This window comes from Setaria italica, chromosome VI, assembly GCF_000263155.2.
Source record: "Setaria italica strain Yugu1 chromosome VI, Setaria_italica_v2.0, whole genome shotgun sequence".
Taxonomy (NCBI): domain Eukaryota; kingdom Viridiplantae; phylum Streptophyta; class Magnoliopsida; order Poales; family Poaceae; genus Setaria; species Setaria italica.
This window is the reverse complement of record NC_028455.1, coordinates 3,905,294-4,017,759: the sequence shown is the minus strand read 5'-3', so window position 1 is coordinate 4,017,759 and position 112,466 is coordinate 3,905,294. Positions and strand designations below refer to the sequence as shown.

Genomic DNA, 112,466 nt, shown 5'->3' with positions numbered 1-112,466 from the left:
GGCTTAATAGATTCGTCTCGCGATTTAGCCTAGGGGTTGTGCAATTAGTTTTGTAATTAGGCTATGTTTAATACTCCTAATTAGTGTCCAAACATCCGATGTGACAGGTGCTAAAATTTAGCACATGCCTCCCAAACACCCCCTAAGTATGCATGCTGGCACCGCATACAGACTAGGACACGTGCAACGTGTTATTTTTGTCGTGTGCTGATTGTACAGTGTGCATTGATAAAGGCGCCGAGCCTAATATAATTGGCAAATCGGACTCCAATGATTGCAAGTCATGCTGTCATAGAGTTAAGCACAACCCTCCGGGATATAAATTTCATTGTCAAAGTTATTTGTAAAAGTTTGAGAAAAATGCATATATAGGAAATCTTTTCTTGTATTACGAATAAAAAAATTAACACATCCTTGATGTAATCTAAGTGTCGGTTACTATTGTACAGTGATCTACTCCCTCGGGTCTGAATTCTTATGCGCAGCAGGTGGATATTCAGTTACCAAGACGAGGTGGTGAGAGTGCTCGCGAGATTAATTTTCCATTCACATGCCAACTGCCTTCGGGATAGAAGTAATTTTGGTGCGTGCATGCATGCATGCGTGTTGCACCCTCCGTTCACATACGTCGGATTTAGTGATCGGTAGTTCACCGGGAGGTTACCTAGGTGGTAGATTTGTAGGCGGGGGAGATCGCAAGATCAAGAATTCAAATGGTAACACCATACGTCCTGTGTTCCGGTGATATTGCTGATCGCAGGTGTGAAGAGTTAACGTTGGGTTGAGTTGAGGTGGGATGATTTTCGTTGTCCTCGAGGAGTGTCCCTGGCTGCCTTATAAAGGCTAACGACCTAGGGTTACAATCGGTAGGATCTAATCCTAGTTGGTTGTTACATGAAAAGCAATCTGAGTCGGACTACAACAAGTATCCCGCAATATATGGGCAGAATCCGTTTATTCGGCCTCCGAGCTTGTGCTCCACGTATCTTCATGCCTTGGTCGGAATGGCGTGGTCAAGTGGACCCACCTGTCAAAGCCAACCAGTATCACGGTCGGTGGGGACCCAAGGGTACCCTTATCCCTTAAGCCCCCAAGCAATGTGGAGTCGAACAAGAGCATGACAGATGCGCAACGTAGCTTGTAATGTACTCGGCTGAGGTTGCGGTATCGTCATAGTGATGGAGAGGCTGCGTAGTGCTCGAAAAAGGAAGAAACATTGAAACTTCTACAGGCGTATGACCAAATGCGCATGGCTATGCGACTACCGAGCTCCGAGATGTCTAGCATCCTGTGGATCAAAGGGTAACACATGGAGGGCGTCACAAGACACACTCCATATGGAGTAGCCCCCGAGCATTGAATTGATTAAAGTAATTGGTCCAATGGTCAAGAATCTGATGAATTGTTTCCATCGTATAAAGGGATCCAAATATAGCGCCCAGCCCACGAGCGCGAGGACTGGCGGAGCCGCAGAGGCACGCCAACCTGAAATAGACGCTCAGCCTCTGAGCGCAAGGACTAGCGGAGCCGCGGAGGCACACCGACCTGAAGTAGGCGCCCAGCCCCCGAGCGCGAGGACTGGCGGAGCCGCAGAGGCACGCCGACCTAGAATGGGCGCCCAGCCCCCGATCTTGGGAGTCGGCTTAGTCATGGAAGTATGCCGAGTCACCTCCTACCCTAAGGCAGAGAGGTTGTCCAGGCAGCGGGAGGCATGCCGAGTTGTCTGTGGTGCCTAACCCCTAAGCCTGGGAGCCAATCGAGCCACGGAAGCACACCAAATCGCCTGTCGCACCCAGCCCCTGAGCCTGGGAGCTAGCTGAGCCACGAAAGCATGCCGAGTCGCCTCCCACCCTGAGCCAGAGAGGTCAGCCGGGCGACGGGAGGCACGCCCGGGTAGTTTTGGAGCTGTAAAAGGACATACAAGATATGTAGCATAATTTAGAGCATTTAATAATTGAATAACTCGGAGTTTTATTGGCGTAAAAGCAAATCCTTGCGCGTCCTGCTCTTGTGGGCCATGTAATTTTCATCGGGTAGTTACCATGTTACGTCACCTAACCTTGCTTAGCCAACAGTCTGCTAAGAGCGGATCTCGAGCTTGTAGATGGGGCATCACAAGATGAGTCGAGGTTTCACGAATTAAAGCATGTGCTACCCAAGTACTTTATCAACCGTTAAGAGAGACGGACAAGTTGCAAAGCAGTCGGAACTGTGCGGAAAAGAAAAGAGCGTGCGCTGGGCTCTCATAGGGCGCAACCCCCGACTGCCCGTGTAGTGGACGGACCAAGCTATATAAGCAGTTAGAAGTGTGACCAGGGTGGTCGACAAAAGTCACGGAGACATAGGAGAATTGAGGCGTGTGGAGATATACGGAAGCCGTAAAATATTTAAATGAATATATGACTTAGCTTGGTTTGTGGTCGAGTCGAAGAATGCACCAAGTCGGCTGAAGGTCTTGATGAAGGAGACCGCCGTGGAGTGCACCAATAATGTCATGGTGCTTTTGAAGACGCACTTCCCCCGGCTGGCCATGGAGCACGTTGGAACGGGCATTGCTGAGGATTTTGATGCTGGTAACCTCTCGGAGCTGGTTGAGTAATATCAACAAGCTGCGGAGGACGTAGTTAAGGAACTGGACCTGTAATGAAAAAACTGTAAAATGTATCAATATGTGCCGTGGGGCAAGAAAACTTGTTGATTAACTTATGTAAAGGCAAACTCCTTCCCTCCCTTTGTATGTTTGACAGAACACCGTGTGGCCTAGGCCTGTAGCCGCTAAGCGCCTGGCCTTGCCTGGCCAGCACTCTGCTGAGAGCGAACCTCGAGCTTGTAGAGGGGGCGAACGCAAGGTTGTCTAGGTTTCACTTGCTACGATGCCGCCCACACGAGTTAGTCACACAACCTTGAGAGGGGTAGAAGAAAAGTTGGGACCTGGAGGTTGGGGAAGCCCCTGAGCGTAAAGGTGAGGGTGTGGTCTATCGAACAGGTCGGACAGCCCCCGAGTGTAATTAAGAGCTCGGCTAAGAAAGCGAGAAGGTAGTCGGTACGCAAAAAACCTTTTCAATGTAAAATCTAAAGAGAGTACATAGCTTTTAGGTCCTAAGGGTAGAAGCGCCGCAGGTGTTGGATGTTCGTCACAGTCCAAAAATTAGGTGAGTATTCAGATTGGATCTGGAACGACTGCACGAGTTTTTCGGAAAGCACAACAGCCGAGTTCTTGAGGCCAAAAGGGGCGCAGGGAGAGCCCTGCGTTGACCTTCCGGGGCGTAGTGCCGCATCGAAGAGGTTGATGCACTCAATAATGATGTTGCTGATGCGATCTAGCCCCACGATTAGATCGTAGGATGTGGGTAGGCAGGTTGCCGCGAGGATGCATGGGATCCTCTTTGAGAGAGAGAGAGAGGGAGAGATCGCCAACCTGCTTGGCAAACGGCGTGATGATCCTCTAGGTGAGGACCTTGATCCATCGATGTAGGTCCGACGGATGCCGAGCTGGTGGCGGACACCGAGTCGGCGATGGAAGCGATGGAGTCGGAGTCCACTGGCATGCTCCTAAAGTGGAGCTGGATCGAATTAGCGAGAAAGTCCTTCATGCTCTCGAGGATGATGATGCCGGGGCGGGATGCCATCGAGCTCGCTGGGGAGGATCTCACGATCACCCCTACCTGGGGCGCCAACTATCAGGTTTAGTGATCGGCAGTCCACCAGGGGGTTACCCAGGTGGTAGATTTGTAGGCCGGGGAGATCGTAAGACCAAGAACTTGAATGGTAACACAGGGGTGCAGGGTTTAGACAGGTTCGAGCCTCCAGAGAGTAATACCCTACGTCCTGTGTTCTGGTGGATTGTATTGCTGATCGCAGGTGCGAAAAGTTAACGTTGGGTTGAGTTAAGGTGCCCTCGAGGGGTGTCCCTGGCCGCCTTATATAGGCTGACGACCTACGGTTACCAATTGGATAGGATCTAATCCTACTCAGTTGTTACATGAAAAGCAATCTGAGTCAGTTTACAACAAGTATCTCGTGATATCCGGGTTGAATCTGTTTTGCCCAGCCTCCAAGTTTGTGCACCACACGTCTTCATGCCTTGCACCGCACGCCATGGTCGGCCGGGGTCCACTTGTCAGGCTAGCCAATATCCCAGTCAATAGGGACCCGTGGGTACCGTTATCCTTGCTATACTCCCTCCGTACAAGATTTAGATGTCGTTCTGGGCGAGCCGCTCGTTTTCGCAAAGGAAGTCGCCCAGGCTGCATGGGGCACCAGATGGACGCGTTAGCCCCTGACGCTTCATTCCCGCACGCTCGCCGCTAGCATGGCTCGACAATGAATTAATCATGGCTCTTCGTTTTGTGCACGCTCGCTTGTGTCAAGGCTCTTCATCACACGCACGCTCACCTCTCGCAGCACGTGCTCGCCGCCAGTTCATCTCCCACAGCACACGCTCGCCGCCGGTGCCATGAAGCTCGCTCGCGCCATGGAGGAGGCCCTAGACTTCGCGGAGATGCTGGACACCGTCGAGCAGGCGCTGAACAATGTTGAGGTGATGGACTCCGTCGAGCAGACGCTGGACAACGTCGAGCCGCTGGACACCGACGAGGCGGTGGACTCCGTCGAGGCGCTGGACACTGTCGACGTCGTGCCGGACTCTGTCGAGATGGTGCCGAACTCCGTCGAGTCCCTGTGTCCTCGCTGTGGCACGTTCCATGCTGGCGGCGTTTTCGGAGAAGCCTGCTTCCAAGCTCGCCGCCACACTCGCAGGTGTGCGCGTTGTGGCCTTTTACATGAAGACTACGATCTGCCAGCAAGGTGGTTGCATGGCATGGAAAAGTTTGATTGTGAGTTCTATGTTACTGATGTGGAGAAACTTCAAATGGATGGTGACACAATACTGCTACCTGACGACATTATCAAGAAGTTGGACGAGATCTACAATATGAAGAAGTTGGAAGATGCAAAGATGAAGCAAGATGCAAAAGAACAGTAAGGTACATGTCCCATTCTGTCAACTTAATATGCATGCAAAAACTAATTTGCTACTAATAGTACTCTTGCTTCGACTAGCATGCTGCAAAGACTAACATGCTTGCATCTCTTCTTCTAAATTGCTGCAGGAAGGCTACCAATGGCTTCGGCTAGCAATGAAGCTTTACAAGAGATTTGCAATGGCAGCCTATCTTCTCTCTCTAGTTTTTATTTTTACATGTGAGGAATCTTCAATTCGTTGCATTCTTTAATCTTCATGGCTTCCTTCAAAACAGTTTGAAGTGTTACAAAAATCTTGTTAGCTTTCCATGGAGAGTACTCTAGGAATGCCTAAAAAAATGTGTTGAAGAAATCAATCAATTAGTTGTTCAAGAAACAATAAAACAAGTGCATTATCTTGTTGTATGAAACAATTGATCATTACCTGTTGAACTGCTGGAACTTGATCATTTATTGTTTTTGCATCCTTCTTGTATTGAATAGCTTGAATAGCTCAAAAAAATCCCAAGTATAGAATGTTAAAATCCGGAGAATTGGGTGGTTGACAATGAGGCAAATGTCAAACCCTTCTTGCTTAGCAGCCTCACAAAAAATAGGATCATCCAATTTCAAATGGGAAGGTGCATTGTCTTGTTGGATGAAAATTGGCTTGTTGACATCTTCTCTTGGCCATTTGGCTCGAATGGCAGGCAGCACTTTGTTTACCATGAAATTTCTAATCACCTCTCTTGTGATTGAAGTAATTGGCTTGATTACTAGTTCTTCACGAAGATGATTTTGACTCCTTCTAACAGCATGTTCATAAGTGATAAGTGGAAAACAACCTATTTTTCCATCAAAAACACACTCTCCATTCCTAAACCTTGGCCAAGCAACAACACACAAGAACATGAGCCTAGGGATGTAATTCTTATTTTTACAAGTTCGATGTGGTTCATCTTCCTCGGGTAGCAAATAATATTTCTCAGATTTTTGAGAGAGGTAGAACCATTTTTCATCAATATACACAAAGTCAAAAAAAATCCTTAAATCTAGGATGATCAACCAAACCCTACTCAATCATCTCAACACACCACTTCAACCTAGTCTTCTTGTTAGCATCTGTGAGGTATGGTTTAATGCTACTAGAGTGACGCCTAAGCAAACTTTTTTTCAAATACCTTTGTATCCTAGCTTTGCTCATACCAAGTTTACTAGACACATCTTCTATGGTCATTCTTTGCTTGAGAGGAATGTTACGTAGTAGTTCCAAATCAAGAGGGACTACCTTGCGGCCACATCTACCCTTCTTTTTACTTGCAACCACAACCGGAATGTTTTGAGCAAGTTGGTGAATATCTCGCTTCCATAGGCGCTGAACTGACCGAATGTGCAGTCCAAATTGGTCAGCAACAATTCTTGTATCCTTCTTGGCTAGTTTCCCATTCTTACTTGTAGCCAACAATACTTGATAAACTTGTTTTCTAACGTCTTCTGTCATTTCTTTTCTTCGATGGTTTGCTTCAATGGGAGCAGCATGTTCTAGTAAAAGAAAAAAAAAGAATCACTTGTTAGCCACGGCTTACATTAAAAATAATTAAAAAATTAAAAGAACAAACGGAGAAGAAATTACCAACCACTGCACCAAATTCATCTAGTGGCAAGTTCAAATCAAATCCTGTCAAAATAAGAAGCAATGATATGAGAAACGATTGAGAGAAAGAGATAGCACAGTACATGCACAAGAAAAGAAGTAATACCATTGCCATGCTCCAACGGAGGGTTGTTGAGATCAAACGCAGCGTCGCCGTCGTCATCTTCAGGCTCGTGCAGATACAGGCCGTCGTCGTCTTCGGATACAAGCTTGTTAAGATCGAACATAGGAAATGAATCGGCCATGTGTAGCTAGATTAGAGAAGATGGCTCAGTACATGAACAAGAGAAGAAGCGGCGTGGAGAAGAGAGAAAGCAAGTTGGCACAGTAAATAAGCACTCAGGTGACCCAAACCTCGGTCATGCAGCCATCCACCACCCACCAGCCATCCAAACAAGCGCGCAGGCAAAAACGCGCCATGGTACGAGTGCCACAGCAAATAATTTGGAAAACGAGCGCCATACAGGCTCCCCTCCGCGCGCCATGCAGTCCAGGCCGAAAAAATCGAATCTGAGCGCGCGCTATGCATGGCAAAAACAGTGCCATGCAAAATGAAGACGGCAGCAAAAAGTGCGACAGCCAAGAGTCGAACTCAGCTGGCCAGAGCCAAGCCTCGATGCGCTAACCATATGAGTTGGGAAGTTTTCTCGTATAGAATGCACCCGCAGCCCTATTTAATAGGGTAGATAGGGGAAAATAGCCCCTAATTAATCACTCCTTGGTATGCACAATCATGTCCTAAACGACATCTAATACGAGTATGGAGGGAGTAAATAACACTTTGACTCTCTTAGTAATCTAGAACACATCATGTTCTTATAATTATTTTTGTTTATAATATATAGTTGGTCGGTGTTATTTTTAAAGCTACTACCAACTTCAAAAATGAATATAGCGCAAAACGGATATCTAAAAATTAGGCGACATCTGAAGAGGCAGCTTAAAGTAGGAAGCTCCCCGGCCAGGCTAGGCAAGCCAAGCCAAGCCACCCGCAACGGCTACAAAAAGGAAGCGTCCAGATGCTGCGAACGCGGAGCAAGAAACTTTTGACCCGTTAGCTGGCACTCACGCCTTCTCTCTCTCATCCTTCTCTCTCTTCCCCTCTCTCTCCGGTTGGCTTCTCTCTCCTAGCTTACCCCTTTCTCCGCAGACATGAAAGATGCGTACAACCCCAGCCTTTAAAAAGACTCCCCCTTTCACCACGCCCCACGTACGCGCTCACCCCCTCCCTCTCGTGAGAAACCGCGCCAACATCTCGCGCCTGCCTCTCTTTCTCCTCCTGCTCCTGTCCCTCCCCACACTGCATCCTCGTTCTCCTCACGTCCGCAGGACGATGGGAGAGAAAAAAGGCTGTGCATGTGAGGAGAAGAGCAGGCCAGCGCGAGTCGCGGCAGCGGCTGAAATTTATCGCGAGATATCGTCAACGGAGGAGAGAGAAAGGAGAGGGAGGAGGGCCCGGTCCGGAGGAGAGAGAGAGGCTGGTCCCCCCACGCAAAGGACGTCGGCCCACGTGACGAGACGATTCTGCCCCCGCGCGGGGGCAGAACCGTCATTCCTCCCCACGCGGCGGTACCGCCCCACCCCCCCGCCCCCCGGCCCCTGCTCAGCTCTGCTCCGCACGCCCCTGCCCTCGCCGAGGAGAGAGAAGCGAAGCGCGGCAGGGGCGACAGCGACGGGTGGAGAGAGAAAGCGAGAGCGTGAGGAGGAGAGAGAGGGGATGTGCAGTGCAGTGTCACAAGTGATTCGATTCACTGCTCTCCCCGTGGGCCCGCACGCCCGTACGTCCACGAGGAAGTGTTGGCTGGGTTGCGCGCACACGCCAGGCGTACCGCGAGGCGTTGCCTTCTCGTGCACACCGTAGTAATAAGTCAAACCCGAAGCCGTGCGGAGAATTGAATCTCAGATCGGATCTTCTGTACCGATTTCTTTTCGATATCGTAGGAAATTCCTAGCTGGAGATACAATGCAATGCAAGAGTCGCTACGGGAAAAAAAAAAGATTAGTACACTAGGAATGCAATGCAAGAGTATAAAAAGGAACACACAATTTGTACCATGAAGCAAAATAGTGTACCTGGTAATGGTTTTTTTAAAAAGGGGAGTGGCATTCAAGGAGTAACGTAAGCAAACGGAACAAATCTCGTTTGCCTAGTTCTAGGCAAATATCGGAAATGTTTATTTGTTATTACTAATATATCAAACATCCACTTGCGCATGTTACTATAAAAAGAAATCAAATATGGCATACATTTATTTAGAAGATAATATGTGAAATGGTGCTCCTGCATCGATCTAAACTAAACTAGCTTGCATATATTTGCTTGCAACACATTCCGATTAATTCTAGCGACCAATTATACCCTATTTTTCACAAACACTGCACGGTCCAGACCCAGGTTCTACCTATATACCACTATTATGTCTATATAGTCTCTTTAGTTTCTAATTTCAGTATAGAAATTAAATGTCCAAGAACCTTTAGGATGTGGCTTCATACTATCTACATGCAAGACTAGCACTTCCTTACTTTATAAAAAGACAACAATATAACTCGAAATAGAAGGGGAGCAGGGCTCGATGGTGCACCTCCGGCGTGCGCTTCCCATTTGCATATTAAATACGGTTAGGTAAGGAACCTGCCATCATCATAGTTCCTCCAACAAGAAGCCACAACGCCACGTCGCTTTCCCTGACATTGACCCCACTAACTTTCCCTCCCTCCCCTCTCAGTAAAAAAATAAAATAAAATAAACGCCGCAAGCAAAAAATAAAAGCAGGGGCCAAGAGCAAGCGACCACCACGGCACAGTAAAAAACTGGAGCCGGACAAAAGAGGCAAGGGGCCATCCATCCACATGCATCGACGCCACGCGTGTCACCTCCATCCTTTCGCTGTCCGCCGGTGCCTGGTGGTGCTGGTGCTGGTGCTCTTCTTCTTGGAAACAGCAAAACGGAGGGGAGAAGGGAAGTAAAAGGTGACTCCAGGGCACCAAAAAATGAAATGCAAAAACGAGCAGGGGAGGACGAATATAGGTGACAGCAACCCTCTCACAAAGTGAAACGAAATGCCTTGGCCTCTTGATCCAGTTGAAAAAATACACTTCGTTTTTTTGCATGCCATTTGCATGTAAGAGCAGAGCTCGCCAGCTCAACGGAGGGGGTGTTTGGATACGAGGTGCTAAACTTTAACAGTGTCACATCGGATGTTCGGATGCTAATTAGGAGAACTAAACATGAGCTAATTATAAACTAATTGCAGAACCCTGTGCTAATTCGCGAGACGAATCTATTAAGCCTAATTAATCCATCATTAGCAAATGGTTACTGTAGCACCACATTGTCAAATCATGGATTAATTAGGCTTAATAGATTCGTCTCGCAAATTACACTCCATCTATGCAATTAATTTTGTAATTAGTCTATATTTAATACTCCTAATTAGCATCCAAACATCCGATGTGACGGGTGTTAAATTTTAACACCCGATAGCCAAACAGCCCCAGAGAGAGAGAAGACCGTCTCGCTCGTAGGGGTAGCAGGCAGTAGGCGTCACACCGACGGAATTGACGGCCATGTGATGTGCTTTGCGCTTGTTTGGCATACCTGCAAGGACATGAATGAGCAAAACAAATACCACCAGGAAATTGAATTTTACTTGCAAATTGTACTTTTCAAGGACCTATATATACGGTGTGCTATGGACAAACATGGATATATTTTATCTAGAGAATTTAAAGTATGTCCGAATAATAAGCAATTGAATTGAATATGGTATTTTGCTCCATGATGGCTGCTGGGTGTTATTTTTGAGCTCCTTGCAATTTTTTTTCCTATTCGGAAGAAAACGTGGGACTTATTTTGTGCATGATGGGATGGGATTTGTGCTACCAATTGTTGACAAACATCCGTTTCACGATTCTATCGCTTTCCAATAATTGGTGAACAATTTGATGGGTTTATTCAGCTATTGAATGATTAGTAGTAGAATAGTTGGAGAATTCTCTTTTTTGGATCCATTGTTTTAGTTCGCTAGGTACCTTTAGATATTAAGCAAGTGTTTATAGCTCTTTGATTACTACTTTTTTTTTCAAAAGGCGTTGTTACTCGTTAGCTCCTTGCTCATCCCAAGCAAGATACGCCTCCAAAGAGAAGCTAAACACGTAGGCATATGTGTCTCACAAAGTGGAGAATAGTGTACTTCATTTGAACGGCGAGATTAACTCTAGGATCACGCCTTTGTTCGTGATCGATAACACACGCCGAAATCCATTATTTTTCACATGCCATGACCAAAAAAAAAATCAAATGGAGTCGCTATTGTTGAAAGCAAAACGAAAATGTATTTACTATATTTTTTTTAGCTAAACTGCGCCACATTTTTTTTTCTGGAGGAGTCAAGATCAGCTATCCCTTTCCAATTCCATGGAGGAGGCTGGTTTGGGGTGTCCCTATCTGATGAGCCCCTGACCGTGCCCATCCCTACTGGAGAGCAACCAAGTGTGGTGGTGGACTGGCGGTACACGTGGATGCTGGGGGGCCTTTGAAACAGGTGAGGAATTGCTTCGTGCTCGACCATTCTTTATGGTTTTCCTTGTGTTTGTTGCTGTGTTTTTTTTTTGCCTCTCGTGAAGGGTAACGTGTCAGCTATTTACTTTATGCATGCATTCTGAAGCAAACAAAGGAAGAGATGGAGACGCCGGGACGCGGGGAGAGAAAGGTCTTTAGGGCCTTGGCTATTTTTATGCACTGGTACTCCACTAGCTCGTGTACGGCGTGCATCATGGGAAGGAAGGTAGGACCTCCTCTCCGGCTCCATCCTATGTATAGTGTATAGCTATAATTACAGGTTTTGTGGCATCATATGGTTTAGTATGCAATTCGTTGGTGTATTATTAGATAGAGCTATCTATATATTGTTTAACTATATATCATTTAAATTAAAGATGTTGAGCTCTTGAATTTATCCACCGAGCACTGGCTGATCTTAAGCAGCTAGTCACTAAATGACAAAAATCAAAATCCTTACAATACACCAAGTTTAAGGGTCGTATTTGGATGGCGTCTGAAGGTCATCACGCCGCAGGCACTGGGGCCGTTGTTTTGGCGTGCCGTAATTGCTTAGACATCTTTGTAGTCCATCACAATTGTATTTCTTGCCAAAAGTTTAATGCAGGTTTTGTTCACCAACGCAACCAGAATCATGGCGTGGCGTGATCGAAAACGAACCAAATACATCATAATATAACACGCTTTTGTCTCCCCTTCATGTCTAGTCAGAACAAAGCTAAGTGATCCAAGTCATGTTCTAACCTCTCTTTTCTTATCTTTTCTTATCGCATCTATTGCTTTTGAACCAACAACCGTGCGACCATGTCTAAACTCAACTTTATCATAGTTAGGGGAACTGTAAGCTCACCTCGACCATAAAAGATGTTATTGTTGATGGATGTCAAATATTGTTTCGGAAGCAAAAGAAACGCTCAATAACTATTTTAATTTTTGAAATATTTTTGGGAAGAGGGAGTTATGTGTGCAGGCACGAAATAAAGAATTAATGCTGCGGTGTATGAAGATGGCCCTATCTCCATGTGGGCGTACCAATTTTTAATCCTCTGCTAGCCCCCTGCGCTGCGCACACAAACGAGTACTAGCACGCACATGATGCGGTGCCCCCACAAGCTGTGCCTATCTAGGGCCATGTTTAGTTTCCCCCAAAATCCCAAATTTGACACTATGCAAAAAGAAGATTCCCCATCACATCAAACTTGCGATACATGCATGGAGTACTAAATGTAGATAAAATCAAAAACTAATTGCACAGTTTTGTTGTACTTTGCGAGACGAATCTTTTGAGCCTAATTAGTCAATGTTTGGACAATAATTCACAAATACAAACGAAATGCTACAGTTGCGCATTTATGGCAAACTTCCAACTTTGACACTCCCAAATTGGGAACTAAACAAGGCCTAGACGTAGCGCCAATTATGGTGTACCCAACAGTTACCACCCATCACATTCACCACCACCTCCCTACACCTACACTAGCTCATCACTCTCTCTCTCTCTCTCTCTCTCTCTCTCTCTCTCTCTCGTACGTGCACTTTGAGTGTGACCACTCATACAATCTCTTCCCTCTACTCATCATCCCCAATTTCCTCCCTGTCATCTTTCTTTTTTGCTCCTTTTGCGTAACACTGTGACTTATGTGAGGTGGAGTGTGCCCCATGCATAACACTAGCTACAAGGAGCAAGCAGGCCCATCTTTTTTCTTTCATACAAAACAAGGTTTTTATATCTTTTCGACCTTACTTCAAAACGCTGATGTTCTGCTCCAACTGTGTGATCCATGGATCCGTCACGTTCCAAGATGCTAGCAGTAGTATTTGGTTTGGTAACTGATCCTTTCTAACATTGGTTGGTCCAGCATCTAATTACACTTACCGTGTTGTTAGATTACTTTCTACAGAATAACTCCACGTAATAATGCAATAATTGCACTTCGTCTAATTATTTTAATATGCAAATATTATGAAACATTTTCTCCGATCGAAAGCAATGGGACAGCGGGAATATACTCCTACTCATCTTTTGCCCAGCACACGCGCTTTTCCACGGAGCGACACAGATCAAGCAACGAGCCACGGCAGGCGGTCCAGCCCATTTCCACAGGGCAGCCGCAGAAGATCCAGAGGCCACGGCCGCATGTGATCTCCACTGCCGCCGCGATACGGACGGCCTCGATCGCCCGGAACCCGAGACAGGCCGGACGCGGGTTCTCATCTCGGCTCCCGACGCTGCCCCTCCAGCGTCTCGATCTCGCCCGCGCGAGGGAAGTGGCAGGTGACGTAATTATCGGCCAACCTCGCGCCCGTGTATTCACGTGGCGGCCCGCCCCATGCCCGGCATCCCCGTCCGCCGAGCAGTCGCGTCAAAGAAGGGGAGGCACGTGACGAGGGCCAGTCAAAGATGGCGCGCCACGTGTCGGACAGTGAGTGGCACGTGCGACGTGGAGGGGGAGGATCTCGGTGCGGGGCGTCTTTTCCTTCCTTTTTTTTTCTTCCCGCCAGAAAAGGAGTGTGAAATAAAATCTGGACCCAGTTGCGTTGGCAGTTGGCTGATAAGCGGAAGAACTTATATAGGTGGCGTGTATAGGTGAACTGACATATCATATTAAAGGCTGGACAGCTACTCGCGCACTAGGGCGCAGCGGGAAAGCGACAGGTCCGGAAATCGAGAATTATTGCGACCGAATCTCACCACACTACACGTACCCGGGGGCATCCGCGTGCCTTTTTCTCCGCTCCCGTCCAGCTTTTTTATGACCGCACATATCCTTGGCCTTTTTTGCGCCACCTTACTTGACAATTTACCCTTCAACCATTTTTTTAAGTTGGTAGTAATGTATGCAATTACATTCATGTGAAATGTGTACGTTGTGCTACCTATTTTCCGAGTGTGAATGACACTTTTAAACACATTTTTGTTGCAAGATGTGACAAGTTTGTTGCACGTGGGTTTCGACTAGTTGGTCGCTATGATTTTGTCCACATGTAGGTGCCAACAAGCTAGCTGCCGCAGTCTAGCTTGTTCGCACATCGGTGCAGACCAGGTAGCCACCATGGTCTTGTCCGCATGACAATGTAGACAAGCTATCTGTCGTGATCTTGTCTGTATGTCGGCGCAACCAATCTACTCGCCGTGGTATTGTCCACCCGTCTCCACACAAGCTGGACCTAGTCTTCTCCACTGACATGCATGTTGGTGCAGCCAATTTATCTGCCGCTTGTTCTGCACGTCGGCGCAGATGGGCTAGCCACCATGGTCTTGTCCATCCATTGGTGTAGACAAATCGGCCAGCACAGTTTTATCCGCACGCGTGAGCACCGACCAGCTGGCCGGTGCGGTTTTGTCCACATGTTGGTGCCGACCGGTTGGCCGCTGTGGTTTGTCTGCACATCGGCAAAGGCAAGCTAACCGCCACGGTTTTATCTGCATGTTGGGGGCAAATCAGTTAGTCATCATACTTTTATCCACACACTAATGCACCTCAGTGGCCGCCGCAGTCTTGCTTGCATGTTGGCGCATGCTAGTTGGTCGCTGATATTTTATTTGCACGCGATGTGGTTCTGTACGCACGCCATAAATCAACTTGATGCGAGGTGTACGTGTGCAAGCAAGCCAACAATTGACTTGCATTAAAACACTTCTTTTTGCACGTGGGCACAAACCAGCTATCCATTGCATTTTTGCACTCAAGTGAGTGCATAAAATCAACTGGGCTTGAGGTGTAGCGGTGCGGGTAAGCCAAAAATCAGCTTGCATTGCCGACATGTATTTTGCAAGGGTGGCTACGAGAGTCCATCCAAATCACACATAGATATTTTTCGGCAATACATCCAATTTAAGAAGTAGCATAGATGCACTTTGTTATACATGGATACTAATTTTAGATGGTGTGTGTTGTGTACACATATACAAAGAATAAAACTTCTTTTGGCAAAGAAGGGTATTTTCTATGGAAAGAAGGACTTGAACGAAAACAAGAAACCCTTACTTAACACATAGTGGATTGATGCACAAGATATTTAATCCATATCGTTATTAAAAATTTCTACATCAACAAACTATATCCACAAAAGCACACTCTTCTATTCTGTCTCCTGTCATTATCAAACTGAGTACACGCCTGGAAAGTTGGGTAGGTGTCTGGGTGCGCCTACCACGAACTGGTCGCGTTCAAAATTCGAAACCGGTGATGCGCCAGAAAGCCGAAAGCGATAGAGAGAGAGAGCGAAAAAAAAAACCGGCAAGAAAAAGAAGTTAATGGGTACGAGGAAGGATGACGTGGCAGCAGGGAAAACTTACAGTAGCTGGCGCCGAAATGACCATTCCGCCCTCGTCGGCCCCACGATCGTTGTGGGCCCCGCAGCCACCCCACGATGCTCCCCTAACCCCCGCGCCGAATGACCGAAACGCCCCTCCCCGGCTTGCAAGCGAGCGCGCGACCGCCCCACTTCCGCTTCTGCCCCTCGTCGAGAGATTTACGAGACTACCCCTGGACCCCTTGCCTCGGCAGTGGCAGTTGCGTGAATAGAGCAGCTGTTGCTTGGGTGTTACCGTCATTTCTTGGGTTGTCTGGGTTGCTATAAATGGGGTGCCTGGTCGAGGTGGTTATAAAACGCGGTCCAAAAAAACCAAAAGGAGAGAGAGGAAAAAATAGAGTGAGAGAAGTTTTCGGAGAGAGAAAGCAAGAGAGAGAGGGACAGAGAGAGATAAGAAGGGAAACGCGGCGGCTGGAGCTGAGGTTTGGAGACGGAGGCGGCGGCGGCGGCGCGGCCAAACCCTAGCCGGCGGCTGCGCGGTCGAGGCGGGAGCTCCTGGAGGCTCCGCCTGGCGGCCGGATTCGTGCCGCCGGCGTCGGCAGCTGCAGATCGGCCGTCGCGCCGACGGAATCGGCCCGGGATCCCGGCGGGATGGGCACGGCGAGGCCCGTGCTTCGGTTGTGAGCTTGCTTGGTCCGTGGGTTCTGGCTCTGATCTCGGGAGCTAGGCTTTGAGCTCGCTGCTGGTGTTTGCTGTGGTTTTGGGGGGCCGTTTGGACTTTGGAGCGGGTTTTGTGGGGGGATTTGGGAGGGGATCTGCCGACTGCCGGGAAGGCCGGAGGTTTAGGCGGGTTTTTGAGAGCTGGAGGCTCCGGGTGGGATCGGGGGAGCCATGTCGTCTCTGAGCAGGGAGCTGGTGTTCCTCATCCTGCAGTTCCTCGATGAGGAGAAGTTCAAGGAGACGGTGCACAAGTGAGTGTCCGCCATGATCGTGAATGGGTATTTTTGGAGCCCTGGCGTGTCGGGTGGGCTGAGATTCCTGATGCTTTTTTCGGTTGCTTGCGCAGGTTGGAGCAGGAGTCGGGCTTCTACTTCAACATGAAGCACTTCGAGGACCTTGTGCAGGGCGGCGAGTGGGACGAGGTGGAGAAGTACCTCAGCGGCTTCACCAAGGTGGAGGACAACCGCTACTCCATGAAGATCTTCTTTGAGATCCGCAAGCAGAAGTACCTCGAGGCCCTTGATAGGTGACTGGCTCATCATTAAGCTACTCTTGGTACTTGGTCCTTGTCAAGGTTGATTTGTGCTGAATTTGCTGTCGGTTTCACAGGCATGATAGGGCCAAGGCCGTGGAGATTCTCGTGAAGGATCTCAAGGTGTTCGCCTCCTTCAATGAGGAGCTGTTCAAGGAGATAACACAGCTGCTGACCTTGGAGAATTTTAGGTAAAGGCAAAGTTCCTCTCGGAAGCAAAATGTTCAGTGCATTTGGTCGATCTGGACGTGATTGTGTATTGATGATGAAAACAGGCAAAATGAGCAACTATCCAAGTACGGGGACACAAAGTCAGCTCGGAATATCATGCTCTTGGAGCTCAAGAAGCTCATCGAGGCGAACCCACTGTTCCGGGACAAGCTGAATTTCCCACCATTTAAAGCTTCGAGACTTCGCACATTGATAAATCAAAGGTGCTCGGTTGATTTAATTTTGATATGCTTAGTCACATGTATTGCCCTTCTTTGAAATACTAGAACACAATTTGTGAATAACAATGGTATTCTTTGGTATCAATTTGATTAGATTGTATGGTAGCATTTAATTTTCACGTGCACAAAAAGTAAATCAAAGACCTCTTGTCACATAACTGCGACATGCTGAGGTTTACTATTTTTGTTCATTATCTTCTTTCTGGTTATTCTGATGCTAAATAGTGTGTTTACATTACTTACCTTGATTAATGATGGATGAATAAGATAAAAGGGAGCAGAATGTTAAGTTGTAGCGCTGAACCATTAAAGGATTTTTAAGGGAGCAGACTGATTGACTACATAATAAATATGCATTCTCTGCCACTTTGAAATTGAGTTTTACTAATGGAGGGAGTGGTTAAATGTAGTCAATGCTTCCTTGGCTCTTTGACTTGTTGGAATTTTACTTCTGGTTGTTACTGACTACAGATTCTTTTTGATATAGATCTTTCTTTTGAGATTGTTTCGTGTGGTTTGGACATGTCCACCTGTTTACCCCAATAGCTTTTATCAAATACGACAATATACAAACAAAATTGTCTTTTTGTAGGGGTTCTAGCTTTAGATGCCTATAGCAGACACCATCCTTTTCTTATCCTAATGTTGTATCTATGCATGCCATAATTGGGATGTATCTGCTTGCTGTGACGTACAAGTCTAAAAATGCTTCCAGAAACACATTTTGTGCTTGTAAAAGGCGATACTAACCGGGGTTTGTTTCCTTTTGACTTTCAGTCTGAACTGGCAACACCAGCTCTGCAAGAACCCCAGACCAAACCCTGACATTAAGACCCTCTTTACTGATCACTCTTGTGCTGCTCCTACCAACGGAGCAAGAGCTCCTCCGCCTGCCAATGGACCCCTTGTTGGATCCATCCCTAAGTCAGCTGGATTTCCACCAATGGGTGCTCATGCTGTAAGTATTGCCACAAGCAGACATTTTACTTATCCTAACCGTCAGTTACTTAGCTGTGTGCGGTCGTAGAGGCCGGAACCTTTTCCGTTTTCTAAAAAAACCATCAATTACTTATGACTCTTCAATCTTGCAGCCATTCCAACCTGTAGTGTCGCCATCTCCGAATGCAATTGCAGGTTGGATGACAAATGCCAATCCCTCTTTGCCTCATGCTGCTGTTGCACAAGGACCGCCTGGTCTTGTTCAGGCTCCAAACACAGGTAAGTTGAACTTGATTGAGCTAAATGGTGGTTGTCACCAGTGGCAGTGTTTGACCCTTTCTGAACCTTCTGTTTCCTTGCAGCGGCATTTCTAAAGCATCCAAGAACCCCTACAAGTGCACCTGGTATTGATTACCAGTCTGCAGATTCAGAACATCTCATGAAAAGAATGCGTGTAGGGCAACCAGATGAGGTACTGGATGAACTCAGAGACATTTGTGTTTAGCCTCACTCTTTTTCTGCATTTCCATAATCAAATTATGATTCATTAAAACTATGACAGGTATCTTTCTCTGGTGCAAGTCATCCTGCCAATATGTACACACAAGAAGACCTTCCCAAACAAGTGGTTCGTACCCTTAATCAGGGTTCTAATGTTATGAGCCTGGATTTCCATCCTGTTCAACAAACCATTCTTTTAGGTACTTGCTGGGAACACACCCCTTGGTTGTTGAACTGTTACTTTGGTAACTGTCCATTACATTTAGTTTTCTGATCCACACAGTTGGAACAAATGTTGGTGACATTGCGGTATGGGAGGTTGGTTCACGCGAAAGGATAGCTCACAAGACTTTCAAAGTTTGGGATATTGGTTCCTGCACATTGCCTTTGCAGGTGACTGCTTAAAGTTACTTTTATTACCATGTTTCATGCTGCTGGAAGTAGCAGCTTGGTGTCTTGAAGTGGTGTGTTCTCATGCACAGTTTGCGTTTTATGTGCAGGCTGCACTGATGAAAGATGCTGCAATATCTGTCAATAGATGTCTGTGGAGCCCTGATGGAACTATTCTAGGTATGGAGTGGTTTACTTCAGTGCTACTATCCACATTTGGGCATGCAATTACGGGTCATTATGGCATACTTTGGGGCTATTTTCTCTTTGATCCTAGTAATGGAGATATTGAGTTCCTCCTGTCTCATATAAGTGTGATTTGATTTCCAGGTGTTGCTTTCTCGAAGCATATTGTTCAGACATACACATTCGTACCTAATGGAGACTTACGGCAGCAAGCAGAGGTGTGTGCATATTCTAATAGTGATTAGGGATAAATGCTAACAGCCTTTAAGGTATCTTAACTCCTTTTCAAATGTAACAGATTGATGCACACATTGGTGGGGTTAATGACATAGCCTTCTCTCACCCCAACAAGACCCTATCTATCATTACGTGTGGTGATGACAAACTCATTAAGGTGAGGATATTGTATGATCTTTTTATTTTCTCAAAACAAACTAGGCTTGGGTATATTTATACATTGGGTTTGGCAGGTGTGGGATGCTCAAACAGGACAAAAGCAATACACGTTTGAAGGCCATGAAGCTCCAGTGTATTCTGTATGCCCGCACTACAAGGAGTCCATTCAGGTACCCTTGGAACAACTTCAATGCTGATATTCTTGATACTCTTGTATTTATTTTGCACTGCCATTGCAGGTCTTATTTATTAGCATTCTGGCCATTGTGCCAACCCTTCCATCTTTTGATAAAAGGCATTTGCATTTCTGTTTGCGTCAACTACTTCATTTCCATTAGCTATAATGTTTGATATGCAAAGGTTCTGTTTAGACTATTTAACGTTAGTAGTTGTGATTTATTGTATTGATTTCTCATTTAGCTTTCTGACTTGCCCTGTAGTTTATCTTCTCCACCGCCATTGATGGAAAAATCAAGGCATGGTTATATGATTGCTTGGGCTCAAGAGTTGACTATGATGCCCCTGGACATTGGTGTACTACTATGGCTTACAGTGCTGATGGGACAAGGTGAGATGTAGCAACTGTTGTATTGTAGAGTTTAATAGCTGTTGAAGAGTAACAAGATATGTGAGCATCTTGATTCATTTTTAGTTTTCAGTCATTTCAGCTGTTCACTTCTGAACTTTTCTTGCAGGCTCTTCTCTTGCGGTACCAGTAAAGAAGGTGATTCCCACTTGGTTGAGTGGAATGAAACTGAAGGGGCTATTAAGAGGACATACAATGGCTTCAGGAAACGTTCGCTCGGTGTTGTTCAGTTTGACACAACCAGGAACCGCTTCTTGGCTGCTGGAGATGAATTTCTTGTTAAATTCTGGGATATGGATAACACTAACATACTAACAACAACAGATTGTGATGGTGGACTGCCTGTTAGTATCCCTTTTTTGTCTATTATCTGACTTGCCCATACTGAATATCTTCTTAACACTCTTTTACTGATAATTTGCAGGCAAGCCCTCGTTTGAGATTCAATAGAGAAGGCTCGTTACTCGCTGTTACAACTAGTGACAACGGGATTAAAATACTTGCCAACACTGATGGGCAGAGGTTGCTTAGGATGCTGGAAAGTAGAGCATTTGAGGGTTCTAGAGGACCTCCTCAACAAATAAATGCCAAGGTAGTGTTACATAAACTTACTGAGTATTACATAATTTGGTTATATTTACTTTTATTCTTCTTTGTCATGCTGAAAATTTTGTTAGACCCTATGAGACCCCCTTGGTTCAGTGCTGCACTTTGCCACAACTCAGGCAAATGTGCCTATCAGATGCTAGTATCTTGCTTGCTGCTTCTAGAGTTGTGGTGAACTACTGCCGGGCATAGTTAGTCATTGTTGCCACATTTGTGGCAGACAAAAGCTAACTCTTTCTTTCTTGCTTATGGTTCTTTGAGAAGATACACTAGAAGGGGTTTTGAGTTAAGTAGTCAACTGATTTGTTTGATTAGAAACTTCACCGCTTAGCTGCCTACTTTTTATGTTAACTTTTGTTGGGAATTTGGTGACATTGACAAGGTTTGTTATTATCTTATTCCCATGTTTGGTTTTAATGCAGCCTCCAATTGTTGCCCTTGGTCCTGTTTCAAATGTCTCCAGTCCTATAGCAGTGAATGCCGAGCGGCCTGATCGGATCTTGCCTGCAGTGTCAACAAGTGGCTTGGTAGGTTCCTTCTGCCTTGCTGTCCTCTCTTGCTGTTCATTATGTAGGTTTGCTAAAAGTACAAACTTCAGGCACCTATGGATGCAAGCAGAACTCCAGATGTTAAACCAAGAATAACAGATGAATCTGAGAAGATGAAAACCTGGAAGTTGGCTGACATTGTTGATAATGGGCATCTTCGAGCCCTGCATTTGTCAGACACAGACACGAACCCAAGCAAGGTATGTTAACCTATGTTTTCTTGTACATCTTTTTGAATCACTGTATTGTAACTGAATTATATAGTTTGATCAGACATAATCAATCTGACACGTGATCTGTTCTCTATATTAAAATTAGTGATAAGTAGGTTTATCCTTGGATGTGAAAGGATGATAGTCTGTCCGACTGTTGCATAGCATAAAGTTGTTTTTGGTGTGATTTGATAGACAGTGTAATCCAGTATGTTGATGTTCTGGGTTTTCTGATAATGGATATGCTTGTTTCTTTGATCCACAGGTTGTCCGTTTGTTATATACAAATAATGGGATTGCACTGTTGGCTCTTGGCTCCAATGCTGTTCATAAGTTGTGGAAATGGCAAAGGAGCGACAGAAATCCTAATGGCAAGGTTCGATCAGAGAATTTCACTTTCTTCAATTTAAATGCAGTCTTGTTTGCTTGTTTTCTGAATTTGTTGTTGTGTCCTGTAGTCTACTGCATCTGTTGCGCCTCAAATGTGGCAACCAGCAAATGGGATTCCGATGACAAACGACACTAATGATGGCAACCCAGAAGAAGCAACTGCCTGCATTGCATTGTCGAAAAATGACTCCTATGTTATGTCTGCGTCTGGTGGCAAGGTGTCCTTGTTCAACATGATGACATTCAAGGTAGAAGTCCTTTTTAGTACCTGCCGCAATAATTTTGTTAGTTCCATAGATGTCCATAAGTATGTTATAATGCATCGTATTTTTTGGCTGATAACTTACATATAAAAAATGTTATTCCTTGATCACACCATTACCAATTTTGTTAGTTCCATAGATGTCCACGAGTATGAGTTATAACACATCATATTTTTTGCTGGTAACATAAGATAAAAAGTGTAACTCCTTGATTGCGCCATTACTGATGTCTAACTCTTCGGCTTGGATACGGGATCTCTCACAGGTCATGACTACTTTCATGGCGCCTCCACCTGCTGCAACTTTCCTCGCATTCCACCCACAAGATAATAATATCATCGCTATTGGAATGGAGGACTCTACCATTCAAATCTATAACGTCCGCATTGATGATGTATGTTATTGTCTCTCTTTGATCATTGTTACTCCATTTTGAAATTTATAAAATTTTAGTTAGCGGCAGGACTTTATATTTAACTGCTAAGACTTACAAAGCTTAGCTTGATCATTTGGTTTGTGAAAATGGCACTATAGAATTTGCTATGAGCTACATGCATTTATATTTTGTTGCTAACATATTACTGTGGAAATTTGTAGTCAAACCTATTTATCGGAGACTGTTTAGTGAGTCATATGAAAGGTACTTTTTGGTGTTTTGTAATGGAGCTTGGCGGCTCTTGTAAATGCTATTTTTCATACTTATATTTCAATCAAATACATGCTACGAGCACTCAACGGTATTCAATTAGCTAACCTTCAAGAGTTATAGGCTTGGGAATTTGTTGTCTCACTAACTCTTGATTCCTGTTATTGCTGAATTTCACACTTTTAATGTATTTGTTACCCCTTAGTGCATGTTTATTGTTAGTCTTAGTATTAATGTGTCTTATCAAATCTCATCAGGTCAAAAGTAAGCTCAAGGGTCATCAGAAAAAGATTACTGGGCTAGCCTTTTCTCAATCTATGAATGTGCTAGTATCATCAGGTGCTGATGCTCAGGTATGATAATATGGTTTTTGCTCTATCAAATTCTAATGGATATAAAATTAAATGCTAGAAAGCTGCCTGCTTATGTTGGTTCCACTATTATACTTTGCAAAATCTTGTTTGCAGTCATCGTGACAAGAATGGGTTACTTATATGTTTCTGATTAGTTGATTTAAAATGTTGCAGCTATGTGTATGGAGCATTGATGGTTGGGAGAAAAAGAAATCAAGATATATCCAACCCCCAGCGAACCGGTCTGGTACTTTAGTTGGTGATACAAGGGTGCAGTTCCACAATGACCAGACACATCTTTTGGTAGTTCATGAGAGCCAATTGGCAATCTATGATGGAAATCTTGAATGTTTGCGCTCGGTTAGTTTCTTTCATCTTCTGTTAATCTAGTAGTGTTCTTGACTTTGCCAATTTTCCTAGGATGAATGACATTAGATTCATTGATTTTTCCTCATTTATAATCCAGCCATTTCTTTTCTTTTTTGTATATTACTGTGGGGATATTCACATTTTCCATGAATGCTCACTGATATTAACTAAAATGATTTCATAACTGAACTTTTTTACCTGATGCATGATCACTTTGCATGTGTTGCATAATCATACATCAAAGTAATACATTGTAGTTTGCACTGTGTGTGCCTTAGTAATGTTATGCTACTACTCATCTTAACTACTCCCTTCGTCCCAAATTATATTCGTTTTGGCTTTTCTAGATACATTGCTTTTGCTACGCACCTAGAATATATTATGTCTAGATACGTAGCAAAAGCTATATACTAGAAAAGCCAAAACGAATAGTAATTTGGGACGGAGGGAGTATATTTTTATCAAGGGATGGTTTAAGTATTTTTATCGTTCCATGAATTGGAACATTGTGCCTTGTCATACTTCCATTGACTTTCTATTGGTACTTGAATATATGCAGTGGTCCCCAAGAGATGCGCTCCCAGCTCCAATCTCGAGTGCAATATACTCATGCGATGGTCTCTTGGTCTACGCTACATTCTGCGATGGTGCTATTGGAGTCTTTGAAGCGGACTCCCTTAGATTACGTTGCAGGATTGGACCTTCTGCATACATTCCACCTTCAATGTTACCTACGTACGTGTATCACTTGCACTACTTTATTCAGGCTGTGTTGTCTACTAAAGTTTTTGCAAGCTACCAATGTTCTGGTTGCTGTTTCTCACTCGATCCATCTTGTCCAACAGTTCTGGACGTGTTTACCCCTTGGTGGTTGCTGCTCATCCCGTGGAGCCTAACCAGATTGCACTCGGCATGAGCGACGGTAAAGTCCACGTGGTTGAGCCATTAGACGCGGACCCAAAGTGGGGGACGGCACCGCCTCAGGACAACGGAGCGCACCCAGCAATAACAGCCGCACCATCAGCTGCTAGCAACCAGGCATCTGATCAGCCGACAAGGTGACTCACCCGCAGCATTGAGATTCCTTAGCGCAAAGAATTGTAGGACCTGTAGGAGATAGGGAGAACAGACAAACAGTTAGATTATCAGAGGAGGTCATATTTATCAAGTCCACAGCGTCTCCTTGCTCGTGGCGGCAGCGCCCAGGTAGTGATTGATGATGACATTGCTAAGTTAGGTCTTTTTGGTTCTTTTCCGCCCCTGAAAATCCTGACCGCAACCTGGTGCTGCCGTCGCATCCGCGGAGATGGTCTGTTGGCATCATCTTCCTCTTTTGTAAAGCTTTTCCTGCTCTGAGCTTAGTGGTGCCTTAGATTGTTCATTTTCTGCCCTGTTGTTGGGGGCAACTATTTGTAGTGTACAAATATGGTGGTATGTTGGATGGTGATATTTTGCGTGGCCTGTGATGACGGATTCCACCAAGTTAGAGGGTCTATTTGATTTGATGGGTGTTTGCTGACCATGGCTCTAGATTGTTCGATTTATCGTGTGCCTGTGCCGTGTTCTGAATTTGTCACCTTGGAGGACATGGCGTGGTTTCATATTGAGCTTTGCTGCTGTTTCGTCGACCTACATACCAGATTCTGGATGTGCTGCGTTGGAGTCGACCGTCGTCCCGTGCGTTGTTGTACGTGATGCGACGCAATTGGTAAATTCTACGGTCACAATTGATAAATTTGTACGGTAGACCATTGTTTACACCTTTACCTCCCTGATGCCTTTGCTACTCGAGTCGCGTGAAAATATGCTTCCTTCGATTGCTGGGGGTACTGCCAGTTACGTAGTAAATTATAACTTACTCAATTTCAAATTACAAGTCATTCTAATTTTTTTTGAGATGTTTCGTTCTAATTTTTTTTGAAGAATCAAAACATCTCAAGTTTGATTAAATTAGTACCATTGGTTTATTCATTAAATATATTTTCATAGTATAACTATTCGGTGACACAAACTTTTATGATCTTTTTTATAATTTTGATCAAACATTAAATGGTTTGAGTCTTCAAGAAAGTTGAAATGACTTATAATTTGGAACGGAGGGAGTAGTTGCCTAGATTTTCACTTTTTTAAGCATGTACAGTAGTATTCATGTGATTGTGGAATCTTCTATATGATGATACTGTCTCCATTTCATAATATAAGGTGCATGTATTTTAAGATCCAGACTTACTATCTTTGACCAACAATTGACTTGTGATTGATACTTAAACATACTTTCCTATTATAATGATTTTTCCCCCTACAAATGCAATATATGGGGAGTTAAGAGTCAAAATCTAGTTTCGAAGACCATGCTAACTCCCTATAGTCTTGATCGGTTAATCCCCTCTTTCAAAAGGGATTGGAGGGAATTGAGAGGGATTTTGATTCATAGGAGATTTAATCCCTACTCAAATCATCTCCAAACTCCTTCAAATCGACAAGGCCTAAGTGGAACAGAGGGAGAATCTGATTATGGAATGACACATGGAAATTTGACGCCATATGTATAAATAAATAAAATTCGTACCAAGCTTTCTCCAATGGTTAGACATTGATCTTGAGTACAAAACAACTTTAGAAAATTTGAATATAAGGCAAATGACGTTGCTTGGTATGCTTTGTATGGATACCGGGTTTCGAGTTGTGTTTCTTTGGTCGCCGCGAAAGTATCGAGTTTTGTGAAAATGTAGACGAGATTTAAGTTAAGTTGTAATTTTTTTGACAAACAATTGTTCTTTCCCGTTCAGGATCACGTAATAGTGAGATTTCGCCCAAATGTTGACAAATTGTTTGTACTACATGGTTGTTGTGCATTATAATTTTATATATAGTCATGAGCAAGGATCATTCTCACCACATTTGTAACACATTGTGCTTTTAGCCTACTATATTGGTAACACATAGGGTCTACTTGGTTGTCTTGCGCAAACTTGTTCACTACTTTGGCAAGGCCTGTCAAGGCAATCCTTGCTAGGTGGGAAGCTCAAAAAGCAAGGAAATCCTTGCTTACCTTGCCCAAATTTAAAACGAGCCAAAATTTAAACCAAGCAAATCAACCAAACATGCTTGCATGTTCTCTAACCTTGCTAGGCAATGGTGAGCAAGAGAACCAAGCATACCCATGGTTGTGGGATCCCCATGGTTGTTGTAGAGTCTTAACTGTTTCGAGATAAAAAATATTGACCGTAAAAGATGAAATGTTATGTGAAAAGACCTCTACCCTAGTGGTTAGAGCTACTGACTTTGGTCAAAAAAGATGAAATGTTATAAAAGTATTTTTTTATTTTGAGAAAATTTATACTTATATTCCCTGTATATATCGGTATCAGGCATACAACCTTCATATTTAAAAAAACTTGGGTTGCCTGAAAGTTAACCAAGCACACTTTCAAGCCCATACATGAAAGTTAACCAGTTTAAACTTGGGTTGCCTGAAAGGCTAAACAAAATAAGCACTGTTTGGTACTTCTTAAAATGGGTTTGTGATGATGGTGACTTGAGAGGATGGGAGTTGCCCTGTCTTAATTTCTAGACCCTGGACTATTGGAATTCACAGTGCACCTGGTTCTTTTACTAGTTTGTTTAGAAAGTCTCTTGATATAAATTTTTGCTTTGATTATTATTTTGTATGGTCACATAATCCACAATTGTGAAGTTTTCATGTAGTAAAGACGATCTGAAAGTTGGTCATATACCATAATATTGTTTGACAATGAAATTCTAACTTCATCTACCTATGAAAAAGACTAACACATAAATTCAGTTCTTAGTAGTTTACCTATATGATGTCTTTCTTCACGATCCCTAGATGTTTTCAATCAAGATTTTTTTGGCAAAGTGGTGACCACGGAGCATTCTGTGCCAAACCCAAGGATCAAGAGGGCTGGGAATTCAGGATTGGATATAAAAAACACAGCTTTGCTCAGTAAATGGCTTTACAAGCTTCTCACCACAGATGGGACTTGGCAACAATTACTGCGTAACAAATATCTTCACCCTAAGCCACTTTCACATGTCCAATGAAAAATGGGGACTCACATTTTTAGGCTAATTTGATGAAGATAAAAAGGGAATTCCAACATTTTGGTACGTTTATAATCAAAGATGGAATACAGGTTGGGTTCCCGACGGGAGAAGGGGTGATGGGACACAGTTGGCTCACGGTGGACTTTGGCGTAGCCAAGCTGGGGCAGCCATGGCTGGAAGCCAGCTTGGGCGCAGTGGCCAATCGAAATGGCATGGTTGCGGAATTTCTACCACATTGGGGGGTAAATTGGAGTGTGATTGTGATGTATCGATGATGAACAGGCAAGATGAGCACTTGGACACATCGCCAGCCCGGGATGCTGTGTTCATGGAGATCAAGAAGCTAATCAAGGCGAACCCACTGTTCCAGGACAAGCTGGATTTCCCATCGTTTGATGCGTCCAGACTTCAGACTCTGATGAATCAAAGGTATTCTTTTTTATTTGAATGTTGGCGTGCTCTTTTTTTAATTCCTTGCACCTTCATATTAATATTAGGGATGCTATATCTGTACTAAAGTTGATTGGTATTCTTTCGTTTACAATTAGGAATGCCTACCAGTAAATTTTGGTATAAAATTGTGTACACTTTATGATGTTGGCAGTTGGCAGATATAAGTGAACAGTTTCTGGTTTTTGTGTAGTTCTTCGATGCTACATAATGTGTTTTCTGTATCTTGCTGAAACAATGATGGATGCATAAAAATTGAGGCACTGCAGTTTAAAGGATGGTAATGGTTAACTGGTTATTACTGTCCAATGCATATTCCCAAGCCAATCCGTAAGTTTAACCAGTTTAATTTTGGTTGCCTGAAATGCTAAGCAATTTTTACTACTTTTTTTTTTTTTACTGAAATGGGGTTTAACGGAGACCGGAGAGGATGGGGATTTGCGCTGTCTATTTACTCGAGGCCTTGGACTATTGGAATTTTGAGTATGCTGACTCTTTTTTAGCCTATTTAGAAAGTCTTTTTGATATATATATATATATATATTTTAATATAGACAAGATCTGAAACTTGGTCATATACCATAATATATTTAGCAACATATTGTCGAATGGTAGCACTTAGGGGGATAGGGAGGAAGAAGAAACAGTTGGAGTTGATAAGTGTAAAGCTTTTCTTGCTATGAGGAAGTGATACCTTAGGGGTGTGTTTGGATGGAGGGACGGAGGGGACGGGACAGGGTCATCCCTCTTTTTTGGGATGAGATGATTCCACTTGATGTTTGGTTGGAGGGATGGAGACGTCCCTAGTTTAGTATTTGGTTGGAGGGACGGGGTGAGGGATGAGATGGACGGCGTTTTCGTGACGTTAACTGTGGGTCCCAATTATCATTCACTCTAACACTGCGGGGCCCACTGTCAGCTACTCCGCTGCCGACGCTCACTGCCGACGCCATGGCATGCTCCACCGCCGCCCGGCCCCAGCCGGCTCGCGCCGCCACCCCCGGCCACGGCCGGCTCCACCGCCGCCGCATCCTCGCCTATCCCCGCCACGGTCGGCTCGCGCCGCCGCTGCATCCTCGCCATCCCCGCCGCGACCTGCTCCGCCGCCGTCGCTCAGCCCCGGCTGGCTCGCGTCGCCCCGCCGCCGCGGCATCCTTGCCCATCCCACGCGCAGCCTGCTCCGCCGCCGCCGCCCCTGGCCTCGCGCCGCCCTGGCCTTGCGCGAGACGGCATTAGCGATGTCCGTGAGGGACGGGATCGGTCCGGCTTTTTTTGGAACGGATCCATCCCACTTTTGAGGAATATTCCATTTTGATGCTGTCCTCATCCTAATGTCTCTCCAACCAAACACATGTAAAACTGGAACCGTCGCATCCCGTCCCTTCATCCAAACATACCCTAACACACCCTAGATGTTCCTTACTTCTGTCCTATTTTGGGGCAGGAATTTGTACAGTAAACTGCACATGATGGAATGCTCATATTTGCGGTGTCAGCGATGAACTGATGATAGATTCTGCCATCTCGGTTTTCTCATTCTGTGCCATGTTTCAAAAACTTGGGCATCTTGTGTGACATATGCGTTGAGATAATTTGCAAGAAGTTTGTTAAGGTAAGGGCAATTGAAACAAGCCTTTTCTGGAAATGGACTCTTAGAATCAAAGGCAGTAAACATAATCCATAGGATTAACGTGTAAGGTGATGATCAGAGGTTGCCACTAGGATACCTGAAAATTTCGGTTTAAATAATTCGGTAAAACATAATTTTCAAAAATAATTCGGTGAAAATTCAGAGCCTACCCTACCACCCCAGTCCACAACCCAGTGGCCATTGCCAACGGGCCCTGGCACCGCGTCCCTCTCAGTCCCCGGCGAGCCAACCTCGTCGCCGGTCCGGTCATCTCAGTTCGCAGTGGCGAGCGATCCGTCCCTCCCACTCCTTTAGCGCGTAGTCAACGAGGACTCGTGCCGCCGCCGAGGGATAGGCAGCCCCGCGGGAGGACGCGTGGCACCAGGCTCGCTGCCCATGCGCGCCCCACCCGCCGCCGCTGGCTTCAACTCGCCGTGGACGCTCGCCGTCCGCGCCGCGGCGGACCAGGGCCGGCCCCGCCACGCCGTGGCGCTCTACCTCTCGTCGCTGCGCGCGTCGCACCGCCCCTGCCCCTTCGCCCTCGCCGCCGTCCTCAAGTCCGTGCCCCGCCTCCCGGCCCACGCCGCGCTCCCCGCGGCCGCCTCCCTCCACGCGCACCTCCTCCGCCTCGGCCTCCTCTCCCACCCCTACCCGCACGCCGCGCTCGCCCACCTCTACTCCCGCCTCCTTCCCCCGCACCACCACGCTGCGCGGGACCTGCTCGATGGCACGCCCGCGCTGCGCCGCCACTCCCTTCTCGTCTCGTCCAACTCGCTCCTCGCCTCCCGCCTCCGTGCGGGGGACATCCCCGCCGCGCGCGCCCTGTTCGATACGATGCCCGCGCGGGACGTCGTGTCGTGGAACTCCATGGTTGCCGGCCTCGCCAAGGCCGGCCACCTCGACGAGGCCATCGAGCTGTTCGATCAAATGACCGAGAGGAACGCCGCGTCCTGGAACTCCCTGGTATGCGGGTTCATTGCACAGGGCCAGCTAGCCCGAGCGAGGGAACTGTTCGAGCGGATGCCAATCAGGAACAATGTCTCCTGGATCACGATGATCTCAGGGTATGCCAAGGCCGGGGACGTCCAAGCTGCTGCTGACCTGTTCGAGAGGATGGAAAGCAAGGACCTTTATGCCTGGAACGCGATGATCGCATGCTATGCGCAGAATGGCTGCGCCCGGGAGGCGCTTGGTATTTTTAACCAGATGCTGAAGCCACATGTTTGGGTGCTGCCCAATGAGAAGACTTTCTCATCTGTGATATCTGCTTGCTCGCAGCTGGGGGACTTGAGGTTCGGCCTCTGGGTCGAGAGTTTCATGGGGTCTGTGGGTGTTGAGCTGGATGATCACCTGCGCACTGCTCTTGTTGATTTGTACACCAAGAGCGGGCGGATGGATAGGGCTTTCGACTTGTTCAGAGGCTTGCGGACAAGAGACCTGGTATCTTACAGCGCAATGATAGTGGGCTGTGGCATGCATGGCAAGTTAAGTGAAGCTGTTGGCTTGTTCAAGGAAATGTCTGATGCAAATATCAATCCTAATGCGGTGACCTTTGTTGGGTTGTTGTCTGCATACAGTCATGCGGGACTGATGGAAGAAGCCCGTGCTTGCTTCGCTTCCATGTCAACCAAATATAGGATTGATCCCTCAGTGGAGCACTACACCATTATGGTAGATCTTCTTGGGCGTAGTGGAAAGCTGGACGAAGCGTTCCAGCTGATCATGCAGATGCCAATGCGGCCACATGCTAGTGTTTGGGGTGCCTTGCTTCTTGCTTGCAGGTTGCACAACAACGTTGAGCTTGGGGAGGTTGTTGCTTCAAAGTGCTTTGAACTGGAGCCTAAAGAGACTGGATATTACATTCTTCTGGGTAACATTTATGCACAAGCAAAAAAGTGGGAAAAGGTTAAGAGATTAAGGAAGATAATGGCGGAAAGAGGTTTGAGTAAGGTGCCTGGGAGTAGCTGGCTGCATGTTGCGTAAATCAATTCTATAGGTCTCACTCATTTCACTTTCGATCATAGCTGATAAATCAACATACAACTCAGATTTTTTGGCAACAGAATTTGAGAAGATGGGGAGTCAATGACATGAGTTATTTAGTTTCTCATCTTCACATAATTTCCATTCTTCATGCTTCGCAACCTCTCTATGTGGTTTCAGAGAAAATTGGATTCAGCTGTTCTTTTTGCTATCTCACTGCAGCATTAGAGCATGTGTAATGGCATACAGCATCTTCAATCCTTGCCACCTTTGGATTTCATTATGTGGAGAAGAGAGGAAGATAATGGAGATTTGGGCTCAACAATATAGGAAAAAGAACATGAGTTTGTCTTGGTCCATGTTTTGATGAGAGGAGTGCTGAAGGGGCTCAAGTTGAGAAGCTATGACTACCTCTTACGTTGTCTCTAGATGATATGGATGCTCCATTGGAGATGCCTTATGTCACCTGGCCACCTTGGAACATTCAGGCATTCCTCAGGAAATCCATAATGGCTCTGTTGCCATCAACGTTTTCTCAAGTATATGTGTATATTAGTTACACATGGCCTTACGCCTTCTGATTGATGTTAACTGGTGCGTGCATAGAATTTATCTGTATTTATCACAATTCGGCTTATGTGACTGATGTCAATCACAATTTACTTCGCAGTTGTGCATTAATGGAGTAATGTCTTATGCCTTCGATAATTGATGCAAATTGCTGTCCACAAGGCTGCCCATGGGAAAATGGTGGATACTGTGGAGAAAAGCTTGTTGACATGCAGAAAGGCGGCTATTGTCAAAATCAAGTATTAGGTTCATTACCTTTTCGAATAGCATAATAACAAAAGTATTTCCAAATTCACACTTAGTGTAGCCACTGTGTAAATAGCATGGAGGATTTCATTTTCAATTCATGCTGGATATGGTCAACTGCTCTCTCTTCTTTCTGCAAGAGCTTTTACTGTCATCAAACAAACAGTACTGTTTCAGAAATGTGGCAGTGAACTGTCTGTTCTCTATTTGCAAGCTGTCTGAACAACTTAAGATCAAGTGATGAAATGTGAAGTCCTTTAGAGGTTGCTTATGATGTCTTGTTACATTTTCAGGGATCACAGTTGAAGAAAGTATTTGCTGCAAAGCTTTTAGCCATGACATTTGCCTCTCCATTCAGCTGCACTGAAAAGTGTACATACCACTATCAGCAGTAGTACCTGACTGGTAAATTATTGCTCTTTCTTCTGGCCATATTTATTCATCTTTCTTCAGAGGGACAACGTTTACGTATTTTCATCAAATTGCATCAGGTTGAAAGCAGGTGCAGGGGCCATTACAAAAAGGATCACTGGAGCGACACTTTCTCAACTAGTGAATATGCTTGTATCATCAGGTGTGTTACTTTTCATATTCGCATTGTGCCTCATCCTGTCACTTACCAACCTGTGATAATTACCTGCGATTCTCCTTTGTATTGTTACATTGGTTGTTGTGATCATCCTATTTGATTTTTTTTCTTCTCTGTTGTTCCTTGATGTTGCAGTACCCTTAGAAGATGCGCTTGTGGCTCCTCATTCGCCTCTTGATTTATATTCTGGACTCTGCAGTGAAGCTACTGGATCAATTTTGTAAATCTTTCGACCTTGCTAGATGTATTTCATTCTGTCCTTTGGGACAGCTGTTTGTAGCGTACAGTGCGGTGACAGTTTATGTTGACCTTACGGATGATAGAATCAATCAAACATTCGGCAAATCATTCTGCCTGGCTGAACGCTTTGATCTGTTGCCCTGACGTTTGTCATGTTGAATGATATGGTGACTGAATGACGGGTGATGCTTTTACTCAGGGCTTCAACTGTTTCGATCTGACATGATAATTTTTGTCATGTTCATTCAGATTCGACACCTTATGCAAGTATGCCTTATCATGTTCATTCAGATTCGACACCTTATGGAAGTATGCCAATTCAAATGTTTCCATCAATTCGTCAGTTTTTAAGTCTTTTGAGAGGATCGGTTCGTCAGGTTTGGCACTGATTCCATACCAGATCATGTTCATTCGCAGAGCTTCTGACGGCCACGATAAAACTTCTTGGGTGCCTTCCGGAGCGTTGATTTCCGATCCGACGGCTTCGGCGCGGGAAGTGTCCAGTGCTCGTGCTCGCCGGTTGCAGCTCCGCCGCGATGCTGCTGCTGCGGGCGCTGCTCCGGCGCCGGCGGCCGCTGCTCCCTGCCCCCGCCCCCACCCCCGCCGCAGGATTCTTCACTAGCTCGGGGAGCGACGCCCCCGCGCCTCCTCCTCAGCCGCCGCCGCGGCCTCCTCCTTCGTCGGAGGGGCCCCGCGATAAGCCGGGGCAGGAGGCCTCGCTGGCGCAGCGGGTGGAGGGGGCCGCCTCGGTGTGCGCGGCCATGCGGGGGTGGATGGCCGACGGCCGCGCCGTGCACCGCGGACACGTCTTCCACGCCGTCAACCGCCTCCGGCGCCACCGCCAACACCGCACCGCCCTCCAGGTACTCTTATCCTCCTGCCCCCAATTCATTCTTTCCCTTTCTCGCATTCCCGGTCTTCCTGGCTTGGATTCCATCGGCCTCCAACAAGATCTTCCTTGCGGTCGATGCAGGTCAGCTGCAGTGACGAAAGGCATGTTCTTATGCTCGCACTGATTGCCCTGCTTGCTCATCTGTAGAGATGAACAAAATGTTACTCCCTCTGTTCCAAATTGTAGGTCGTTTTGACTTTTCTAGTGTATGTCTAGATGCATAATAATATCTATGAACCTAGAAAAGCTAAAACGACCTACAATTTGGAACGGAGGGAGTATTTGTGTTTGGATAGTAATTCAGTTATACCAAAATTTTACTTGTGAAACAACCACTCGTCCAATTACCATGTAATTAGCTTCTCTTTGTTTTACAATGTATGGATAGCTGTTACTGTGTAAGATTTTCCTTAGTACCTTCCATTTATTCAAGAACTGACACTGCATTTCTGCAATTGTTTTCTTTCCGCAGGTCATGGAGTGGATCATGAGAGAGAGGCCCTACAAGCTGAGTGAGCTTGATTACTCGTACCTCCTGGAGTTCACAGCTAAAGTCCATGGCATTTCTGAAGCTGAAAGCCTTTTCCTTCGTGTGCCTCAGGAATATCAGAAAGAGCTGCTCTACAACAACCTTGTGATGGCTGCGTTGGATCTGGGTCTGATTAAGCATTCCTATGCGTACATGAGGAAGATGAGGGAATTGTCCCTGCCAATTTCGCCGTATGTTTACAACCGCATGATCATCCTCCACTCTTCACCTGGACGCAGGAAAACTATATCCAAGATCCTTTCTCAGATGAAAGCTGATCGTGTAACCCCTCACACATCAACCTACAACATCCTGTTGAAGATACCAGCCAATGAACACAACATCGATGGGGTAGCGAGGGTATTCAATGATATGAAAAGAGCAAAGATTGAGCCCAATGAGATCACTTATGGCATTCTAGCTATTGCGCATGCTATAGCGAGGCTGTATACTGTTTGCCAGACATATGTAGAAGCAATTGAGAATTCCATGACTGGTACTAATTGGTCGACACTGGAAATTCTTTTGATCCTATATGGATACCTTGGGAAGGAAAAGGAGCTAAAGAGAACATGGGAGATCATGCAAGGTCTTCCTCATATTCGATCAAAAAGCTTCACACTCGCAATTGAAGCATTTGGAAAGGTTGGGTCCATTGACCAGGCAGAGAAGATATGGGTCAACATGAATTCAACAAAGAAGTTAAGCCTTACAGAACAGTTCAATTCCATTTTATCCGTTTACTGCAGGCATGGTGTTGTGGATAAAGCATCAGCTGTGTTTAAAGAAATGAGAGCAAGTGGATGCCAGCCGAATGCTATTACTTATCGCCACTTAGCTTTAGGTTGCTTGAAATCGGGTCTTGTTAAAGAAGCTCTGAACACAATGGATATGGGAAAGAAAGAAGTTGTCACTAAGAAGGTGAGAAGTTCAACACCGTGGCTGGAGACTACACATATGTTGCTTGAGAAGTTTGCAGAAATTGGTGACTTGGAAAATGCAAAGAGAGTATACAGAGAATTGAGTGAGTCAAAATATTGTAGGAATTCCTTTGTGTACAACACCCTCCTAAAAGCTTATGTGAAGGCAAAAGTTTATGAGCCAGATTTGCTGAGGACAATGATTTTGAGAGGGGCAATGCCTGATGCTGAGACATATAGTCTTCTCAGACTGATCGAACAGTTCAAGATATAGTGGCTTCTGTCTGCTGTTGACCTCAAGGAGTTCAAGGATTACAAGGAAAACCGGTGCTGAATAGTCATACAAAAATCAGTATTGAACTTGTAGAAATCATTTGGAGCACATGACCAACAAATTATCCTTTTGGTGGTCGATTTGTTGTACAGAATCCCAACACCTACACAATGTGATTGGAGAGATACAACAATCTTTTGTATTGTAAACAGTTCTACTGGAAACTTGTGTGTTCCAAGCTCGGAAATTTTCCTTTCCCCTCCAAGTACAAGGTATACAAAATGATCAGCTGGTTAAACTGAATGTCGGAATCATAATCTCTAAAGAACGAAATCCGGCAGGAAAACTCTCTCCACGTCAATCCATGTAATCATGACGTCATGACCGTCAAATTAGAGCTCCCATTGATTCTCAAACGTCGGATTTCATATGGACGGCAGCTTTCATTCTACACTGTACTCGACATCGCTAGGTGTCTCCAGAAACCTCATCTGCAGAGCCTGCCGTCCCCTCCTGCAAAGCATCGAAGCCCACTTGGCCATCATGGCTGCTCATCACAACCGTGGTACTTACACTAGCAGCAGTTACATCCATCATCCCAGTGAAGTATGTTGTTGAGTTGAGGGCTTTGTATGCAGTGGCAGTTGGGGTCACACTAGGCATCTACATATCTGTTCAGTGCTTCTTCCAGGCAGTTGTTCTGTATCCTCTTCTTGTCGCAACAATTGTCTCTGCTGCAGTCTTTGTCGTATTCACCCATCTCCCTTCTGAATCCAGCACAAGGGTTTTGCCACGGGTGTTCTCTTTCTTGGTAGCTTTGTTTCCAGTCACCTATCTGCTTGAAGGACAATTAAGAGCCAAAAGTTTTGCAGATGAGGATGAAGCAGAGAAGTTCACCAACATGTTGGCTATAGAAGGGGCAAGAATGTCACTTTTGGGTCTCTATGCTGCTTTTTTCATGATTATTGCATTAGAGATTAAACTGGCTTTGCTATTGCGTGACAAGGCTGCGGACAGGCGTAACACATGGCTCATCTAGTCAGAGCTCTGCCTTCCCACCCAAAGCAAGGCTGCTCCAGCAACGAAGAGCTCATGCTGCACCAACATTCACCATCAAGAGATTGGCAGCTGAGGCAGCTTGGATGCCTGCGATTGACAACGTTTCTACTGTGTTGTGCTTCATCATCTGCCTTGTTCTCAATATAACACTTACTGGTGGCTCGAACCGTGCTATCTTCTTCCTAGCACCCATCCTTCTGCTTTTGAACCAGGATTCAATATCTTTGCAGGATTTGGCAACAGGCAGCGCTATTTCCCTGTAACAGTTTCTATTTCCGGGTATTTGCTATTGACAGCATTGTATAGGATATGGGAGGAGACTTGTCCTGGCAATGGAGGATGGGCTCTTGATATTGGGGGCCCAGGCTGGCTATTTGCTGTGAGAAATGTCGCTCTTCTTGTTCTGACATTACCAAATCACATTCTCTTCAACCGCTGCATGTGGGATTATGTCAGACATACAGATGCAAAGCTACTGTTGACGCTACCTCTCAACTTGCCCTCGGTTACAATGACAGACATAGTTACTATTCGGGTGTTAGGATTGCTAGGAGCTATGTACTCTCTTGTCCAGTATTTGATATCAAGGCGGATAAGAATTGCTGGGATGAAATACATTTAGAATAGGATATGTAACTTTTTGAGGTAAATCTTTTACACTTCGGCACAATTGCTGTCAGTAGTCTCCAGTTCCTGAAGCGAGACATCTTTGCCTGGTCGACTCGGAGCAAAATAGTGCCCTGTAGCAGAGATAAAAAGGCTGTCGAAGGATGTTGTTTTTGTACTGAATGATCTTGATCTGTATACTGAGTGTACACCCAAAAGGTGTTGTAGCATATATAGATGATGTTGAACTGCACATATGATGCCATCACCTTAGGCCATTTACTTTAAACTTTTGATGGTGCAGGAATTTGCGACAGATACTTTTTGATTAGCCTGAGCAAAAGACCCTGTACATCTTGGTAGATGCTTTCTTGTCTAAATGACTTGATCGGTTAATCCAGAACGGCAGGACATGTCAATTAATGTTTCCATATGGCTGCCTGGTTTTGTTTCCTGTAGAAAGCCATAAACGTTTGGTTCTAGCTCATGAGCTAGCTTTTCTGATCCCTGTCCAATGTGGCTTGTAGAAGGACGACTTGTAACATTGTGACTGTATTTGTTGTGTTTGGGTCCTGAACCTGAAGCGAGACTGCGAGAGCTTGAACTGACTGATAGGCTATAAGTGATCGCCTGATGTTCGCTGAATCGTGCAGACAGATATGAATTTGTCCAAGTCCAGCTTTATTCCTACTGTCTACCTTGTGGCCTTATGAAATGCATGTCTTCTTAACATCCTTTCTTATGAGTTATGATGACGTGTATCTCTATTATGACATATGCATACCTCTACCCTGGCCTGGCAGAGTGACAGGTGTGTTTCTGAGTGGATTTTCTTTTTTTAGGGCAGTCTCTGAGTGTGACTGCGTGAGTGGATTTTAAAGCAACAGTGTCCGTCCAAAGGGATGCAGAGGGCCCGAATGTGTTCATTTGAGCCCAATACTAGATGCAGGCGGGCGCGGATTCTTAAACGAGCCCGCTTAGCCACCACCCCGCATAAATCAGCTTTTGTGGCCGATGCGGCCCAGCTGCAAGTTTTTTGCGGACCTGGGCTCAAGCAATAGCAGAGTAGTACTCGGGTCCATCTCAATACAGCCCAACTAGCCCATTAACCCTTCCACCCCCCGCCTCTGATTCCGAAGGCAAGCAACCATTTCGCCGCTCTTCGAATTCGAAAGCCGGCGTCTCCACCTCGCCGGAGTCCGCCACCGATGGATCCCGCGGCGCCGGGGAGGTTCGACATCCTCCAAACGTCGTTCAAGGCCGCTTCCAAGTGCCTCCTCACAGCATGCTCCCGCGAGGTTAGCTGCTGGTTCCGTTCGCGCGCTCTCGCCCCGTCCCCTCTCCCCTTCCTCGGCTCCGACAGCTCGGATCCTGGATGGGGATTCGATTTTTTTTTTCAGTTTCCCATGGTGCATTAATCAATTGATTCGTGCTCTTGCGGCGTTTCAGGCTGTCAAGAGGGCTTTCCCGTCGTTCACGGATGCCGAGAGGGAGCGTCTGTACCATATGCTCACCCGCGTGAGTCTCCCTGATCTACTCCAGTACTCCCTATCCACTAGTTAGGGTTTACAAATAGCTTTGAAATCAGTTAATCCTTGCAATATCCACTAATTTGAATCGCGTGCAAAGTTCAGTTTCCGTATCCAGCTAGTGTGTTATCTGTGGATTTATTCATTTTTTTTGTGTTTTTTCAGGTGATGAAGGCTATGCATGCCACCATAGAGGTACAGTTTTTGTTCCAGGCTGATTTCTGGTCCCCTATTATAAAGGATGAAAGATTGGATACTCGTTTTAAACATAGGATTAAATAATGAAGATAGAATTGCACGCTTAACTTTTTTAGGAAATTTTTGGGTATCTGCAATTTCGTACTGTGGTAATTGGGGGTGGGTCTAGCTTTACCTTGATTCCTTGAGAATAGACGTTTCTTTCAACTTTTATCAGCCCCTTTTGCATCAGGGACTCAATTCACGAAGGGCCCCATTCCTGAATGTCAAATTAACATTCAAATTTTGTTTCAAATACATGTCATTCTATGATTTCGAACTTTTACACAACATTGCTGTCTTTGCACCATCAGTTTTCTTATATACACCACTACACCTCCCTTTCATACTCCATAATGCTACTAGCATTGAATTTGTCACTTACTACTAACAAAGATATTCCAGAGATTAAAAACATAATTTGGGCTAAGGTTTATGTTATGTTAACTGTTTATTATACAATGCCTGTATGTTTTGAGCTGATTTGCTAATGTCTGCCTTCCTCTATAACCTTTCTATCTGTCTGTCACAATGTTTTCTGCTGCCTGACTTGCACAGTTAACAACTTGTATCTTGTAAGCATGCATTGTTGAATTGCAGTACTGATATCGGTTCTGTTATGTTTGCCAAGCCTGATGCTATTAGTATATATTTATCTTCCTTTCTTTGCATGTATGAGCACTGTATTAAATTTTTTTCTTCATACTGCAGGAGGAGTTTGACGAAGTCTGCCAAGAAAGACAGGTAATTTTGAAATCAATGTGTTCTCAACCATGTTGCCAGTTTTTCAGCACAGCATGTGGGTTTTCAAAGGAATAATTTTCCTAGTTTATTAAGAGATTAACTCCTGTCAGACATTCATTTCCATATGTGCGTTTATACTTATAGCAGCACTATAAATGTAAAAGGAGCTCTTACCTATCAATTACTGTGGGAGTTCTTTAAATTCTACTGGTTGGACTGGTTAGGATTTGATTATACTTCACCATGAAGTATATGGGTGTATCAATGACAAAGGGGTAAAACTGTACTATCTGTTGTTAAATCCATATCTTATCCTCTGCCTTTAGTGTTAGAATGACAAAGCTTACCATTCAGATGCTCAGCTTCAGCGACTGGTTGTGTCAATCCAGCAATCAGAAACTAATGGTCCCACATCATGTATTAGGTTTAGCCTGTGCCCCTGCATTCTTGTGTATTTTTTTTCTTGCTGTCACTTAAACTTTTTTGAGATATTCATGCTCCTTTTTTTTCTTTTGATGTCACTCTTTTTTCTCTTAATGGCCTAGTTGGCTACTGAAAATAGAAAATGAGGCAAACAATTTTAAGGTGACTATGACCATGAGCTGGTAGTTAATAGCCATTGATTCACAAGGATATGCTTTCAGGAAAGCTAGGTCGTTAGGGACACCTGGGATTAGAATGAAACCCATGCATTATACTCTTAAAATAAGTATCTAAGTTTTAACAGTCTAACATATAAATAGGTCAGTTTTGTTATACTCCTTGGCACCTTGGAGTTCATGGTTTAGAGTACTGTGTCTTCTCATGTGTAACATCATCACTTTTGTTCTGTTAGGTTGCTGCTGCCCTTGACAAGATAGATGATTTCGATGAAGAGCAAAATCTGGATGTATTACCTTCAGAGAAGTAAGCGACGTATCCGTTACCTTGGAGTTCCCTTTTGAAATTTTAGGGTTTCAAATACTAGGCTGATATGGTTATGGTACATCCAGTGACCTCGCTTTTATGTTTGCATACTAGTTGATAAGTAGATGGAGATATTCCTTTGGCAAATTTAACATATCATTTCTTTATTTGCTCTCTGTCCAAAGTTTCCCAATCTAGTTTGTTCTGATGGTAGTTCTATTCAATGCAGGACTAGCATTGAAGAAATCGAAGAAAAGATATCAAGGGCAAAGAAAGATGAAATTGAACATTTGGCTGCTTTACTGAAAAAGGTATCGTGTTGGTTTTAATGTTTTACAAACTACAGGTGTGGCACCAAAGCTGGGCCTTTATGTCCTACCATTGATAAGAAAGATGACTCTTATTCAGTAGGACAAGGTAGTCATTGTTCTCACGAAAATACAGGATGAATGTGAGCACATAGTACTCTTGAGTGTGGTTGCAAGTAAATTGATTGGTTGATTTGATTACTGGATTGAGGATTTGAAGCCTTTGTAGCTATATGTGGAAGCTATGAAATATCTTGTGCACATATGTATATCAACAAGATTCCATCATTGTTTTCTTGGAAAAGAAATTAAGAGCATTTTTTATTCATTTCACTACAACTCAAATGGCAAGATGACTACTGTCAACTATATTATTGCATAGGGAAGTTACCCATCGGATGCTAATTTTTGTTGCTAAAAAATATGACAAGATGCTGTCAAATTTATTATCCTTGTGCTAACATTTCCATTTGGGTAAAAATGATGAATAGTTTAAGTTGTTTCCTGTTAACAACATAGGTTGAAGAAAGTAACAATGCAATGAAAGCTCGACTTGAACTTCTGAAGAAAGGAGAGGATTCAACTGCATCAAGGGATGTTCTCAATAAGGTCAGTTATCCTTTTTTTTTTCACAATTGTATGACCCATTTCATTCTACTATGGTTCTCAGTTTGGTTTGATTTCTTGAACCCTTTTTGTTTTACAGCTGACACAATTGAATTCTACATACGCGTGTGAACAATGATGGCCGGGCCGTTCTGATGATTACTCACTGTTGTCGATGGACATCTTTTGTACATTGATTTGGTAGATATGTTAGATGGGATGATGCATGATTCAGGAATGAGCCAGGATGCTATCTGATGATTCAAGAACCCCTTATGGATTCGCTGTACCGTGTAACAAACACAGTTGTGTTTTGGATATGAACCTTAGATCCTGCTGTTGTTTCTCTTACATGACGCATCACTTCAGTTCCTGATATCAGCAGCAGCAACAACAACAATATAGCCTTTCAGTCCCAAGCAAGTTAGGGTAGGCTAGAGTTAAAACCTAACAAGAGCCACTCAGGGTTCTGGCATATGAATAGTTATTTTCCAAGCACTCCTATTGAGGGTTAAATCTTTGGGTATATTCCATCCCTTCAAATATCTTTTATTGCCTCTTCTCATGTCAATTTTGATCTTTCTCTGCCTCTCTTCACATTACTATCACGCCTTAGAGTTCCACTACGCACCGGTGCTTCCGGAGGCCTTCGTTAGACATGTCCAAACCATCTCAGCCAGTGTTGAATAAGCTTTTCTTCAATTGATGCTACTCTTAACCTATCACGTATATCCTCATTTCGGACTTGATCCCTTCTTCTTGTACGACTACAGATCCAACACAACATACGCATTTCCGCAACATACGTAGAGGCTCTTTGCACACCAGTTGTTTTTCCCAATCAGTTTAGTTGTTACCTTTACACCTGAATTATGATTATTGTGACAGAAATATAAATTGTAATGGAAGATTGGTCCTTTGCCGGCGTCTTCAGAACGCGCTATTCAAGGACCTAACAAACACCCCAAACGCAAGTAATGTTGATCAACTTTGAAAAAGTCGAGTCTCATGCTCCATAACTACATGCTATGCCTTTTCAGATGGGATCAATGATAGCAATGTTAATGGATCTACGACATCCAATACAGAGTCACCGCTCGCAGATGCAAGAGAACTCAAGAGGCAAAGAGATCGAGACTGAGACACGCAGAGAAGATGAAGTACTAAAGAAGCAGCATGAAGCATATCAATGAAAGAAAACTGAAGCTGCCATTGTGATGCCAATAAGCATAAACCGGTTACTTTTCGGAACAATCAAATGGGATCAAGACCGACAAATGATAAGTTAATGCTTTCATGCAACCAGGAAACTGTGCGTCTTGGTGAGAGTACGGATTGGCTGCAGAGAAATGATATACATCAGGAAACAAATTAGCCTATTCAATTGCCAGGTACAATGAATTCTTCTCTATATCAATATTTCCATTGAAAAGGTCATTAGAAATGTAAGAAGAGTTGTATTTGGAAGTTGGGTTCTAGTGTAAACCTTCATGTGGCCAGCTGGCCTTTTGGCTGTGTCCAGTCCCTAGCTAACAAGAGATTAAGAGCCTAAGATGGTCAAACATGGAGCTGAGATTCCTTCGTGTATATAACACACTTGTTGGTGCCATCAGTGTTTGTCTCTACTAATGGACCTGGTTAGAGAATACTAGCCATATTATAAATTGAAAGGGGAAGACTAAAGCCGATCTTTTGTTTGTTTCTGTTTATATATGCAGCCCGGAGTGTAATACTAAAATTGACCGGAGTAAATTAAAGATCAATGCAGAGACTAGATGGGGTCTTTTGTTCGTCTTTTATTTTTATTAACCCAGCTACTAGCTATTTAAAAGGCGTGCATTTTTTAAGCTCAAAGGCCAAGAAAACGAGAGTAATATATGTGTAGACCGATTGGACCATAAGAAAAGGACCCATCTAGTCTCCCTTTGCACTGGTCTTCAATTTCGGTCCTTCTTAGCAATGGAGCATCGCGTTCCATTGCTAGCAATCGTTCTAGCCAATCGCCGGGGAGAGCAAGGATAAGTCTGTTCCTCTTAGCTGCTATCGGTGATTTCCCTCCGATCTGATTCTGATCCATTTGTAGTAAGGTAATCTGTTCCACTAAATTGCATCGGTCTGACATAAGCTTTTGCTTTTACTCATTTTCCTTTGTACTAGTAATGAATTTCAGACTTCAGAAGTACATAGTCTTTTTTTTTTGTTTATTTATTGTTGATGAGGCAAAATAAGCAAGCATAGGCTTGTGTCTGTGAGCCATCCGAGCTATTTGGACATGATTTTTATACATTACGGTCCTGTGTATTTCAATCGCTACAGTTGCATCTGGTAATCCTAGCTTCTGAGCTGCTGGTTTGAATTTTAAGTGTAGGCCGCGATATCCCGGATGGCTCAAGGTTTAGCGCGTTTCTGGAACGAATGGGGGATCCAAGTGCTGGTCCTCTTCAGCTTTACGTTGCAAGTCATGCTGCTTGCGTTCGCCGAGACTCGCCGGCGCAAATCCTCAGCTCCGCTGAGGCTTCTCCTGTGGCTCATGTACCAGCTGGCTGACTCCACGGCGATATACACCCTTGGCCACCTGTCTGTGGCCAGCAGCAAGGCACAGGACCAGCACTTGGTCGCCTTTTGGGCGCCATTCCTGCTGGTACACCTTGGGGGCCCGGGTACCATCACCGCCTATGCCTTGGAGGACAATCGGCTGTGGCTCCGGCACCTGCTCACTCTCTCCGTGCAGATCCTGGGAGCCGCCTTCGTCATCTACAAGTACATCGTCCGTCGCCGGACCTTGCTCCTACTGGCAGCTATCCTGGTGTTCGTCGTCGGTGTCCTCAGGTACGGAGAGAGGACATGGGCGCTCTGGTGTGGCAACACGAGCAGCATCCGGAGCACTCTGAAACATCCCAAGGGGGAGACTGCATACAATCGTAGTCATTGGAAGAAGCTGAGGTGGCCAAATCCAAGACAAGACGACCAAGACAAAAGTTTTGGTGATGAGGAACTTCTCCTGGGAGCTCACTCCCTGTTCCACGTCTGCAAGATTCGGTTTGTCGACGCAACAGAGCGCATGTCCGAGTTTGATCAGACTTGCACAAGGTGGTACGGTGGCAAGGACTTGTCCGGGTTACTCGAGATGGAGCTATCCCTCATGTACGACATCCTCTACACCAAGGCTGCCGTGGTCCACACATGGTATGGCTACACTATACTTGTTGTCTCGCCGCTTGCAACATCTGCCGCCCTCTTGCTCTTCCACTACTCGAGCGACAAGCATGGTAAGAGCAAGGTTAATGTCGGAATCACCTATACATTGCTGTCAGGGACCTTGGCCCTAGAGACCATATCAGTGGCTAGGGCCATCGGGTCGACCTGGGCGTGCGCCTTGATGTACTGCTGTGGGTGGGAGCGACTTCTAGGTGCCGTCACTTACCTCCGCCGGCGCATCGGGGCGGCAAGCAAGAGAAGGTGGTCAGGCTCCATGGGTCAGTACAACTTGCTCCACCTGTGCACCCGTGACAGGACCGAGCTTGGCGGCAGGCTGGCTGCGAAGCTGGGGCTTCGGAGCTGGTGGAACAAAGTCCACTACTCTGGCACCATAGCAATCTCAACAACAGATCTCAAGGACCGGATGCTGCCCGTGTTTTCCTACGTCCATCCCAAAGCACGAGGCATCCATGCTCTAAATGGCATGGGGATATTCAAAAACTCTGCTCAATATATTCACTCGACTCTTAGCGATTTTGCCTTTGACGACAGCATTCTCTTTTGGCACATTGCTACTGATGTCTACCTTTCTGAGTCAAAGGTTGAACATGAAGAGAAACTTGTCGCGGCAGTCCAAGTTCTCTCCAATTACATGATGTTCCTGATGATAGCGCAACCTGAGATGCTGACCGGCCCAATCCAGCAAGGCCAGTATGTTGACACCTTTAATGACTTGGACAGAATGTGGGATCGCCACTGCTCAGCTAATCAGAATCAGGGACCTCTCGTCGAAAAGTGGTGGAGTATGCTGAAGAAACTGTTCCAGAGTGACAAACCCAATGCTTCCAGGATGCGGCAGAGAAAGGAGCTTGCCACGAAATTCCTCACCGTCGATGCTGACACAATTCATGAAGAGGTTCGAGCCCAATCTGAATCCCGACCACCTCAAATCCAAGTATTTCATACATTTCAAATCTGAACCCCAACCACCTCAAATACAATCCTCCATTTCAAAACATAGGGCACGGTTTTACATGGTCCAAAATCCAAGTATGTTGACAGAATATCATCATCATCTTAACTTTGAATATATTATATTCTATAAGCATAACACATTTTAAAACCAAATATCTTACTATTAACAATTACAGGCTTCTTTTGGAGCCTCCACATTAATCCTCAAAATGCTTAAAAAATAAAAAAATCCTAATTCGCAAAAATAAAAAAACAACTGGCCGTAATAGTTCCCGTTCTCTAGGTAAAATACTTTGAGGGTGTTTACATATATGTTCATAAAAATCAGTTAAAATTATCTTCCCTTTATGATGATTTATGGGCGCTAACTTATTTATTACGCCTTTTGCTTCAAACTCGAAGGGTTATAACGGGCCTGCTTTCTTCCATGGACGTGGAATTGCTTCCTGGCTTCTCGCAACGGACTCGGGCTCCACGTTGGAAGTGATCTTTAGGGTGTGGTTGGAGATGCTGTGCTATGCTGCCCACCACTGCAGTAGGGATTCCCATGCTAGGCAGCTCAATAATGGCGGCGAGTTCCTCACTGTTGTGTGGCTCTTGTCACATTGGCAAAATCGTGCATAGACGGATTGTCCCCGTTAGCTAATGCTTGGGGGACTGCTTCGATCTTCTTTTGCAGTGTGCCTGCAGAGTTGTATTTGGGAGTTGGGTTCCAGTGTAAGGCCCTCATGTTACCAGCTGGCCGGCTTTTTGGCTGTGTCCACGCTGCTAAGAGCATAGGATGGTCAAACGCGGAGCTGAGATTCAATTCCTTCGTGTACTTACGCAACTTGTTGGTTGCATTAGTGTTTGTCCTAAGAGCAATGCTCTACTAAAATGGACCTGGCTAGTGGCTAGAGAATACTAGTCACATAAGTTAAAAGGGAAGACTAAAGCTGATCTTTTGTTTGTTTATATTTGTTAATGCAGTCCAGAGTGTAATGCTAAAATTGACTGGGGTAAATTGAAGAACAATGCAAAGGGAGACTAGATGGGGTCTTGTCTTCGTCTTTTATTTTCGATAACCCGGCTACTTGCTATTTAAAAGGCGTGCATTGTTTAAGCTCAAAGACCAAGAAAACAGAGAGTATATATATGTAGAATGATTGGACCATTAAAAAAATGCCCCATCTACTCTCCCTTATTGCACAGGCCGGTACACTTTAGAGTAGGTGGTGACACACAAGCATATAAGATTTTAGTATCAAAGTCAACTTCATCTATATATGAGTTGTTAAATTAACGAATCATGGGGAAAAATACCTAGTACATGGAGTTGAATTTAGTCTTGAATTTTATATGCATGTATATATGTGACTAGATATCTCATCTCCATTTATGAACCTTTTACGAATTTTCCAAAACCTGTAAGTATGTCTTGCAAGCTGAAATTTCGGGTTGCTTCTATGTGCAATGCAAATGACCTCATCTATTGTCATGTGACTGTATTATGAATTCTTGGTTAAGTTGAGCATGACGCATTATTTTTTTATTAGTGAACCCTGTGTGTTTGCTATTTAGCATGCAAGTCTTTGAAGATGTAGATGTAGGTTTTCTATTTAATGTTGTCAAACACCCGGTAAAATTCTTGCAAATTCCTGCATTGCAAAAAAGGCCTGACTTGCCATACTGCCTTGTGACAGCAGCACCACTCCTAGCAACAACAATCGGAAGGTTTAAAAACTTAACGTGGTCAGGTATCTTTTTGGAGCGTGCCTTCATATAGCTGCATTCTATACCTGGAATGGGTGGAAGCACACTGACTGGACACAACGATCTCAAAAAAAAGAGTGTCCGGTTGGCTATTTGGACTTTTTCCTAGATAAAATGATCATACGAAGGTGTTTAATTGACTGTTTGGATCACTGAGCCTACATGAGTGGGGAAGCTCGATCGGGCATATCCACAGGGCCAGGATAGGAGAGTATTTTTACATTAGCTCATGCAAAGCTAAAATTGTCCATATGGTTAACTAGATGCTCTTCTCTGTGGGACTATACTCATCTATTGGTCAGGTCAAACAAGATGCTAAGATGGTCAGGTCAAACAAGATGCTAAGATTCATTGGTGTATGTAGTTGTCAGCGGTTGGTTAGTCGCATTAGTGCATACCAAAGCAATGGACCTGATATTCATACAAGGGAAGACCAGATGGGGTCTTTTTTTTTTTTATTTCTGTCTAGGTCGTTGGCAGGAGCAAATACCGCTAATGAAAGGGAAGACTAGATCAGGTCTTCATTCTTTTGTTTGTAAAAATTAATCCTTATCATGTGCCTGCTTAGTAGGAGTACTGGTATATGTACACACTGGACAGGCGATTAGCGCATTGCATTCCATTTCCATTTTCAGGCCAGCAGGCCTTATGGTCTGATCGTTGTAATCGCCTGAATCCCTTGCTGTTAGTTGGTATCATCGGCGACTTCCCTCCCTTATTTGTACAAGTAAACGTTAGTAAGTTGTTCCATTTATTTCAATCGCTAATGTTGCATTTGGTAATCTTGAGAGTCGTTGATTTGACTTGTAACTGCAGGCTGGGATGGCTCAAGGGTTAGCACGTCAGTGGAACGATTGGGGGATCCAAATCCTGGTACTCATGAGCTTCACATTGCAAGTCTTGCTGCTTGTGTTCGCGGAGACTCGCCGGCGCAAGTCCCCGGCTCCGGTGAGGCTCCTCCTGTGGCTCATGTACCAGCTGGCCGACTCCACGGCGATATACACCCTCGGACACCTGTCCGTGGCCAGCAGCAAGGCACGTGATCCGCACCTGCTGGCCTTCTGGGCACCCTTCCTCCTTGTGCACCTAGGGGGGCCAGGCACCATCACCGCCTACGCCCTGGAAGACAACCGGCTCTGGCTCCGGCACCTGCTCACACTCTTGGTGCAGGTCCTGGCAGCCGCCTTTGTCATCTACAAGTACATCAAAGACGGCAGCACCTTGCTCCTACTCGCCGCTATGCTGGTGTTCGTTGTCGGTATCCTCAAGTATGGAGAGAGGACATTGGCGCTTTGGCGTGCTAACATCAGCAGCATCCGGAGCGCCCTGAAGTATCCCGATGGGGAGAAAGAATTCAACCTTAGTCACTGGAGGAAGCTGCGGTGGCCATATCCAAGAAAAGATCAAGATAATGGTGATGAGGAGCCTCCAAGAAAAGATCAAGATGACAGTAGCACTATTGGTGATGAGGAGCTTCCTAGAAAAGATCAAGATAACAGTACAATTGGTGACGAGGAGCCTCCAAGAAAAGATCAAGATAATAAGAGTATTGGTGACGAGGAGCTTCTCCTGGGAGCTCACTCCCTGTTCCACATCTGCAAGAGTATGTTTGCCGATGCAACATTATACTTGTCCAAGTTTAATGGGGATTGCAGTACTCGCTACGCCAGCAAGGATTTGTTTGGGTTGGTCGAGATGGATATGTCCCTCATGTATGACATCCTCTACACCAAGGCTGCCGTGGACCACACATGGTATGGCTACACTATACTCGTCTTCTCCCCGCTCGCGACAGCCGCCGCACTCATGCTGTTCCACTACTCGAGCGACAAGCGTGGTGGCGGCAAGGCCAATGTCGGCATCACCTATGCCTTGCTGTCAGGGACCTTGGCCTTGGAAACCATATCATTAGCCAGGGCCATTGGGTCGACCTGGGCATGCGCCTTGATGTACTGCTGCGGCTGGGAGCGGCTTCTGGGTGCCGTCACCTTCCTCCGCCGGCGCACCAAGGCGGCGAGCAAGAGAAGGTGGTCAGGCTCCATGGGGCAGTACAACTTGCTCCACGTGTGCACCCGCGACAAGACCGAGCTGGGCAACAGATTGGCGGCCATGCTGGGCCTTCAGAACTTGTGGAACAAAGTCCACTACTCCGGCACCATACCAGCCTCAGCAGCAACGGATATCAAGGACCGGCTGCTAAAGGCTACTGGGCTCAATGCAGGGCACACACGAGGCGTCGGTACTCTGGAAACCATGAAGATAGACAGGAACTCTGCTTATCTTACTTACTCGAGTGTTACCAATGATTCGTTTGACGATAGCATTCTTTCTTGGCACATCGCTACTGATGTTTACCTTTCTCAGTCAAAGATGATTGGACACCAAGAGAAACTTGTTGCTGCAGTCCGGGTGCTCTCCAACTACATGATGTTTCTTCTGATGGCACAACCTGAGATGTTGCCCGGCCCAATCCGCCAAGGCCAGTATGCCGACACCTGCAATGAGCTGGACAAAGTGTGGGATAAGTGCTTAGCTGATCGGAAACAGGGCGCGGATCCAGACAGGGGATCTCCCCAAAAATGGTGGAGTATGCTCAAGAAATTGTTCCAGCGTGACAAACCCAATGCCTCTAGGATGCCGCAGATAAAGGAGCTTGCCACTAAACTCCTCAGCACTATCCACAACGATGCTGACAATGATGAAGAGGTACGGGCCCAAACTGAACCCTTTCCCCCTCAAATCCAACTACTTCATACATTTCAAAACATAAGATGTGATTTGACCTGATCCTGTCTCTTAGTCCATACTTTGAACTTTAAAAACTTTTATTTTATTTATGTTATATTGCTCATTACCATACAATTGACACCATATGAAAGTACTCAAATATGAATCCAGAGAAACTACAAATGTTAGGCTAATTGTTGTCCAACGATTGATAACTTTGAATCTTGGAGCATGGGCATCTAAAAAATTAATGGAGTGATTACTTTATTTAGTTTTCCCTGGATAAGTCTTATGGGTTACATTTATATCCCACCAACACGGCACATTGTTAAACTAAATATCTTACTATTACTAATTAAAAAAAATCATAACCTCCATGTTAATCCTTAAGACGTCAGGAGCTTCTAAACTTCAATAGTTCCTTGCTTGGTCGCTTTCCAGAGCTGTTTAGGCTGTGGTGTCTAGCCAGGTCGTTTTGGTGATAAGCTCCCTGTGGCAAGCCTGTGAGCTTTTGTTGTGTGTTTGTGTGGTGTGAGTCCTGTACTTTGATTTGGCTCCTATGCTTTTCCTTCTTAATGAAATGACGCAGCTCTCCTGCCTAGTTTGTAGTTTGAGGAAAAAAATCCTTAAGACGTCTAGGAAATTCTCACATGTGCTTGTAAAGGAAGCTTTTCGATTGTGACACGTGACAAAGCAGGCAGCTAAGCTAGTTTAATAGATATATCCATATCATTACCAATTTTCAATTGGTTAAATTATACACAAGCTCTAGTTTAAGTTAGGCATAGTTTCTATATAAATTGTGCAAAATAGTCATTAAAATAGTACTTCATCTAAATTCCAATTAAAGTTGGCACGCAACTCGTACATAAGTGCCTAGTACTAGATATTTCGTAAAGTTGCCACCTCTTACGAAATTCAATGGAAGTTGCTATGTAGTGTCGACATAAGTTGCTTCCTCGTCTAAATTTAATGAAGTGATATTAACACATCCTTTAGAGTGGATATGCATTCTATATTAAAACTTTCCATATCTAAATTCTATTATTGAAGTTGTTATAGTGCCGCAAATAATTTGCAATGTAATAATCACCGAAGTAGTTACGGTGCCCAATGTAAGTCGTAATGTAATATTCACTAAAGTTTTACCACATTGGTTTCCTTTATTTAAAAAATAAAATTTTAAATGTGAAAGAACCGAGATGTCGCCTAGAGGGGGTGAATAGGTAAATTGACCAATTAACATAATTCAATCCACCCACTAGCACTACTAGAGTCAAACTGGCCAGACCAGTTTCTCAGACCGGTCAGATCGGTCTACGGCAAAGTGACACACCAAGTGTTGCTTGTGTCCCTCTTCGACTTCTAGCACCAACCAAACTTGGAGAATGACTTTGTAGATGATTTCTAGCAGGTTTAAGTAATTCCTGCACACAAGACAAAAGATAAGCACACCCAAATAGATCGAAGCGGAAACACAAGTAATTGCTAGAAATCAACAAGTGAGACAAACCAAATGAAGACACGAGGATTATTTTTTCCGAAGTTCAGATTCACCGCAATGAATTCTACATTTCTGTTGAGAAGCCCATTGGAATACGAGTCTACTTCCAATAAGCCGGGTCTCTTTCAACCTCTTTCCTCATCTCCACTAGATGATCTTTTTCATTGTGGAGGCAAGATCGCAGCCCTCACAAACTTGCTGCTGCTCACCACATCTTAGGAGCTAGCCGGAGACACCTAGCCGTCTAGGAGGCAAACCTTCAAGAATAACAAATGCTTCAACAGATTTCTCAACACAAACCACAAGTGCTCAAGCTATGGATTGCTCTTCTCAGCTCACGTAAGATCACTCTCTCAACCCAACTCAAAGATTTCTCAAGAATCACTCAAGTCTCACAAAGAGAGGTTGGGGAGAACTTTTCTAGTCACAAGATAGTCACAAATGCATGTAGAACCAGCAGCCCACACCAAGGAGGGGGACAAGGGGTATAAATACCTCCACACACTAGAAACTAGCCGTTACGCCTGCTCAAACATGTCAGACCGGTTGCCAAACTGATCTGGTTTGAAAAACTATCCGTTAGCACTCAGAACTCCAGACCAGTCTGTCAAACCAGTTAGTCTCGTTTGGCTAAGTTAGCCCCAAAACTTTCAGAGACACTTTCTCAATCCACTTATTGGCTGAACTAACCTTAGTTAGCTGACCTGGGACAGTTAACATACTCGAGGGTTTTCTCAAGACCAGTCTCACATAAGTCAACTAAAAGTATTTTGGTGTTGTCAATTAGCCAATGTTGCATCCCCTTTGATAGTACGGCATGCCTATACTGAAGAATAAGCATAAAACATAATATCATCTATTTGAGCTTGTAAGTCTTCATCCATGCCATACTTTGATCAATATTCACTTGAGGGCTCACAACATTGCTATCATCTTGAGCACATCCAAGTTGAGCTAGTGACTTATTATAATTTTCCATCATACATGATAAGGTATACTTGAATCCTTAAGTCAATCCATTTTATCAACCATAATAGATTAAATGCATTGCATTGCTTCCCTCGGTAAGGCTTAGATATGATACTTCGAAACCCCTGATACTAGTCACTTCACCTTAGAAAAATGCACATGGTCCAAGCTGTCGCTTAACCAAAGCTTGCTTAGTCTCTTACTCTATCATCTCACTCGATTTCTTCACCTATTCTTGCCACTTTGAGTTTAGTTTTGCTTTTAACATCAACAATGAATTCCCTTTTGAAATCCTCTTCAAGTGATTATTCTTGATTGATAATAGAATATCCCATGAATTGCAAGCTTCCAATAATGAGACCAATATGTAACCCATGAGCCCATGTCTCTTTATCATATACACACAAAATCTTACAATATCCATTTGTGAATATCAGTTTTCTTTACTTAATGATCCCTTCACTTGTCAATGAAGCTATCACATGGTTTGGAGATTTATAGATCAACCATGATAACATATCCCCAATTGTACTTCACCCTTGCTTGTCATTGATCATAAATTTGCATCACGGGATCACATACTTGCTTGCTAACTTCATTGTGAGCCATATACTAGACATTCGAATTATGAGACAATATCTTCATAAAAAATACAGAAATAAATTCCTGCTCACAATCTTAAACAAACAAGTTAGTCCTTTAATCATTTTATCATTCAATACGTCTAAACCCACTTATGGACCTAGATGCACTTTCAAAATGTACATTTTAACATTTTGGACATAATTATTGCAACATTTTGGGTATATATATTGTTTCACAATCTCCTTATATAATATCGAACTAGTTTATCCCAATGTTGAATTCAGTTTCAGAGATATCGAGTCATTTTTAAAAAAGTTCAAATATGCATAAGGCAATGTAAAAAATCAATACACATTATTTGTAAGGTACATTGTTGGTGGGCTGCAATAACTATACCAGATTGAGCCATTAAGCTATGTGTTGTGTAAATAACCACCTTTCCTATATGTCATTCGTCATCGTACCCAAACACTGAAATTGACTACTTTTAAGATTCGTACTTGCCCACTCATTTGTTTGTACTCATCATGGCTTTGTCCTCTCTTGCCAAACCCTACCAAGATGCCAGCTTGCACCAGTCATCTCCAATGGCTTTATGTGCTTAAAGCGCTACCACCAAGGCCACCACGACCATTAGGTTTGGAATTTTAGGGGTTATATTTTTTAAGGGGAGGGTGAAAGTACTTTCAAGGTGTATGTTCATAAAATTAGTTTAAGATATTTTATTTTGCTTTTACGATAGTTTTTGTTTGCTAATTTATTTATTACACCTCTTTTGCTTCAGGATCCTGGCTTTGCACCCGTGTTTTTTCTAATAGCTCGCCCTGCCATCGAAGGACCTCGACTAGCTGAAGAGTTTCTCGCGATGGACTCGGACTCCTTTTTGGAAGTAATCTTTTATGTGTGGTTGGAGATGTTGTGCTATGCTGCCCACCACTGCGATAGGGATTCCCATGCTAGGCGGCTCAACAACGGGGGCGAGTTCATCACCGTGGTGTGGCTTGCGATACATCAGCAGCAACACATTGGAACTGTTGGCTGAGGATTTTACCGATCCGACGTTTAGGGAGATTTAATCTTTTTTTCATTATTGTTTCTAAATTATTTGCTTCCACTGTATATTATTTTTTCATATAGACAGTGTAAATTTTGTTTACATAAGGATTGTGTGAGAAATTAAAAGTTGTTACATTTTACCATTTTTATTCCATGCAATTGCAAAATGATAATAAATATGTTATGATTAGTTATAACAATGTTCATGAGATCTAAACCAACAATTGTAAATTTCTTCTATTATTTGGATAATCTTTTATTCTAAGCATTTTGTAAATTTTATGTGGATAGTTTGGGCTAACTATGGCAAGAGGAAGTTCTTTTCCCCATGGTGAGTGGTGGTCATGGAGGTGGCCGTCGTGGTGGTGGCGGTCGTGGAGGTGGCAGGGGACATTTCGAGCACGATGACACTCCCGCTAGTCTTCCATGACTTCAATTCCATGGGGCCCATTGACTTGCCATTCGGCGATCGAAGCAAAGGAACAATTCCCAACATAGTAATATTCTTTCTTTCTTTTAATTGATTTTGTTACTACACATGAATAAATTCTAAATTTACTTCAATGCAGCTTATCAATAATATTAGATGGCTCAGAAATGTTATCGAAGCTTTAGGTGGTACTTCTCTTATGGTGCAAACAGAGGACGTAGGACCAAATATGGAAAGAAAACATCGTGAGGAAACCAGTATTCGTAATGTGTATAAAATGTGTATCCTTTGTGGTGCAAACAGAGGATCTCATGGTGCAAACAAAGGATGAAGGACATGATCGCAATAGCCGACAAGCGTCATGTCCTTCAATGAGACTAGTGACCGGATGTTTGATGAGAATCCGATCGGCACTTTCAACCCACGCAAACATTTGCACATAGCCAATCTCTCATCTGGTGTTAAGTTGTAGCTAGCCAGGGGAAGGTAATGCTTACCATTAGGTACTTGCGGGTAGGGCTCTGGCCTGATTTGAAGGTCAACCAGACCTTTCGTGATTTTAGTCCGTCATTTGCCTTGCCTGATAAGTCCAAGAATCGGATGATGCTATCGAACACATTCTTCTGATGATGCATCCCATCAATGGCATGGTGCACCGCTAGCTCTTACCAGTATGGCAAATACTTAAAAGAAGATAGACATCTTCTTAAATGGCACGTCTGCGACGTCTGTAGTTTCAGCCTGCTTCCTTCCCCTTTTCGAATTATCAACACCACCTAATGACTTCTTTCTGAGTTTGAACTTGACCTTCTCGCACACTTCAAATACTATTTTACCAGTAGCTGGTTTTGGAGAAAAGTCATTGTCATTAGTGCCATCAAAAAAGTTCTTCATCCTGTGGTATTTGTGTGTCTTCAATAAGAAGCGCCTATGCCGCATGAACATTGTCTTCATAGATCCCTTAAGGTACATATATGATGTTCTATCCAGGCAAACTACGCAAGTTGTCTTACCTTTTACCTGACCTGTCAGGGCAAATAGGGCAGGATAATCATTGATGGTAACAAAGATAATGGCCCTTAGTGTGAAGTGCTTATGTCTATACTCATCCTATATTTGAACCCCATCTTCCCAAAGCTTGTACATATCTTCCATCAATGGCTCAAGGAAAATATCTATGTCGATGTCAGGTTGCTTTGGGCCTTGTGTGAGAATGGTTAGCAAAAGGAACTTTCTCTTGTGACATAGCCATAAGGGAAGGTTGTATATGGTCATCAGCACTGGTCATGTGCTGTGCGTGCTGCTTCTTTCACCAAACGGATTCATGTCATCTGTACTCAATGCGAACTGTACATTCCTTTTTTCATCTGAAAACTCTGGATGATTGGCATCGAAGGTCCTCCACTGGTGAGCATCGGAAGGATTTCGAAGCTTTCTGTCATCCTTTATTAGGCGATCAGCATGCCAAGTCATCATTTCAGCGGTCTTTGGGTTTGAGAACAAACGCTTCAGACGGTCCACCACTGGCAAGTACCACATCACCAAGGCAGGGACTCTGCGCTGAGTTATCATGTTAGTGCCTATACAGGACTCGTCCTCCACTTGAGCACTAGCATTTTTTTTTGCAATCTTCTTCCTCTAATTCCCGATGGAGGAACCGGCACGGTCCTCACAGAAATTGGCATTACTTTTCTAACGGCTAGCATCGTAAATTGGACACTTTTCCAATGCCGCATACTCACCGCGGTACAATATACAGTGGTTCCTGCACGCGTGTATTATTTGCACATGCATCTTCAATAGATTGATAATCTTATTTGCTTCGTATGTGTTTTTGGCATAAAGTTAGGCTTCGGGAGCACATTGCCCAGTAGAGTAAGAAGATTATTGAAACTATTATTTGACCAGCCGAATTTAGCCTTCAGGATCAAAAGATGAAGGACGAAATGTAGCATTGTCCACTCCTTCCCACATCCCACATACATACGATCCTTTGCTACCTTTTTGAGTGTCTCGAAATTCTCTAACCCTTTAGCACTCCCTAGCAACACTTCCAGTTCAATGTGGCGCAACATGTCCTCCATACCAACATCACGTTCCTCGTTCACCTGTGGTTCCACATGCACATCTATTTGATCACCATTTTGATCTCCACGGTCATAATCATTACCATCATAACATGATCATTGTCGTTTGCATCATCATCACCCACTTCATCATAACCAGTATCGATATTTGTGTTGTTGGAAGTACCTCCTGCCTCACCATGGTGGGACCAAATTGTGTATCCATCCACAAAACCTCGCTTTATCAAATGACTCTTGATGACATTAGTATCCTCCCATACAATATTGTTGGTACAGTCAAAACACGGACAACGTATTTGCTTTGTCTTGCCAATGCGAGCGTGCTTCTTCGCAGCCTCGACAAACTTCGATACCTCTGACATGAAAGTAAGCAAATATCTCCGTATGCCATACATCGATGCTCTATGATCCATCTTTAACAACCTATGACAAGAATTCTATGTTATATTAACTAATTTAATGAGCTATTCTATAAACTAAATTAAATTATGGATGTAGTAACTAATAAGTAGGAAGAAATTTAATAAAAAATAATTCTATATTACCCAAAATGAAACTCAATTAAATCTTGGATGTAATAATTAATAAGAAGAAGGGAAAAAATCAAACTCAGGTATTGTAATTGTTATAATATGATCATAGAATTTTATTTAAAAAATAATCCATTTCTAATTTTTTTTCTCTCTCTTCCCTCCTCTCTCTCTTAGTTCTAGATCTAGATGACAAGCTAATGAAGCTAAAAATGATGGATAGAAGTTGAAAAAGAATGTTGGAATGGCACAAACTCACCTTATATAGCCACCTCCTCCAAAGAAATCGAGAGCAAAACCTTCCTCCTTAGATTTGGTGTTTTTGGAGCTTTTCCCGAACTCCTCTCGGGCAAGCTCCAAATGGAAGGTTGTCTAGGGAAGAAGATGAACAAGAGCATTTATGGTGAGGTTTGTGCTGGCGGGCGACATAAGCCAACCGCCAGCACAGATGGGGTGCATCTATGCTGCGGGTGGGCTCCCATCTGTGCTGGCGGTTGGCGAGAGCACACGCCAGCATAGTGGTCTGGGGTGCATCTGTGCTGACGGGTGATTGCATCGGCCGCCCACTGTGCTGGTGCGTGCTCCCTCACCGGCCCAAGGAAGCTTTGTGCTAGTGGGTGCAAATCACGCCCGTCAGCATGCTAACTTTCCTGTGCCAGCACAAATCATTTCTGGCATAGTGGATGATGATGATGATGGGGAGGAGGAGGAACGTCTTCTGGTGGGAGCGTACTCCCTGCTCCACCCCGCTTTGATTCTATGACTAACATCTTCATCAATATCCCCATCTCGTTGTAGCATTGATCCCAAATATCGAAATATATCCTTCCTGGGCACTACTTAGCCTTCCAAACTGACATCTCCCTCCTCATGTGTAATAGTGCCAAAGTCACATCTCATATATTCAGTTTTAGTTCTACTGATTCTAAAACCTTTTGACTCTAGGATTTCCCGCCACAACTCCAGTTTCCTATTTACTCCTGCTCGACTTTCATCAACTAGCACTACATCATCCGCGAAGAGCATACACCAAGGGATATCCCCTTGAATGTCCCTTGTTACCTCATCCATCACCAAGGCAAATAGATAACGGCTCAAAGTAGACCCTTGGTGCAATCCCATTCTAATCGGAAAGTCATTTGTGTCACCATCACTTGTTTGGACTCTGGTTACAACATTGTTGTACGTATCCTTAGTAAGTTTGACATACTTCGTTGGGACTTTATGTTTGTCCAAAGCCCACCACGTAACATTCATTGGTATTTTGTCATACGCCTTCTCCAAGTCAATTAAAACCATGTGTATGTATTTTTTTCTCTCCCTATACCGCTTCATAACTTATCTTATTAAGAAAATAGCTTCCATGGTTGACCTTCCAGGCATGAAACCAAATTGGTTAGTAGAGACCCGTGTTATCCTTCTCAAACGATGCTCGATAACTCTCTCCCATAGCTTCATAGTATGGCTCGTCAACTTAATTCCTCGGTAATTAGTACAACTTTGAATATCTCTCTTATTCTTGTATATTGGTACCAGTATGCTCCTCCTCCACTCTTTCGACATCTTGTTGGACCAAAAAATATGGTTGAACAACTTAATTAGCCATACAATGGCTATATCCCTAAGGCATCTCCACACCTTAATTGGGATACCATCCGAACCCATCGCCTTACCACTTTTCATCCTTTTCAACGCCTCTCTAATCTTAGATTCTTGGATCTTCCGCTCAAAGTGCCTATTGGTGTCATCAAAAGAGTCATCCAATTGAAAGGTTGTGTTCTCATTCTCACCATTGAACAATTTGTCAAAATACTCTTACCATCTATGTTTGATCTCATCCTTCTTTACCAAGATGTTCTTCATTTCATCCTTAATGAACTTAACTTGGTTGAAATCCCTCGTCTTTCTCTCACGAACCTTAGCCATCCAATAGATGTCCTTCTCTCCTTTCTTAGTATCTAATCGTTAGTAAAGATCCCCATATTCCCTACCCTTTGCCACACTTATTACCTCCTTATACTTCTCTATGTTATCCACACTCTTGTCATGGAACAAGCGCCTATAACATTATTTCTTCTCCTTAATAGTCCTTTAGACTTTCTCATTCCACCACCAAGTATCTTTATCTATGCCTCTACCCTCTTGTCACTCCAAGCACCTCTGAGGCCACCTTCCAAATGCAGTTTGCCATCTTCTCCCACATATTGTTTGCGTCCTCTCCTTCCTTCCAAGAGTCCTCTTTGATTACCCTTTCCTTGAAGACCTCTAACGTCTCCTCTTTCAATTTCCACCACTTTATTCTTGCAATTTTAGCTTGTTTATCCCTACGTGTGTGCATCTGAAAATGATAGTCCGTCACCACAAGCTTATGTTGAGAAACAACGCATTCCCTAGTATCACATTGCAATCAAAGCATGCCCGTTTATCCTCTCTTCTTGTGAGGATAAAGTCAATTTGGCTATAGTGTTGGTCACTACTAAAAGTCATTAAATAGGACCGTCTCTTTCTAAAAAAAAGTGTTTGCTATCATCAAGTCAAAAGTTACTGCAATGTCCAAGACTTCCTCTCCCTCCTGATTCCTACTACCGTACCCAAAATCTCCATAAACCGCCTCGAAGCCTGCACTTGTTGTACCTACATGCCCATTAAGATCTCCTCCTATGAAAAGCTTCTCGTTAGAAGGTACGGTTGTAACCAGGCTATCTAAATCTTCCCAGAAAAGCCTTTTAGCACTCTCATCGTGGCCTACTTGGGGGCATATGCACTAATTACGTTCAAGACCATACCACCAACGACAAGCTTAACTAGGATAATCCTATCCCCTTGCCTTCTCACGTCCATCACTCCATCCTTGAGACTCTTGTCAATCAAAACTCCCACTCCATTTCTATTTGCAGCTATCCCTGTATACCAAAGCTTGAAACCAGTATTGTCCACCTCCTTCACCTTCTGGCCCTTCCATTTAGTCTCTTAAACACATAAGATATTTACACGTCTCCTAATCGTTACGTCAACTAACTCTCTTAACTTACCTGTAAGAGACCCTACATTCCAACTACCTACACGAATATTAGTGGTTCGACTAACTTACTTGCCCTTCGCACCCGTCGAGAGAGATGTGAAGACCCTTGCTTATTTTTCACTACACCTGGACGCTGATGTAGTGCGCCACTAAGGAAATGACGACTCGATCCTTGCTCACTTGACACCATGTCCAGATCGCGACACGATGCGTCACAAGGGAGAGACGACCCGGCTCTTGCCCATTTAACACCATACCCGAGTTCCGATATGGCGCGTTGCTAAGAGGGTTACACCCCAATGGAATTCTCTTGGGTTTCATCTCTATTAGAATGGTTAGGTTTAACGTTGGCTCGCCAAACCTATCACAACCCTCCTCCTTTACCAGGGCTTGGAACCTATTGTGTTGAGACAACATAGGCAGAGTTCAGTTACTGCTATCAGCATTCAGAGTTTTTGATCCATCATGTGGCTTGTGCTCTTTGGTAGCCTACTTGTAATGCCATCTCGTGCCAATCAGAAAAAAAGAAGAGGTGGAGTGCATCGGGTCCCCACATGTCAGTGTCAGCCTCACTGTTTCCACACGACCAGATGCCACGAGCACCACTCTTTTTTTGAAAAGTGACGAGCACCACTCTTGCCTTAGCCACAGAAGACACAGCATGTCCTGATCTCCAACCAAATGGCAGCCATCACCTTCCTCCGGCTCCTCACGGTCCACACCACCATCATCCTTGCAGCCCCACACCATGGCTGCCACGATCTCCTACGTGGCCGCCCCTTCCCTCATCAACCGCAGCTCCATTGCCAGAGCTCAGCGGCCGGCGCCGCCTCCAGTCATCTCGGCATCAACTGTGAGTAGGGAATGCATCACTTCTTGTTGCCGTTTGGTTTGTTTCCTTCCTGTGATCGTGGCCATTGTTGATGTTCTTGTGGTGCAGAAGACCAAGACCGGCTTCCATGGGGTGTCGCTGGTGGACACGAGGTGGGCGGCCGGCCACCGGAGAGGCGGCGGCGGGCGGAGGAGGCTGCTGCAGGTGAACGCGAGGTCGACGGCGGCCAAGAACATCGAGGTGGAGGTCGACAAGCCGCTCGGGCTGGCCCTGGGACAGAAGCCCGGCGGTGGCGTCGTCATCACTGTCAGTCCTCTCTTCCTTTGCGTTTTCCTTTCCTGATTCCATTACATGAATAGCTCATGCATGATCCCGGGCATGATCTTGGATTGGAAACTTCAATTTCAACACTGAATTGATGTTTTCAAGAATATGGATGGATAAGAGTCAAGTACTCTAAGTATATATGCTTCAGAGAGAAAATACGCGATCAAAATTTTTTGAAATGATTTTAAGCTGAAGATCTAGTTTGCTAATGTATCCCCTTCATCTAAACAACACGTTTGGTATGATTGACTGAAACTGCAAATTCAAAGAGGTTCCGGCTACTGACTAGTGATTTTTGGTTTGGCCTCGGGTTAGTCTGTGGAGTCTGGAGGGAATGCAGCAAGAGCCGGACTGAAAGCCGGTGACCAGGTGCTGTACACAAGCAGCTTCTTCGGAGATGAGCTGTGGCCTGCAGACAAGCTGGGATTCACCAAGACAGCCATCCAGGCGAAGCCAGACTCCGTCTACTTTGTAGTGAGCAGGTAGGCACATGACCATGTGGTTGCGATGCGACTTCTGATATTACTAAATTTGAGTGAAATGGTTGTCCTTGAGTTTACTTTGGACTCTTCATGTGTGTATATGTTCCCCCAAATCTCATTTTGAGTGATATCAGGGGAGCTACTGATGTCGATGTGAAGCGCCTACCAAAGAGGCCGGCACCGCCCCGGTTCGGACGGAAATTGACTGACGCACAAAAGGCAAGATCAAGATAACAATAGCTACTTTTTCCCCATCAACTTGAAGCCTCAGCATATATGCTATAAACTGCAAATACCCCATTTTTTTCCAGGAGAGAGCCACACACATCTGCCTTGATTGTGGATACATATACTTCCTACCCAAGCCTTTTGAAGAGCAGGTAACAAATGCATAGCTATCCCTAAATCAGTTACATAATTATTGTGTTTACTCCTTTTCAGATTGTATAATTGAGTACTGTATTTCAATTTTCTTCTGATGAATTTTAACCATGTTCTGTATTTTTGCAGCCTGATGACTATGGTTGCCCACAATGCAATGCGGCAAAGAAGCGATTTGCAAAGTACGATGCGGCCACGGGGAGGGCCATTGGCGGTGCGCTGCCACCTATTGCGGTGATCGTAAGTTTGGTAATTGGCATCGCCGGAGTAGGGGCTCTGCTAGTGTATGGCCTGCAATAGGCTGTTCATTCTTCAGAACCAATTTTTGCTGTGCGCAAGAAGCTCAGCTGACTGCTGCTGTACTAAAATCTCACGAAACACTGAGTGATACATAAATATATCAAAGGGAATGGAAACATACTATGCTTGAGGCCATTGGCTAGTCTAATCTTCATGCCGAAAGGCAGCGCACTTTTCAGAAACGCTTCCATTGTCATTCTGCTCTCATCAGCATAGAGATTTTCTGCAAAAGGTTTCTGCTACTCAAGGTCCAATCCAAACTTCAAAGATTAGTACACACCTTGTCATGCGCAGATTCTAGAACCATACAGAATCATCTTTTTTTATGGCTTGGGAAATGATGTGAGCTTTGTGGACAATCTGAACAGTTTGCAATTTTCCCTCGTGACCGATAGCATAAGCTTCATCACTACCTTATCTTTTATTCACTGCAGAAGGAGATTGTACTGAGAGGCTCACAACTACTCCCACTATGGTTTGACAGTTTTTGTGGCTGAAATGATCCATGGTCCGGCTTATGATATCAGCCATCGTTTTCACCTACTCAATCGGCTTTTACGTCATAATGGAGTCGATAAAAAGAACATTTTCCTCATTAAACCCTAGTTTAGTTTGTGATCATTGTGACTTAAAGCATGAGAATGACCTGACCTGCAAGTCCTTGTCTTCTGTGTCATCTTTCTCTGGGATCAGCTCATCTACCAGATCAAAGTTGGCTCCTGCTCTAACTACAATCCAGAGATACACACATCAGCTTTACATTACAAAAAGCAGGTGGTTAAAAATTAGTTGGAACAGGATGAGCATGCATCCATATATAGCAGGAACTGATCACTGATCAGGTCTGCATTGCCATTGGCAACAAGTAATCTGCTGTTGCTTAGAACAGCAAAACATCTGCTGTTGCTTAGAATAGCAAAACATCTTCAGATATATCAGCAGAACAGTAGAGAGGTATAGTGATCATGAGCTACTGGGGAAGCTCCGGCGGGTCGCCGGCGTGGGCAGGGAGCCGGGGGCCGTCGCCGGTGGTGCCGCTCCTCATCGTGGTGGCGCTGGGGTGGGTCATCTGCCAGGAGACCCTGATGTGGTGGTACGAGCAGGTGACGGAGGTGCAGGATACTGTCACGGACAACGCCGTGCTCCTCGTCCTCGGCGCCGGCGCGCTCCTGCTCGCCCTGGCCGCCGCCGGCGGCCGGAGCGAGGTGGTGCTCGTGCCGGTGACGCTGGTGGTGGTCATGTTCCTGATCCAGAACATCATGCTCACCGCGCTTCTGCTGCTGGTGGCGGCCTACTTCGCCGGAATATACTACTACCGGCCGGATGGACGGTACGGCGGCGGCGGTTTCAGCGGCGAGTGGGGCGGTGGTGGCGGCGGCGGCGGCGCCGGACTGGGGTTCTACATGCTGCTGCTGCTGTGCCTGTTGCTGTGCGCCATGTTCTCCGACGGCGGCGGCAGCTGGTGGGTCCCTGGTCTGCTGCTGGTCGCGTGCGTCCTCTGCCTCAACCTCTTCTCCGGCGGGAAAGTCTGGGGATATGAATACTTCTGAACATCTCATGTTTTCAGGGCACAGCTTTTATATCTAGGCAATTAGCTTGCCAGATGAGAAAGCATATTTTAGAAGAAGAAAAAAAACATATCCACAAGAGATCATCATTACAGTTTTGATTAACTAATGTATAGTTAGATTAAGCTCCTTGTTTTTACCTTCTAATCAGTGGGTTTTGCTGCTATTTTGCCTCAGATTTATCTCAGAAACAAACTGGTTTGCCAACCAGTGTTCTATGCAACTCAGTATCACAGACAAGAGATCATAATTTAGAAGACTAAAGTCTTCATCACAGATAGATAGATGGATGGATAACTTAGGTAAAGAGTGCATAAACAGGTACATGTTTCACATCCCAGTGGATCAAATAGCATAGGAGCTCAGCTGATAATAGCTGTTTGGTTCAACAGTTAAGAGATTTAGGAGCTAGCAGCCTCCTCCTGGAGCTGCTTCACCTTGGTGATGTAGTCATTCATTGCCTCTTCCTTTGATTTGCCTGCAAACATCCCAAAAGTTTAGCGAGTACTATAATGCAATCTTGTGATACTACTAGAATAGATGTATCCTTGTAAGATATAGTATTGTGGTAGTAAACAAAATTAAGTTGCCCAAAATACAAGGATCAGATAAGTATACGACCTTCAACAGCCTTCCAAGCATCCCACTTGGCCTTGTCCCTCATGTTGAACATGCTAGGACGAGCTGCAGAAGTTTATTAACAAACAAACATGTAAACACAGGTTTGTGGTAAAAAATACAGAAGATATGTAAAGAACACAATGACAACAACAGACTATGTGCTTCAAAATCCCATGAGTTAATGGCAACTGATTAGATTCTGCTGCACAACTGACTTGAAGTTCAATGGATATTTCCATTTGAGTAAAGGAAATGGGGAGCGCCCAGTTCAAAAAAAAAACTGACTAGAAGTTCATTAATTCCTTTGTTACAAGTGATACATGGTTATGTATCTACATGTTATCATTTAGGGTTCCTCATTTTGCATAGAAAGCCAATAAAAGCATGTGAATGCTTTGAAGCGTATAGTGATATGAACATTACAGTTCTTTAACTGCATGTTCAGCTACTCTGACTAGCACTATGAACATGAATTTATTATTCATCAGCAGCTAGGTGCAGCAAATTTCATCACTAAATGATGTTGCAGAATAATGCATAGAAAACTGTATTTCAGTATCGGCTGAACCCCAAGAGGTTAGGTGGGCATCTAATATATCCCTACCGTTTAGTACTCCCATTGAACATAAAACTATTCAAGAATACAAATAAGAAACTGCAGGCTTGGGTGATCCACTACCTTGCTGAACCTTTTGTTGCTATGTCCTACTTAAACACATCCCAGAACCATGGTTAAAATTTAAAGTACAAACTTAGGAAGAAAAAAAGATAGTAAGGTTAATAGGCTTATCCCATTCTTTATTGTTTTGCTTGCTTTCTAGGACTTCTCCTTTATTTTATATTCTTATGTAGAGTATCAACAATATGTTTCCACCAAGTATTGGATCTCTAAATGTTAAACTTTTGCAGAATCTACATGATAACACAAAGTTACACACTACATACTGCGAATAGTATTGTACACATGGCACTTAAATTGGGTTTGTGCAAACCAATAAATTGATCCATGCTACAAACTTACAAAGAGAACTGGAAAAGGAAAAACAAATTAGATGCCTGATTATATGCTTACAGGTATTCACAGGTCCAACAGTGGCCTGCTTGTAGAGTGCGTATAGGATCAGCTTGTTCTCATTGCTCGTGCTATCAGGCAAGGTCTTCGCCTTCTCAGCATACTCCTCAAATTCCTCCTGCAACAGAGATACAGCTCATGGATCATGTTCTGTGGGACTACACCTGCAATATTACACTAAATTGTTTCACAAGTTAATCTTTCATGTGAATCTCTGTTGAACCATGTGCTTCCTCACCCTATATTACGCTAAGAATTCCAGTCTTTGAACCATGTGCTTCCTCACCCTATATTTCGAAGGAATTATAGAAAACCCAGAGATACCAAAACCAACAGGGAATTTCCCATCTTACACCCGAAGGCGTCATGAAAACTCAAACAATAGCTGCTGCTCAGGAGCCAGGACGGCCCAAATGCATTGGATCCCCTCTTAGGACGAACATCAAAGGGCAAATCATTAAGCATCTACAATTCCAAGTGCTGCAAAGAATTAACAGTCTGAATCTACCAGATCTTGGCTACGCATACAAATCTAGACGGAAATTAAGACCATGCAGCACCGGACTCCAAGCCTAGATCCGTTCTATGAATAGTCTGACGACGCTTGTACCGACACTATGGGTTACGAGATTCTAAACTGAACTAGAAATTCTGAACAAAACATGGAGATGATTAGATGGATAAAGATTTAATCTTTAACAAGATAGTAACAGACAATGGCGATTTAGGAAGCCGTGTACCTGCAGACCCATGGCTTCGAGGTTTTAGGATTGTTCCCCGTTGGGCTATCTCTTCTCGATTTCAACGATGACTGGCGACTTAGATCGGATCCAATCCACTTATATAGCGCAAGGCTGGAATTACTGCGTAGTGACAAACCCCCCCTGTTTCAAAAGTTAATTATGAAGGGACCCCTGTATTGGGCAAAGTTTTGCAGAGAGGCCCTCACAATAATTGCGGCCTTGAACAAAAAAAAAGGTCAAGGAAAAGAATTTAAATAGTTATGGTTATTGCTTCAGATTTGTTCTTGGGCGAGCTATTTATTAACAAAGAAAACGAATATTGATCCTTTTTATTATTCAGAAAAGTTCTTACTTCTTCTTATTCAGAGAAGTTGTCACTTTCTTATAAACGCAGTACTGGAGTTTAGTAAAGGAAAAGTTCTCTTAAGAAAGTGATAAGAACATGAGGAAGCATTGGTAACTCCATGTGAATCACAGTAGCGAACAGGGGACATCCACATGGTAGGGAAAGCCAACGCACGCAACTCATCACGAGCTGTAGCTTGCAAACATGAATCTGTTTTCCCAGCCACATAAATTGAACCTACAGGCTAAAAAAACAAATTCATCAGTCAATCGACAGGGATTTGTGCCCTGAATTTCTGCTCTGTTGAAGCATATTTGAATGTTGTGTGCTTGAAACTCAAATCAAACCACCAAAGCTGGCTAGTTCTGTCATTGACTCATTGTCATGGACTCATGGTTCATGGCCATCTGGTTCAGTACGTTACCCAAAAAGATGAGATGATGAGCATCTCGCAGCAATCATCATGGGCGCCAGCAGAAGGCAGAAGCAGACGAGAAGAACAGAACTAGGATATGCTCAGCCAAGTGGCTGCAAAATATGCTGCTGCTAGCTACTGGCACTATGACAGTGGGCATAGAATCTCTCTCATCACTGCTGTGCTGACTGCTCTGAGAGACCACAAATTAGATGCCAGCGTCCCCATCCTATAATTGACTGATCAAAGCATGCATGGCGTTCAATCATCAAGCAGCTTCAATAGATTCCAATCAATGATCACTCCTCTGTATGATGACCAGATCAGATTGCCTGGGAGGTTGGAAATGTAATCCTGTCCCTTCTTTCAGCCAGGATTTATGTTGATTGTTAATATCTCTGTTTTAATCTGCCAGCCAGGGAAAATAAGAACCTAAGATCAAGCAGAAATGAAAGCAAATATATGCCCATCTTTGTCCGAGGAAGGATGGTGTGGACAACAATAAGAAAGCACAATGCCCAAATTGATATGGCCATCCAATCCCTCTTACTAATCATGAGCAGAAGCAGAACATGTTTTAGTTCATACTCCAGCCAGTTTGGGCCAAACTGGTTTGGACACCCCTACTAACACACCCACCACTTTCAAACAATACGTAGATGATATATACCATTTACAGAGTAGCCTCAACTATATACCAACTGCTGTACATGTGAATGGTGCATCTGTCATCTGTGCAGAATCTACAAACCTAAACCTTTTTCTTTTCTTTTCCTGGTTGGAATTTATACAGCTCAAATCTTGGGCACTAGCTTCATCATGAAGCTGTATTGCACTCCTTTAGCTATCTTGGGTTCGGGCCATCTAGCCCCTTCTGGTACACGGATGCGTTTGAAGCCTTGGTTTTCGTACAGGCGTAGGGCGGCGGTGTTGTTTACATCGCAATGCAGTGCCATGGACCGGCATCCCCAACTCCTCGCTCGTGCCTCTGCTTCTTGGACCAACATTTTAGCGATTCCTTTACGCCGTTCCTCCTCTCGCACAGCGACGTTTGCTATATATGCAATACCTGTTCTGCACAAGTTGGAATGTACATTGAGTAGCTTTTAAGGGGGGAAATACTTGTGTCTGCACATTTAAAGGAAATATCATTGAAATGCATAATGGAACATCTTTTGAAATCACATTCAGACTGAAGTTACCGCATGGGCTGATTTGTAACCAACTAAATATGACTCGTTCACTACACACCATGACACCAAAGCCAAAAGTAGTTGGCAAAGGTGGTTTCAGAACGTGAAGTGACTAAGTGATTGTGTTTAGTGATCCATTCCCTCGAACTTCCTAGAAAATGCAAACAAATATGTCCATCCGAGCATTTCATACACTCAAGATTTAATGTAGGAAACTAGGTTATACTTCCTCCTGTAGGTACAAAGTAAATGTGTTGACATTGATATGACATCTGAAAGAGACCTGATTAGAGTTATGCTACCTAGTAGGCAGGGAGGGGCAAATTTCATATGATTTAATTAGGGTGAAGGGCCTGGCTTGTTCCGGAGTCTTCACTTCTGTCCTGGAGACCCTAGATTCAAATCAGCCTCCTTGCAAAATAAGGTAAGGCTGCCTAGCAATTCCCTTCCCCATGTGTTCGAGGAAAAAAATTCCTTCCCCAGACCCACCTTCTATGGGATCTTTCAGCACTGGTTGCGCCTTAGGATTTAATTAGCGTAATATTGAACAGAAACAACAATTTTCAACATAACTAGAACTTCCATTGTGTTGAATAGACTCCAATATGGACTAAAGACTACAGTACAGGCACTTTACATGAGAGTTTTCTGCTCCTGCTTCACAGCTTCAGTTGAGATATGAAGCTAGGTTTTTGTTCCATGGAGAGGTCTTCAACAAATACCGAGTTAATGACTTCTACACAAATTAACACTTAAGAATGACAGTTTGCATTCATAGTTAGATCAGAATCAAGAACAATTTATATCTTGATTCTAGTTCAATTTTGAAAAAGGAGCTGCACCATTTGTAGAACTTAATTTGCAGATTAAATTGCAACAGTCTTAAATAAATTACTACGGAGTGTCATCACTGCCTGCAGTGGGTCAAGAAAATGCCTTCAACCATTATATCAAGACAAAAAAACACATTACTTCTGTTTAGTAAAAGAAAACAGCATTTTTCTAGTTAGAGCAAAAGCAGAAAATCCCTCCATATTGTCTCAAAAATAGTTTGACAGAGCATCTTTTATCTTTGATGCATGCAAGTACAAAGGCTATAGTAATAGTACTATTACGCCGTTGGCATGTGTAATGCATATAAGCTGAGAAGACCCTCCATCTTCTGGTAAATCTAACGATGCATTTAAGCATTCCCAAATTTTGCAATTAGTTACTGCCTTCAGTTGCCCTATGAAAGTAAGTTTGTCATAATCAATGTTGTTTTCTGGCCTTCCATATGTATCGAGAGCGGAAGGTGGTCTAAGTTACTGCCTTCAATTGCCCTATGAAACTAAGTTCAAGGCTAGAGCACATATTGTTGGTCTCTTTCATGAACAGATTGAGCTACACGTATTTCCTTATCTAGACTCTACTGCCCTCCAGATCAGGAAGGGCGCATTGAAGTGTTATGATTGCTTTCTGACATTCAATGCATCTTATGTCATGTTGAAACTTCATACTTGCTAATTGTACTAAGTATACGTTAGAAAAGCCAAAATGGGCAAGGGATTATTTTCTTTGAGCAAGTCAAACAAGGGGCAAATGCATATAACCAGCAATGATAGATAAGCATCGTGAAAGTAAGTAATGGCATTGACAAGGTCAGTCCTACAGCAAAAATTATAGCGCTTTCATTCCTCTATCTCAACAGTCTGAACAAATAGAATAGAGAAAATCTGATTGATATGTTTCAGTAACTAAATATGTACCTTCTCTGCTTCAGGGATCCCCTTCTCGGAAGATAGTCCGCAACCGTATCAATTGTAAGGATGCCAGCTATGGAGCCTCTACTGAGGCTGTACTTCTGAAAGCCGGCATCCCTAGGATCTCCACACTCGATGTCGAAACTATTATCTACAGAATTAGAATTGACCGCGACAAGGCAAGTCCTCATGCACCCAGGCGGGACTGTGAACCCAGATAGCAGCGCAATGTAACGGTCGATCCGCAGGACAAGGTCCAGTGGGAACTTGTAGCCGGGAAAGAACGAGCCGCAGTGGGTGTCGGCCACCTCCCAGCAGTCCTCGAGCCGCGCGTCCCGGACGACGATCTCGGGGCACAGGGCCGGCAGCAGCTCGACCGTCTGGCTCGCGCAGCAAACCCCTGGGAAGTGGAAACGGAGGAGATCGTCAAGGGAAGCGGCCGCGTAGCTGTGTGTGAATTGTGATGGATCCTGCCGCGTGCGCGGGCAATTCAATCAATCAATCAATCACCTGCCGTAGCCCTGCCTCCGGCGCGGTACGGCCGCCGGTGAGCTGCTCGGACGGAAGGGAGGATGATCCGATTCGGATTATTTGCCGTCGCCGGCCTGCGAGATGAGATCTCTTGCTTTGAGCGGAGGGAAACCGTGGGGAGAGGGGAGAAGGGAGGGTGAAATTTGAGCAGCTCGTACCAGATCATGGCGTGGAAGCCGGAGTTGGAGCTCCGGGCGAAGGACGCCGCCGGAGCGGCCCCACACGGGGCCGCGCGGGAGCCTCGCATTGCTCCCGGTCCCGGAGGAGCAGCAGCTTTGGGAGGCGCGCGTCGGCTGGGCCAGCGGCGGAAGGGACGAGGGAGAAACGATAAGGATGGGCGGGAGAGCCGTCGGATCACGATTCAAGGTACAGGATTTAGGCTTCGTTGTCTTTTTTCCACAACGCCCCCACAAAAAATCCTCTTCCTTCCACCCCTCCTCCGATTATTCCATAAATTAAAGCACTTATATAATGACTTTATCGATCTTATAAGATCACCCAGCTCAATCTTTTAGAGCTAAGGACACCCGCAATGGATGCCGTTAGGCTCTCTACAAGGTTCCACGTAGGAGAGAGAAGGCAGAAGAGAGAATGTGCTCACGCTTAAGCCAGCGACGTTCTATAGCACGCAATTCAACACTTGTGGGCCCACCAGCGCCATTCTCATCCTTTTCCTCTCTCTCTCTACCTCAATCGCCAGGGTATCTGAAAGTGCATTGGCCTCCTAAGTGAGTTTTGGTATTGATGACATGCATAATTAAGGAACTAATGATTTTATCAAGAGGTTGACAGGTTAAATCTTAAGAGATGCAAAAGTGCAAGGAAGGACCCCCAAATTATTTGAAGAACGGTGTTGGAGCATTAAAAGAAGATCTTTTTATGATTTCTATTTTTTGAATTTGAATATAGAAACACCGTACTATTAGGGGGACATGGATGACTGGCTTGAAGTTGTCAAATGCTTATTTGAGATGCTAACCACCCATGAGAAATACTACCCACCACACTTGCACGTATTGTTTTCTCACTTTTTGTGTGAGGATCGGAAGTTCCGATGCTTATTTGAATAGAGTCGGAAGTTCCAACAGTCGCATAACAACACTGTAACGGCTAGTTTTTGAGGGTCGGGTATTTATACCCCTTCACCCCCTCCTTCAGTTGTTGCTGACTGTCCACGAACAAAACACCTCCAAGAGCTTCACTACACTTTTTCAAATCCCTTCTTGAACTAATCCTTGAGAGATTTGAGCTAGGGTTTGGGTGAGACGAAGATTCAAGGTGTGAGACTCCTTTGAGTGTGAGGATAAGCTTGTTCATCTCAAGAGCACTTGAAGTATCTTCGGTCTTCGATTCACATTTATTACTCTTGAAGCTTGCTTCTAGATGGTTAGGTGTCGCCAGTTTAAGCGCAACATTTGTATCACCCCATCATTAGTAGATTCATAGTAAGTAACTCACTCCTCCTTTATGGTTGACTGGAAGAGGTAAAGGGTTATTGAGGACCCGGCTCTTTATGAGCTCCTTAATAGAGACGTAGTTTACTTAGTGGGAGTGAATTTCGGTAAACAAATTCTAGATCTTGTGTGCTTATTGTTTTCTTCATTTCTAGTTGACCTAGAGCATGTTTTGTACCGATCTATTATCTCGTGAAGTTCCTCCTATAAAGTTCACCTATAGTAGTCTGTAGACATCTTTGCTGAACTTTTGATTCAAATAGATTCTGCAAAAACCTGTTTAAATTTGAATTTCGTAGAGTACTTTTTAATCTATCGGAAATTCCAACCCTGTCGGAAGTGCCGACAGTTCCGGAACAGTGTTGGAGGTTTCGACGTATTTAATTATGTTGCGAAGAATTTCCAGGTGTTCAGATCAAGCCTATTCACCCCCTAGGCATCACACATCCTTTCAATATCGTCGCCATGGCCATCGGCTGGTGAGCAGGACGGGCGGGCGCTGCCGCCGGCAAGGGGGAGGATGGCGCCTGGGGCGTCGATCGGCCACCACCTGCTGTTCGGGCTGGCTTGCCAGCGTCAGCGCCATAGGCCACCACTTCACCGGCTGGGGCAGAGGTCGGCATCCCGGCCGATCGGGAGAATGGGCAGCGAGGAGGGGGCCGCCAACACCGGTGAGGCGGCCAGGGCGCGGAACCGGGCTGCCGGAGCATGGTTGATGACGCGGGCGGCCTCCATCGGGGGCGGCATGCTGCTCCCCCTCCCTCCAATCCAACACCAGCTCCGCACCGCACAGAGATAGCCTACTGGCGGCGTGCTCCGGAGCTCACGCTCGCGCGCTGAGCTGCACACCGTTCGAGCTCGTGCGGTGCCGGAGCGAGGCTGCTGCCGCAGACGGCGCGGGCGGATGAGGGAGGCGGACCGCGGCTCCCGTCACGAGTGAGCCGGAGCGAGGCCACCACCACATATGGCGCGCGCGGACGGGGGAGGTGGGGTGGAGGCCATGAGGCGACTTCCGACGCACGTAGGCAGGGGTACGGCTTCGGGTGAAGACCAATACTCGCCGGGGGCTCCGCCGCAAGCCTCGCGAACCCTGTGCTCCGCGGCCGCTGGAGATGGCGGACGGCGCGGGGAGGTGGCAGCGGCTGGTCGAAGCTTTGGGAGAGAGGGAAAGGAGAAGACAGGAGGAAAGGGAAGGCAATAAAATATTTCCGGATGTGGGTCCCATGAAGCTTTGAAACTGATGTCAATAGATAGATTGCTGGGTGGATGGCCTTTTATGCTGTCTATAGATGAGCTGGATCTGTGTTATAGAGAGCAATTTACTTCAACCATTGCAGTGCCTAATGGGATAGGGTTTAGGTGAATGTGTGCGCATTTATGTGAGCGTATGTCTATTTTGACTTAAAAAACAGCACGCTAGATAGAGTTGGATTTGAATGAACTTATGAGATGTTTAGTTAGTGGAATTTAGGACGGAATGGTCCATATAAGATCATTATATGGATTTTGGTAGGATAGACTCAATTTTTATTGTTTCGTTTACATCTTAGATTATATAGTCTGGCTTATACAATGTCGAATTGCAGACGGAATGTAGACATTATAATAATCCTATAAATTGCCCCGAGATTATTTTCATGGCTTTTACAAAATTACCTATACCACCGGGATGCAAATATCCGTTATCATCTGTACAACGAGGTGATGATAGAGCATTTCATTCGCAAACTTAACACACTCAGCTCCTCAAAAGGCAAAGACTGCCACACTACATCAAAAACGAGAACAAAACATCATTGTTCCTTGGATAAGGAAACGAACAAAAACAAACCACTAAATGATTCCAGCTACTGAGTACTGGCAGCGGATGTTTGGTACCATGGGCAAACGGGCAGACGTGCAAGTCATACAAAAGCAAGTATATATCTTGCTCCATCCTGAATTTGAATGGTGGTCGTTTTAATATTTTTAAATTTATAGTTTTCACTATATATCTAGAATATAATAGAAGCTATGAACTTGAAAATGTCAAAACGACCTACGATTTAGAGCGGAGAGAGTATTTGTTAGGCAGCATATAGTAATATACATAAGGCAAGCATGAGGCGATCAGCTTACAACGATAATTAACATATACTCCATACTACTACTTCACTGTTGTCTTAACGCAATTAACTGCTCATGCAGTAACGGATTACTGAAAGTCTGAAAATGCCAACGGGAAACAATTTGGATAGGAGTTTTTTTTTTTTTTTGAGGGGGATTTGGATAGGAGTACCTGAGTGAGCGGACTGCGGTGGAGTGAGCGAGACGGCCCATTAGGCTTTCCCGACCAACAAACAACTATCCTAACGCTGGGAAGCTCATAGAGGGCCCTTTGTTTTTTTTTTTGAAAAAGTCTTTTGTGGCCATTGGCTTCTCTGGCACTGGGCTTTTTCGATGATTACGAGATGGGCCTCCCCGTTTGTCTGTCTGAGTCTCTCTATTCTCTCTCCTCAGTCAGAAACAAGAAATAGAACAGCAGGTGCGTGACGTGGAATTTTTTATTTTTACATGTTTTATTTTAGCACAGAAATATATAGTCAAACAAAAAAATTGCAAAACTATGCTATTGTCTCCGGCCCAGCCGGCGGTAAGGCCGGCTGGGCCGGCGGAAGCCTTCCGCCGGCCCAGCCGGCGACAAGGGGTATACCCCTCCGCACCATACTTTCAAAAAATCATAATTAATTCATATCAACTTGGATAGAGATAAACTTTATATAAAACTTGTAGATCTCGATGAGATCTACAACTTTTTAGTTAAAATGTTTTTCATTTAATGTCATATTGGTGCTCAAATAATCTACACAAGTTTCACATCTAAAATTCAATTTTGAGATCTGAAACTTGTGTCGATTAATTCAGCAACTAAATGGCTCTAAATGAAAACAGTTTGAACTATAAAGTTGTAAATCTCGTCGAGGACTACAATTTTCATATAAAGCTTATTTCTATCTGAGCTCATATGAATTAGTTATCATTTTTTGAAAGTATGCTGCCCAATTTCAAATCTAAAAATTGAATTTTAGATCTGAAAATTGCGTCGATTATTTGAGCAAATAATCACCAATATGACATTAAATAAAAAAAGTTTTAACTACAAAATTGTAGATCTCGTCGAGATCTACAAGTTTTATATAAAGTTTATCTCCATCCAAATTGATATGAATTAGTTATATTTTTTTGAAAGTATAGCACGGAGGAGTGTACCCCTTGTCGCCGGCCCTTCCACGGCCCAACCGCCGTCTGGGCCGGCGGTAAGGCCCTTCCGCCGGTTGGGTCGGCAACGATAGTCTAGTTTTGCAATTTTTTCATCCAACTATGTATTTCTGCAAAATAGAAAAACATATATATAAAAATAAAAAAAATTCGCGTGACGTGGCTCGTGCGCGGACCATGCACGCTCCCACGCGCCCCACGTGCGACAGATTCTTGCTCCGGGCGCTGTGCCTATAACGGCACTGATAGAGAGGTTTCGTGCCTACTCCTACTGCTTTTTTCCAAAAAAAGAAAAGAGAATGAAATTTGGGAGCCCACAGCTTGCAAATTCCGCACCGTTTATTTGTTTTTGGTTGCGCTGCGTCGCGTCTCACTTCCCCAACAGACCAACACTAACCCAACACTCACCCTCTACTAATGGCCAAGTTACCAGATTGAGAGACCTCAATCCCCCCCAAAAAAGGAGATTACCAGCCTGAGACACAGGAGACGACGTGTAAATCTTTCGCCTTCGCGTGGTCGGCAGCATGCCATGCCAGCATCCCCAAGTCCGACGCGGGTCGTGCCGTGCGCACGCGGGTCGCGTGCCCGAACATTTCGCGCTAAAACAAATAAAATAAAATAAAAGTCGCGTCTCCTATCCCATCTGACTCGTGGGGCCAGGCTATACTACTCCCTTCCCCATCTGCTGCGCCCTGCTCCTCTGCCGCTGCTGCTGGCTGCCTTCTTCTTCGGGCCTCCGCCTCCGCCCCCGCCTCGCCGCCGTCGCTCTCTCTCTCACACACAGACCTCCAGTAACTCGGCGTCCGTCCAGGGGAGAGGAGGGGGGAGGCGCGGGACAGGACGCGCACCCGCGCTCGCGCCGCCGGAGAGGAGACGGGGCGCGCGGAGATCCGCACTCCGAGCATGCGGCCCGGGGCCGCCCGCCGGTAGATGGTGAGCGCGTCCATACTCCTACTCACCCCCCCCCCTCCCCCCCCTCTCTCTCTCTCTCCGATTCTGCTTCTAAGGAGTTGTGCTCACTCCGTTCCATGCCCAGTTCTGATCGCCTTGTTGCTTCCTCGATGGAGGCGAGTTGGTTAGTCTCCTGCGCGATTTACCTGCTGGCTGCTGAAACCGCGCTCCAATCCGGACGGGTGCTTCTCGGCTCCCGCTCCAGATCGTGCCTCCTCGAATCCGACCCCGATCGAGCTGCGTTGGATGATCCGCGCCGCCTCCTCCCCCAATCGAGCTCGCTACGATCCCAGCGCGACCCACCCGGTCGCCGGCGGCCACCTGATCCGTTCCGTGCCGTTTCCGCATATATTTCCTCACACAAGTCTGATTAGCAGATACGGCAGTTCTTCTTGCTTCAATGCTTAGCTTCCCTTCTGGATTCCACCTTGCGATGAGGAGAAGCAGTTGCGGTTCCACGCTTCTACCCCCCATGATTGCTGCAAAGTCAGCAGCCTTGATCCCATCCCAACTAAATTAAGCCTTCTGCTCCAAGTTTCTTCACATACCAGTTTGCCAAGTTGTGTGGTACGCTGTACACTTGTACTAGTGAGATGTAAGCACAATATAAATTCCCCGTGCCATGTGGAAGTTGTGAAGTAAACCTGGCCATTCATTGCTCTACTTATACTTATGATGGAATAGTAGAGATTCTTGGTTTCCCTAATTATTACTGATTTATAATTAGTGCATTGGTATGATCCTTATTAAGTGGACATGAAATTTTATTTACCATGATGTAGAGTCCCGTAGCATTTTACTTGAGTTCTCAAGACACTGTCACTTGATATTGCATACTAACTTCCCTTTTGTCACTGCCCTTTTTCATTCCACTCTTTACCACAAATTTTAACACTGCAGCCTGCTTTTGTTTCTGGATATGGAAACCCATAACAGAATCACAACATAATTTCTTGAGCGTGCACTCGATGTTTTGATTGACCTTTGGCCTTCCGGACGCATAGAATTTGCTAGCACCCTTCAACTATGAAACAGTGAGCCCAAATATGATTGACACAATCTGATATCTCAAATCAAGCCTGTTAATACTAGGCCAAATCAACCACATTATTTCACACGGATTTTTTATCACTGTTTATCTTATATGGATTTTAGTACCACTGTTTATCTTAGATGGAATTTAGTACCAGTTTTTGTTCTACTGACTGAGCTTATTTTTTCTGCGGTCTCCAATTTTTATTTTATTTTATTTTCTTATGACTTCCACTCTCACTATTACTAGTGCCCCATTGTCCCCAGTAAACATACCATTCAAAACCTGATATTTCTAAGTATTGTATAATGTATAAAGAAGAAAATACTTGCATGTTAATACTGAAATGAAATGCATCGGTTTTTCCCCATATTATTACTTATGTTCATTATGTCCATCTTGCATGTTGAAACAAGCAACAACCTTATGCATTGCATATTACTGATTTTCTGGCTTTGCCATTGCAGAAATTGAGGAACACAGCAATAACACGAGCAAATTCAGCCTGTCTTCCAATGGGGGATCGTGTTGCTGTCAAGTACAATAGTGTCAATGAGGGCGAGGAGCGTAAGGGAGGCCATGGCATTCCCAAAGTTTCCATGGTCCCTCTCATCTTCCTCATATTCTATGAGGTTTCTGGGGGTCCCTTTGGGATTGAGGACAGTGTCAAGGCTGCTGGGCCACTGCTAGCAATTGCGGGTTTTCTTCTGTTTGCACTCATATGGAGCATTCCAGAAGCTCTAATCACTGCAGAGATGGGCACTATGTTCCCAGAGAATGGTGGTTATGTTGTCTGGGTCTCTTCTGCTCTTGGTCCCTTTTGGGGGTTTCAACAAGGTTGGGCGAAGTGGCTTAGTGGTGTCATTGATAATGCTCTATATCCGGTCCTCTTTCTTGACTATGTCAAGTCCAGTGTTCCAGCTCTTGGAGGTGGGCTACCAAGGACCTTGGCGGTGCTTATCCTCACAGTTGCACTTACATACATGAACTACAGAGGTCTGACCATAGTTGGCTGGGTGGCAGTCTTTCTTGGGGTGTTCTCCCTCCTCCCATTCTTTGTGATGGGATTGATAGCTATTCCCCGGATTGAACCTTCAAGGTGGCTTGAGATGGACTTGGGGAGTGTGAATTGGGGATTGTATCTGAACACACTGTTTTGGAACCTCAACTACTGGGATTCAATCAGTACATTGGCTGGAGAAGTCGAGAATCCAAAGAGGACCCTCCCGAGAGCTCTTTCTTATGCTCTAGTTCTAGTGGTGGGGGGATACCTGTACCCTCTGATCACTTGTACAGCAGCAATTCCAGTTGTTCGGGAGCACTGGTCAGATGGGTATTTTTCAGACATTGCAAGGATTCTCGGTGGTGTCTGGTTGCACTCATGGATTCAAGGAGCTGCTGCATTGTCCAACATGGGCAACTTCCTTACGGAAATGAGCAGCGATTCTTACCAGCTTCTTGGGATGGCCGAGCGCGGAATGCTCCCTGAATTCTTTGCCAAGAGATCTCGCTATGGAACCCCACTGATTGGCATCCTGTTCTCGGCCTTTGGTGTGATCCTGCTGTCCTGGATGAGCTTTCAGGAGATCGTTGCCGCTGAGAACTACCTCTACTGCTTCGGCATGATCCTAGAGTTCATTGCCTTCATCAAGCTGAGGATGACACATCCAGACACCTCTCGGCCCTACAAGATCCCTCTAGGCACCATTGGTGCTGTCCTGATGATCATCCCTCCTGCTCTCCTGATCGTGGTGGTGATGGCCCTCGCATCCTTCAAGGTGATGGCAGTAAGCATCATGGCAATGATCATCGGGTTCGTGCTGCAGCCATGCCTGGTGTACGTGGAGAAACGGCGGTGGCTAAGGTTCTCCATCAGCGCAGACCTGCCTGATTTGCCAGATTCGCACGAAGCTACCAGCGATGATGCCGTTCCTCTCGTCTTCTGATCCACCTGTGCTATATTCTGGAGGTGTAGTTCCCAATCGAATCAGCCTAGGATGAAATGGAATACACTGGGATCCACGACTTGTATCTCCTGATGAGCTCCGAAGTTATTTGATCTTAGACCATCGTGTGTAATGCTGCATTCCACTGTCATCATGGTGTTATTGAATTACATGTTGGCATCAGCTGGAAATGTAAAGCCTGTGGTGGTAAATGGAGCTCCTAAACATGCATGTTGTTTCGTGTCCTGTCGTTTAGTTTGACCTTTACTATTGATAGATCCACGATAATGGTTTAACACGAGGATCTGAATCTGGAAGGGTCCTTTTTCTTCTAGACAACATGCTATACTCTTGAGCTGCAGTTAGCGATCGTGGTTAGAGCAACTTCAAGAGTATCCCAAAATATTCTTCCCTTCAAGAGTATCCCAAAATATTCTTCCCTAAAAATATGTATCGGGGGTTCTTTCAAAAAAAAATTCTCAAAAATATATCAATTCACAGCAGATTGCTAATAAATAGCTTCCAATATTTCAAAACAGGCCACGTCATTGTATTGGGCCCATTAGAATTCGTTGCTTTTTTCCCCACCACTGCGGCACCAATGACGGACCCTAGCACAGTGTCGTGGATGTTGAGCGCGGCGACGGCAAAGACAAGCACCGGTGCAGCACAGAGCAGCGCGAACGTGAAGACGTGCACATACATGTTCCCCGATCCCAGGCGCTCCATGTTCCACCCGAACACGCAGAACCTGCACATCAGGGACATCGCCGCCACCAATGGGTCGTCGACGAGGTCCAGCAGCCCGCCAGCCCACTCCGCCTTGGCGACTGCCGCTCTGCCATTGTTGTACTGCGAGGAGGCGTTCACGACCATAGACTCGTCCAGCACCGCCGCGGCGTCCTCGTCATCGGTGGATGTCAAGAGCACGACCTTTCTGCCGAGAGGGCCATAGATCATGTACAGGGCGGCGGCAACGGGGAAGCCGAGGCCGAGCGCCATACACAGGTTCAGTCCGGGCGCATCTCGCTGCTGAAGTTCCAAAAGAGGGCGCAGTAGGTGTACTGTGCGAAGCAAGTGGTCCCTCGCCCTGCCGCTCGACCTCCGCACGCAGGAAGGGCCGCGCGAGCGCGGGAATCAGGATTAGGGGAGGAACGCGAACGCTAAAATATACACGGTGGTAGGCTGTTTTTTAGCATCTCGAAAAAAAATAGGGAAGGTTTGGGTGTACAGTTGGAGTTCATTTTTCTCTTTTTTTCAAAAAAAAGTATTGGGGGTAAGATTAGCAGCGTCTTGGAATTGCTGTTAGTACTTATGTATAATGCGTGGGTATACTGCCTGAGCCCCTTGATCTGATTATATAGGAGTACATGGCTTAGAGGGCGAGTAACCTCTCCTAGAGATAGGTTATCCCGGAATTACAATCAATCCTAAACTAACCATATCCGGAGTTGCCTAATATACTTTAACATCTCCACAATCACAACGGGAGCGCGCAGACGATGAGACTGGAGAATAAGCTAAGGAGAGGACATCCCCTGCAGTCGCAATCGTTGATGTGTCATTGGTGTTGTGGCTGGAATGGGAGCCGAAGAGGCTTGTCAAGCAGATGGTAGCCCCTTAGTGCCAAAGTAGCCAAGGTTGAGGTGGACGTGGTCGGAGTCATGGAGAAGGGCGTGGGTCCGGAGCCATGGAGACGGGCGCAGGTCCGAAGCGTCAGCAAAGGCACCCGAATACACAAAATCAGCAGCTTCTTGCTGACAGGTTCAGCAGGACGATGAGCCGACTGCGATGGTAGATGGTGCAGCTAAAGAGCACAAATGCATCTTTCTTCAGTAACATCGGTAGCAATGTCCGTGAGTGTTGCCGCTGCAACCTAGGAGGGTGCAACGACAACCTCATCCTCAGGAGTGTTAACGATGAAGCGACGACAAATGGCAGCGCAATGCAAACCCGATCTTTGATGAAAAAAGAAATAGCAGCAACGAATTTGGTATAACTCCGGGTGCACGTAGCAGATCTCCACACCATCACGGAGGCACCTAGCAGATCCCCCACCTTCTTCCCGTCGCTTCGGCTGGTCAGCCCTGCATCAATGGAGACTCGACTTCGCCAGGGGTTGCGTCGCTTTCGCTGGTCAGAGGCCAGGGGTTGACGGCGCTTTCGCTGGTACAGGGGTTTGGAAAGTGACGTGGTGGGCCAGGGGTTCCATGACGCAGACGGGTTGACCTCTGCTAAACTTTAGCAGCATTTCCGGTTTGGTTGCAGCATTTCCTAAAGCTCAGGTTTGGTTGCAGCATTTCCTAAAGCTCAGGTTTGGTTGCTGCATTTCGGGTCACATCGAATGTTTAATGTTAATTAGAAGTATTAAATATAGGTTAATGATAAAAATAATTATATAAATCAAAGCTAATTCATGCAATGAATCTATTAAGTCTAATCAATCCATAATTAGCTTATGCTTACTGTAGAATCACATAGGTTAATTATGGAAGGCTTAATAGATTTGTCTCGCGAATTAGCCTTTATTTATACAATTATTTTTGTCATCAGCCTATATATAATACTCCTAGTTAGCATCTAAACATCCAATGTGACCCAAGCTAAACTTTAGTTAAGGATCCCAACCCCTATATAACTCAATTGTGGAATGTCCTCTCGCAAGTAAGCCCCGTTGCAATGCAGATGGCAGCAACCGTCTCCAACCAGCTCTTCGCCCTCTCCATGGAGATTCGGATGAAGGATTCCTCATCCATTCCACCATGGGCACCGTTGCTCCCGGCGCTGCTGGCATCTCTGCTCCAGGCCATGGTGATCCGGCCCCTCTTCGTCATCACACACCATTGGTTCGGCCTCCTCGTCACCAAGCTTGAGGAGACCTGCCCATCCATCATCTGGTTCTCGGCGTCACCCCTGAACCCAAGAGTGCTCCAGGTGCTGAACCAGGTGGCATCCGAGGTGATCCACGTCCTTCTGTCGGAGCAGACCTCGCTGTGGGTGGTGTACCTGCTGGCGCCGCACCTGTTCGACGTCAAGTTCAAACTCAAGGTGGAGGTCGGGATGCTCCGGGTGACCCTTCTCCTCCTGCTCAGGAACATGGCGCGGCTGCTTCTTCGGCTTGCCACGGTCATGTCGGCGCTCATGGAGAACTTCGGCCGAGTGCACTAGCCTCCAAACCCAGTCCCAAGCAAGCGTGACTAGCACACAGGTGAGTCAGGAGTCCAGACTGCAGAGTACTGTATACAAGTATATTTCCAACTGTATGTACGTAAGACCATGTGCCAGATCCTAATTTCTACTGCAAAATTTTGTTATTTGAATTTAAGAATAAGAATTTTGTTCTTCAGGGAGAATATGTTTGTACGCTATGTGACACAGTAATATAGAACTTTGCATTCGGTTCATAAGGATGAATTTACTTCCAGTGTTTAAGAGGATGAATGCGTGCTATACAAAACCTTGCGTTCATGTTCGTGCGCCAGCCAGCCAGAAAGAAGCTAAATGTTGTGAACCGCATAAAAGGAAAAGTCACTACGACCAGCTTAAAAGTAAACAAAAAACTAACGGGCACCAAGGGATCCAGACGCTCAAAACAATTACATACACAACCAAATTTTCTGCATGAGACAGGAACAGAAGACTTCTGTCTAAGGCTTGTTTAGTTACTAGGATGTCAAAATTACTAGTAACACTGTAGCATTTCTTTTGTATTTATGAATTATTATCCAAATATTAATTAGGCTCAAAAGATTCGTCTCCAAAAGTATAACAAAACTGTGCAATTAGTTTTTAATTTCATCTACATCGCATTTCTTTTGTATTTATGAATTATTATCCAAATATTAATTAGGCTCAAAAGATTCGTCTCCAAAAGTACAACAAAACTGTGCAATTAGTTTTTAATTTCATCTACATTCAGTACTCCATGCATGTACCGCAAGTTTGATGTGATAGGAAATCTTCTTTTTGCATAGTGCCAAAGTTAGGATTTTGGAGTGAACTAAACAAAACCTCATATCGAACAGGAACAGCACAAGGAATTGACGCACACCAGAGCAACGAGAATAAGGAACCATAATTTCGCATCCAGTACATATCAAGGTAGCTTGTCTCGGCAAAACTTAGCTTAAACAAAAGTAACACGGGACCAATACATAGCCTCTGTCCACAAAGCTTAAGGTAACCAAGTGTCTTCGCATTGCCCTTATCATAAGATAGAAACCTAGCTAGGACTGCTCAAACTGCCATTTCACGGGACTCTGTTGGGAGCTTTAGACCTCAGGGACCAGGACCGGAGGGCGCAGCTCATCCTCCTCCTTGGGGGCGTGGATGGTCACCAGGTCCGGCAGAGGGGTGATCGGACCAAGCTTGCCCTTCGGGTCCCAGTCGAGCATGATCTTCACCTTGATGCCAAGAACACCCTGCACAGCACCACACATTAACGACATGTCAGATAAACCACTGAACAAATTGACCAGCACTCTAAAATGAAACTGTCTGACAAGACAATTAACACAGGTAGCAAACATCAAACACAAACCTGTCTGAGAAGGACGTGTCTGACAGCAGAGTCAATGTACTCGTTCACTGGCTGACCAGAGGAGATCATGTAGCCATCCTTGAACTTCATGGACTTGGCTCTTTGGGCCCTGAGCTTTCCACTCACAATCACCTACAAGAGAATGCATAGAACTTTAGCACTACATTCACCAAGTATCGAAAAATGATCATATTTGCATTGAAGTACACAACAACACTCACCTCACAACCCTTGGCACCACTTTCCATAACAAAGCGAAGAACACCATAGCAAGCCCTGCCAAGTAAACAAGCATGTTAGTATGTATAAAATTTAAGTACAGTATAAACCAAGGAAAGAAACCAGGCATATTTCACACAGATTAAGAAGCATCATAAAAAATTAATGACCCTTCATCATGATATTAAAACAACATTCCATAAACCACAACAAGCACAGAACTAGTTATTCATACTACCCAACATAGTAGATAACAAGATTCACACAATAAAGGGAATGATTAACACTCATGTAATAAAGAATGTGAGATAGAGTTAGTAGACAAACAGCAGAAAGAATGTTCATCTGTGGATCTATCTCTCAACGGTTGTCTGGCCGCTGCTACTACAAGAGCAGCATTTCCTCTGTGCACCAGCTTAACTTCCCACCATCATAAAAGAAAGCAGGACACAACTAATACAGGTGCAAAAATGAAGAATTTATACTGTTATATACGAACCCTAGACACTAACAGATCACAATAAATGATGCAACTGATTCTGTAACAAGGGTTAGACAAAGTATCAAAATTGTAAAATTACTTATAGCACACTTCAATATTATTTAAATTTAAACAAATCAATCAAGTTGCAGTACAACTTCTGAACTATCAACAGTGCTTAAGTAATGTGAGACAGATTTAGTAGACAAACAACAGGAGATGAGTCGTTTATCTGTGGATCTGTCTTAACGGTTGTCTGGCCGCCGCTGCTTCAAGGAGCAGCATTTCCTTTCTGCACCAGTACAATATCCCACCAACAAGGACTGAAGGCAGAACATAAATCACTAGTGCATAATTCTACTACTCACAAACCCACTAGCAATTCCAAATAAAATACAAACAACTTCGGAATAGTTCACCTTACTACAATTTCTTAAATTAAGCATCGTCAGCAAAGATCTCATAAGCAGAAGCACAAAATTCAAAACGTCGTGAACCATCTATATCTAATTCAGTGCATCATCATATACAAACTACATATCTACCAAGAGCATACAAATCCGTAAAATACCACAGCTAGCAGGTATCATGGAAAGGAATTGCATCGTGCTATACCTGCGGACGGCGAGGCCTCCGAGAAGCTTGTAGCGGAGGGACTCAGCCTGCGCGATGGCGCAGAGACCGCGGTTGACGACCTTCTCGGCGTAGAGCTCGACACCGTTCTCGGGGAAGTTGAACCGCTTCTGGACGACGGAGGTGAGCTCCCTGATCCTGCGGCCCTTCTCGCCGAGCACGTTCTGGGTGCGCGTGGCGCGGATGATGATCTCCGTGCGCATCGGGGTGACGCGCACCTCCACGCCGGAGTAGCCGTCCTCCGCGAGCTCCCGCGTCAGCATCTCGTTCAGCTCCGCGTAGAACACACCATCGCTGACGAACTGCACACACAATCACCCCTGTCAGATCCATCGATGCGAGGAGGCAAAGGGAGGGTGGAGTTAGGGTTAGGAGGAGCTCGTGTACCTTCTTCTTCTTGCTGATCTGGGTCGCCATGGTTGACGGAGGAAGAGGAGGCGCTCGCTGCGGCGGCGGCGAGCGGTGGGGAGCGCTAGGGTTTTCGGCGAGTGGAACGGGAGGGAAGTGGCGGCGCGAGAGGAGGGGGCGAAGGGGGAGGAGGGTTTTTATAGGTGGGGCGCCGGGGTAGGGTTTGGTCGCGCTCGAGAGAGGGATGGATGATGGCTGCGTGGAGAGGACTGGGTGGGCTGCTCAGGCCCATATTTTGTTGGTGGGCTCATTCTTCGAGCTTGAGATATGGAGAGTGACTGTGGGCTTTTCGTTTTGGGCTGAGATGGGCTTAGTAGTGTCATGCGAAGAAACACACTATTTATTTGGTCTGTTATTAAATTATTAGCCCATGCAAGTGAAACCTTCTCTTTTTCTACAGCCAGATTACGCCATGCCAAATAATAGCCAATAGTGGCTAAAATTTAGTGCGGCAAAGCTTGGACAAATTTGGCCTCAAATAAAAAAACTGATGCAATGTTGAAATCCATACTTCGGTCTTTCAAACACTCCTGCAAAAAAAAGACTTGTTAGATCATTCTCCACACTAACTTTTTTCCGTGACTGTTGGATTTGGGTACAAGCTCGTAGGCCACATGTCTAACCAAGATAACTGACGTATTTCTTAAAAATATAGTATAAAAAATGAGAATTTCGAGCATGACGTGTTCATAGGCCACATTCATGCGTCCCTTAGAGCAGGTCCAACGTGGGCATACATGCATGATGGCTTTCGGATAAAGTTTGACTCTATGTAGATACAAAGTTTTGAGGTCACCGAATGCATAAAAAAACGCCATCTTTTTACTGTCCTATACCTGGTACTCTCTCTTTTTTCTACCTCCCACCTCACCTACCATGAAGCACCGGAGACTTTTTACAAAGTCCCTCTCACAATCTGCAAGCTACTACTTTAATTTCATCTTGGCATCCGAACCTAGTGGCATTTGAGGCTACCAGCTCCATCGTCACGTTGAGCCTAGCTTGTAAGAGCATCTCCAATAGTCTCCCTTTTCTCAATCCAACTATCATATTGGAAGAGTTGATAAGAAAATAGTGCTCCAGCAGTCTCCCTTTATATTTTTCTTTTCCCAATAATTATTGCAACAACCCAATAATTCACCCCAACTCTCAGAGGAGTTATGCCTCTCACAATACGGTAGTTGGATTAGGATGAGATTATTAGGAAACTGCAAAAGCAACTCTCTCAATAACAGTGAAAGTGATATTAGGACATCTCTATTAACTACTTATTAGAAAATATTTATCGGGGACTGCTGAAGATTCTCTAAGGAACTATGTAAGCTTAGATATACCACAATAGGGAACATGCTATTCTTTTATTATCTGTTTTCTCAAAATTCTTAAGCTCATGTCTATAAGTCCTTAGATGTCTATCCAACGGCCTGCCACTCTTTTTCTTGCTTTGGACAAAAAGGCATTCCTGGTTGTGCCTCCTCCTTGATCAAAGCAAAGCAAGCCTCCTCCATCTCTTCGCCATGCTAACTGTTTCATTTTTCTTGCCCACACCATGAACCTACTCCTTGGTGATCTTCCACCACCATGGATATCGTTACTCACATGTGTGTCGTTGATGGTGAAGCTTTCCATCCTCTAGAAACTCTTGTTAAACCTAATGTCGAGCCCTATGTTCTCTCTCGAAACCTAACTTTACACCATTGAAAAATAAGATGACTACCACGTAAGTATATTAGTATGTGTTAGTTACCCCATAGCTCGTCTTAGATGATCTCAGTAGCACTTTTGATGATGTATGGGTATGTTTGATTACTGTTAATAACTTGCCACGACTAAAGTTAGGCGCGCCATCGATGTTTTGATCGGTGTTTTGTTCGTTATTTGAGTTAGGCTCGCCACAGTTTTTCACGTCGAGTGTGTGGTGTGCTTTTTCCCCGTCACGGAACCTGTGGCGCGCCATAGCGCCTAGAAATTCTCGCGTACGGTTGAAGTTACCTTCCCATCTCTATTTTTTCTTGTCCACCCGGCCCGCCACTCTTTTTCTTGCTTTGGACAAAAAGGTATTCCTGGTTGTGCCTCCTCCTTGATCAAAGCAAAGCAAGCCTCCTCCATCTCTGATGGAAGAGGATGATATTGGATCTGTATCGTCCTCCCTCCATCTCTTCACCATGCTAACTGTTTTATTTTTCTCGCCTACAACATGAACCTACTCATTGGTGATCTTCCACCACCATGGATACCGTTACTCACATGTGTGTCATTGATGGTGAAGCTTTCCATCCTCTAGAAACTCTTGTTAAACCTAATGTCAAGCCTTATGTTCTCTCAACTTCAAAACCTAACTTTACACCATTGAAAAATAAGATGACTACCACGTACGTATATTAGTATGTGTTAGTTACCCCATAGCTCATCTTAGATGATCTCAGTAGGACTTTTGATGATGTATGGGTATGTTTGGTTACCGATCATAACTTGCTACGACTAAAGTTAGGCGCGCCATCGATGTTTTGGTTGGTGTTTGGTTTGTTATTTGAGTTAGGCTCGCCATAGCTTGAAGAGGCACTCACCACAGTTTTTCACGTCGAGTGTGTGCCTTGCTTTTTCCCCGCCACGGAACCTGTGGCGCGCCACAGCGCCTAGAAACTCTCGTGTACGGTTGAAGTTACCTTCCTATCTATATTTTTTTCTTGTCCACCAGCTACCGTTCTCCATTGTGCCATGGCCGTCACCGGCTACAAGAAGCGCCACCGCAGTAGCACTCATCCTGCGCGACGAGCTGCGTCCTCCACTAATGGTGTTAGCCCTCACGCACCGGCTGGGGTCGCCCGCGGCAGGCCGGCAGCAGCCTAGCGGAAATCGGTCGCCATGGGCCGGTCACTCGCGGTAGTGGCTAAGCGGAGAAATCAGCCGCCGGCAGTGGCTGAGCGGTCAGGTGAGCAACATGTGAGCAACCCGGCGGCCCTCTCCTAGATCTCTCTCTGATCAATGCTCGATTTGACCTTTGATTGTGGTTGTGAGAACGTTCACTCAGATTTGTTCCTTCTTTAATTAATTTTTATGAGAATAAATCAAGGGTGAGGCTGTGAGAAGTGTTGATTTTTTCAAGCTTATCTAGGTTCAAGCTGACTTCCGTTCTGATTTATTTTCTTTAGGTGAAGAGCTCAGCAAAATCAGATAAATCTTTTTATCAGATTTTTGTGACATCTATCCAAACAGCAGCCATAGAAAATTTACCTAACCTTAGGTATGAACCAAACAGTCTAATTTTACCACAGAATATGGCAAGCCATGGTGTGGCAAACACGGCGTGGCAAAATGTGACCGGCAGCCAAACATGCAAAGCAGTGAGAGAGGTGGTTGAAATAAGTAATTGTGTAATTCCTCGAGACAATATAATCAAATTTTGATGTTGAAGTATAGGAAGTAATGAAGTACTCCCTCCGTTTCAAATTGTAGGTCGTTTTGGTTTTTCTAGATGTATAGTTTTTGTTATGCACTTAGATATAATGTATGTCTAGATGTATAATAATATATATAGAGTAAAGTTCATTTTTGGCCATCCAACTTTCGGCTCAGTTTGGTTTCGACCATCGAACCGCAAAACCAGGAATCATTGATTACGCAACTATCAAAACCGTTCATCTTTGGCCATCGGGCTATTTTGGTGGGTGGTTTTGACGACATGGACGCCACGTGGCGATAGGTTACCCTCTTCTCTCCTATCCCTCTCCTCTCACCCTACATCGGCCGCTGCCCTCCCCGCACCTCACCTGCGCCGGCTGCCGCCCTTCCCCCACGCTGGCCACCGCCGTCCCCCTCCTCCCAATCTGCTCCCACGCGGGCACCCCCACCCCCCGACGCCACCACTCCCATCTCGTCACCACCTTCATCTCCGGCGGCGGTGACGCCAGCTTGTGGCGGGGGCACAAGCGGCGGCCACAGAGGCGGAGGGCTACGGCGGCGGCGGGGCGGGGGGGAGGTGAGCATGGGGTGGAGGAGCTCACCTGCGATCAATTTGAGGTGTTAGACGGGGTCGGGGATGGCCAGAAGGTGCTCGTCGATGTTGAGGCTTGGCGGCAATGCAAAGCCACGGGTGGATGTGGGATTCGAAATCCCCGGCCCGGTGGTCACTGGCGCTTGATGAGGTGTTGGGGAGGTCGAGCATGAGGTGGGGGAGGGGTGGGTGGTGGCTATTTGACGGAGACGGTCGGAGCTCGGCATATTTGGCCGGCAACCATGGGGTGCACGGGCGGATGGTGGCCGGAGTATTTGGCCGGTCCAGGTGCTCAGCTTGGTGGAGAAGAATGGCGGAGGAAGAAGAGCAGAGGAGAGGCGCGGGGGCGGTGGCGATCGACGTGGAGGGAGGGCGGGCGTAGGTGAGGCGAGGGGAAGGGTGGCGGTCGGCGTAGGGGTGAGAGGAGAGGGATAGGAGAGAAGAGGTGCTGACAAGTGGGTCCATCGCCACATGGCGTCCACGTCGCCAAAATCACCCACTAAAACAGCACGATGGCCAAATATAAATGGTTTTAATAGTTGCGTGGTCAATTATTTCTGATTTTGCCGTTTGATTCGAAAGTTAGATGGTTAAAAATGAATATATAAATTAAAAAAGTTAAAACGAGTTACAATTTGTAACGATGGAGTACGTTTAGCCAAGCTCCTTGAAACAATTACAGTCGACATAAAGCAAAATTCGAAGCAGGGAAAACAGTGGCCCATCCATGCGGTGCACCCGTGCACGACTGCGCTACAGTTGTGCTGGATAGCGCGTAGTGCACGTTGCAGCGGCCGCGGTTTGCGCGACGCAACGCAAACCCAGATAGATCTTGATCTGACCCGGGAATCTCCGGGGTGGGCCCGCCGGACCCGGCGGATCATGGATGCCAGCCAGGCCGCCGCCCCCGCCCGCCGTCCGTCCACCCAATCCGACGGCCCTCCTGCCGCCCCCGCCCCGCGCCGCGCCGGCCCACGCGGGGCCTCTGACGGGCGAGCCCCGAGCCAAATCATTTCACCTGGCTGGCTCGCTGGCTCGCTCTGCCCCGCAGCGCAGGTCGCAGTCCCCCCACCGCCCTCGGTCTCTTCGTCCTCGCAGCGGCGAAGCAGCAGGCAGCTCCAGCCGTCGCCGTCTCCGCTGCTCGGCCCCGCGCCGGATCGAGGGAGGGAGGCAGCGGACCAGGAGGAGGGATGAGTCTCTTCGGGCTCGGACGGTGAGCGCCCGCGATCCCGATCGAATTCCTCTCTTATGCTGTGTCCCTCTCCGCTCTGCTTTCCCCTCTTCCGCTGGTCCTGGAATTGGGGCACTTGATTCCTGGTCCGGTGAGCTCGGGAGGGTGAGATCCAGCGCCGCCGCTGCTGGAATTGGTATCCGGCGCGGGGGTTTGCGCAAGGGGGAGTTCCGCTGCTTGATCCGTAGTTCTAGCTGGGTGCTGCTTTGTTCTGACGGCCCCCAATTAGTATCGCCGTACCGCGGTCGCCGCATCGGACCTGTTGCTGTCCTCAATTCCCTTTCCGCGGGTTTGATTTCTGTTTTTTCGCGACAAAAATACTCTCGAGCTTCAGATCATGCTGAGTTTGCTCGGCTCTGTTATCTGCTTCATCCACGCGCTACTCTGAGATTCTACTTTTTTTTTTGCCTTCTGATGCAATCATCCTAAGTAGTTCAGTTGTTTTATGCAGGAACCAGAAGACATTCCGTCCCAAGAAGAGCGCTCCATCAGGCAGCAAGGTAAGGATTTCGGCTCTATGGTTCCCACATTAGGTAGTTAGGTACCAGCAACAACTAATTGTACCTGTGCCATTGCTTGGCTAGCCACATAGCATGCAAAGTGTGTTTCATGGATGGTGGGCGTTGCCTTACTGCTCTGGGCCGATAATCAGAATTTGATGTCACCGGGGGGTGATCATGCGTGATAGCTTGGGTAAGCGCTGCTGTTGCAATTGCTAGGAGCATGACTGAATACGCGAGCAATGTTTGTAGGTGTCTCCGATGTCTGTCTCTCTGTTGCCATTTCTGGGGTGTTTCCCATTTTAAATGCTACATCCAGGCTTTTGATCAGTTGTCGTGAACTATCTAGGGAGCATGCGGGATCTGCTTGTCATTCAAAATGTATGCAATAGAGCTAATGCAATCGGTTGTTTAGAATTTTGGGCTAACTTCAGGAATATGGATTGCTCAATCAGAGTCATCTGGAAGTAGGCAAGCTTTAAGTTATCTGTTTCTACTTCTGATTTTCTGTTTCCAGCCATGCCCATAACGATAGGGCATCTTGCTTGATTGACGATTTTGTTGGTTCTAGTTCTCACTGATTGCTGTCTATAGCTGAACATTAATTCAGATAAGTGAAAAACATTTCAGCACATTTCATGATTCTCCCAAAACACTTTGCACTGATTACTGAACATTTTGACACACTACTACCAGTAGTCCCTTTATTCCACATCATATGCCAATTAAATACATTACATAACATTTTCATTGAAGGGTTTCATAAATGATGCTGTCCCACATCTATCATTGTTTTTGTTAGAAAATGAATGCAAGTGCAAACCCATGCAAGAGTAGTTATTTCTAGCACATTCAGTGTTTAGTACATGTCAGTGGCCCTTAAATCACCTCTAATGAACAAACTTCCAGGTCTGCCTCCATACTTGCAGAGCTTGCATGTTATACGTGCCACTCAAAAATAATGCACAAATGCTAAGCCATAATTACACCTTACATAATACATAAGTTGACCTTTCCTTTCTGTCTGCAGGGAGCACAGCTCCGGAAGCACATAGATGCCACTCTCGGCAGTGGAAACCTTAGGGAAGCTGTGAGGCTGCCTCCTGGAGAAGACATTAATGAATGGCTTGCTGTGAATAGTAATGTCCTTCCCTTTCTTTTTTAACTTTACTTGCACTTGCACGCTTCATTTGCTCTTTTTTTTGGGAATTGTTGAATGCAGCAGTGGCCTGGGATTAGTGCTGGATCATGTACCAATTTCTGATTTTTCAAAAACTCAGTTGTTTCATTGAAGCTAACAAGTCTATTTTGCATTGCATTGCAGCTGTGGATTTCTTTAACCAGGTTAATCTGCTGTTTGGAACACTCACTGAATTCTGCACACCTGAGAGCTGCCCGACAATGACTGCAGGCCCAAAGTAAGCCTTTCTGTAAATTTTTTCTCTTGAGTTGTCAAATTAAGAAAAGGTGAAACAACTGTCCAAAAAGTTTATCAGTGACTAGTCTGTTCGCACGATTGCAATTTTACTTATGAGGAACTGTTTCACAAGGCTACGTGTCAGGCAATCTTTTTTCGACTTGATGTTGACTTTTAGAGGCTAAGTGTCAGATGATCAAGTCCCATTATTGGCCTGATTAATTTGATTATCCATGCTAAGTTGCTATTTGTGACGATATCAGATGTCTTTGGAAACTGATTAATCTGTTTCTCCATAGAAGCTATGCAAGTTAGAACTATCATATTTGAAATGTAGAAAAACATTCTGTTGTTGAATTTTGGTTTAGCACCTACATTAGTTATTAGGAAGTTAAAGCTTAGGAATATGATATCCTAGCTCATAAGTTCAAAAAGATCAATGTACCATATAAATGTGTGCCTCATTTTTTTTTTGTTTTGCGCTTGCATTTCCCTGCAATGCCATGCCCATTTTCACATGCATGCTATAACTATATCTGAAACTTGATAATGGATAGTGAAGGTTATGCCTCTTTTTGAGAAAAAAAATAAAAAGTTACAAAAAGGACTTTGTTTGTGACCTTGCTTTTTTTGGTCCTCAGCATTTGGCATGTAAAGTATTTTGTTCTGTAACTACACCGATTATAAATTGGTGCCCATAACCACCTGATGCATTTTCTCCAGAATTTGTTAAATGTTTAGGTCATATCATGACTGAATGAACTTTGAGTTTTACGCAGGTATGAGTACAGATGGGCTGATGGTGTACAGATAAAGAAACCCATAGAGGTAGCAGCACCAAAATATGTGGAGTATCTAATGGATTGGATTGAAGGCCAACTTGATGATGAATCCATATTTCCTCAAAAACTTGGTATGATACTTTTCTCTTGGATTTGTGGCACACTCTCAGTTTCTTATGAACACATGATATTGGAGCAATCGAGCATGTTGTCTGATGGATTTTGCTTCCCCTTTGTCAAGGCACACCGTTCCCGCCAAACTTCAAGGAAGTAGTAAAGACAATATTCAAGCGCCTGTTCCGCGTTTATGCCCACATATATCACTCTCACTTTCAGAAGATTGTCAGCCTCAAGGAGGAGGCTCATCTTAACACCTGCTTCAAGCACTTCATTCTGTTCACAAATGTAGGTCTCATCATTACTCACAGCTGTGCTGTTGGCTTCCAGTTGCATGCTTACTTTCCTGGCTGATGTGTCGAAAGCAAAGCGGCATCAAAACTTACATGCCTTTGCCTCTGATGCAGGAGTTTGGCCTGATTGACAAAAAGGAATTGGCTCCACTCCAGGAGCTTATCGAATCCATCATCGTTCCTTACTGAGAAGAACACTCGGCAGCACTAAAATGGATCTGGAGCTCTCAATGCTGATGGCTGAGATATTAGTCTATTTGTGACAATACTTCACTGGCATAGAGCTTATTGTTCCAGTTATATTAGACATAAAAAAGGAGACTTGACATTGCTAATGCTATATTTGCGTGCACCCGTGTTTTCTCCTCTGATTCTATATTGGCCATGTAAGTGTGCCTGTAAGATCGTATCAGCGGCGCGTTGTGCTAAGAAAGAAAACACAAAACAGTTTGGTCCAATCACGTGAATGCATGCAGTGTTTGTTCTACTGATTCTGCTACCATCCACCGTTACAAGTCGTAATGTTTTTGTTCCATTCATCAAAGGTGTTTCCCAATACCACAGCACAAGGACTGAAGGAACATCCGATTTCCATGCCATGAAAACGCCATGGCTGCTGCAACAGAACACAAGGAAGAAATGCTTTGTTGCTGCAACAAGAACACAAGGAAGATACTGCCATTCTGCTCTGATTACAGTAACACACAACACAAGGATACAGGAGATACCAAAATAACACATCACTTGCCATGGCATGGCATCACAGAATCCTTCGATTGGCACGAAGAGATAAACACATCACACAACTACAGATGCAGATGGTACTAGTACTACCAGTGCTACCACGAGGTGCGGAAGCAGAGAACGGACGAGCGCGGTTGCTGCTTAATAACACAATAACACAAGCTGTTGCTGGAGTCGAACATGGCGGCGAATCGAGGGGAGGGCCCATCCCCATCTGGAGCCTAGACGCGTCCCTCCCAGAGGCAGGGCTGGTCGTCCGTGCAGAGAGCGAGGAGCGCCGGCGGCGGGGCGAGCCCGAGCGCGGCGGCGCGGCGCAGGCGCTGGGCGCGGGTGAGGCCGAGGCAGGGTCCGTACCGCATGTCCATGTCGAACGACCGGGCCGCCCGCTCCCGCTCCTCCGCCTCCGCCTCCTCCTGCTGGCGCCCGTGATCTGCGGTGGCGAGAGACGAATCAGATCGAATCGAACGAATCCGTCAGTGGCGGCGCCGCACGAGCGAATCAGTGTTCGGGTGGGGATACCGGAACTGTTACCTGTGGCGGCGTTGACGTGGAGGGCGGGCGCGGCCTTCTGGTGGTGGTGAGCCGCCGCCGCCGCCGCCGTCTTCTTGGAGACGCCGCCGGTTGGCTTGGTGGCGGCGTGCGCCTTCTGCTGCCGGAAGAAGGACTTCATGTCGCCGCCCCTCGTCATGGCTCCGGCGAAACGTGGACGGTGGCGCGTCGGGAGGAAGGGGATGGGAGTGGATTGGGACGAGACGACGGCCGGGGGAGACGGATCGGCATGGTGCCGGGGGGCAGGTTTATATGGTGGCCGCTCGCGGCGGCGGTGCGGCCGTTGTGGTGGGGTGTGGACGCGATTTCGAATTTTGAAATGGGCGTCTCCACGACGATCGAGTCACCGAGCGTGTGTGTGTCGGGTGGGTGGTGGTGGAACGGGAGCCGATGGATGGTGCTCCTTCTCGGAGAATCCACTCCCATCCGACCGTCCGTCGCGGACTCGCGGCCGGACCAGCTGACCTGAGGATGCAACAGGGTCGCGCTGTGCCGTGGCCGGTCTGGTGATTGGCTGGACCGGGTTCCGGGATGGGGTTGCTCGCGGGCGCGCGTACGGTTCCGTCACGTGTCGGCGTTGCGATAATAAGGGGTGTCTGCATCGAATATTGAAGATTAATTAGAAGAACTGAATATATGAGTTAATTATAAAACTAATTACACAGATGAAGGCTAATTCCCGAGACGAATCTATTAAATCTAATTAATTCATCATTAGCACATATTTATTGTAGCACCACATTGTCAAATCATGGACTAATTAGGTTTAATAGATTCGTCTCGCAAATTAGCCTTCGTCTGTGCAATTAGTTTTGTAAATAATCTATGTTTAATACTCCTAATTAGTATCTAAACATTTAATGTGATAGGAATTTTAGGAGTTCTAAAAAAACCAAACGGGACCTAAGGACCCAAAAGATGAGAGGGTATTCACTACTCCGCTACAGGAGTAGTAGAGGGCTGAGTGTTAGCACGTGATAATCAGTGTTTGCGTTTTAGTGTTGTTTGCAAAAAAAAATTCTTTATTTGTCTCCATTGGAATACGAAAACTTAAGCAGCATTTCTATTTCTGGAAAAAAAAACATCAAAAGAAGAGCAGGACAGTCAAACTCTCGTGGGCCGTAAGCGCCCCAGCAAGCAGCAGCTCGGGCCGCGGGGGGGAGAGAGAGAGGTCGAGGCCCAGGTCGATGAGCCCAGCCCGATGGCCTCGTCGTGTGGTCCGCGTGCCGCGTGGAGGCACCGATCTTTTTGTTGCCTCCCTGGCCCGTGGCGTGGCGGTGACCGCGCCCGCGGAGGGCCCCCGTCGATCTCGTGGCGGAGGCGCGACCGCAGCAATGCCGGACGAGGCGACGAGCCCGGGAAAGCGACGAGGGGCAGCCACAATATCTCCCGCCCACCAATGGCCTCGCGCCCTCTCGCTCCCCCCACCCACCCTATCCTCTCCCCCTCCGGCTCCACCGCCTCCGCCCTCCCCCACTCCACTGCGCACTCTAGCCGCTGCTGCTGCTGCTGCGGTAACACCACGCGCCGTGACTGAGCAAGCAGCACAGGTAGTAAAACACTAGCGGACCTGCTGCCTCCTTCCCTCCCTCCTCCCTCTCCCGGCGTGTGGTGGCCATAGCTTCCGCTGCTCCTACTTGTCCTCTCTTGTTTCCTCAGCTCAAGACTAGGTTCAGTTCAGTTCCTTGGTTGCTGTCCCCGCCGCCGCGCGTGCGCTAGCTGCTGCCTCCTGCTGCTCTGTGTTGTGCCGCCGGCTCTTGTTCTTGCCGCTGCCTCCGCCACCGCCTCGGAAGCGCAGGTAACGCCGCCGGCGCCGCCGTTTGCTCGCCTCCAGCTTCGTTCGTTCACTCCCCTTACGGTGCGTGTATACGTGTGTACTCACGGCCGCGTGGTGCGCGCGCAGGTGAAGGGGCTCGCACGCCATGACGGCGACGCCGGCGGTGATCGGGCTGAGCGCCGGCAACCGCCTCCTCGCGGCCTCCTTCGGCCCCGCCGCCGACCTCGCGCCCCCGGACGCGCACCCGTCGCTGCAGTTCGCGCCCGCCGCGCCCAAGCTCGCCGTCGTCGTCGCGCACCGCGCCTCCGCCTCCTCCTCCTACCCCGCCGGCCACGCGCGCGCGCATGCCGTCCGCGCGCTCAGGAACCACTCCGCGCCCGCGCTCGCCCCGCCGCCCCCGCCGCCTCCACCGGAAGACCCCGCCGCGCTGGCCCCAGACTTGGACTCGGCGTTCGAGTTCGAGTCCTCGCTCGAGGCCATCGTGCTGCTGCAGCGCTCCATGCTCGAGAAGCAGTGGGAGCTGCCATTCGAGGACGAAGACGAGGAAGAACACCACAGCGAGAGCCTTTTTGCCAAGTCCACTGTGGTGGTTGCGCGGTCGGGCGTGTCGGCGCGGCAGCGGCGGATGAGCGGCCGGCGGCGTGGCACCGGGCGGAAGAGCGTGGCCATCAGCCCGGAGCTGATGCAGAGCCGGAACCGCATCTACCTCCGGGGCACCGTCAGCAAGGAGCTCCTCACGCACAAGCAGGTCGTCCAGCTCTCCAAGAAGATCAAAGACGGCATTTGGCTCCAGCACCAAAGATCAAAGTAATTTATCATCAATTCATAATCACTTCAAAATTGATAACCACTCCAAAACCAGAGTGTTTGCATTATCAATATATAGTTAGTTAGTTTTTTTTTAGATTACGGATAAAAAACATCCGGCCTTCCTCATTCACATATAGTTCGTTAGTTACAATGCAATGAGTTTGAAACTGAATTGGCATATGCTTTACATCATAAACAACTGACAATGCTTGCTATTCTGCATTTTAGTCAATGAGTCTGGTTGCAGGTTTTGTCTAAATCCAAGTAGCCATGCTGTAGTTTACTAATGAATTCCAATTCACCATCTGATTCACCTCTGCCCCCAATTTTTGATTCAGGCTGAAGGAGAAACTGGGGAATGAGCCTTCATACAAGCAGCTGGCGCAGTCGCTCCGGATATCAGCCCCTGAACTGCGTGCAAGGATGCGTGAGTCATTTCTTGCAAGGGAGATGTTGACAATGAGCAACATCCGTTTGGTGATATCCATTGCCCAGAAGTATGACAACCTTGGTGTCGAGTTGGCAGACCTTATTCAGGTAATGGCATGAACTGTGTTGATGTTCACTGTTCAGCTAACCTGTATCTGCTTATTCCATTGCCAATGCCTGTTTGTCCCACTAGGGCAATTGTTCTATTTGAAAGCTTTAAAAATAATGCATCTTGTATTTCCATTGAATGTTGCAGGGTGGTCTGATTGGGCTACTCCGTGGGATCGAAAAGTTTGATGCATCAAGGGGATTTAGGATTTCCACTTACGTATACTGGTGGATTCGTCAGGTGAGAGCAACTTTTCTCAGTTCATTACTTTTTTCTGATCACGGAAATGATTTAGGAACACCTAATGTCTTCATGCTATTGAGACCTGATCAGAGCATGACTCAACTGAGGTTTCCTTTTGTTGCTTCCTAACAGGGTGTTTCGAGAGCATTGGCTGAAAACTCAAAAACATTCAGGCTTCCTACTTATTTGCATGAGAGGCTGATTGCAATTCGTAGTGCAAAGTATGCGTTGGAAGACCAAGGAATTGCTCCAACAACTGAAGTAAGGCTGCTATAAAAATGAAAATTTGGCTAGTTTTTTCCCCCAACTAGCTTCTGTTAATTTATCATGTTTTTGTAATTTGGTCGTATATCTGTATGTTTTTCGTTTTCTTTTCTTTTTAAAAAAATACAATTATCTGACGTTTGTTGTAAAAATTTGTGACGCTTTCAGAACATCGCAGGGTCACTCAATATATCAGAAAAGAAAGTAAACAATGCTACAGAGGTAATACTTCTTTATCTTACCTGGTGGAATTCATTGGTCAATGTTCTTTGACATTTTTGTCATTCTTAAAAAGCATTGTTCTGGTTGCAAATGCAGGCTGTGAACAAGGTTCTTTCACTGGATCAACAGGCATTCCCCTCCTTAAATGGTCTACCTGGCGAGACACTCCATAGTGTAAGTTGTTATATGACCACTTCTGAAGTGTTCCGTCCTTTTTTCTTTTGATAAGCCAGAAACTAAGTTTGCTCCTATTTTCTCTTCGTTTTCAGTATATAGAGGATGAAAACGTTGCAAATGATCCATGGCACGGATTTGAGGAGCGGTATCTCAAGGTATGCATACTAATGTTGTTCTGAGGACCTCTGACTAGGACATTTTTTTTTAAAAAAAACTCTGACTAGAGAAAATTTCCTTAATTGTTTTGAGCAACAATAGTATCAAACAATTATTGTAGCTTCCAATTCATTTTTTGTTGAAATATGTGGCCCTAACATACTAATCTCACATAAATATGCTGTTTCTTTCCAAGTACGTCATTATTTTTCCTGAAGTACCTAACAAACTATTGATGATCCTTTGGAGACACTTCCAAATCTTTTTTTACATAAAATTCTGCTGATGACAGGAGGAAGTCAATAATCTTATAAATTCAACTCTCAATGAGCGAGAGAGGGACATTATTCGGTTATATCACGGCATAGGGAAACAATGCCATACATGGGAAGATATCAGCAGACAGTAAGTATTTAGTCTTTGATTAATGAAGAGAAATTTGTTCATGCATTGTTATACCCATAACCTCTATTTTCTTACTTGAAATGGGTCCGAAATTTGTTTTGCATAGTCTGCTCGTATCACGAGCGCCACCATGAGAACTTGCAGAGAATTCTTTGGATATAGAGGTCTAATTCTTGCATGGGAAATATATTCTCCAGGTTTGGGTTGTCGAGGGAGCGTGTGAGGCAAGTTGGACTCGTCGCCATGGAGAAGCTGAAGCATGCTGCAAGGAGGAAACATTTGGATGCATTGCTTGAGGATTATTGAGTTGAGATGTTTTTCACTTGAGTCGGTTCCCCACACGCAGTGGTTGTATATACTCGGAAACATAGGGTACATCATCCTTGAAAGGCTTTACTGCCACTCACTCTGCAGATAATTATACATGTACATTTGTAACAATTAATAGGCAGATCAAGATATATGCCAGCACAATCATCAAGGCGATCCAACGAGAAGAGAGGCGGCTTTTTTCTTGGAAGCTTCACAGAATTTCTGTAATATATGTATATGTAATGTATCATTTAGCGCCTTAATCAGTAGAGCAACAACATCTATGTCCTGGATCTGTATTCTTCTCCAGTTACATAAAAAGAAAATGCTTACAAGATTATGAGGCCAACAACAGTAGTATAACCAGAAATTTGCCTTCCACGTGTCTGAATCTGGATATGATAAAAGCTCAGGAGGAATATTTCTCTACATTCTGGGAAACTATAGGATGAGTTCTGATTAAGGCAGTTGTGATGCAACTTTCATGCCTGAACATTCTATTTCTATTCCAGTTGCATCAAACCAAATGCTTCCAAGATGATGAGGTCAGCAACCTGAAGCATGTTGTATAGAAAGCAACTCGTTTATGCATGAGGCATGCAGGAGAACTGCATGTCATTGCATTGAGAAGAAGAAATGAGTTTACAAAGTTTGGTTTTTTATAGTTACATTGCCCTTTTCATAACATACAGCCAAAAGCACAACTGCTCTAACTCCTAACTGCTGCTAAAGCACCAGCTCGTCACCATAGGTCAGGTGCACTTCCTCCTCTGCTACATGAAGCAGGCGCTGGACTGACGGCGATTCATTGTTGAAGATGCAGTTGTTCCGCTGCATCAAGATCAACCAAGCACCTAATATGATCAGTGATTGAGCCCTTTGCTCATCGGCTTGTCCACCGATGCCTCTACCTTCCGCCACCATACAGCAAAACTGTGATCAGCAAGCTGTGGAGCAAGATCAGATAGTTTGAGGTTCATTGACAGTACAGAAAAATTAACAAACTGAAATCGGACCATAAGCCTGCTTCGATGCCTGATACTGTACTAATGCATAATTGTGTACGTGTGAGTTTAAATTGTTTTCCAAATGGACCAATCAAGGTGAGATATTAGAGGAAACTGAACCCTCATCACTTGTTTTGTTCCCAAGGATTTGGTTCAGTTCCCTCTAATCCTCACCTGAAATGGCACATGTATACATACTTGCTCCTATAGCTATTCTGCTCATATGTGGCACTCAACTGAAGGTGAGATATTGGAGGAAAACATGCTGATTCAGTGGCCATGTGTTTTGGCCATGAATCAATCAGTTTGTATTCCTCCAACTCTCACTTTCAGTGCTTGAATTGAAAAAAAACCCCGCTTGGATGAGCTGTAAAAGAAATAGGTTTACACTGGTATTCGGCCCTTACACTCGGGAAAAAAAATAATCATCTCGACGGGTGACACTAAAAAATACGACGGAAGTCGGACTTCCTCGTCCGTCTGCTTCTCCCCGAAACCATGGCGTGCTCTTCCTTCCTCCATAGACCCGGTTCCCTCTCTTCCCCCTCCTCCCTGGCTCCCTGTACCTTGATCTCCATCCCTCCACCTCAAATTGCACCACCGATGCAGCTACGGCTCCGATCCGTGCCGGCAGCCTCGATCCTTACCACTGCCCGTGAAAGGTAGAAGGCTGTGGTGGCACGGCGGCAGCGTCGGAGCTTGTAGTTTGCGTCACGAGTGAAGAGCCATTGCAGGCTTGCAGCGTGTAAGCAGTGCGGCTTGTCAGGGCAATGGCGGTAAGGGCAAGGTCGCCGAGCATGTCAGGCCGTCGATCCCGTGCAGCCACCGCCGGGGAGGCCGCATGGGGACAGCGAGTACATCGGGCTGCCGATCTCATGTCACTGGCTAGCAGTAGCAGCAATGGAGAACCACACGATCCTTGCATTGCTGTTGGTATTTCCTTGTTTGCGCTGTCCATTTCAGTTCAGAAGCATATCAGATGCTGAGCTGCAGAGTTTGTTTCTACCAAAATAGCAAATTACACGCGGGAATAGATACAAGGGATTTCTAGTCCACATCGAATTACAGGTGTACAATAAAGTCGCACTTGACAGAGATCACGACGAATAGACAGAGCACCTTTGCTCAGTGCATTGAACAGGTACAAAGGGAAAACCACATCTCCAGGTCGTGCCCATCCCACGAAAGAACAGAAACAGATCACGCCTACAAAAATAGCCAAAGGGAAACGTGGTCACCCCGCGTGAATGCAGCAACGAGTCTGGTGCCAACAAACGCGTGCAGCCACAGAAAGAGACTTCTCTCGCTAACTGAATATAGAGCTGAACAAATGCATGGATTTTAACACCCCGCTTCACCACCGATGACCGCCACCGCCAATGCTCTCTGCCTCAGATGAAAGTGGCAGGTCCAGTGCCAGTGCCACACAGGAACAAAGGCGAAAGAACAGCACGTGTCTACATCAGTTCTTGTTCAAGCAGAGTCTTGCAGTGGATAAGACACATGCGTGTGTTCAGGTTGACCTTCACCGACTGTGAAACTTGGGATATGCTTCTCGATGGATTAAGGTTTTCAAGCTGCTTCGATTTGTCAGATCCTGGAATCTAAAAGGTCCAAAACATCATGCCAGTGGTCCTCCATAAGTAGCAGACTCTATTTCCCTAGATATCTTCATTGGTGCCATCTGGGATCAATCCTGAAAGGGAGCCGCACACAATCAGCTATGTACACAGGAAGAAACCAAAATAGGTGCTTCAACTAAATCAAGTTAAATAGCTGAATCAACTTAAACAGACACAAGTTGCAGTTTAGCGCCACAAACCTTTAGTAGAATGTACAGATCTATTTGGGACTTCAGTTACGACGACATCGAGGAATAGCGTACTTCCAGGATTTTGGGTAGAAATCCATACATTTGTACTCAGATGATTGCAGGTGTAGTACTGTCCTGAAGTTAGATTTTAAGTTGATCTCAAGTTGTAGTTAAATGTTTGTACGTGTAGCTGTATTCTATTTTTCTGATAAAATCTTGTGTTCATAACAAAGATACAGTGAGTCGGTGATAACTGATAACGCTAGTGTAGATGAAATTCATAACAATTGATTAATAACGATGAAATATATGCAAAATGCATTTCCTCGGAGTTTGATTTGGAAGAAATATATCTTATGTTCTATTTGAGAAACACCCAGAGGCATTTGATCGCACACTTTAGGGGCAGAACGCCTATAGCGATTCTTTGACACAAATAGAGGCAGAGCGAGCGGAAGAGTTTACGTGCGAGCGTGGTCGATCAAGATGGCAAGCCCATCCTCCACCCCAGCGGCCCAGCTAGCTCCCGCCGCGCACTGAATCGCGGCCGCGGCCATACGCCGATGACCATGCGTCCATGCCCAACGACGCCGGATCCACGAGGCAGCGCCAGCACGCACGCTGGGTTGCTGCTGGAGAAAGCGGCGAAAATGAGAGATGGAGACATGTTGGAGTGGATGTGGATTGACTCTCCTCCGACTTTTTTGTATTTTGGCCCTTTTTGCGAAAAAATTTCACAAATAGGCCCCTGGCGAAACCAATTCCGGAAATGGACCATCGGCTGGTATAACGTCTTGGCGCCAGCCGTCCTGGCGCCAAGGTCCTACGCCCCGCCTCCGACGTGGCGCCGGCCCGATGACGTGGCGCGGAGGCTCGGCGCCAAGATCTATGGCGCCAAGCCTCGGCGTCAAGATCCGTGGCGCCAAGGCTGCCCGAGAGTTCATCCTCATTATTCTCCACTCTCTCGGGTAAAAACTCTCCCTACTTCGCCCTAGACTACGAATCGCCAAGCCCCCTACCATATATACCGCCCCTTCTTCCTGCCCGAGAGTTCATCCTCATTATTCTCCACTCTCTCGGGTAAAAACTCTCCCTACTTCGCCCTAGACTACGAATCGACATTGTAGCTTAGGAAACTTTCATTTGATCCGTGGATCCTGAAGAGCAAGGTATCCTCTCTCCGTTGTACCTTTTTTTCACATCGATTCGTTATATATTTCTTGCATTTTTGAACTTAGGGTTTTCATGCAAATGTAGGATGCCGAGGCGTGGAAAAGCTAAGAAACTAAGGTAATCTCAACGCCCGTAGTTATGTTATATACTCATTGTTGTGGATCAAATGAAAAAACCTTAATTGTAGGTTTATTCTTAAGTGCGTTTGATTCATAGAACCAAATAAACAAAATTGTAGTTATGGCGCAAAGAAGACCGGAAATGCGTTCGATCCATTGCCTCTGCCTAGTGGTGTTCCAGTGCCGATGTGCTTTTGCGGCAATCCTTGCAAGGTAGCCAAGTCCGAAGAACATGCCACGTATAGGCAGAGGTATTGGATGTGTTCCAACTTTGCGTTTGAACCTACACTTCGTCAGCGCCGCATTAACATGTTGGTAAGGAAATGTTGTTGTCTTATAATTATTGTCCATAATTTTTTTGTTTTATAACAATTGCATTTGTTGTAGACCCCTCCACCGCTATGTGATTTTGAGCAGTGGATCGAAACTGAGATCGATCCTGAAGACAAGGAGTTTTTGGAGTATATGATGCGCTGGGATGCAGAGAGGAAGGAGGTGTACGAGAAGAGGCTCGTAGAGGAGGCTGCGGAAAAGGAGCACAAGGAAGAGGAGGAAAGGAGGCGGGTTGCTGCAAACAGGGAGGAGAGAGAGAAGAAGCTTGAGCGGGCACGCCGAGCGAAAGCAGCGGTTGAGGAGAATCCCGATGCCTTAAGGAAGGGAAAGTGACCTCGTTGCACTCAGTAGCCATATTTAGGTTCTAGTTCTATGGTTTATTTATGAACAATATTTTCTACTGTGAGACTTTTATTATGTTGTCATGTAATAATGCACTTTAAGTAAGGACACGCAATTTGTAGACGACATATGTTCATTTTGCGATGTAATGCATTTCAAAGTCGTAGTCTACTGAAATATCCGTAGAAAATAAAAATGGTAATTGTTAGCGAAATTTTGGCAGAATTTCCCCTACTTGTTGATGCAATCCATACAAAATTACGAGATGAATAGTGAATATAAATACAAGCATAGAAACATAGAAGCATATGACACAAGCATATGACACATTTAGAATAGAATCCACAATAGTTCAGAATGAAAGTCCTTATACAAAGTTCAGAATGACACAATAGAATCCACAAATAATTCAGAATGACACAATAGTCCATATGATACAAAGTTCGCAATCAGAGTCGTCACTGCCTCCTAGTCTTACCCTTACCCTTGTGACCAAGGGCGTCGGTGCCTGGAGTGTAAGGAGAACGTGGACGACGTAGTCTAGTGCCCCCTACAACCTATGTAGGCTGAGTCAAGGGAGCCTCCTGGAGCTGAGACGGGCCAATCTCCTTGGCCCTCTGCTCATCGTCGTCGTCATCGTCGTCGTCGTCGAGTTCCTCGGATGCAATTGATTTCGAACCTGAGGGGCCTTGGGTGGACGTACCGACGCCTGTCACGCGCAGGGCTGGAACGTGGACGTCTCGCGTCGTGGCAGTCCTGCAACCACAACGAGCAGCGGCACGGCGAAGCCGATTTGACAATCGCTGCAGTAGTAAAAACAAGTTACACAAATGAAGAATGTAACGTATTAATAAAGGATTAGAAAGAATAATTTGAGACTTACCTCTAGGACGCTCCGTATCTCGGGGTCCCTAACTCGTGGACGGATATGCTCTATATCTCTAACCGAGGTTTGTAGGGTACGACCCTGCAACAAATGACTAAGTCACTAAAGCAACAAATGTCTAAGTCACTAAATGACTAAATGATTAAGTCAGATGATCACTAAGTCCTTCTCTAACTATCTAAATCTCTAAGTAACGTAACATAGAACATAGAAAAGTGAAGCAATTGTCTTACCATCCTATCCAGGATTGGTCCTGCCTCCACCTGCCTTCCAGCATGAGTACTCTGATCGTACACCATGTCTTCATCGTCGGATGACTGGATTTCGGCGTAGTCATCTTGCGTCCACGCTTCCCTCAGCCTGTGCCGCGTCGCACCTTGGTACCAGCTCTGGTATTGTCTGTACGCACTGTTTGTGTGCGGCTCGTTGTTCTCGTCCACGTTCTCCTCGAACAGCTCCCATTCCTGAATGTATGCGTGGTGGAACGAGGCCCACTCGGAGACCTTCCTTTTCTTCTTTCGATCCACGCTGCACGTCACGTTACACGTTACTGTTAGCCAAAATTTAGTTAACAGTATCGAAATATATGAAATAGGAATAGACTTACTTGTGTAACTCTATACTAGTCGAGGTCGCCTGTGGTGGCCAAATCTGCCTCATCCCAAATTGACGTGCGACTCGATGTGGCAGGTGGTACTCGACAGCATAGAAGCAAATAAGAGGGCACACCATCCTATAAATATCATCGTCCGCCGCACACACGAAGCTAAGGGGAAAAGGAAGTGGATCGTCTCCGTCGTAAGGCTGCCAATTTACCTGCAAAATTTGAATCAAAAACGTTAGTTGTTATACTAAAAGATTACAAAGCATGTTTAAAAAAAATTCACTTACACTATGAGCAGTGAGCGCGTCTATCTCGTTGATGTAATCCAGGTACGCGCGGTCCAACCTGGTATGGCTAACCTTAACCTGATCCCAAATATATGCCCATGTCGGCTGTCGTCTCGGCGGCTCACCTGGGAACCACGGTCGACGCGGCATAATCTCGGGCCGACCAACAGGAAGACGGGACCACATCCATAATTGCAACAGGTAGACACACCCACCAACTGACGGGGAGCCCGAAGACCGACGGCACGCCTCGCACAGCTGCCGGTATAGAAAGCACAACACAGCTGATCCCCAGCTGTAAGAACCAGCCTGGTGCCAGTCAGTGAGGCAGTGGATCCACATCCAAGACGCAGTGTCACCTGTTGCGTCTGGGAAAAGAACGCAGGCAAAGAGGTGTAGTATCCACGCCCTGCAGTAGTGTCCAACTGTCTCAGCATCTGCGTCCTGGGGGCACTGGCCGAAGTGTTCCCGCAGCCATGAGATTAGCACTCCAGATGTGCGAGTCCCCTGCTCCTCAACCTCTCGCCCCAGGAAGGCTGCGACTCGTGCTCTCCAACCATCTGAGACGCACGGCCCAGTGACTGGCTGGCCCCAAATCGACAGACCCAGCATCTTCTGACAGTCCTGTAGGGTCACTGTCATCTCTCCGAACGGGAGGTGAAAGCTGTGAGTCTCGGGTCGCCATCTACATTTCGCCGGATTATTATTTGATAATATGTAAAGACATAACAAAATGAATATGACTAGTGGTAACAGTACCTGTCAACCAACGCAGTTATAGCCGCTGAATTGAACTTGGGCATCCCACGATGAACCTGATACGAGATGACATCTAGGCCAGCCATCTGTAGCAAAGGAATGTAGCGGTCGTCGTACTGCAGCGCCAAAAACCCATCATGGGCTCTAGAACGAAGGAGCGGAAGGACCTGCATGCAAATAAACCAAGTCAGAGATTACATAGGACACAAGACGTGGACGCTCGCAAACCTTTAATCATGAATTGTAAATTATTACCTGCCCTCCCGCTATGAGACGACCTCGGTGGGTCTGGTCGTACGCCTGGTCTAGAAGGTGGAAGTGCGCCATCCTACAAAAAGGCAAAAAGAAATAAGATTAGTAAACAATAAATCATGAAGTTAGAGATGTAGAAACACAACCTGTATGAATAAAACACATATCAAGTAACAAAAAAATGTACTAGTCGCACCTCACTAATTTGCCAACGGCAAGTGCGTGAATTATGACCCAATCTGCCGCACTTGCCGCACTCATTCTGTTCTGGATCAGCAAGAAATGGTGTTGCTCTACCACGCCTCGTTCTTCCGGATACCTGATCCATAGTCATGTTATGCCTCGTCCGCTTCCTTGTTCCACGTTTGTTCCAACGGTATGCAGGATCCGCAACATATTTTGGCCCATCATACGGAGGCCACTCTCTAGGATCCCGGAAAGGCACGAAGCGGGGGCTCCATGTCCGCACAAGGGTGTCTACGCTGAACTCATGTGGTATCATGCTCTCGATATCAAAATTGCGATGCCTAGCTGCTGCCACCAAATGAGAACATACAAAGTGGTACTGCCTTAGCCTACCACAAGTGCACTTGAAATCTCGGAGAACTACCACATGTATCCTCGACTCTCGGATCTCACCGTCGGACGTTGTACCGCCCCTATGCTCCACCTGATAAGTCCCTGAGCCGAGATCAAAACATTGCACCTCATGTGTGGAAGCCCTTTCATTTGCAATGATGAGATGTCTCTTTGGTTTTTCAGCCCATCTCTCCCCAGCAACCTGCAACGCTTCTGCTTTTGCGTGTCTTTCATTGAACCACGCAACAAGCCTGTAGAAGGTGAATTCAACGATTGCGTTCACAGGCATACCACGTATCCCCAATAACAACTTATTGAATGACTCGGCCATGTTACTGCACTGAAACTCGTACCTCCAACCACCGGCGTCGTGAGCTCTAGTCCACTTATCTAAATCTCTCATCAAACCAGCAAGCCAATGTCGACCTTCTGCATTTGTTGCGGTCCTTACCTGCTCCAATTTGCGCTGAAAGTAATAGTCCTCAAGCTGCCGTGCTGCAACTTGAAACAGATCAAAATTATCCTTCACACCATCCTTCCGAAGAAGGTTCTCCGCAAGGTGCCGAGTGCACCAACGATGATGCAAAGGTGCATAACCCTCTATCTGTTCTTGCACAGCATGAAGTATGCCCTGATGCCTATCGGATATGACGCCAACCTCCCTACCAGGACCAACCACATGTATCCGGACTAGTCTTAAGAACCACCCCCAACTGTCATTGTTCTCCCTCTCAACCAATGCAAATGCCAAAGGAACCAACATATTGTTCGCGTCACAAGATATGGCTATAAGAAGTGTGCCTCTATATTTGCCAATCAAAAACGTACCATCAATAGAGAAAACAGGACGACAGTGCCTAAAGGCTTCCACAGACTGAGGGAAGCACCAGAACGCACGCCCGAATATCTGCCTCCCGTCCTCCTTCCAAGCATTTGGCTTTGGGATGTACTTATAATGCATGCCTGGATTCACCGCTTTAATTGCATTAAAAAGAACTGGCAGCTGCTCGTACCCAGACTCCCAATCCCCATAAATCATCCTCCACGCTCGCTGCTTAGCCCTCCAAGCTTTACCATAAGTTATCACATATCCTCCATAAATCTCCTCAACAGTTCTTATAATTGTTCTCACTTTCATGTTGGGTTGTTCCTTCAGAATTCCCATCAACCGCTTCGCAATGAGGGTAGATGTTAGCTGCGGATGTCTCACTGTAAGCTCATGGTCAGCACAATTGTGTGGACCGACAACTTTTGTGATCTTCCACTTCCCGGTGATATTTTGCTTTCTTGCACAAACCCTCCATGGACACCGTTCCTTGTCACACACAACTGTGTAACGGCGCTCCGCATATGAATGCAACACTTTGTACGGTCTCTTCCGTATCACCGCAAAAGCTTGCAACCATCTCTTCAATGCGGGAAGGTCCTTAAATACCCTACCCTCCTCAATAACCATACTAGGACCAGCTTCAGGAGCTTCTAGGAGCTCATCATCACGTCCTTCTGCAAATGCCTGATCGGAAAGACTCAGGTCGCTAAACTCGTTAACTATCGGATCACAACGTCCGGGGAATATACGCCTGAACATCTCAATATCACTCTCCGTCATCTCTCCAACAGAACGATCATCATCAGAATCAAGATCCACTCCCATCTCGTATGCATCTTCATCATTCAAAATTTCAACATTGTTAGAGCCACGCAATCCATCTCCACATTGCACTTGCGCATCAACTAGAGGCACATCCACATTTTCTGGAATATCTCCTGCGCCATCAAGTACAAATATAAGTAAAGAATAAGTGGATGGAACGAATGGATTATCTCTTATCAATAGAAACCGGTGAGACACTTACTCGGATCATTCTGAGTGAAAAGGAACTCATTAGGAGAGTCCGCCACATCATCAACAATCCGACAACCATGTCCAACTACTTCATTAGGGGCAGATTCAGCATCGGGAATAGTAGGTGCAACATCCACGTCCATAACAGGTTCTGGGACGGGAGGATCAAAATGTGCCCGTTGACCCATTGGTCGGGAAAACTGACGAGAATTTCTATCAACTCCAACCGGCCGAACAACCACTTCAACACTTGGGGAATGACCATTCATAACCGTCCTCACATATTTCTCCCACTGACCTGCACACCGAATTGGGACCATCTTCCTTTGAATGTTGAGAGGGGAACCTAGGTGAAGAATACCCTCGACTGTGATTTCATCATTTTCATGACAATGTAACTCCTCCGGAGCCCTTGCAACCAACTCACTAAACGATGGTTTCTCATCGAATATGACAACCTCGCACTGCATGCCAACAAACTTAACACATCCATATTCATCCCTTTCCACAGTGCCTCCGTAATATATGCTCACTACGTTCTCCATCTAGTATATCAATATAACGACGCACAATTCATTTAGTCCATAATAAATTAAACATTCTAAGTCATAGTATAAATTGACTACTAACTAGTAAATACAACTAACTAACTATGTCACATATACTAACTAACTATGTCACCTAATATGTACATACGTACTTACCTATACAACTACTTAACTAAATATCGTAATAACTAGTTTACTATGCTATTAGTTATCATATCTAACAATTATATCTATCTGTCAACTTATCTATCTACCTATTTTATCTAACAATTCTACCTACCTATCTAAATTTTACCTAACTATTCTAATTTATCAATATTACTATCTATCTACGTTATACAACAACTATCTATCTACAATTATACAACAACTAATACAACAACTATCTATCTACATTATACAACAACTAATACCTTCGATCGGCCGGGAGCGGGCACACGACGGGGGGCGGCCGGCCACAGTCCACGGCGGGCGCTATAGCCCGGCCGGGGAGCACCGGCGAGCGGGGAGCTCGGCCGGGGGGCGGCCCTCCGGGCGGGGCGGCCGGGCCGGCGCGCGGGGACCCGGGGCGCCGGGCGGGCGCGCGGGGCCGCCGGGCGCCGGGCGGCGCGTCTGGCGGGGCGGCGCGGGGGCGCGGGGGCCGCCTGGCGGGGCGGCGCGTACGGCGGCGGCGGCGCGGCGGACGACTACCGACCGGGAGAGATGTTAGCGAGATGCAAAATCAAACTGCGCAAAGGAAGGGTGCCGTTATGGTTGAAGGCTTGACACCATGAATGTTAGCGCCAAGCCTCGGCGCCTAGATCTATGGCGCACAGCCTTGACCATGACGGCACCCTTCCTTTGAGCAGTTCGATTTTGCATCCCGCCCCCATCTCTAATGCTCAGTAGTTGTCAGTTGCGCCGCCGCTGTAGTATGCGCAGCGCAGTCTGGCGGCCGCAGCGCCCCGTGCAGATTCGCCTGTCGCGCTGCGTGGCGCCGGGTGAAGTCGCGCGCTCGAATGACGCATAGGGTTTTCGTGCGCTGGTTGGGCGGATGGCCTGGTGATTCCCTCCGCGCGCAATTCCCTTCACCTATGATGAGGCAAAGAAATATATTTTGTGAACAGGGCCTTTGAATATAACATGATCCATGTTGTTCTGTATAACTGGCATTTTGTTTCC

The 112,466-nt window shown here is 45.5% G+C and overlaps 17 protein-coding genes across 19 annotated transcripts; 11 read left to right on the top strand and 6 right to left on the bottom strand.

Annotated features, from left to right (window-relative positions):
* The first annotated feature begins 15,818 nt into the window (after positions 1-15,818).
* On the top strand, positions 15,819-25,048 carry LOC101785828 (protein TPR2). Its single transcript, XM_004972710.3, has 25 exons — positions 15,819-16,408; positions 16,504-16,683; positions 16,767-16,880; positions 16,965-17,123; positions 17,919-18,099; positions 18,233-18,359; positions 18,443-18,552; positions 18,643-18,781; positions 18,865-18,974; positions 19,082-19,151; positions 19,302-19,375; positions 19,456-19,551; positions 19,628-19,723; positions 19,994-20,121; positions 20,249-20,483; positions 20,564-20,731; positions 21,168-21,272; positions 21,344-21,493; positions 21,771-21,881; positions 21,964-22,143; positions 22,424-22,552; positions 23,062-23,157; positions 23,332-23,517; positions 24,086-24,261; positions 24,372-25,048. Exons 1-25 carry the CDS (start codon positions 16,329-16,331, stop codon positions 24,586-24,588), a joined length of 3,417 nt encoding a protein of 1,138 aa, XP_004972767.1. The 5' UTR covers positions 15,819-16,328; the 3' UTR covers positions 24,589-25,048.
* Positions 25,049-29,879: 4,831 nt separating this feature from the next.
* LOC101771797 (pentatricopeptide repeat-containing protein At4g22760) lies at positions 29,880-33,496 on the top strand. Of its 2 annotated transcripts, none has more exons than XM_012846956.2 (5): positions 29,880-32,251; positions 32,328-32,466; positions 32,767-32,878; positions 32,965-33,047; positions 33,198-33,496. In XM_012846956.2, exon 1 carries the CDS (start codon positions 30,071-30,073, stop codon positions 31,655-31,657), a length of 1,587 nt encoding a protein of 528 aa, XP_012702410.1. In that variant the 5' UTR covers positions 29,880-30,070; the 3' UTR covers positions 31,658-32,251; positions 32,328-32,466; positions 32,767-32,878; positions 32,965-33,047; positions 33,198-33,496. The 2 variants fall into 2 exon arrangements, with proteins under 2 accessions (XP_012702410.1, XP_012702409.1); XM_012846955.2 differs by having other exon boundaries at positions 32,328-32,473.
* A 582-nt stretch (positions 33,497-34,078) lies between these two features.
* Positions 34,079-38,011, top strand: LOC101771400 (pentatricopeptide repeat-containing protein At1g07590, mitochondrial). Its single transcript, XM_022827620.1, has 3 exons — positions 34,079-34,165; positions 34,667-34,706; positions 34,796-38,011. The coding sequence occupies exon 3, from the start codon at positions 34,832-34,834 to the stop codon at positions 35,915-35,917; it is 1,086 nt and encodes a 361-aa protein (XP_022683355.1). The 5' UTR covers positions 34,079-34,165; positions 34,667-34,706; positions 34,796-34,831; the 3' UTR covers positions 35,918-38,011.
* A 707-nt stretch (positions 38,012-38,718) lies between these two features.
* On the top strand, positions 38,719-42,263 carry LOC101785418. Its single transcript, XM_004972709.3, has 8 exons — positions 38,719-38,880; positions 39,032-39,100; positions 39,277-39,306; positions 40,060-40,092; positions 40,928-40,998; positions 41,228-41,309; positions 41,826-41,915; positions 42,013-42,263. Exons 1-8 carry the CDS (start codon positions 38,791-38,793, stop codon positions 42,049-42,051), a joined length of 504 nt encoding a protein of 167 aa, XP_004972766.1. The 5' UTR covers positions 38,719-38,790; the 3' UTR covers positions 42,052-42,263.
* Positions 42,264-44,295: 2,032 nt separating this feature from the next.
* Positions 44,296-46,782, top strand: LOC101770604. Its single transcript, XM_004974350.2, has 2 exons — positions 44,296-46,026; positions 46,488-46,782. The coding sequence occupies exons 1-2, from the start codon at positions 44,296-44,298 to the stop codon at positions 46,707-46,709; spliced, it is 1,953 nt and encodes a 650-aa protein (XP_004974407.1). The 3' UTR covers positions 46,710-46,782.
* A 1,934-nt stretch (positions 46,783-48,716) lies between these two features.
* LOC101770210 lies at positions 48,717-54,785 on the top strand. Its single transcript, XM_004974349.4, has 2 exons — positions 48,717-50,543; positions 54,407-54,785. The coding sequence occupies exons 1-2, from the start codon at positions 48,717-48,719 to the stop codon at positions 54,662-54,664; spliced, it is 2,085 nt and encodes a 694-aa protein (XP_004974406.4). The 3' UTR covers positions 54,665-54,785.
* Positions 54,786-61,432: 6,647 nt separating this feature from the next.
* On the top strand, positions 61,433-63,204 carry LOC101784081. 2 transcript variants are annotated; one of them, XM_022827671.1, is made up of 6 exons: positions 61,433-61,600; positions 61,691-61,885; positions 62,222-62,388; positions 62,523-62,607; positions 62,700-62,768; positions 62,899-63,204. In XM_022827671.1, the coding sequence occupies exons 1-6, from the start codon at positions 61,496-61,498 to the stop codon at positions 63,067-63,069; spliced, it is 792 nt and encodes a 263-aa protein (XP_022683406.1). In that variant the 5' UTR covers positions 61,433-61,495; the 3' UTR covers positions 63,070-63,204. The 2 variants fall into 2 exon arrangements, with proteins under 2 accessions (XP_022683406.1, XP_004972763.1); XM_004972706.4 differs by having other exon boundaries at positions 61,434-61,600; positions 61,688-61,885.
* A 345-nt stretch (positions 63,205-63,549) lies between these two features.
* On the top strand, positions 63,550-64,803 carry LOC105914672. Its single transcript, XM_012847066.3, has one exon. The coding sequence runs from the start codon at positions 64,035-64,037 to the stop codon at positions 64,617-64,619; it is 585 nt and encodes a 194-aa protein (XP_012702520.1). The 5' UTR covers positions 63,550-64,034; the 3' UTR covers positions 64,620-64,803.
* A 76-nt stretch (positions 64,804-64,879) lies between these two features.
* Positions 64,880-67,226, bottom strand: LOC101783678 (acyl-CoA-binding protein). Its single transcript, XM_004972704.4, has 4 exons — positions 67,071-67,226; positions 66,331-66,448; positions 65,259-65,321; positions 64,880-65,115 (listed from the first exon to the last, which is right to left on the bottom strand). The coding sequence occupies exons 1-4, from the start codon at positions 67,080-67,082 to the stop codon at positions 65,039-65,041; spliced, it is 270 nt and encodes an 89-aa protein (XP_004972761.1). The 5' UTR covers positions 67,083-67,226; the 3' UTR covers positions 64,880-65,038.
* Positions 67,227-68,340: 1,114 nt separating this feature from the next.
* On the bottom strand, positions 68,341-71,612 carry LOC101783272. The gene is made up of 4 exons (XM_004972703.4): positions 71,459-71,612; positions 71,280-71,374; positions 70,776-71,169; positions 68,341-68,908 (listed from the first exon to the last, which is right to left on the bottom strand). Exons 1-4 carry the CDS (start codon positions 71,545-71,547, stop codon positions 68,629-68,631), a joined length of 858 nt encoding a protein of 285 aa, XP_004972760.1. The 5' UTR covers positions 71,548-71,612; the 3' UTR covers positions 68,341-68,628.
* Positions 71,613-76,678: 5,066 nt separating this feature from the next.
* On the top strand, positions 76,679-80,246 carry LOC101782869 (probable polyamine transporter At1g31830). Its single transcript, XM_004972702.3, has 2 exons — positions 76,679-76,948; positions 78,467-80,246. The coding sequence occupies exons 1-2, from the start codon at positions 76,946-76,948 to the stop codon at positions 79,943-79,945; spliced, it is 1,482 nt and encodes a 493-aa protein (XP_004972759.1). The 5' UTR covers positions 76,679-76,945; the 3' UTR covers positions 79,946-80,246.
* Positions 80,247-83,985: 3,739 nt separating this feature from the next.
* Positions 83,986-86,360, bottom strand: LOC101782464 (40S ribosomal protein S3-3). Its single transcript, XM_004972701.3, has 5 exons — positions 86,206-86,360; positions 85,801-86,120; positions 84,707-84,761; positions 84,486-84,617; positions 83,986-84,366 (listed from the first exon to the last, which is right to left on the bottom strand). Exons 1-5 carry the CDS (start codon positions 86,233-86,235, stop codon positions 84,217-84,219), a joined length of 687 nt encoding a protein of 228 aa, XP_004972758.1. The 5' UTR covers positions 86,236-86,360; the 3' UTR covers positions 83,986-84,216.
* A 4,890-nt stretch (positions 86,361-91,250) lies between these two features.
* On the top strand, positions 91,251-95,051 carry LOC101782052 (MOB kinase activator-like 1A). The gene is made up of 7 exons (XM_004972700.4): positions 91,251-91,433; positions 91,903-91,951; positions 92,982-93,090; positions 93,276-93,369; positions 94,148-94,281; positions 94,392-94,555; positions 94,675-95,051. The coding sequence occupies exons 1-7, from the start codon at positions 91,411-91,413 to the stop codon at positions 94,747-94,749; spliced, it is 648 nt and encodes a 215-aa protein (XP_004972757.1). The 5' UTR covers positions 91,251-91,410; the 3' UTR covers positions 94,750-95,051.
* A 133-nt stretch (positions 95,052-95,184) lies between these two features.
* On the bottom strand, positions 95,185-96,116 carry LOC101781643 (DNA polymerase delta subunit 4). The gene is made up of 2 exons (XM_004972699.4): positions 95,836-96,116; positions 95,185-95,734 (listed from the first exon to the last, which is right to left on the bottom strand). The coding sequence occupies exons 1-2, from the start codon at positions 95,990-95,992 to the stop codon at positions 95,526-95,528; spliced, it is 366 nt and encodes a 121-aa protein (XP_004972756.1). The 5' UTR covers positions 95,993-96,116; the 3' UTR covers positions 95,185-95,525.
* Positions 96,117-97,280: 1,164 nt separating this feature from the next.
* On the top strand, positions 97,281-101,109 carry LOC101780981 (RNA polymerase sigma factor sigA). The gene is made up of 10 exons (XM_004972698.4): positions 97,281-97,651; positions 97,757-98,437; positions 98,779-98,977; positions 99,126-99,218; positions 99,354-99,482; positions 99,654-99,707; positions 99,804-99,881; positions 99,977-100,039; positions 100,333-100,445; positions 100,643-101,109. The coding sequence occupies exons 2-10, from the start codon at positions 97,776-97,778 to the stop codon at positions 100,749-100,751; spliced, it is 1,500 nt and encodes a 499-aa protein (XP_004972755.1). The 5' UTR covers positions 97,281-97,651; positions 97,757-97,775; the 3' UTR covers positions 100,752-101,109.
* Positions 101,110-106,600: 5,491 nt separating this feature from the next.
* On the bottom strand, positions 106,601-107,998 carry LOC111257640 (serine/threonine-protein phosphatase 7 long form homolog). The gene is made up of 4 exons (XM_022827609.1): positions 107,322-107,998; positions 107,038-107,234; positions 106,725-106,958; positions 106,601-106,616 (listed from the first exon to the last, which is right to left on the bottom strand). The coding sequence occupies exons 1-4, from the start codon at positions 107,961-107,963 to the stop codon at positions 106,601-106,603; spliced, it is 1,089 nt and encodes a 362-aa protein (XP_022683344.1). The 5' UTR covers positions 107,964-107,998.
* A 181-nt stretch (positions 107,999-108,179) lies between these two features.
* Positions 108,180-109,296, bottom strand: LOC111257682. The gene is made up of 3 exons (XM_022827710.1): positions 108,529-109,296; positions 108,336-108,408; positions 108,180-108,247 (listed from the first exon to the last, which is right to left on the bottom strand). Exons 1-3 carry the CDS (start codon positions 109,240-109,242, stop codon positions 108,225-108,227), a joined length of 810 nt encoding a protein of 269 aa, XP_022683445.1. The 5' UTR covers positions 109,243-109,296; the 3' UTR covers positions 108,180-108,224.
* Between the last annotated feature and the right edge of the window lie 3,170 nt (positions 109,297-112,466).

Excerpts from the sequence above, each read along its gene's own strand:
- LOC101785828 (XM_004972710.3), top strand. The coding sequence starts at position 16,329 with ATGTCGTCTCTGAGCAGGGAGCTGGTGTTCCTCATCCTGCAGTTCCTC. Across the intron at positions 19,724-19,993 it reads ACTACAAGGAGTCCATTCAG|TTTATCTTCTCCACCGCCAT; the intron begins GTACCCTTGGAA and ends CTTGCCCTGTAG. Across the intron at positions 20,732-21,167 it reads CTCAACAAATAAATGCCAAG|CCTCCAATTGTTGCCCTTGG; the intron begins GTAGTGTTACAT and ends GTTTTAATGCAG.
- LOC101771797 (XM_012846956.2), top strand. The coding sequence starts at position 30,071 with ATGCGCGCCCCACCCGCCGCCGCTGGCTTCAACTCGCCGTGGACGCTC.
- LOC101771400 (XM_022827620.1), top strand. The coding sequence starts at position 34,832 with ATGGCTGCGTTGGATCTGGGTCTGATTAAGCATTCCTATGCGTACATG.
- LOC101785418 (XM_004972709.3), top strand. The coding sequence starts at position 38,791 with ATGGATCCCGCGGCGCCGGGGAGGTTCGACATCCTCCAAACGTCGTTC. Across the intron at positions 38,881-39,031 it reads TCACAGCATGCTCCCGCGAG|GCTGTCAAGAGGGCTTTCCC; the intron begins GTTAGCTGCTGG and ends GCGGCGTTTCAG. Across the intron at positions 40,999-41,227 it reads GATGTATTACCTTCAGAGAA|GACTAGCATTGAAGAAATCG; the intron begins GTAAGCGACGTA and ends TATTCAATGCAG.
- LOC101770604 (XM_004974350.2), top strand. The coding sequence starts at position 44,296 with ATGGCTCAAGGTTTAGCGCGTTTCTGGAACGAATGGGGGATCCAAGTG. Across the intron at positions 46,027-46,487 it reads CTGACACAATTCATGAAGAG|GGTTATAACGGGCCTGCTTT; the intron begins GTTCGAGCCCAA and ends TCAAACTCGAAG.
- LOC101770210 (XM_004974349.4), top strand. The coding sequence starts at position 48,717 with ATGAGCTTCACATTGCAAGTCTTGCTGCTTGTGTTCGCGGAGACTCGC. Across the intron at positions 50,544-54,406 it reads ATGCTGACAATGATGAAGAG|GATCCTGGCTTTGCACCCGT; the intron begins GTACGGGCCCAA and ends CTTTTGCTTCAG.
- LOC101784081 (XM_004972706.4), top strand. The coding sequence starts at position 61,496 with ATGGCTGCCACGATCTCCTACGTGGCCGCCCCTTCCCTCATCAACCGC. Across the intron at positions 61,886-62,221 it reads GCGGTGGCGTCGTCATCACT|TCTGTGGAGTCTGGAGGGAA; the intron begins GTCAGTCCTCTC and ends GCCTCGGGTTAG. Across the intron at positions 62,769-62,898 it reads CCAAGCCTTTTGAAGAGCAG|CCTGATGACTATGGTTGCCC; the intron begins GTAACAAATGCA and ends GTATTTTTGCAG.
- LOC105914672 (XM_012847066.3), top strand. The coding sequence starts at position 64,035 with ATGAGCTACTGGGGAAGCTCCGGCGGGTCGCCGGCGTGGGCAGGGAGC.
- LOC101783678 (XM_004972704.4), bottom strand. Across the intron at positions 65,322-66,330 it reads TGTTGGACCTGTGAATACCT|CTCGTCCTAGCATGTTCAAC; the intron begins GTAAGCATATAA and ends AAACTTCTGCAG. Across the intron at positions 65,116-65,258 it reads TGCTTGGAAGGCTGTTGAAG|GCAAATCAAAGGAAGAGGCA; the intron begins GTCGTATACTTA and ends GGATGTTTGCAG.
- LOC101783272 (XM_004972703.4), bottom strand. The coding sequence starts at position 71,547 with ATGCGAGGCTCCCGCGCGGCCCCGTGTGGGGCCGCTCCGGCGGCGTCC. Across the intron at positions 71,375-71,458 it reads GGCTTCCACGCCATGATCTG|GCCGGCGACGGCAAATAATC; the intron begins GTACGAGCTGCT and ends CTCATCTCGCAG. Across the intron at positions 68,909-70,775 it reads GGATCCCTGAAGCAGAGAAG|AACAGGTATTGCATATATAG; the intron begins GTACATATTTAG and ends CAACTTGTGCAG.
- LOC101782464 (XM_004972701.3), bottom strand. The coding sequence starts at position 86,235 with ATGGCGACCCAGATCAGCAAGAAGAAGAAG. Across the intron at positions 84,762-85,800 it reads GGAGGCCTCGCCGTCCGCAG|GGCTTGCTATGGTGTTCTTC; the intron begins GTATAGCACGAT and ends TTTACTTGGCAG. Across the intron at positions 84,367-84,485 it reads GACACGTCCTTCTCAGACAG|GGTGTTCTTGGCATCAAGGT; the intron begins GTTTGTGTTTGA and ends GGTGCTGTGCAG.
- LOC101782052 (XM_004972700.4), top strand. The coding sequence starts at position 91,411 with ATGAGTCTCTTCGGGCTCGGACG. Across the intron at positions 91,952-92,981 it reads GCGCTCCATCAGGCAGCAAG|GGAGCACAGCTCCGGAAGCA; the intron begins GTAAGGATTTCG and ends TTCTGTCTGCAG. Across the intron at positions 93,091-93,275 it reads TGAATGGCTTGCTGTGAATA|CTGTGGATTTCTTTAACCAG; the intron begins GTAATGTCCTTC and ends ATTGCATTGCAG.
- LOC101781643 (XM_004972699.4), bottom strand. The coding sequence starts at position 95,992 with ATGACGAGGGGCGGCGACATGAAGTCCTTCTTCCGGCAGCAGAAGGCG. Across the intron at positions 95,735-95,835 it reads CCACGTCAACGCCGCCACAG|ATCACGGGCGCCAGCAGGAG; the intron begins GTAACAGTTCCG and ends TCGCCACCGCAG.
- LOC101780981 (XM_004972698.4), top strand. The coding sequence starts at position 97,776 with ATGACGGCGACGCCGGCGGTGATCGGGCTGAGCGCCGGCAACCGCCTC. Across the intron at positions 100,040-100,332 it reads TTGAGGAGCGGTATCTCAAG|GAGGAAGTCAATAATCTTAT; the intron begins GTATGCATACTA and ends TGCTGATGACAG. Across the intron at positions 100,446-100,642 it reads TGGGAAGATATCAGCAGACA|GTTTGGGTTGTCGAGGGAGC; the intron begins GTAAGTATTTAG and ends TATATTCTCCAG.
- LOC111257640 (XM_022827609.1), bottom strand. The coding sequence starts at position 107,963 with ATGACAGTGACCCTACAGGACTGTCAGAAGATGCTGGGTCTGTCGATT. Across the intron at positions 107,235-107,321 it reads ACGCGCTCACTGCTCATAGT|CCTTACGACGGAGACGATCC; the intron begins GTAAGTGAATTT and ends GTAAATTGGCAG. Across the intron at positions 106,959-107,037 it reads ACTAGTATAGAGTTACACAA|CGTGGATCGAAAGAAGAAAA; the intron begins GTAAGTCTATTC and ends CGTGACGTGCAG.
- LOC111257682 (XM_022827710.1), bottom strand. The coding sequence starts at position 109,242 with ATGGCCGAGTCATTCAATAAGTTGTTATTGGGGATACGTGGTATGCCT. Across the intron at positions 108,409-108,528 it reads GCCGTTGGCAAATTAGTGAG|GATGGCGCACTTCCACCTTC; the intron begins GTGCGACTAGTA and ends GCCTTTTTGTAG. Across the intron at positions 108,248-108,335 it reads GTCTCATAGCGGGAGGGCAG|GTCCTTCCGCTCCTTCGTTC; the intron begins GTAATAATTTAC and ends ATTTGCATGCAG.